Genomic DNA, 144,179 nt, shown 5'->3' with positions numbered 1-144,179 from the left:
TTTGTTGAATAATGACAGAATGGGATCAACAATAAATGTACTGAGGCATTCCAGCATAAACTGAATAAATGTACTGAGGCATTTCAGCGTACATTTCTTCAAAATCTGCCAAACTGAATCCAGCAACAAGATAGGTGCTAACTCGACATTAAAGCAACACTGCTGTAATGTAAATTTGTTTATTGCTTTCGTTGATTCAAATATTTATAGAAAAATTCGGAAATTAAAATGAAAACTGAGATTACATAACCTGCAATTAATATTACGATGGCACCCTTCAGATGCTCTATTTTTAATGTTTGAACAGAGTCAACATCAATTCGATCCACTTTCCACTTTAGTTCTTCCTTTAAAAGGATGCTATCCATGTACTTTTTCTCAAGTCCAGCTTCCAGTACTTTCATTATCCTGTAAAGAAAAAAAAAAGTAAACGTGTGTGGGTAATGAAATACATGAACAAAAATTCTAGTCTACTGATCAATAGCAACAACCTCTCTTTATTTGCAGGTTTTAAATTTTTGTTAACAATAAATAAAATTATCCGTTAATTAAATTGTTTAATTGAGATAATTATACAAATTTTCTTCAAGATTATAGATTAATAGAAAATTAGTAGTTACTATACAGAAGAATAGAATTCTTGATGTATAATTACCAAATATTTTGTAATCCAATCTGATCCCTTAATTTTATGTTTTAAATAAAATTCAGATATTTGTATTAAGTATTATTCAAAATCTTTCTCCCGGAAATGTGTTTTTCTTCCATTAAACGGAAAATCGACCTCAGAGCACACATAATTTACATACAATATACAAGACTGTCTGAAAGAACTGTAACTCACATGATATTGAACCTTTCCCGGCAGGGATGGCCACGTTGAATATAAATTCCACTATACATAGTCGAAAACGTTTCCTGTCCGATTAAAAAATTCTTTGCTCCGTATTTCACGCTCGACATTGCAATAGTAGTAGTATCTTGAATGAAACAGTATTTTTCTTTTAAAGTTCTGGATAATCCCTCATCGACAACATTACAAAGAGTTTCTTTGGTCATGTGCTCACCTATAATGCGCATGTCTTCACTATGAGCTCTCTGAAAAGGGTGGAAACAATAAATAACTAGTTATTAATAGTTGATAGATTCTTTCTAAATAATAATATTCAAAAATAATTGGTAAAATTCAGTGTACTGTCCAGAGGAATAAAATCTATCCTCGAGAGAGATAAATGCAGTGGTGTAATCCAAGGCAGGAAAGGACCTACACATAAAGGCGCAAGTTTAACTAAGTCTGGCCTATAAAAAATCCAGTTTGCGGCCATCTATGATTGACAGGAGGACTTATATGTATATTTAATGTATCTGTTTTAACTGTTTTTATCAGTATTTTTATAAAAAATAACCTATTTGCAAAATATTTAAAAATACAAAATAAACCAGAAGCATCTCCACAGGTGTGAAGGGCACCGAGTTTTTTCATAAAATGATTGTAAAAATTTGAGAAATGAACGGTGGACATCAGGGAAGAAATCGATTTTCATTCCCTTAGAAAAAAAAAAGGAGATCTGAAAATTTGCTAAAATTACAGGACCATTAGCCTAATGTCTCACGCTAGCAAGATTCTTCTTAAAATCATATTGAACAGAATCTTAAGAAAACTTGAAGGCCACCGTAGCCTAATGGTCAGGCGTGCGGGTGCATAAGTACACGTGCCTTGAGTGATCGGGATTCAAGCCCGTGACTGCTGAATACGGTGCTGTTTCTTGTAATCTGTCTATCTTGTGAACTCCTCTGACCGTTTGGTCGTCCCGCAGTATAAACAGAAAATTTATTTAAATGTCAGAAGAGCAAGCAGGTTCCAGAAGGGATAGAAGAACCAGAGATCAGATCTTAAGCCTACGACTGATTATAGAAAAATGTAAATAATTCAATGTTCCAGTCGTTCGTTTTATAGATTATGCAAAAGCATTTGATTGTGTTCAACATGAGAAATTATGGGAAACGATGATTATCATAGGTTTCCCAATCCACATAATTCAGCTGATTAAGCTACGGTACCAGGAACTGTGAGAATGAACATGCGAAACACGGACTTTTTCACAATAGGTAACGGTGTCAGGCAGGGCTGTATTTTGTCACCTCACCTTTTCAATCTTTATGCCGAAGATATCATGCGTGAAACTTGGGACGGTTTAGAGACCGGCATCAAAATTGGAGGACTGAAGATAAACAACCTTCGTTATGCAGATGATACTGCGCTAATTTGTAATTCTAAGGATCATCTTAAAGAAACTCTTAGGAGAGTTCGTGAAGCAAGTAAGAAAAAATGATTGTTTCTGAATGTGTGAAAAACTAAAATTATGGCGATTGGTGATAATCTTTATTCCAGTAAGGTGAAGTTAATGGGCAAGATATCGAAGAAGTTGATGAGTTTGATTATTTAGGGTCAAGAATAAATAAAAATAGTGACTGCTCAAACGATGTAAAAAGACGACAGGCAATTGCTAAACGTTGGTCGCTGATCTGATAAAATTATGGAGTGATCAAGATCTGCCCTTAAAGACGAAACTGAGAATCATTGATTCGTTAATTTTTTCCAGTTACCGCTTACAGATGTAAAGGATGGAATCTGAAAAGAGTTGATAGGAAGAAAATTGAGGCATTTTAAATTTGGTGTTAAAGGAGAAGGCTGCGTATTTCTTACTTGGATCGAAGAACAAATGAGTGGGTATTGAATAAAATTGTCAGGCCTAAAATTCTTCTTCGTATCGTCAACAAAAGAAAACTCAAGTTTTTTGGTCATACAGTAAGAAGGGAAAACATTCTGTTGAAGAATATAATGGAAAAAAAAACCGAGGAGAAGAGGTGCAGAGGAAGACCTACAACTAGGTGGAAGGATGAGATCAGTGAACTTCTGGGCATAATACTTTGCGATGCTGCTCGTATAGCACACGATCGATGCAGTTGGAAGAATTTGTTGGTGGCCACAACAGCTCCTCATGGAGTTATGTGACTGGAAGAAGAATCTCCACTAATATTTTTTTATTTGTAACGTAACTCAACGTGTTCAAATTTGTTTCGTGTTATGGTTACTTAGACACTCATTCTGTACAATAAGGATATTACTTTTCCCATTTTGAAATAATCTTAAATGCACTGCACAAAATTAACCACCATCATTAATTTGATTTGTAAACCTGTATGCTTACCTGAAACATGGCAATAAAAGTACTCCCACTAACAACTCCACAAGTTATTTTCCCTTTTTGAACAGCCCTGGATAACTGTGCAATAGTTTCGATGGTTTCCTCTACTTCGGGGTGGGTCATGAAAGATAGTAGAGCACCGCAGTATGCGCCCGAAACGACAACGATGGACATCCACCAGGATGCTGCCATAACACGAAAGGCAAGGCAATGAAACAGTTTTTTGCTTATTCCTGAGAGGGATAAAACATAATTAATATTCATATAGGGAAAGAGTTCAATTTTATCTCTGTCACAAAATGCAAATAATATTGTAATATTGTTATTATAACTTACTCCTTAATAAGATTTTTGCCGCCCGTAGACGGGTCTTGATACCAAGTGCATAGGTTGGTTGGTTGTGTCCGTTTACTATCATCATTGTTACTGTTGGTCGAGGTACTTTTACTATCATGCAGGTGTACAAGATCGCGGTTTCTGGAGTTTCATGTAAGTGTTCTCTATTAGGCCGATGCTTTTCAAAGCCATTAGAAAGAGACTCAGAGAAGACATAAGAAGATTTAACACAAGAAAAGTAGAACAAGCATTAAGGGAAAACAAAGGACTTAAATCAGCAGCCATGAGCAGTAATACAGCAAGACAAATGATATGAAAAATAGCGATGGTGTACTTATAAACAGCAGAGAAGGCATAATTCAAATAGCAGAAGACTACTATAAAGAGTTATACAAGGAGCGAGGGAAGGATGCTAGCAGTGGGGAAGGTGGATTGCAAAGTAGCAACACATATGACATACCCGATATTCTTCCTGATGAGGTAGAACATGCATTGAAGAAAATGAAGAATCAGAAAGCCCCGGGGGAAGATGAAGTTACTGTAGAGTTGTTAAAATTGGGAGGAAGAGACATAACACAAAAACTGGCAAGGCTCTTCACAAAGTGCATTAGAAAAGGTGTGATGCCTAAGGGGTGGAATAATGCAGTCATAGTTTCGCTGCATAAGAAAAGAGATAAATCATAAATTTGAAATTATAGACCAATTATCTTGTTATTCCACATCTACAAGTTGTTCACAAGGGTCATTACCAACAGATTAGAAAGAATACTTGATGAGAATCAACCGAAAGAGCAAGCTGGCTTTAGGACAGGATTCTCAACTATGGATCACCTTCACGTAATATCACAGCTAATGGAGAAAGCAAATGAATATAAAACACCATTATGCCTGGCATTTGTGGATTATGAAAAGGCATTTGACTCCATACAGCATAAGGCAATGTTTCGGGCACTGGAAAGACAAGGCATAGATACACCATATATTATGATTTTGAAGAAAACATATGAGAATGCTACTTCCTTTATTAGACTAGACAAATACAGTAGTAAATTTAAAATTGAGAAAGGAGTACGACAAGGAGACACAATATCTCCGATGTTGTTTACTGCTGCCCTTGAGGAAGCTTTCAGAAGATTAGACTGGTCGCAGAAAGGAGTCAATGTGAATGGAGAATAGCTGAACCATTTACGATTTGCAGATGACATTGTGGTCATAAGCCACGATCCCAAAGAATTAGAGGAAAATCTTAGTAGTAAGGATTTTGGACTAAAGATGAATATGGCTAAAACAAAAGTAATGATGAACAAGTATGCCACAGAAAGGGATATAACGATTGAAGGAGCATTTTGCCCACCTTGACTTATGGAAGTGAAACTTGGGCACTCACCAAAAGAATGGAAGAGAGCTGAAAACTACACAGCGAAGAATGGAACGAATTATATTGGAAATCAGACTGTTAGATAAGAAGAGAAACATACGGATTAGGCAGCAAACTCAAGTAAAGGACATTCTTATCAAAACTAAAGAACTAAAATGGTTTTGGGCAGAAGACATGATGACAGATGGGTTAAGAAAATAACAGAATGGTATCCAAGAGGAGCTAAGAGAAAACTTGGAAGACAACAACGGCGATGGACAAATGAAATACAGGAGTTTGTGGGTAGTAAATGTATGGCCTTTGCACAGTAAAGAAGGAACTGGAATGTTGCTGGAATGCCTTCATCCTGCAGTGGATTGAAAATGGCTGATGATGATAAGGCCGATTGTTGTTAGTTTTATGAAAGTTCATTGACACCATTTCGGCAAAGTATTCAAAGTGACTCAAAGTATTTTATTATTTTTTTTGGCGGGCTCCAGGGTTTCCCCTATTCACCGCTGAAAGTAATCTATACATTGGGTACAATTTATAATGATTAATTGTACATAAAAGTACAATGATTAGTTATATATAAAGAGTACAATGATTAATTATACATAAAAAGACTATATACAGTGGTGGTACATAAAAAGACTATATACAGTGGTACATAAAAAGACTATATACAATGATGGTACATAAAAAGACTATATACAATGATGGTACATAAAAGACTATATACAATGATGGTACATAACTAAATACTGGGCTTCGGAGTCCAGCAGACTGATCAATACATCAGGTAAGAGTAATCCAAAGAAACAGTCTAGCATTTTACTGGACCTCAGGAGCAAGAATTCTTTTCATCCGTTTAAACAGTTTCTCTGCATAGGTGGAGAAGGCAGTATAATATTCAGAACAGTTAACCAATCTTGGCAGTTCGGAGCATTCAAATACATTTGTGAGAAGTTGAAAGTCCAGTCTTAAATCATCGTACAGAGGACAATGAAACACGAGGTGCTCGACAGTTCCTTGAGCACCACAACTACAGAGAGGAGTGTTACTTAATCCTAGTGAGAACAATTTAAAGTTAAGACTTCCATGACCGGTATATAAAAACGTAACGTATAAACCAGGATTGAACCAGTCCATTTTCTTGTCGTAATCAACAACCTCGGGAAAAAACTTAAAGGTCTCCCTACCCAAAGTAGAGGTAGACCAGGTATTTTGCCACGCTGTACAACATTCATTTCTCATTCTTTTAATGTCTACCTTTTCTTGCAAGTCAGTATTATATGTTATACCATTTACAATCGCGGGAACATTTTTTCTTCTACAATATAAAAGATAGTGTAACATTACTTCATATTGGATTGGCAGTCGATGACTGAGGACCTGGAGAGCAGCTGTAGAGACAGTTCGACAAGCTCTACTTACAGCGAGAAGAAAGAATCTTTGTGCTTGGGTAAGATATTTTTGAACAAGGGAGTTACCGATTCTGTATCCCCAGGCCCCAGCCCCGTAACACACAATTGGTATAAATATAGAAGAGTAGTATAATTTAATGGAAGATTTCTTTACACCAAAAGTACTCCTGGTAATCTTAATAATTTTATAGGTCATAGCTTTTATTTTCTGAAGTACATATTTTGCGTGGTAATTAAAATTAAGACGGTCATCGAGATAAATTCCTAAGTATTTATGCTGCCGAGTACTCCTAATCATTACTCCATTCAACTTAATAACAGGTGGTCTATTCACATCAAGAGAGCCCTTTAGCAACATTTGTTTTGTTTTATTAGTCGAGATTTGAAGTTTATGTGTTTGACACCAGATATCCAAGTCCTCCAGAACTTCATTTGCTCTGCACTCTAGCTCCCGGCGGGAATTACCAAAAATCAGAACAGCAACGTCGTCTGCATAAGCTATCTGAAGGATGTTGTCTCGATCAACCGCGAGCCACCCATCAAGGACCATATTCCAGCACACAGGGCCAAGAACAGAGCCCTGAGGGCAGCCCCTAGAAACAGATCTGGAGACAGAGCAGAATCCTGAGGAAACTGTGATGCTGCGAGAATCAAAGTAATTCGAAAGGAGACGGTAAATAGGAGCAGAGACCCCGGCCTCTCTGGACCTCGCCAGGACACTTGGCCACCAAACAGTGTCAAATGCCCCTTGGAAATCAACAAAGAGACCGAGGACATATTTAGAATTGGAATTTTGAACAGAACTCAAGATCTGACAAATAGCATCAACAGAAGACCTTCCACGTGTAAAGCCAAATTGAAGTGGGGAACTTAGGTTTCTGTCTAAATAGTAATTTAGAAGACGAGAAACAATTAATTTTTCCAAGACTTTGCCAAGGATGGGCAGCAGTGCAATGGGCCTGTAACAGGCCGGATCATTGGAGGGTTTGTCAAAGGACTTAAGCAGAAGTTTAAGTCTAGCCTGTTTCCAAGCCAGCGGGAATAATCCTGAAGACAGACAAGCATTCAAAAGATTTAATATAATTAATGGACAATTTTTCCAAAATCTTTTAAGTACAGAAAACTCAAGGAGATCCTGTCCAGGACATTTACCATCCCTTAAGGTTGAGATAGCAGATTCCAACTCAGTATCTGTAAAAGGAGCTTCGGTTCGGGGCCCTTGGTAAGATAAATGATCTAATCTCATTGTAGTTTGGATGGTGTTTTCACAGGAAGCAGTGTCCTCATGGAGCAAGCCGTCCAAGATAGCATTTATGGACAAACTCCAGTCCAGGGTTTCGTTACCATTTACAATAATAGAAGAAAGAACATCGCCTGGATGAACCTTGTTAGTAACAAGTTTGTAGGGTAATCCCCACTGATCTTCATTTATGTTATGCTGAACAAACCTTGCCCAGGCAAGTTTCTTCTCTTGGAAAATGGTATTGAAATAACTCCTTCTATTGGATTTATACAACTCACCAAGTCTGTCAATCTCATCTCTGGGCCTGTTAGCTCTCTTTGCTCTCTGAAAATTACGACGAGCATTTTGTAAGTTTCTTCTGAGAATTGTGAGATTTGGGGTCCACCATGAAACACTATTCATTTTTCGTTTTTTCTTTTCTAGAGTGGACTCACAGACGGTGATTAGAATCTCTTGAACTCTAGAAACCTGTATATCAGCAGGAAGCGAACCAAGTTGGACGATTATTTCTTCTGAAGTAAGCTCTTGAACCTTTACATCAAAGATATTCCAATCAATGTTTTTTGTCTTAAACCGCGGGAAGTCAAAACAGCGCCTAACATCCCTAGGATTGTTGTTTGGACTGATCATAAAAGTGATGACATTGTGGTCGCTCGTGCACCACGAAGTATGGCTAAGCCAGTTGGAAATATTATGACCAAGAGTAGAGTTTGAAAGGGTAATGTCAATATAAGACTGACCCAGAGAAGAAACAAAAGTAGGCGGATGGCCTGGGGTATTCCACAGAGTGAGGTTATTGGACTGAATAAGCTCCTCCAAAAGCTCACCTTTAGAGTCTGTAGTAGGGCTATTCCAAAGCTGGGAGTGAGCATTAGCATCCATCATAAAAATGACGGGAAAACCAGTTAAACGGATCAAAACGTCTTCCATGTAATTTAGAAATGGCTCTATGGCCTGCCCAGCCTGACTACATTGAGCGTACAGAGAAACCACATAAATCTTTCCAAAACAGCCTTCCAAGCATGCGCATGCGGCATGTGTGGTGCAAAGACTAGAAATTTTTGTTACAGTAATGAAGGGGTCAGCAACAACCAGAGCGGCCCAAACCCTGGTGGCGTTACCACGGTCACCGACCGTAACAGGGTTTGAAGTAATAATGCGACAGCTAAGAGGGAGGCCCTTGACCACACCCTTATAAGAATACAGTTCTTGTAACCCTAAAAGTTGAAATTTGTGTTGGACCATTAACTTAGAAAGATCACTTAAAACCGATAAAGATCGTTGACAATTGAACTGTAAAGTATATATACAAGACATTTCAGAGTTAGGTAAAGTCGGTCCGAATTTTTGTTACCTCTTGGGCTTTCACAAATTCAGGGCACTTAACGTCCTTGAAGGAATGGTCCGCATTCTTCTTCTTCTTAAGCCGACAATTTGGGCAAACAACAGGTTCCTCCATTTTAGGACAGTCTTGAATTTGATGACCCAGGTCACCGCAATGTCCGCAGGTAAACTCGGACTGGTGGCAGTTTTTAGCCGAGTGTCCGTAGCCAAGACATTTAAAACAGCGTGATGCTGTGAAAAAATCCTTCATACCATGGACGGACCATCCGACAAAAACCTTGCAATTTGAAGCCAAAAACACTTTCCTAATTTTATTTGGGATCTCAAGAACCCAATGTTGATTGTTTTTGTTCCGAGACCTGATTTTAAAACGAACCTTAACAGACTCGAAATCTTCCTGGGAAATCCCATGATCCACAAGGTTTTTATTGAATACGTCCTCCAGAAAATCAGAGTCATTGACATCTTTAGGTATGTCATATATTATGACAGTGGGATTTAATTTTTTAGGGGAATCCACAGAGAATTTTAACTCCTTGAACTTAGGGCAGGATTTAAGTTTATTTAGATCCTTGCTGTTGTCAGTTTCGATTAGAACTCCCTTTTCTCTTATTTTTCTTATTGATTTAATCTTTAATTTTTTAAATTCAGGTTTAAGACTTTTAGAAATTTCAGCTTTAACTTCCTCACTAGTTTTACAATTACTATCTGCATTTGCTTTAACTATGAGTACGTGCTTTGTTTGAACGTCCGGTAAGTTAGCAATACTCTGAGATTGTTTGCCAGCGCCTAAGGCAACCACACCTGCATAGGTGGGAGCCGGAACGGTTGGCAAGACATTTTGTTGTTTCCTCTGAATTTTAAGATCATTTAATTTTGTGCTTAACTTTTCATTCTCTATAGTTAGATCTATCACTAACCTTTCCATATTGTTCCAATTTTTGGACATCTCGACAAACATAAGAGGTGTCACAGTAGAGCCCTCTATAAAAACATCAAGCATATTTGCTTTTAATCCAAAAAGATAGTCAAGAATAGCTGCGCTACCAGTTTGTTCACAATCTTGAAAATCATTAAAAGTATTAGTAGAATTTAAAGGTCCTTTTATAGGGAGAAATTTTGTCTTCCAGTGTTTTTTCCATTATAGCTGGAGGTTCCTTGAAACTGGTGTCTGGAACTTCAGAGAAAGTCAATTCACCAGACAACTCGGCTATTGAAACACTATAATCCGACATTTTGGACGAGACAGAAATTTGTATGGGGGAGGGTCGTAAAGCTTTCCAGGAACGCGAAGCCACCTTTTCCATTAGGCACTGTGCAAGGGCTTTGTGACTGACGCTGTATGTCGCTTCGCCCTACGGCGAGACGTCACTTTAAGAAACTTCACCTGAGGGGGGAATTATCACTCCTCTCTGACCTTGACTGGGGCTGCAATCCAGTAGGCAGAAATCCGAACTGATGAAAACGACGATCTTCTACTGCAGAACGTACTTGGTTCGATTAAATTTACACACAATTTGAAAGCGTTAGAATAAACGGATCCGGGATATACTCACCTCGGGAGAGGTAGAACCATTTGGCCGTTGCACTGTAACATGTGAGAACCTTTTAACATTCACTTATAATATAAAAATCGAGTGACAATCAGGAGCACTTAAAACAACCGCTTCACCGTGCCGCGCCACCACCATTTCGGCAGTTGACACCATTTCGGTAGTTGACACGCGATGTTCAGAATGGTTATTATTATTTTTTCTAGCTGCTGTACGCTTGGAAGGTGTTAGCCATCCAACCGTACAGCATCTGGAAAAAAAATTCTAAGAATGGTTAAATTCTGTGATGAGCTTCTTGGGGAATCCACCCGTCATTGTAAAGGGCGCGTGGATTTCCCTAGGGCCCGTAACGAGATTGTGGATATTTGGGACATGAAGACAATCGGTGAAGATTTGACAGAGGTTGCGCAGATATCCTGCTTTGAGCAACTGATTCCAATGGGTGCAACCAATGTTTGCATGCATACATAATTGATCTAGTTTGTGAAAGGGTGGCCATTAACGCTGTTCAACCATCTTAAAATCCAGTACTTGATACTCATAAACTTTTTAATGTTAGTGAGGCAAGCAGAGGCACAGATCGTCGAGGCATACATGGGAATCGGAAAAAGACATGTTTGCATATACTGAATGGCAAATTTATAGTTATTTACTACAGTAATTTCCTATCTTATCGCCCACATTGCTAACAGAGATTTTGTCTTAGTGATGGCGAAATGCTGTTCGAAGGTCAGGCCATCATTCAACAAGCGCCTTAGATCAGCGTGATTCGAAACCTTTTGGACCCTAGTACCGTTGATGCATATGTCTATATTCTTTTTTTTTTTTTCAAAACGTAAAAAATATTTGAGCTGACTTTGTCGGTTTCATTGATGTACGCCAATGTTATCAAGATAAAGGTCAAGTTGTTCTTTTAAGGTAGTGGCATGGACGTTTATAGCGCCAAATTTGTCATTCTGTTTTGACGAGATGAACAGTTTTATATCATCTGCATAAGTACTGCAATCAGGATGCATAGAGAAAAATAGGTCCAGAGCAGCAGAAAAAATAGGACAGAAAGGATACCACCTTGGTGGACTTCTCTGTAGATGATGTGGTTCGATTGGAAGGTCCTGTTTTCAACTCTCAAATGCATCTGTTTGAGGATGGAAAAGAGAACTTTTCGTAAGCCGCCATGTATTCTAAAATACATTCGAAGTATTTTCTTCACTGATTGAGACATTGTCTAAAGCGGTTTTACTGTCTAAAAAGATTACATTAATCTGTCCTTTGGCGTTGAGGATCGTCTGTATCCGAAATAGGGTGTCCATCAAATTTGTCACAGTCGAGCTCTTTGGAATCACGGTGTATAAATATCGAGGTCTAAAAAGGAAACAATGTATGACAAAAAAATGGCAGAAAAGTCTTCTCGAACAGTTTTAATAAATTCCAGCTTATAGAGATGAAAGTCCTTCTCTTTTGGATACTTGACTTTAGGCACGGGTATTACGATATAATGTTTCAATATTTCTTGGATAACTCCACTGTGAAGGGTTTCTCTAAATATGTGTAGAGCATGACCTCAATAATAATTTGAATGCATACTTTCATGGCGAAGAAGGAGAATATATCAGGGACAGAAGTGAATTTAATTGCAAAAGGCTGTAGGAGAGAGGTGGAAAATTTCACTTCCAGCCAGAGAGTGAGTGAGTGAGTGTTGGAAATTATTGCTATCTGACGTTGTGGAAGTGGGTAATTTGAATAGAGTTGTATATAAGGAAGAATCATAAAATTATTAGATGTGAGGGATAAAATAATGTGGCAGTTCATTTTTCTCTCTCTTTTGGTTGATTCTCTTTAAGCTCATCTTCTTTAAATCATCTTCTTGAATCATATGCCACTACTAATGCTAATATTGACGCTAATTTCCTGTATGCACTCTAAAAGAAAATTAAGATTAAGTATCACTGGAATTAGGAATTTTCAAAACGTATACGCAGGGTATTATCTATTCACAGGCTCTCGACTTTTGGACTTCGATTACTCGATAGGGTGATATACATGTATATACATGCACACTCACCTGTGCACATATAAAGTAAAATATAAAATAAAACCTAGCATATTTTAAAAATTAAAAGAATTAGATGAAACTGATATTTAATAATAATCCACGTTAATTGATAATTTGCTCTTAAGAACCACATTTAAATCATTTTTCAACGGAAGCATAATTGAAGAGAATGTTTTGAATGAACAATAAACTAAATTTAAATATTTTTGAATTCATTTCAAATGTTACCTTTCCCCAGTAAGCTTCCATACAACAACCACACGGATTGGCTAAGACTGGATTTTCGTGTCCCATAAATACTGGATGACACGTGCGAAAATAGGTAGAAGCAGCCACAGACGACAGCTGAAGTAACTGAGAGGAAGATCCAGAACTGAAATAAAGCGTATTTTGAAGGAATAAGACCAGGAAACCTTAACCCATGCTTAAAATGATATAAATCACACGAAATCAAAGACTGTCGTGGAAGAAATGATTTTCTAGTTTAATTATGTTAATTATAATTCTTGATACGACTGCATTTATTTCTTCCACAAGTTAAAAATAGAGATAAACTGATGTCCGATGTCGTATTTGAATTGATATGGTTTGTTAGCACAACAAAATCGGGGTAATGCACTGTATGTATGCACACTAAGGTAGGGAGACTCCTAGTGGTAAACTTATCTCAAGCATAACAAACTATAATACAACAGAAAGTTAGTAACCTGAAAGGTAGTTATGTGATTAGTGTTAGTTTTCTGAATTACAGTGTTTTGTCCTGTCTTGCCGATGGCTACTTAGCAGATAGGAACCAGCAAAACCAGGATGCTGCTTTCTGCTTCACATCCCTGCCAGGAGAAGGTAGTCCTCTACTAGTGCGTACTGAACACTCCACCCAATAAAAATGAGTGGAGGCATTCTACGTTTCGAACCTTACGTTCGTACACATCCATCTAACTGCACAGAAAGAAAAAGAAAACAGGAGAATATAAATTTGAAAAAAAGATAGAGAAAAGTTAATCCCGTTCTGCCTTATAGCAGAGAAAGGAAGTTCCCATACCAGGAGAAACCCGACGCTAGCAAACAAATAATAAGTCCATATGCATTCCCGTCTAAAATTTTGGTACCAGGTTTAATTTTTCTTAATTTTCAAAGTTTTTATTAAAATAGTATACCAGCTTATTTACCAGTTTTATTAAATATTTTATATTATATATACAAGTAAAAATAAAAACTTAAATAATATTTAAGAAGTATTTAAAAATTTCTATAATATTCGAGAATCACGTTCGAAACTGAAATCCCAGCTGAGTTCATAAGAAAGAGCGAAACTAAAGTGCCAACATCCACTGTAAAATTTCGTCTTATACAAGCAGGACTTCATGGTCGTGTAGCGGTCGGAAAACCCTTACCCTCATGTTCTTCATCATCTTCAACATCACCATCATCATACTCTGATGAACTCTCTCTCTCTCTCTCTCTGTCTGCGTATGTGCTTGACTCATTACAAAGTTCTTCCATATATCTCCTCCAGTTTTCCTTTTGTTCCTCTAAATTCAGTACTGTCACTCCCTTTCCGTCCCTCATTGCTCTCCTTTGAATTCCGCTGCACTTTCTCGCTAACTCTCTGATTTTTCTGTGCGCCGAGTCCATCCGTCCCTGTTGTTCAAGCGTTTCAGTCTCCTGACAGTTCTCTGCTCACCACTCTTCTCTTGCCTTCCTACATTCTCTGTCATTTCATTCTTGAATCTTCGATAGTTCATTTGATCCTCTTCATTATTTCGACCTTTCAGTCTTCTCCTGTCATCCATTTTCTGCAGGATATCGTCAGTGATCCAAGGCTTCCTCCTAATTTTTTCACTCTTCCTCAGTGCCTCCAATGTCGCATTACATGTCATCTCCTTAATCAAAGACCAGTTTTGCTCTAGATCGGTCGTTGTCCCCTCAGTAACAATATCATTGGTCAGATGAACTACATTTTTCTTTTCTCCTCTCTAAGTTTCTCAATGTTCCATCGCATGAAAGGTTTTCTTTTATTTATGTGCTTCAATTTTAATTCCACATTCATCTGCACAAGTGGTCTGAATCTCCGTCCACTCCCATAAAGGACATCGTTTTCTTAACTTGGTTACGGTATCTCTGCTTTACTAAAATGTAATCTATTTGATAGCTTCGTGAGTCATCAGGATTCTTCCATGTATATCTTCTGCATAGTAGAGTCTTAAACCACGTATTTGCAACCATTAGTCTCTCTTCTTTACATATCTCCACTAAGCGTTGTTCTCTGGTGTTTCTCACTCCTAGCCCAAAAGTCCCCACCAGCCATTTTCTTCCCTTCTCTTCCCAACTACCAGATTACAGCCCCTCATTGATTCTCACGTTGTTATTTATCGAGTTTTCCGTATTGTTTCAAAATGTTCATATGTCTCCTCAACTAAATCGTGAGCACTACTTCAGATTGGCTCATATACTTGGATAATCACCATGTCTACGGATTTTGCCACAAATCTATCTGACCATGAGTCTGTATCTCAACAATTCCACATCTACAAGCAAGTGTTCTCATAAATGTTATGGGTGCCTCCCTAGCCAGGTGGGAAGGAGCAGCAGCGTGTAGCACAAGCTTCTTGATTAGACCGGGGTTCGAGCCCGTCACCACCAAATACAGAGGATGCGGAAAGGTCAGGGAATGACCACCGTATATCCCGGAGCAATGTGGCCTTAGTTGCTAATGCTCCTAAAACCCAAATAATAATAATAATGAATCTTATGAAAATCGTAAAATTTCAAGGGCTCTTTTATATTTGCATATTTCAACGTGCTTTTATGTTTATTAATCGCAGGTATTAGAAAGGTAAATAAACTCTTAACCCATAGACTTACCTTTGCTGGAAATGGAGCCGCTAAAACCTCAGGATGTAGAAAAGCTTGTGGTGAACGGGTCAGAAAAGCAATATATCCGACGAATACAGGAAAAAGACAGTCTGCAACGAGATACCTTTCTGCATTCAATGCCGGCCCGTCAACACTCATGTCAGCTTCCTAACAGAAATAAAATTTGTGTTATTAGTTTTCAATAAATTAAAGTAGTAGTAGCGAATCTTTGATATGGAGAAGTTAAAGCCTTGATAAAATTATTAGGCTCTCTTTGGACCCAGCACTCCACAGACAAAAATTGGTACTTTTTCTGTAAAGAATTCGCTATTTCTTTAAACTGTGGTTAAATTCGTGAGATGTGCTTCAAATTCTAACAAACCATGGTTAACACAATTTATTAAACACAATTGAACTTGTACAGATTTGCTCTTAAACAGAAATGGCTTATTTTAATTAAATTAAAATGTTCAAGCTTTCTTACTAAATGCAACGTTAATAACTTTAAAGTTGAAATATGTTTCTTTAAAGAAAAATCATCAAATATACCTGTCTATATATAAGTCCAATCATTCCAGTCATATTTTTCTGAACTATCCGTCCTACCTGTCCATCTGGAGGTAAATTAATTTGAGATCTGTAAAACCACATTTAGTAAATAACAACATCAAAAATAAAAATAAAACAACATCACATATAACAATAAAATAACATCCAATATAACAATAAAATAACATCCGATATAACAATAAAACAACATCCGATATAACAATAAAACTACATCCAATATAACAATAAAACTACATCAACTATAACAACAATACAATATAATACAATCCATTAACCATAACAGAAAACACAACTGAAAAATTGTTACGAACATCTCCTTACCAACAATATCTAAAATAATGTACACCTCTCTACAAAATTAACAGACCACGCAGAAAACGTGGTGTAACTCCTGCAGCTTGCAATGAAGCTGGACACACTTTGATATGGAGGTGTACAAGGGGATTTTAGGGGTTGTATACCAAAGTGTGCAACCCCAAATCGATACAAGATAATTGTGGCCATGTAACGCTCAATTATATAAACTTGCAGTAACAAAGGTATTTAAGAATTGAGTTACCTAAAGTGTTTAGAAATTACCATAATAATTAAGAACTTAATATAATTAGAACATAATTAAGACATCATTGAACTAAATAAACACAGACTTAAAAAATAATGTTTTTTTTACAAAAAAATCATAAAAAGTTTATTTTTGAAATTTAAACGATTTTTTAAAAGAAAATAATATCTTACTCCATACTTGAATTTCATTTTCTGAGACAGTATTTCAAAGGGGGCAGCATACTTCAATTCAAGGAACGCAAGATTTCCATTTTCATCCTTCACCACTTGTCTACTAGGTGGATACTAAGCAAAGAAGGCAAAATAATTAATTACCAACCAGCCGCTACACTGAAGATTTGTATTTGCACACAGGCATACATCAGAACGTACGATAACAGTTAATAATCATGTAGCAATCCATGGCAAGAAAGTTTTAAAAAAGAGCGCCTATAAATAAGGAAATCAAGGGGTTATATTGTATTAACTTTATCGCTGCTAGAATTGTTTGTTCTTTGCAAATTTCATTGTCCTACAAAGTTGATTCTTCAATAGTTTTGAGCTCTTTCACTTAGAAGAAATTGTTAAAACTTTAATTGCTGGGCCAAACGGAGTTAATGGATGGAATAACAAAATTAATCACAGAGATTCTTACCGGAATAGCCGCTACATTCAAAGTTACATGTTCCAGGTCCCTACACTCCTGTGCATCGAGAAACTCAAGTTCTTTGAAGTTCTTTGTGATATAAATTTCCTTTCTGAATTCTTTCGAATTTGTTGGAAATGATGGCCTTTGGAAAATATGAACTACAAATCGTTTACGTTTCTGAAAAAAAAAGTTAATATTAGTTCACGCAGGCTATTGATTTCTAGAGATGGAAATGGATTCTAAAAGGTACACTATACCATGACATTCATATAACTCTATAAACCTGGGTAATAATAATATCTTAGTAATATATTCCCTCTCCAATTTTATTTTAGAAATTTGTGTAAAGCTAAAGAAGATAAAAATTAATCTTAAGTAATCGATGTTAACATCGTACAATCATTTATCAATATCCATAACAATATCTATATCAATATCCATAACAATATCCATAACAATATCCATAAATGGTCTGTAAAGCTTACAGATGTGGAAACTTACGCTTGGTGCGATGGGTTCTTCATGTTGATAAGCAGTGATAAATACAGCTTTATATATGCCTTCAAAAGAGGTATGAAATTCAACTGATGAAGGGGTGTTGTTCAACGGGTCATCATAGAAAATGTACCATCGGTTCAGAAATTTTATCCTGCGATCCACCTATGAATAATACAACATCTTTTGTTACTTCTCTTCATCGTCCATTAACCTAAAAGATTGTTCATACTTTATTATAACACTGGTATGCAAATCATAGATGTCAGACCCCTGACGATGGCAGACCTATGGGTATGTTAGTTTTACTTAGTTAAGGTGGAAACGATGGCTGTCCTACAGGTCAAACGTAGCCCTACTCTGTATTCGGTTTTTGAATTATAAGCTTTCTCGCAACTACCTGTGTTCACTAATACTTTTGGTCGTACTCTGTAAGTTCACGTGCCTACTAAATACGGTTAATAAGTGTATTCTTGCTTAAATGATGAGTTATTTTTATGGCTTTGTAGGTTTTGGCAGGAACTACAGAGGCCGTATTCTGTTTTTTCAAGTTGTTAATATGAAAGGTTAAAATTTGTAAGTTTCAAGATGAATACTGATCAGAATATCCTTATTCTTTAGTGTCTTCGTTAAGAGGGTGAAGAATTGTCATCTAGCTCGTTTCATTTCCCAAAGTGTGTTTCGTTGTTATAAGTTCCAGTAAACTACTGTGAGAGAGTAATGTTTCTAGCCTTTCCTGCTGATAACAGGGGCAGTTAACTAAAATATTCTTTATTGTGAAAACAGTATGGCAGTGGGTACACTGCAGAGGGACTTCGAAACTCAGAGGCAAAGATAAGTAAAATGAGATTATCCGATATTGGCTGTAGCAAGAATCAATTCTTAACTTACTTTTCAGATGCTGGAAGTTCACAAAGATGGTTGGGATTTAATTTCCATAAGTTTCTTTTTGCCACATATTTTGGCGCAACGAGCATATTTCGTATAATGGTTATGTAGTTTTGGCCATGAATCATCATATCGATTAATTTGAATTTATTGTAGCCTGATCTGCATTTTGATTTCTGGGCATTCTAGAATCAGCTGAGATCCTGCTTAAAACCACAATTTGTTGCTTGTCTCGTGACTGGATCAATTTGGATCTGGTTTGTTTCAGCAGGGGATGATAATTGTGAGTTTCATTCTGCATTGAGTTGACAAAGCATAAAGAATCGCAATAAAAAATACACTACATGATGATTTGAAGTTCTAAGTGCTCAAGGGTTAAGCAGATGGTAAAAAGTTCTGTAAGGAAATTGCTAAACTCTGTTGATAGAGAGGCTGAAACAGTGGAAACAAGTAAGCACAGGTAACAGGTAAACACAGCACCAACCATTTTTCTTTATGCCGATCCATCGGTGAGCCATCGAGCATATTTGGATCTCGATAGCACCCAAGGAACTGTCAGGGAATGTCTTCCCCACTGACTGAAGTAACTGTAACTGTTTTCAGATAAATGTAACGGATGATCTGCATCTTTACAGATTTTGTCAATCCATGAAATCAGATTTGAAGAAATCATGAAGTCTAATGCTTGCAGGTTTGTTTAAAAGACGTTTATTTCAATACATTGCGAATTCTGATGCTTGAATAAGCTCCAACTCATCATAAGATGAATTGGCAGGCTTCAAATTTTGGATACATAGTTTACTAGTAATATTCTCCTTCTGATATCTAATGATGGCTTGTGAGATATATATAAGTTTTGGGCTATTCGACTACTGTACTCTCCTTGGCAGAGTGAAGCTATAGACCAGACTTGATGAGATTGGAGATCGATAGAGATGGAGAATGCCAGAACAGTCAGAGCCTCAGTTTTCGACAGCTATTACTCGAAGAATTTTATCTTTTTCCAGGAATTTGGTTATGATTTACTTTATATATGCTAGGAAGTTAAGTTTTTAGTCGCGTTAGTATATAATGCGGCTATCATCTTCCTCATGTCCGTATCTTTCTCTCCGCCTATAAAACTCACCTCCCAGTAGATGAATATGCTATTGGTATTCTCTAGAAACCTATGCAGTTTATTTCTATACTGCGCAATGAATTCTTCTTGGGGTAGAAGGCTCAATTATATCAATTTCTGTATGTGCCTCAAGGTTTGATTCTTTTTGTTCAGATTGATTATCCATGTCTATTTGGGATTCTTTGACACCAACAGCTGTTTCCGATTCTTTTTGTTTAGGTATTGCATTTGATGAAGATGCATTTGATGGATTCATAGGACAGTGATACTAGCTTGCTCTGCATTTATTTGATTTATGGGTTGTGTTCGTATTGAGAGAACAATTCTTACCGTCTTTCCGTAAGTGGTAAAGGTCTCTCTGTGTTTCAAACTGCTTCTTCTGAAGGAATATAACATTCGTAGTTGTAGTAGTAAGGTTTTAGTAACATCAGCAACCGAGCCATATTGCTTCTTATATACAGTCGGTAAATTTAATGTCTTCTATGATCGATTTTCTGTTTTTCTGGACGACATATCCGAGTTTCCGGGAGGGAAAACCATGCTACCCTCGCCTGAGACCCACCAACTCAGCCAAGTTGTGAAAAAGGCCCATAAAATTCCTCACGCCATCAAAGTGGATCCAATTCAAGTATGTTCTCCCCGGTGTGGGGTGGATGGTGAGTTTAGCAACTGTGCTGTCCACGAGTGCAATTTACTCAGTGGCTGATCACATAGTTAGTGAAATATATAAAATGTAAGAGAGTTTTGATTAACTGCTCTTACTGTTTGTTGCTTTGCCATGATTGGTGAATTTTCATTTATCATATTGATGCATGTCTTTGAATGCTGGACTTGGCTTTTTAATAGGCATTTTTAAAGTCCATGATTCTCCGTTATAAGGAAAGTTTTCAGCCTTGTCAAGTATCAAAGCAATCAAATACCTTATAGGAACTAATGATAAAAAAAAGTCTGTGAAAATAAGAAGAAATTCTTATCTGTAGATGAAATTCTGTTTCCACGGATATATCGGCTTATCTAAGTGTAAGTTATGATCTCTGTTTTTTGCAGTTAAATTTTTTTGATAACTGAATTGAATAAAATTACCACTAGAGCAAAATCCGAAATGAAATACTGTATACACAGTACCTTCCGGTGAGCCCTGCGATTAGTTTCTTAAAATCTTCTGATGTGATATACGTATAAAGGTCGTGCCGGAGTATGAATATGTCATTTTAATTTATCAGATTATCTCTCGGATTAATACATAAACTTTATAAATCTGTTTTTTCTGATTCTTTTAAAATTTTATAAATGATAATTAAATATTTTACAAACCTTACTTTTTTTAGAATCTCCAGAGATTTTTCTAAATCTTCGGTATCATAAATCACAGTAAATTTTCTCCATCGACTTTCCTTATCTTCTATGTTAAAAGGATCTGCTATTTCATTCAGGAAATCGATACCTTGATCTTCTCTCATCACAAAATACGAGATCTCTGTTCTACGAAGGGCTTCTAATACGCATTCTTCAGTCATTTTTCCTGAAAAAGGCACATTTGAGACTGTTTGAATCTCATCTATCAAGGGATATTCCGATTAATGAATAATACGGTATTTAGCATATTCTGTTAGTAGTGCTGAATTTAGGGATCAGTAGTACAGATAAATATCTCCTGCTCCAAAGAAACGTCACTTCAATTAAATTTGTTTCTCCACTCGATTGTGGAATTATCGTTAGTGAATAGAATTTCTCTAGAGTATTCGTATGGTGGATTCCTCCTAGTAGTAAGCAACAGATCACTACTAGGAGGAATCTAGTAGTAAGCAACAGATCTGTGCAGCATGAACGGTGCCTGCCACTTTATTTTTACCACCGAGATTTCGGTAATAGTATGCAAATTGGAAAGGTCACGTAGTTATGACCCTGTGCAGAAAAGCCTTCTAGAGCCCAGTGACCCGACTAGTGTCAAAATATGTTTAGCAAAAATGGACTTTCAAGTGTTATAATCGGTTGTTCACATTGGAATATCGTTAAAGCAGAGAAGATGGCAATATTGTTGAGTTTACGAAGACTGGTGGTATTCTAGTCTTCAGTGGATGGTAGAACTTCACAATACATTGTGAACAGAGATAACTGCTGCTGGAATTGTAAAGTATCGGAGAGAGGTGCTCCACGTCTGTGATGAATTATCAAGTGCAATCAGAATCAAACTACGAAAAAATTAACCTCTGCATTTCATATTAGGTATATGTTATCCGCCTTAGGATCGATGCTGATGGAATCCTTCCTCTTGTTGGTGCTACACATGAGGGGGCATGAATTCAAATCGAGGAAAGGCGGCTGCAGGACAAATGTGCGGAATCTCCAGAGAATTTGCTAAATGTTTGGTACTGTAAATCAGAGTACATTTCTTCCAACTTCCAACTAGTGATGTAGAAGTGGGTAGTTTAAAATTCTAGGAAGAATTAGACAAACTGTTGAAGGAAATGGAGAAGTGATATGGGAGGCGTTGACTTTCTTTTTTTGGCTAATGATTATAGGATTGCTCTCTAGAATATTTTTCCACTACTCTTATTAATACTACTATATGTATATTGTGCCCGTAATTGTACTTTTTGTGTTCGGTAAGTTTATTATCGCGGGATGAAAAACACAAACAAACTTTCTTAACTAAAAATCATGTAAGCAAGCTATGCCTGAGATTGACTAACTCACCCAAGTTGTGCTTGCGAAAAAGCCCATAAATATTCGTCGTCTCATTGACGGGTTCCACTCAAGAATATTCCACCAGATGTGGGAGGACGGCAATTATAATCGTTGTGCTGCCCCCGGGTCATTACAAGGCAAACCTATACCAGCACTAAAGGAAGATCGCTACAAATAATGCACTATATATCTAGAAGACTATCACAAATGCCCACGATTTCGGGCCCTAGCCAGAAAATACTATTGTTGTTTTGGTTCAAGGAACGCAAAAAAGAAAGGATTGATGGCATGTGGAGTCCAGTCACTCCAGAATTAAGCTTCTTGTATCAATGAGAATAATCAATTATGTATAAGAAACATCAAATATTACTAAAATGATTATAGCTAATTATTATATTAGGATACATTGAATGGAACATTATCAAGGGCTAGAACTATAATCATCAATAGTCATCTGTTTCTGATTGCAATCTGCCAGTAATAGAAATACTTAATAATATGAACAAATGTCAGAGTTAGAAAGATATGATAAAAAGTAATAATTTATTAAAATTTATAAGCATACTGGCAAAATAACAGCTAGCCCAACAAATAGCGGACTGAACAAATATATGCACAAATTATATACATGAGAAGAGAGGGGTAGGAAGCAAACAGTGAGAAAGAAATAAGCTACAGTTAATATGTCTAAGTGAGGAAAGAAATAGGATAGAAAGAGTACCCCATTCCAGCTCGAATACTCTAAAACTTAGAATATAACAGATACAGATATGAAAAGAAGATCAAAGCACATAGCAATAGTAGTCGGGCATATTAGGAGAGTAACTGCCTGATTAATGAGGCGGGGTACCGGTATTTCAATAAGACCTAGAGCTATCATCGAATATTCAAAGAATCAATTAAATGAAACTAAATGGGAATTAGAGAAACAGATTCCCGATGAAATGATAGGACAAAGTTTCCAGAATGATATATGTATTATCCATCGTGTTGCGCAATCGAGCAGAGGTTTCTTTAAATTATTTTAGAAACATTTGGAGGCTAAAGTTGGAATTCGTAGTTTTCGGACAAGTTCTCGATAATCACTAAAAAATTTTCCTAATTCAGCATCCTTAAACGCATCTTTTATTGCCAATTAAAGTGCGTCCGCTGCAATTTTTTTCCAATAAGCAGATTCCTACAGGAAAGACTGTTATCATCGGAGAAACTAAATCTATCAAATTCATTTTTCTCTTGGAGCTTCGCTTTCACATTCATCACCATTTCTTAGCAAATTAACAAATTTAATCATATTTGACCCATTATCAGTAACTGAGTAAATCTGTTGAATTCAAACGTTATATTTTATAAAATTTGGTGGATTAAATTTTTATATATTCCTGTTTGCCTTTCTTTCAGTTTTTCCATAACAATAAATACAGGTATTTTACCGTCTTTCAAAAATTAGTGACAATAATCTAGTGGCAACATCCACTTCAAAGAAATTATTCGCTTTTCTCTTTTAATGCGCATTCTTTGGAAAATGTTTGAGGACATTCCCAGTAAAATTACTATATTTATCCGCGTTGAGCTAAAAATTGCGACCACTTACTGTAATAATAGGTTAGAAAATTTTGGATTTGATCTTGCTTTGGTTAGGCGTCAATTGCTATTAGAGATGGCAGATTACGTTCTGCTAACTGCTATCTCCTGGTAGCCAAGAGGCCAACTCAACAATTACAACATACCAAAACATATTCCACACGAACGTTCAGTTACAGTGGAAAGGACAGTGATTATAACCATTGTGCTACCCGCGCGGACGAATTATTAATGAAAGTGAGATTTTTCAGTGCCACAGATGCAATCGGTCGTGAATCTTCATTGCGGCATATGGACTGAACTCGCAAGCACCATACATAACAGCCACTCGCACTAACCACTGACTACTGCCAGCTTGGTCCAAAGGTCACCGTGGGCGGTGAAACAAATCTACAAATAGTTGTTTATTTGCTTGTTTTAGAAAAAAAAGAAAACTCAGAATTTTAACAAAAGAGAGACTCCGGTTATTATTTTCGTTATTCTAGGAAAAATGAAGTCAAACTCTAAGCCAAGATTTCAGAAGAGTAGCAATTATTTTGTACAGTGATAGAAGAGAATATCGGGATTTGACTTTTTATTCTTTTTTAAAGTGCAACTAACCATTTCTGAGTATTACCTACTGGTTTGTTTCTTATAAAATTATATTATTTTTATTTTTTTACATCTGAAATTGTCTAGCAAAAATAAAGGAATGTAGATTATGACACATATTCAGTGTTCACCATTAAGATGATTCATTCAGATCAAAGATGCATGAACACAGTCTTATCTAATAGCAACCTAGTAATTTCAACTTACTGGAATTTCGAGAATACAAGTACAAAATGCCATACAGTAAAGAATCTTCATTCTTGTATATCCTTTTGAGGAGTTTCGACATCGCAAGACACTTCCATTCTGCAAGAAGAATAATTAGCCATGACTGTTAGAGAACTATAGGTCATTGAAATGCAAATTCAATTATTAATTTTTAAATTAATCTGTGCGTTGTTCTTAAAATATTGGGACTTATATTGATACATTTGTAGTCAGTGAATCCTGAGCTACTCTATAAGATACTACCGATTTTTGTAATTGCTTAAGTTAGGGAGGTAAGATAACACTGCGTCATGCAATGCAATAATTGTATTTGATCTGTTTTATAGTATGATTGGTTGGTTGATTGTAGTAGGGTTTTGGCTCATTAGAAACTTGGGCCATATTGCGCCGTGGATGTATATGGCCTAATATATATTATAATATGTCTGTAAATTGGTTGTGAATTGTGGTCGCTATGATGTTTACTGGAAGAAAAACCCGAGTTTCCGGGAGGAAAAAAATGTTACCCTCGCCTGAGACCGACTGAGTCACATTCCCCCACAGTGTGGGGGAAATGATGATTATACTTATTCTAAGGTTAATCTTTTACAATATTTTCTGATCCTGTATGAGTGAATCAGTGCTTTAAAAAAAATGAATATAGTTTAAACCCTTTTAGGATTTTTCAAGATACTTTTCGTCAGGTCTTCAGACAGTAAGTCTATCTCATTTAGAGGTTCTGTCGGGTCTAAAATCTTTGACGAGTCTCATTATCCACCTACCCACGTATACCTTCTTATGTTTCCTCACTGAGGATAAAAAAATTTAATATTTCTGCGAAGCGTTTTTCAGTTGAATCTCTTCCAGAAATTATTCGTCCAAATTATTAAAATATAAGGAAAGTCAGAAATCTGTGATTCTTTCCTCACATAAGTACCTATCCAGCTGATCTTTGATTTTAAAATATTACGTAACTGAATATTTCAAATTATTTGATTTATTTTTTAAAATTTTTATTAAAATTTCATTGCCAAATTGAAAATTGATTATTATTATTATTATTATTATTATTATTATTATTAGCCATATGGTACAAGGAAGCCTGAGGCTTATGCTGCACCAGCCAAAAAAAAAAAAAAAAAAATTCCCGAGTTATCATGAGACAGAGAGAGAGAAGTAGAAAGGAATCACCAAGAAAGAGAAGAATGATGATATCCAGCTCAGGACCCTGGGTATGCCAAGCCCATACTCACCAGATGTGAGCCCCCGGGGTTTATACAGAAAGGAAAAGAGTTTACTGCAGGGATTTACAAGATTCGCATTTTTTTCTGCCAGAAAGAAAATGGCAATGAATAAAATAGGGAGTGGCTCATATTTTCTGAAGCAACTAAGTGTGTCTATTGTTACATTTTCTCAAAACATTCTACTCGATGTAATGATTTGAAAAATAGATAAAATATATTAAAGGAACATGAACGTGTTAAGGGTCATAATACATCGATGTGTGTTTTTATGAAAGAGACCTTCAGTAGCTAGACGTATTGATACAGTACTGGCCAAGAAAAAAAACTGAGATTGATTATTGGGGACGAGTTTTGAAGAGTACTGTTGCAACTGTTAAGTGCTTATCGATATTAGGAATTGCTTTTAGAGGCCATAGAAAACATTCTATTTTTAATAGAAAAGGAAATTTTTAGAATTACATAAAATATCTGGCAGTTTGATGCTTTCCTTAAAACGAATGTAGAAATATTTGTTAATCCCAGTCGAAGAAAGGTTAGCTACTTATCACATACAATTTCTGACGAATTGGTATAATGGCCCGCGAAGTTAAAATCGTTTGTGAGGACAAAGAAGCCTTGTATATTTCTGTACACGTTGGTTGTTCAACACGTTACTCGTGTTGATCAACCAACATTTGTTCTGAGATACGCAAATCGAGAAGGTAATGTTTGTGAAAGGTTTATGGATTTGAATAGCATACGCCAGTTTTCCATTGGCTGGCAAATATTCCTGTTTATAGGCTAAAATATACGCATTGTGTCCAACTGAAACTTATGCACCATGGGCAAGTTACTCATTAAATTTAGTGGGCACTACACTGGTGCTTTAGATTACTTTGTGCAAAACGTGTATGAATTTTTATGCCTCTTGGTGTATGTGTTTTTTATGCAATAGCTATGGCGAAAATGTCCTAAATATCAAAGATGGTAGAAGAGATTTTCAACCTTCCCGGAATGGGACTTTCTTTTGCTCAGGTTGCCTCACTCGGCATAATCAAGTGAATTAAATACTGAAGTTCATTAGACATTTCTGAAATGGACAGTGACTGTAGATGAGAATTTTAGTAATCTTAAAACATTCAACAGTTCTAATCCTAGTAAAATATGATTAACTAACTCGCTGCTCTAGCTCAATTTCTTCAACTAGGCTACTCAGGAGCACACGTGACCAAAAGGGATAGCATAGCCCAAAACCCTGCAAATTTTTCAGATTGACGCCTAACAGTGCCACGGACTTGTGGCGGGCGTCATTCCTCAGCTTTTGTCAGCTTTTGTCCTTTTGCTTTATCTAAGGGAATATCTAACATTTGGATATTCCAGCCAGACCCGATTATCCGCATCCAGCATGAGTGACGTAGAATTTGAGGTCATTGCTGTTAACCAAGACCGGCAGCCCATGCCTGCCCCTACCACACCCAAGATGAAACCAACCAGAATGAGGTAACAGAAGACACTGATGACGCGAGGCCTTCCGCCTCTAGAAAAGAAACAAGACGCCAACTGTTCCCAGATCGGACAGAGAGACTAGGAGCATTAGGGAGCTTAAGAATGCTCAGATGACTGCTCCGACACCTAATGATATCCAGGACGAGGGAAATAAACTGTAAGAGACTAGCTCCGTACTTGCTCCCACTCTTCCAGAAGGAACCCTGCCGGAACAAATCTTAGCTCTTAGAGCTCAACTAGAAACCTTGATGGCATAATCGAATAACAGAATTACCACAGGTATGCGTGGCGAAATAGTTAATATATGAACAAAGATCGAAACCTTATTGCACAACTCCCACGTTGGGCAGGAAAAGGCAAATACAAAATTGAAGGCAATCCTCCTTGATAGGGCAAAACAAATGTCATAGCGTGCCCTATCATAAGCCGACACGCTGAGGATGTCGGCTGACAAGCTGCCAGTCCCCGCCAAACAAACTGCACCAAAGAAAAGACCACTAATCCAACAACTCAACATAGTGATTGTGAAACCTGCATCTGAAGGCATGACCAAAAACAGAGAGGGAGTTAAAACAATTGTGGTCACGAAATTGAAGGAAGATTTAAGGACCACCAAGATTAAATCCATCTGAACACCCCGGACAGTCGGAGTCATTATAGAGACTGAAACGCAGGAGGAAGTTGCCAAAATCTTAGCGACTCCACGGATACAGGCGCTTGGGCTAGTTGCGGAGAAACCCAAGAGAAAGCGACCAGCGATCATCATTTTTGTCGTTGACAAAGATATTACTCCAGAAATATTAAAATAAGAAATATACCATAGAAATCTCCAGACTGACATCCCAAACGCAGAAAAAGAGAGCATAATCATGCCAAAATACAATACAAAATCAAGAAACGGGGGGAGCTATCAACTGGGCAGTAGATCTTTACTACAGAATTTTCGACGGGAAGTGAATCGGAGGAGGAAAATCTTCCAGAGTGCCAGGAGATCTTGACCTGCCGCTGAGGTTGAAGAATTAAGACAACAATATAGGAACATCCGAAATGAGTACACTGCTCTAATTAGAAAAAGAAAACAAAAATCATGGGAAGATTTTGTCACCTCAGTTGGAAATCAAAACCCCTGGGTGGGGGTCTTGATTTCCAACGGAGGTTCTGAGGTATATATACTGAGGTATATAAGGTTACTACCAACAAACTCCCCAGGGGAGAAGTTATCCCGCCAACCATAACAACAACGGGAAGTATGACAAACACCTGGACTAGCTCAATAAATAATATTCTTTATGCAATCTTTAAGCAGCCAGCAATGGTAACAACCCCACAGAAGCTCTTGCTATGCAGAGAAAACGATGACTACAGTACGGAAACAACGGAACCAACATTTACTTTGGAGGAACTTAACTTAGCAGCAGCAAGAATTAGGACACGTAAGTCACCGGGTCTGGACAAACTCGAGCCAGAAATTGTTAAGAAACTAATTGAGTATACCCCACACCCTCCTTTGGACCTCTTCAACCACTGTCTCCAAGTAGGATATTTCCCAAGTGCATGGAAAGTAGCAAGTGTACCCTTGATCCTAAAAAAAATGGGGTGGGTTGTGTACGTGAACACAACCGCAATCGTTTAAGGCGTGAATCCGTCTTTGTGTCATTAGAGGAAGGGTAAGATGTAAATGAATAAAGTCTTGATGGTTATAAGTGAAGTATAATTTTATTTATCAAAGGCCGATGATAGGAGAAGTAAGATATGTATGGCATAGTATTTACATCGATGTTTCTTACAAATGTTAAAGCTATATAAGTGTTGCCCAGAGTAGAGGGCTCTATAGAAATGTATTTCGAGTTGAAATACATTTCTATAGAGTCGGCGACGCGAAATGTATAAAATGGCGACGCGAAATGTATTTCTATTGAAATACATTTCGCGTCGCCATTTTCAGTGTTCACGCGCAAGCGCTACTGCCCCCCCCTCACCGCTGCACTTACCCACTACCCACCATTTTATATACGGACATAAACCCTCTATCCAACAAAAATTTCATTATTAGATTATCATTTATAGTTTATGAGATATAAGCGCGACAATTCTTGCCATTTTTGGTCACTAGAGTTTTCGTAGAGACCCTTCCCCTATACCGGACCGAATTTAAAGACGTATTCATGTCAAAAATGCAAACAAGCCGCCAGATAGACCAGACTCCTACCGCCCAGTTGCTCTTCTCTTCTCTCCTGCCTTAGCAAACTTTTTGAACATCTCCTACATAGCAGAATAACAACATATTATGTCAACGCCAATCTCCAGTGACAAAACCAGTTTGGCTTCAAGAAGGGATGATCAGCTATCGACGTCACAGCCGTGAAAAGCTCTACCAGGAAATATTTCCTTGCAATCTCAATTGATTTCGCCGGGGCGTTTGACTCATTCTGTGGTCAAGCGTCCTGGGTAGACTTCGAGTCACAAACGGCAACAAAACCCATATTTTTGCATCCACAGCTATCTCTCGAACTGTAGCATAACTGTCAGAACACCATACAACCAGATCACTCGACCGATCTACAGGGGCTGCTCATGCAGTCTGTGCTGGGGCCCCTCTTCTGGAACATCGTCCTAGACAAATTCCTCTCTACCAGCCCAGCAAACTTCAATACTTAAGCGTACGCAGATGGCCTGGTCCTTACCCTGGAAGCCGATAACAGAGCACAGATTGAAGATATATGAAATAGAGCACTTGCTACCCTACAGAATTGGGCGAATGAGCACAACCTCCAGATCTCACAGGACAAAACCTGCTCCATACTTCTTAAAGGAACGCTGGATATCCGAAGACCTCCACAACTAAAAATACAGGGCAGAACTGTCAAGCTTGTCAGAGAAATGAAGTATCTAGGAATCATCCTGGACAAGAAACTATCCTTTACCCCTCATCTGATGTATCTACGTAAAAAGATCCGTAACTACGTCTCACTTGTAAACAGAGTCTCTAACTGCGACTGGAGATTGAAGAAACGAGCTCTTTCCACATACTACAGAGCCATCTTCATACAAATAATCACATAGGCAGCAGGAATCTGGTACACAAAGCCATAACAGTCAACTACAGAAAGCTTGAAACAATACAACGAGCAATGTTACTGACCATCACCAGGGCGGTGTGCACGGTCAGCACCCACACCATTCAGGTGCTGGCCGGTGTGCTACCCCTGGACCTTGAAGTCGTCGGATGAGGGTTACAATATCACCTCTCTAAGGGCAAAGACGTATCAATCATGGATTACGCAACAGACCCAGCTAACACTGCTAAAGCAGAGAAAAAACGCCTGGCCCACTACCTACAACAAACTTGGCAATCCAAGTGGACCAACTCCGCGAAAGGAGAGATTACGAGATTGTTCATTCTCGACATTACTAGGGTTTATACGGAAATGCCGAAATGCTTCTCCCCTGGTCTCCATGCCACGTTCTTCTTAACCGGCCACGGGCCGATCAAAGGGAAATTACAAGCACTAGGCATTATTGATGACCCCCTATGCCACTGTGGTTCCCCGGAAAGCTGGAGCCACTTAATGTATGACTGTGAGCTCTATGAAGATTTAATATGTACTCTACTCACCAAAATCCACTATCTTCCAAACGACCGGGAGAAGCACGTCCTTGATAATGTCGAAGACTACATTGGCTTCACGCACTTTGGTCAAGAATTGTTCACCCGACGTAGGGGACGTCCACGAATACAAACTTGAAAATTGTACAGTACCAGCCACAACTCTCGACGTAGCTTTCAAACACTGACTGGAGCCTCAACTGAGAGAGAAGTTCCATTAACTCACAGCAGAAGATAAGGAACCTGACACACTCAAACCCCATCAAGCGCCATCTGACGATTCGAACTAGGTGCCTAACCTAGTTCCCTTTAAATCCCCCCTAGGCGGGGGAGGAGGATACGGGTTTCTGTCTCCTCCCCTCCCCTGCCTCCCCCTTCTTCTCCTGGTGGGACCTGGGCCTGCCTCGCTGCTTTTTGGAGTCAACTTCTCTATCGTCCCCATACTTTGTCTTTTTCCCCAGTCTTCAGTCTCCTTCCCCACTCTCCCTAGACTGTCACTGTACACCCTACACAATGTAAAAATTTCAGCAACGTACAAAATTAAACTATATTAATATAAGCTTCTTTTGACCTTACCTAAATTTCATCTGTTTTTCCCCCATTTTTCTGGTGGCAGGACCTCCCAGAGTGAAAATTCAATATTACTGGGTACCTGGTCTGCCTCCACGGGGCGGGATGGGGCAACGTTGGGTCCCCAGCAGGGGTTTAGCGGCTAAATAGCCAGATGAACAACGATAATAACACTACAGTTACAAAATCCATACACTTTTAAATCTCTGGACTCTACAGTGAACTGTTACACCTATAATGAAAGCAACGCGGAGATGGGGGAACCCTTGGTACCGTTAGACACAAACACACTATACATTATATATATATATCTACTCCGACAGTATAGTTGCCTAACAATTCAAAAAGCGAGAGGTTTCTTAACTTTTATTAGAAAAAAAGTTGAAGAAAAGGGTGTGGTTATCATAAAACGCATGAAAAGCAGATTTTTTTAAATCAATTTTTTTTTTACTTGAAATTAAAATTTAAACGCATTTTATATTTAGATACTGTCATGCGGTTGTTTACTAATACAATATACCTCAAAGAATTAGCTCACATAGAATTGTGGATTCTGTCTAAACAGATATTCTGTTTGGATTGTCTATTAGACACCTTCAACTGATTATGATTGCATCAAGAAAGACATGCCTGCAGACCTTGCCCTCTTAATAAATGGTGCATCAATTTTTTTTATATATAACAAAAGCCCCGCTCTCTAGAATTGATTGCCAAGTTTAGAAATGAGGAACATTACACCCAATGGAATTTACCCATGTATGAAAAGTTTGGGGAGATGGCAGTTGATGTGGCAGATCACAAAGTAATATGTGGGCTGTCTGTAGATTGTCCTGATTATAATTAAGTGCAGATTATCCTATAGAAGTAAACGATAGGTTTACTCTTTTAATTTACTTAAAGATCAAAGATAAAACCACAAAATGTACACAAATTCAAAAGTTCCATGTTCAGCCTTCAGAATAAGCATTGTAAGCGACGTAAACTTCCAGCACAGTTAAAGAATATAAACTTGGCTAAGTTGCTTTCGTCATGTCTAGCGTCATTTCATTTCTTTGTATTCTATTGCATCGATTAAAATTAAAGTCAGTGAATTACTACAGTTAAATACTCACCCGGTTCCAAAGAGAATTCGCAATGTACCACTTTGAAAACTATGTTGCAAATGAGAAGTGGACGTACATAACCAAGAGCCATTTTCTTACACAATATTGTTATCTTGCAACTAAGTACAAGGTAACAGTTACTGTCGTGAACAGCAGTAAACCAGAGAGAGAAAATACAAAGTTCCAACCACCGTATCGCAGAGAAAATGTTGTTTTATTCGTGGATACCGTTTCAGCCAATATCAACTTTAAAAAAAAAGAAGTTTATGCGACGTATTTTTGTTGGTTTACTATATGTGGGCTGCAAGTAAATGATTCCTTGTCAAAATAAACTTTTCCATTGACAGAGAAATGTATAGGAGTCCAAAGGCTGATTTAAACTTGTCAAATGGTAAAAGTAGCTGTAAACGACAGGGCGGGATCTTGCGTGCAAATGTATCAGAATAGAGAAACCATAAGAAATTTTAGAACTGCGAATGAAAAAAGATACTATGTTAAGGTATACATTTATAAAAGGTAGTCCAAATACGAAAGATTATTGAAACATGCATGTGTTGAGGGTTGAGAAGACAGATGCACTTATTGAAAGTAGAAAGCGACGGTCTGTGTGATTAAGAGTGGATTGAATTTGTATGGAGGGATCATTTACTAACTTGACTGCTCTGTTTTGGATGAAGTCTTAAGAGTTTAGATTTTGGGGGCGTCACTCTAGATGTGGCAACGGTATTCATAGTAGACAAAAGAAGTAATACTTCTGGTATCCTTTGCGTAGAAGTCAGGGTTAAGATAAGCGATCGTGAATGAAATGTGACTGTTGTTGTTGAAAGTGAATAGAAAATCTGATTTTTGAGAGAAATAAAACAGGACTTAGATTTAGATGGATTGGATTTAATTATATTTTTTCTCTCCAGCATATAATAATTACTTAGAGATCTTAACTTCTTCAAAGAAAATAAATTCCTCAATGAATCTGCCCTATTTCCGAAATTCTGGACAAGTTATATGGACGATATTAGCTTAGCCTTAGAGCCATTGGTTCCATTATTTCCAAACATTTTCTGCATCCACCGACAACACTCACCCTTTGTTAAGCTTAAAATAGAAATAGAAAACAAGTAATCCCTCTCTTTTATGGATATTCTTCTGTCCAGAACACGAACTAGAATTTAATTATCGTTGTATCGAACACCTATTTTAAACTGTTCTAAGATCTTAATTCCCAAGGCTGTCAGATTATTCACCGGCGATCAACTTAAAAGAATCTAAAGTCAAGCACAACAGCCAAGAAAAATGAACATCTAGGTGACATCACGTCTAATGCCCTCATCTAGATGGCATTGGATATGACCACAACAGTTCCAGCCCAGACTGGAACTGTTGTGGTCATATCTTCTTAGTGATTAGACCTGTCTAATCACTAAGAAGATAATTTGGACAGCCAGACCCCCCCATAACATAATCATGTAGATTGCTATCTTTTAGGAATGCCAACTTGTTAAGAGAAAGTTGTCTAAATCACACTGGCGCTTAAAACATTCCAGTTCCAGTTTAAAGAAAAACGACTACATCAAGCTGAAATTTGATGGTTCTGTAGTGAGCAAGGAAGTAATTTGCATGACTGGTATGTAATAGTATTAGTGTGCTGACCATGCGGGTAGGCCAACATCTTGAAAATAAAGTCAGCTGGAATTAGAAATTGCTTTGGAATGTTCTAAAGCTTAATAAAAGTCGCAAAGCAAGTTAGCCTTTTGGTAAAATCATAAAAGTCAAACAAAACATTTTAATTAAAATCACACATTTTTTGTCAAATTTACTGGTACATTTTTGAAAACTGGCAAGTACTGTATTGATTACAACAACAAAAAAAAACCCCTTTTCCTAAGCTGATATAGTTTTCCACAAGCAGCGTTAAAGGAGGAACAAGCTGATTGGACAAGCTGTAGATAACTCATACAAACCTGGTTAATACAGCTTGCTTTACACATGCTTTACAAGATGCGTGCAGAACCAACGTCATCTATCCGCTTCCTGAAAAAAAAATCATATTCTATTTTTTTCTTATGAATTCAGTACATGTTCAAGCCATGCCGCAATCATATTTTGTCTTACCACTCCTAAATATTCATTTTTTGTGGTTAGTCATCAACGACATCTTTCGCTTGGCGTAAAAGTTGAAAGCGTTGAAAGGAAAATGGCTGTTCGACGTAAATACATTATCTTCTTTTGGAATTCCATTCTTATTGCGATGTGCTCTGGAGGTTTAATACCATCCGGTGAGTAGTAAAGGGATATCCTTCTAGAAACAACGATAAAGTTTGCTTTAAATAACTGTTTTGTATTTTGTGATCGGTCGCTTGACAATTATAAATTTTAAATATCAATTCTTTTAAATTATAAAAAAAAAGGTAAACGTAAATTGCAATCATTATCAATCCACTGCGGGATGGATGTCTCCTCAACAAATCATATTGAGGGAAATGGACCATAGTCTACCACGCTGGTCCAGTGCGGGTTGCCAGTTCGACCGTATTTAGCAGCCAGGAGTTTGGATCCCGGTCTGCTCAAAGAGAGCAGCCAGGAGCTTGAACCCCAGTCTGCTCAAAGAGAGCAGCCAGGGGCTTGAACCCCGATCTATTCAAAGAGCATGTGCTACTGCACATGCTCTTTGAATAGAGCATGTGCTACTGCACTCCCTCCCTAGCCGAGTGGTCACGAGCGGGAGTGCAGTAGCACATGCTCTTTGAGTTGACCGGATTCAAGCCCCTGAGTGCTAAATATGGTCGATCTGACAACCTGCACTGGACCAGCCTGGTAGATTATAGTCCAATTCCCTCAACATGAATTGTTGAGGAGCCTTCCATCCTGCAGTGCATAAATTATAAGCATGAATAAATTCTATTATTTTTGTCAATTAACCACTGTTTAAAACTACATTCCAGCATTATGTTAGCAAAAAAGAATTCTTCAGTTAGATGTTATAATTAGACTGTTATAATTAATTTATCTAATTTTAACAGTCTCCAGATGAATTCGATAATTTTGCAGAAATTAATGAAAAATTTTATATTTTCTGTGATAATAGAAGTGAATAGTAAATGACTAATTAACTATCCACCAATTAATTAATTAAATAGCTTCCTTCACAATTAATTAGAATAAATAAATAGTTAATTATTTATATATATATATTTAGTAAATAACAAAAGTAACAATAAAAATAAATAATTCCCAAAGAGAAAGAGATGTACACTGGTTAAAATAATTAAGCATTCGCAGTATTTGAAAATAAATTTGTGTAAATATGATGTAGATGAAGTTAACCTCCCACCAATTTATGGTGGGTGGTTAAAGTTCAAAGCAACTCCAGAGCGAACGGTAAATATGATTTTATTGGAACATGAGCAACAGAAGCAAAATACTGTGAACTTGTAGAAACAGCTGTTGTCTCCCCTGTGGACGGCATGTGCGTGGAGAGACAATGCCTTTTTTGATATGGTATTTGTCCTGTTTCTAAACGGTCCCTAAGGAATTCCTCAAACCCAATTTTTGCATAGGTATAGTGTATGGTCCCAGCAACCACCCGACATACTTCTCACCTGCGATGCACCAATAAAATCGAGATACTGATGATTTATTACAGAATCAGTCATCATTGTGTACGTACTGTTTACAACTTAGTCTTCCTGAATCCTATTGATCAGATTTTGTTTGCTCTAGAGAACACAATGTGATCAATAGGATTCAGGACAAGAAAGGAAGTGGGCCACTCTACACGGTCACTATGCTCATCTTTTTATAGATATTGTTTACCAGCTGTGTCCTATGGGATTGAGTGTTGTCGTCAATCCATAAAAATCTCTTCGCTTACAGCACGAGCACCAGGATGACCATTGCGGCAGGATCTCAATTAAACACACACATCTTAGTTCCTCTCCCATAAAGTCCATATCTCTGCAGACTGTTCCAGGTGGTCTGGTCTGGTCTGGTTTTGATACCTCTTGTTCCGCTGCAAAACGTTCGAGTAGCTGGTAGCGTTCATGAAACAACTTGAAAATGTGACTGAAATCTGTGGTTGACGAATTAGATATGTCTCTGACATCGTCCAGTATTTAAAGCAATGGTAGCACGACTGAATTGATATGTTCTCGCCTGTATGCGTTGGAGAATTGGTTATTTACTTGTATATCAGTCAGCGTTACTGCAGCTACAACTGAATGTCGATAGAGTAGATTGTCCAACAGACTGCAATGATCTCCAGTCTGTTTTAACCAGAATATTCGAGCAAGCAATGATTTTCACTCCGTGGCTGAGTTAGTTGGTCTGAGGCGTAGTTAGCAAGGATTCCCCCCCCCCCCAGAAACTGTGATTTTTCGTCCAGAAAAACAGGCAAATCGACCAGAACAGGCAATTTTCAGAATTTACAGACACATTACATAAATGGCTATGTAGAAGAAATTCTGGGTGACTCTAATAAAATAATTTGAATTTTAAGCACGCAATGAAATAACTTGTGGCACACTGGTACTGGAGAAGAGCTAAATGCTCAAATGGTAAATCCTGGACTGCCTCGATAAAGGAAATTCAGACACTTAGAAGAAGCACAAACATAAATAAGCGTTCCTGATATGAGAGCATGGGCAGTAACAGAGTTCACTCGGTATTTCGCTGAGGATTTATTCCTCCTGATGAAGGAACAATATCTAATACAGGTAGTATGGTGATGGCACTATGGAAAACAATAAGTGTTTTCCTTTTCACAAGGAAGTACTATTTATTTTAAGTGTAAATTTAAGGGTGAGGAAACTCATTTTTATCACAGTACGACATATGCTTGTTTTCAGGATCCATACGTCATATGAACAACATTTGAAAAACATAAATATGAATTTTATAAATATTCTGAATGAAACTTTCGAATCACATTTTTGAGTTAAACTACATTTCATATAATGCGTTCTTGCGAGTGCATTTAGAATTAATGTGATATTTTAGATTAAACATGCGCTATACATTGTCCAGAAGAACCAGATTTGCGTGATATTCGATTTCCACTGAGTGTTTATATTAGAGATAGTGTTTAACGTCAGGCTGAGTATAAATCTTTCACAGTCCATTTAATGGAAAGAAAATTAAATATACATCGAGTGATAAACTTCTCTTCAGTCACCGCACAATGAATGTCTCTATTGCTTCATGAGAGCGATTTTTATTTATTTTATGGCTTCGCAAGGGGCGATAATGGAAGAAATCCGTGCTGCTGTACAAAGAAAAAAATATTTCGAAGTCCACAAATATCTTAAATGTGTAGTTCTAATGCAGTAGGAATCAAGCAGCTTTTTTATTATTTTTTATATTTGTTAAAAGCTTTGCAATATAAAACAAACAGAATGAAAGGGAAGCATATGACTGTCCCATTAACAGCTAAAAACCGAACTCGCTAATGGGATAACATTTTATCTGCATTATTTGAAGTTTAGTTCTGGTGGCCACTGTTAGTAAATAAGCGCAATGCAGTAGAGATTTTGTTATAAATCGATTCGGACTCAGAACCAGTTCAATAAATTGGGACTTTCTAAAAATATAAAAAAAAGAACACCAAGACATCACTAGAAATGCATATAACTCAAGTCTGACTTTAGATATATAGAAATATATCACACTAACGGTTTAATTATTCCCTAACCAGCATGGCGTTAATATGCTTGTTTGGATATGAACACACCTGTCTTAAATTGTGAAGTTAAGAAACATATCTACACCTCAAATTCGTGTGACATATTTATATTTATCACTGACAGTATACTGGAGTCATCACTGGTCAGTCCTTTGGAGAAGTCTGCTTTTAAATCCATTGGAGATGTGGTTTAAACAAGACTTCTCAATCGGCCTAGTGGGCAATGGATCTCAAACAGAAATAGCAAGTTTTCCCTGCGAGTTATTCGAAGATTTTCCTCTAAACCCTTGAGGTGTCAATACGCTGTCAGTTAATCGATTTCACTAGTTCGTAGGATGACACAAAAACATAAAAGGTCCATGAACGTGCTTCCCGTCCATTCAATCTTTGACCATTTCCACACTTCATGAAAAAAAAAAAACCAATCATAACAAATACCATATTTCAGAAGGTTTCTTATTATGATAATTTTGGAGTGACACACATTCGTGGATATCTTTGGCTTTCACTTAGCGACTTCGAGTGCTATTCGAAGTAGAAAATACTCGAGTGCAAAGTGGAAACACTATGGCCAATAGAGGTGATCAGGGATTAGATATGAATTTATTATAGACGAGTGACAAAAATGAGCACAACAAGCAAAGAGCTAACAAATGGGGACGAATGGAAAATTAAATTTTCGGTTTACAACGATGACATGACGTTATGTTATAATGCAGAGCTTTTCCAGGAAGGCTCAGATAGACTTCAGGTGTGAGCAAAAAAGTGGCAGCAATCTTTTAATGGAGCAAAATTCAAGATTTTCTTACACCTCAAGAATAGAACCCCAAACTAGTTCATACTCTTAATGGGGTGTTGAACTAATAACAGCAGAGGAATTAAGAGATTTGGGAGTTGTGATGCGGTAATGGAGTACTTACAGCAGTATACACAGGCGAAACGGAAGGCCCATGATGTCCTATCAATGATTTATCGTACATTTTCTTGTAAAGGGGCTCCGTAGCCGAGTGGTCAGGAGCGGGAGTGCAGTAGCACACGCTCCTTGAGTAGACCGGGGTTCAAGCCCCTGACTGCTGAATACGGTCGATCTGCCAACCTGCACTGGACCAGCGCGGCAAATTATGGTCCATTTCCCTCAGCATGAATTGTTGAGGAGGCTTCCATCCTGCAGTGGGTTGATAATGGCTGCACCTTACCCTTTTCTTGTAAAGATAAGGTGGTCATTATCCTACTTCATACAGTATTCATAAGACCGCACTTGGAATACTGTGGTCATGTATGTAGATTGCATCTAAGAAAAGACATCGAGCTTCTTGAAAAGCATTCAAAGATGGACAACACGCCCAGCGAGATTAACAAAATTCCGGCCATATGAGAAAAGACTTCGAATATGTGGGGTATAAAGCTTGGAAACGAGGCACCTCAGAAGATACTTAATTGAGGTGTATAAGGCTCTGAGAAGTGAGCGTAAAATGAAACTGTTATAAATGAATGAAATGTTCACTGTTGTAAACGAGTCTATGACTAGGTGCCATAAATTTAAATTACGGGGGAAGAGCCTCTAAGAGGTCAAAACCTGGGCATTTATTGCTTTTGGTTTTAAATAGTGCTATTTCTAAGACTTCTATAGTAAACAGAGGTTCAATATTGGCATTGTCATAATCAGTATTCTCTTTTATTATGTCTAACTGGGTAGGGGAATACTCCCCAGCCTGAGTCCCGATAATACTGTCTAAGATGGATGTTGGCTGGTTGTTGTTGTTGATATGGGGGTTTGATGGCGCATAAGCTACTTTGGCTATAATGCGCCTTGTTGGCTGGTGGCGGCACGTGTGTGTACGGACTGTTTTGAAAGAAAGAGAGGGAATTATAGAAGCCAATTCAGAAGAACAGAACCCATGGAAGTATCTGTAGGAAAGGCATGCATCAGAAACAGAATGTCATAGACATTCTCTCAGATAGGCCAGAAAAGCTGTACTTGCAACCTGGGAGTCTAAAACGCTGATGGAACTGACATTCGGGTGACACTCAAGTCAAGCGGACCCAATTTCGACGAAGTCAGGTTGGTCTGTAATAGCCAAATTCTCTGCTTGCACCTTTACGATGGTGGGACTGTTAATAATCCTAGGTATAACCCCCATGTGCAAGCACACTGTGGATGACAACCCACGTGTGAACCAACGTAAGCAGGGGTCGAGGTGTGGCACCCATACCACATGGGGGAATGCCGCCCCCTCGGTGTTACCAGGCAATACTAGGTGGTAAATGACTCTCATCAACCGGTGCAATACCACCACTTTGCTATATTGGAGGCTTGAAGTGATGGAACCCATGTTTAGTCTTCAGAGCTAAGTTCCGGTCAACCCTTCCCCATCTCTTCCATTATGCAGTATGATTGATATCTTTTGAGGTTATGATGGACATCATGACGAGATCCAATCTTCCTTATATTTCGAGGCTACAGCTCTAAAACGCGTTCGCAGACCGCTAGTTAGTTCACCGGACCGAACCTATTGGTAACTCTATGAGGATTCCGAAGCCTCCGTAGCCAGGTGGGCAGGAGCAGCAGTGCGTAGCACACGCTTCTTGATTAGACCGGGGTTCGAGCCCGTGACCACCAAATATGGAGGATGCGGAAAGGTCAGGGAATGACCACCGCATTTCTCTGGAGCAATATGGCTTTAGTTGCTAATGTTTCTAAAAACCAAATAACAAACGATGATGAGGCTTCCGGATCAGCTAGCCTATAATCTTGCTACCTCTGCTCTGCCAGATAGTGACTGGAGGGAGTCCGAGTAGTGTGTATGCTGGGGATATTGTGGAGGCCACGTTATGTCAAGGATCTGGTTATATTCTTACCATGTGTACGCCATATCCAAAAATTTCATTACTTCACAGCATGTCCCCCCCACTTTTCTTACTATTGAATACACCATGAATAGTCAAACTAATAGAGTAAGCTTGTCTGCGAATAGATGTAAACCTCCCAAACACTTAATAGTCCATTTCACTAATATACGTGGTGTCAATTCTAATCTCAATGGTGTCCATTTTCACTTGCAGTCTGCCAGACCCATGTACTTTTTCTGACAGAATCTCATTCGAATCCAATAAGATTGGGTTCGAATGCTGTTTCGATGGAAGGAACGGGCAACTTCGTTGATCTCTGGCGAGAATTGCATGGTAATTGAATACGATTTTTCATTAAGCTAAATTCAGGACAAACTGAACAGATAATATGCAGGCAAATATATCGATTTACATACATGGAACATACACTAAAAACTCACGTCCTTAGTTTTCTCAGTGCCTATTTCAAACAACTAATTCAATTCCGAATAAATTAAGAATGATTTATTTCTTTAGTGCCATCTGAAGATTTGGAAACCTTCTAATGTAATAATTTCAGTATTTTTAATTTTACTGCTTCCTCTTTTCAGAGTGGAAGTGCCATGCAGTAACAGAACTGATCAACGAACTGCTTAATGAAGAAATTTCCGTCATGTTTGATATTTTGTATTTATATTCGAAATCGTACAGTAAGTATCCTTCTTTCTCCATTTTTTCCCATATTATTGTTGTTGTTATGGGGGCCGAATGGCACATATTTCCGGATTATGCTGTAGAAATTTTAGATTATCAATTTATCAATACTTATGTTTCTAAAATACAAAGCCACCAATAAAAAATCATAAATGTATTTCTTTATGTGATCATTTTTATGAAATTATTTGAAAGTTCTACTTATTTTAAAGATACACTGAACTACTTATTTTCAAGAAAGGGAGGCAAATTTTTTCAGAAAAAAACGATAGCATCTCGGAACAGCTGATGGACTGTTTCATTAGCCGCAGATTAACTACGACCCTGTGTGTGTAGTGTCTGTAAATAAGCCACACCCACGAGTTTTCAACATGTTGAAAGTTATCGTAAGGATTGTATTAACTGCGAGGATCTAGAAAAAATTAAAAACAAGGTAAGATAATCAAAGGCGATCTACAAACAGCTGCAAAACAGAATGCAAATGGATATAAGCGCATTCCTGAAATGGGCATGCATCTCTTTGGCCAGCCAGATGAATATGACCCGAAACCCATCCTCTGAAAAGTGGGAAAAAACTTAGTATACCCACATGACAACTCAAAAGTTGACAAAAATTACCAAAACAGTTCCTTAGTGGCACTGAATAACTGCCACTTATTTATTTTTAAGATATTAGCCTCAACTCTCTATAACCAATATTGTGAGATGTACATATGGTGCAAAGAGGTAAACTAAGAGCATTACGATTCACAAAATTGACTACCGGACACATACTAAATTCCATCATGCCAATTCCCTTGTATCCTTCATTACACATACTCTGGGTTACACATACTCTGGGTGAAGCAGCGGCGCAGGTGGTTTCCTATATCTGTCTGTCCGTCTGAAATTTTTCTTGTAATATTTCAGTATTCCCGAAGCATAAAATTCTGAGGTAACATCTCCGGCCCTATGGAAGGTTTCTGGAATTTCAATTTCTCAGTGCAATGGTAGTATTGAGTGGTACATCAAAATTAGACCCCAAGGCAAGTCCAGGTCTCTTTTTTGATAGCATGTTGCAGGTCATCTTTGAGGATTCCTGGGTAATTCTGTGAGATAACTGTTCAACATCTACACACAAAATGCAACGATATCATTTCCTGTATGACAATAACCTTCCCAGTGCTTTAGAAAGTCGTCAGTATTCGGTGGTGGAGATGACTGATGTTTCCACCGCATGTTGCATTGGTTTTGGAACTGTTTCAAAATTCCAGCATTTCATCCACGGTCACCGGATTATCCGATAAGTCAATCTCTTGCTCTATTCATATTGTACTTCAGCCACAATTCAATTCATAACCGTGTCTGTTCATCGTTAAGACACCTGGGAACTAACTTCGTGAATACCTTCTTCTAAGGAAATCCGTCAGTGATGATGGTATAGGCAGACCCATGATGGATACGAGCTTCGTGGCCACATATCAACTATCGTACGCCAATCCAGCCCGATGAAGTTGTTTACCAAAAGTTTTCTTCTAACTAATTTGTGAGCTTGTCTTAGGCTTGGGGCATATTCCAAGGTTTTCTTCCTTTTCGTAACGATCTCCCACTTGTGAACTTGCTATAAAATTGTCAGTACAAAATGAATTTATGCTGGAAATGATTTAGGCTAAAGTTTCAACTTACGGGAAAATTACTAAGCATAAGTTTAATGCAAATCATTCTAATCATGGAGTTATCACAGAGTAACAATTTTAATGAGCACAAATTGAATTTTTAATGTTTAGTTAAGAATTTTTTACTGTTTAGGTAATCATTGTAGAATTTTATTTAACATTTGGAAAGTGTGTTAGGTATTGAAAGTTTATTACACTATATATTTTAATAACAGCCGTTCCTTTGCGCATTGCATATATTAAACATTTCAAAAAGTTCACTCAATGAATTAATTTCACACCATTTATTTTTTTAGATGGTGTAGCAAGAGAATGTGTAGTAGAAGCCATGCACAAAACAAATATACCAATCTATGTGATGGACGAAGAATCTGGTGAGAAGTTTCTAAATGAATTAGCAGATCCCTTCAATAAGGATTTTTTTAAGCTGAACAGACGAAAAGCTTTTGTTGTGATTGCTGATACAGAAAATATAAATGAGACAATTAAAATGCTTGAAAAGGTAAGTGTTAGCGTAAAGGATTGATTTAATGTAGCTGGATGAATTACATTCTGCAATGGGATAAACATTTTGTTGAATAAAAATTCCAAAAGGACATCAAAGTTCCTTGTGGGAAACTGAGAAGAAATTTGTTTTTTTAAAAAAAATTACATCCCTCTCTATGTATGAGATTACTACGACTACGTTTTGAAACATGTTCTCACTAAGGTTTTCCATGCTCTGACCCACTTCGGGATTCATAGCATGGAATACAATGAGGGAACTGTTTTGTTTCTAAACCTTCCGAAACGAGAGGAATTTTTGGGGAAATTTTTAAACTGTGGCCGAGTTAATCGGTGTAAAATGTCAGCTAAGGCCTCATGACTTAAGTATAATGCAATTATGGAAATCCATCGACGTTTCATTATACGAATAAAAAATATTCATATAATCATCAAAATTTCAAAACTTTTCATATACACTTTTTGAATTGGTCTTTTTATTTTTAGTTACAAATTCCATGTGTATTTAACTCAAACAAATCGTTTATATTAAATATGAGCAAAATAAAAAGATTGTTTCCACCTTTTTTCAGATACAACCTAAGAATAAGTACTTAAACAGATGGTACATATTTTATGAAGATCCATCATATGAATTACACGCTTCGAAATACTTCATGAACTCCTTGTCTAACATTTATCAGATCACCATCATTACTCCTTTCCAAAGCAACACTTCTCTCCTACAAAATGTGAGTATCGTTGACACACTGGCAGTGGCTTAAGCAGAAATATGATAGAAGAGTTTTAATTAAGCTTGTAGGTTTTATTAGTTAACTGTTGTATTTTGTCTTATATTTATTATGCATAAAAAAGTAAATTATTTAAACAATCCTCAATATTTCTTTATAATACCCAACAACTGCTGCTGGAATTTGTGTCTAATTTATAAACAACAGATTGCAGTATTTAATAACACAAAATGATGCACACAAAATGTAGATATTTTACTTTTCTTTATTTCAGTTTTCAATTAATATTCAGATGCATATGTATATAAAACCAATTTTTCCTGCATCTTCCAACGTTGCTAGAAGAGTTTCTTTTAAAACAATCAAGTCAAATGGAATTTTCTTAAATCGTCCATATGAATGTAAAAGCCTTAATGGTGTGACTTTGAAAGCCGCATTCCTTGAGGTAAGTTGCATTAAATGATAAAATATATAAAAAGAGTGTATATAAATACAAGTAAATGTAAATTATTTAGATATATTTTTTATTTAAGTACAAAGACACGGGAAATTCCAATGTCACCGTGTAGGTAACCTGAAATACTTGAAGAAACACGAAAAGTGAAAGTTTAAAATTAAAAATTAATATGAGGATTTGAAAATAAAATAAAAACGTGTTTTCTCAATATAAAAATATACAATCCTTAAAAATAAAAACAGAGGAAAAGTAAATTCTAAAAATCGTAAATCGTAATCATCGTCGTTTAGATGATTCTTTGAGATTTCCGGCCTTTGGATGACTTGAAGCTGGACAGTCGCAGGCAGAGGTGGCACGTTGGCTTAATGTGTCACGCAGTGTAGTCTCTGAACTATTGAATCAGTTTCAGGAGGCAAGAACCATTACAAGCAGAACTGGCCAAGGTCGCTCGAGGGCTACGTCAAACAGAACAAACCGCTATCTGGCTCTAACCACAAGACGGAACCCTACGATGTCCTGTCATCAACTGTCTCTGGAGGTTGCTGCGACCACCTTTTGAGCATTCTTAACACAGTCCGATTGGAAATATTTTCCAATCGGAGTGTGCTAAGAAGGCTCAATTCAAATGGACTCTACGCAAGGAAGCCAGTAGTTTGTATCCCATTAACTCCAAACCACCGCAGAGTTCGTGAAACTAGTGCCGTGAACATGCGACTTTTAGCCAAGACAAATGGGGTACAGTTCTGTTCTCAGATGAGTCCTTTTAGCTTAAAAGATTCCAGGCGTTATTTCATCTGGAGACAAAGAGGAACTCGGTACCATCTCTCCAGCATCAGAGAAAGAGACGCTTATGGTGGAGGCGCTGTTCTCGTCTGATCTGAATAATAATGAAAGGCCTCACCACTTTTCGTGCTTTGGTAAGGGTACCTTTAACTGTGCAGAATTACCCAGAACATATCCTCAAACTCTATGTGCGACTTTTGAGAAGTGCAGTTGGCCCACATTTTCTTTTCATGAAAGAACACGCCACTGCACATAGAACTCAAGTGGCGAATTAAATCAGATTATTATATTAGGGTTACCCGTAAGTCATTACATAAATCCGTATTTGTGTCTGTAAATTCCGTGTGTTCTCTAGTGGATTTTTCTGTTTTGTTGGAAGGAAAAACCGAAAAACCTTGCTAATTACGCTTGAGACCGATTAACTCAGCCAAGGATAAAAAAATTCCCATTAAAATTCCTGGCGTTATCGACGGGATTCGAACCTGGGCCTTTTCCACCCGGTGTTGGGAGGATGGCGACGTTACCACTGTGCTATCCGTGCGGATGTTCGAGTGTTGGAGGACTATATTGACACTGAAGATATCCAACGACTGCCGTAGCCAGCACGATCACTAGACTTAAACCCGATCGAACATGTGTGTTGCGCCCTTGGGCGTCGCATTGCACGACGATAGCCAATTCTGTGGGCACTTGGCGAGCTAAAGTCTGCGTTGGTGAAAGAATGGGATTTGTTGCTGCGGAATCTTATAGACACCCTAATATCGAGCATTATTCACTTCTGTCAGACCTGTTTAGTCGTTAGAGGGGATTATACGCTTTACTGATGTCGTGTGACCATATTTTTAACCATCATATATCAACTTCTACATTGTGCCCTTTTTAGTAATTCTTATAAAACTCCCATAAATGTCTCTTATATCTGTCTGAATTTCTCGATGTCTCCTACTTTGATCGTTATTCTAGGTTATACGACCACATCAAATTATGTCCCGCTTCATCGCAAACTGCACGTTTTATACGTGTTCTGTTAATTTTGTCGAGCAGTGTAATTACTGTCTTAATCTAATATTAAAACAGTAAGAACTTCTTTTTAAGTAACTAACCTCACTGTCCATTCTGTTAACAAATTCACATGACGTGCATTCCAATCGAAGTTATTTTCAAAAATGATAATTAAAAATAAGTTTAAATTCGAAAATAAGTAGTTTTTCTTATCGGCAAGATGAATTATCTTAAAAGAAGTAACTTCTTCCAGATATCGTTAATCAAGACCTAATATTATTTTTTGTTGTTCCCTAGTATCCCCTGATTGTTCAGACGAAGAAAAATCAAAGTGGGAAAAAAGTGCTTGACAGAGGACTTGATGTTAATCTCTTTTTAATTATGTCAGACATGATGAAATTCAGGTATCGTAAAATGGTACTTCTACAATGTATGATTATTAATAAATAAATATATATATATATATATACAGTGAAACTTCCCTTTAACGGACAGCCATGGGGAACTAAAATGTGTCCGTTAGAGAGAAGTGTCCGCTAACAAGAAGTCTGAGAGAGAAAAAAAAAAAAAAAGAAAGAAAAATCGTTAAACGTTTAATGTAAAATTAAATTAAATACAGATTTTGCACAATATTTTTGTAAATAATATACATACAATTGTGCTATGCATATTATGACTTTATCTTAAGAAAAATACATACAGTAATCACTTATTTTCTTCTGCACCTTCTTCCGGCTGATAATTTTGTTTTCAATATTTGTTTGGAGTGAAGAAACCATCGAAAGTCCTTCAGTATCTTCTTCAGCGGCGAAAAACATTTTTAAACGATTGATTTGTATGAGCGCTTCTTCTATTTTCATCGGTGGTTCGTCGTTAATATGTTCTTCGACAGAATGACCTCCTTCCATTTCTTCATCCTCATGAGGAACTTCTTGAAAAATATCGATGATAATGTCGTTGATATGTAGAGCACCATCTTCTGTAGTGAGGTTTGAGTCTATATCTTTGTAGCCAGGGTCACCTGTGGCTGAAGTATCGTACATTATCAATAGATGTTGAAGTTCTTGTTCTTCTTGGTGCCCCACATTGCTGTTCACAACTTCAATTTTTGCGTTTGAGAAGCCAGACTTTGCAAAACAGTTCACGACAGTTTGTTTTCTAATTGCGTTTACTGAAGAGGAAATCCATCGAAACGCATCTAGGATGCTGATTTTCTTTGCAAGGTCACTCGCACATGTTACATCGTTCATGTTTGCAATGAGATGTCTTAAAACACGTTTTCTGTAGTGAAGTTTAAAATTTTTTATTATCCCTTGATCCAAGGGCTGACACTCTGCAGATGTTTTTGGTGGCAGAAAAACGATTTGAATGTTGGACAATTCAATGTGCGGGTGAGATGCAGCATTATCCATGAAAGGAATAATTTTTCTGTTTTGACGAATCATGTTTTCGTTAAAGTAACTTATCCATTCGCTCGTGATATCTCGTGTCATCCACGCTTTTTTTTATTAGGCTTCCAGTCAACATTCAAAAGATTCAACTTTATGCCCTTGAAACAACGAGAATTTTGTGGTTTTCCTATACCAAGAGGTTGTTCAAAGTCTCCCAGCATATTTGTACACAATAGTACAGTCAATCGTTCCTTAGAAATTTTTCGCCCTGGCACTTTTCGTTTTTTAGACTCATTGTTTTTTCAGGAAGAGCTTTAAAAAACAACCCTGTTGCGTCAGAGTTGTAAATATCCTTAGCTTCAAAATCATCACTTAAATCTTCCAAATGGACGGTCCACTCTGTTACAACCCCAGTATCAACAAAATCATTCCCGAAAACTGTTGGACTTCAAATTGACAATGTAAAATCCACCTTCACCACTTACGGTTTTCCAAGAAATTTTATGCCGAGATTTGAACTTGTCTAGCCATCCCACAGAAGCTTTGAACTCATTTACTCCCATAGATTTCGCAACCTCTAAACCCTAACAATAGGCCCATTAATGGGAATTTTATTAGCACGTGCGCGACAAAACCACTCGTACGTAACATTGTCAATTTGATGTCCAACAGTTTTCGGGAATGATTTTTGAACCTGATCATTTCCGTGTTGCCAAAATTGTTTGAGCAGTTCATTTTTTGTTTCTTTAGGATGTCGCTTACCTGAGTCTTCCCGATTTTCAATTTTGCAGCGAGATTGCGAACACTATTTTTTTGCCGATCATACGCATTAATGAGTTCGACTTTATCGTTTAAAGTTAAATGTTTACGAGGAGACATTGTGCACTTCACACGACACTGAACAAAACTGAAAACTGAAACTCAAAAGACCGACAAATCCCCTCCCCCGCGCGCACACACCGAATTCATCAGAAGTTTTACACGTGCCTTAAAATTCTTGAAAAAGGGTTTAGAACCGCGACGTAAACCTTGATAAAATTCAGAGAATCGGAAATAGAAAATAAACACACGATTGAGGCAATACGTGGAAGAAACGTTCCTAGAAAAAGGGCCGTGAGCTCGCCCGCTGTCTGTTATGGGGAGATCAAATTAAGTGCTAATCTAAACGAAACAGTGCAGATTGCCTGTCCGCGTCCGTTACAGAGAATGTCCGCTAGACAGAAGCTGAAAACACGTTAAAACCAATGGAGGTGAGTTGGGGAATTTGAAAATGTCCGTTGTAGAGAGATGTCCGTTAACGAGAGGTGTCTCGTGTGTTTATTTTCTATTTCCGATTCTCTGAATTTTATCAAGGTTTACGTTGCGGTTCTAAACCCTTTTTCAAGAATTTTAAGGCACATGTAAAACTTCTGATGAATTCGGTGTGTGCAGGGGGGGAGGAATTTGGTCAGCCTTTCGTCTTTTGAGTTTCAGTTTCCAGTTTTGTTCAGTGTCGTGTGAAGTGCACAATGTCTTCTCGTAAACATTTAACTTTAAAAATGAGTCGAACTCATTAATGCGTATGATCGGCAAAAAAAGTGTTCGCAATCTCGCTGCAAAATTCAAAATCGGGAAGACGCAGGTAAACGACATCCTAAAGAAAAAAAACGAACTGCTCAAACAATTTTGGCAACACGGAAATGATCAGGTTCAAAAATCATTCCCGAAAACTGTTGGACTTCAAATTGACACTGTTACGTACGAGTGGTTTTGTCGCGCACGTGCTAATAAAATTCCCATTAATGGGCCTATTGTTAGGGTTTAGAGGTTGCGAAATCTATGGGAGTAAATGAGTTCAAAGCTTCTTTGGGATGGCTAGACAAGTTCAAATCTCGGCATAAAATTTCTTGGAAAACCGTAAGTGGTGAAGGTGGATTTTACATTGTCAATTTGAAGTCCAACAGTTTTCGGGAATGATTTTGTTGATACTGGGGTTGTAACAGAGTGGACCGTCCAATTGGAAGATTTAAGTGGTGATTTTGAAGCTAAGGATATTTACAACTCTGACGGAACAGGGTTGTTTTTTAAAGCTCTTCCTGAAAAAACAATGAGTCCAAAAAACGAAAAGTGCCAGGGCGGAAAAATTTCTAAGGAACGCTTGACTGTACTATTGTGTACAAATATGCTGGGAGACTTTGAACAACCTCTTGGTATAGGAAAACCACAAAATTCTCGTTGTTTCAAGGGCATAAAGTTGAATCTTTTGAATGTTGACTGGAAGTCTAATAAAAAAAGCGTGGATGACACGAGATATCACGAGCGAATGGATAAGTTACTTTAACCAAAACATGATTCGTCAAAACAGAAAAATTATTCTTTTCATGGATAATGCTGCATCTCACCCGCACATTGAATTGTCCAACATTCAAATCTGTAAGATGTAAAATCTTACAAATATGATTTTTTATAGAGGAGGGAGATTTAGTTTAAAGTAAAACTTATAATATGGTAATATGGGGGAGCGAACCTTACAGCCAAGGGATTAAATTAGACAACGTCTATACAAGGGGAGAGGTAACTGAAAAGCTATTAGCAACCTGGGTAAACTCGATTCCCAGCTCACACAGGTAAACCAGAACAATAGAAACCAGCAGCAACGGCTATTAGTAGAGGGTGTCAACTCTGGTAAACAATAAAATGAGTAAGATTGGTTAAACAGAAAACTAGGGTGTATTTGACATATGTAGGCGGTACAGAAAGGGAGATGAACAAAAAGTGAGTGAACGGGGAGAGAGAGGACACAGAGTTGAGAATTTGGGAGTGTTTTGCGAAGATGAGTTAGAGACAGATCCCCGAGTTGAGTTATGTGGATGTTTAGGAAAACGAGTTAGTGGGATTCTAAGTTGAGTTTTTGTTGGTGCTAGGGAAAATGAAATAGTCAGTGGACACAGCAGTCGAGATTTTCGTCGAGATAGGTAAAATGAAATAGTAACATGGACAGTTGAGGGTTCTGTTGTGGTAGGAAATATGTGTCAGTTAACAGTGGAGTGTTTGGTCGTGGTGGGAAAAGAGAAGGGTAGCGTCCTGAGAAGTTTTCTTCTTCTTTTCTTCTTATTGAAAGAGTTCTTAATAGGTGGGCGATAAAACGAGGGTAGCACCCTATGAGTTTTTCCTTGTGATAAGTTTTAATAAAGTGGAGAGGAGAAGGAGTTAGTGTGAGATGCCCTATGAGTTTTTCTTGTTTAGGTTTTAATAAGGTGGAGAGAAAGGGAGCGAAATCCGCAGAATCAGTAGCTCAAGAGAAGGAGCGAAAATGCGAAATTAGTAGCTCGATGAGAAGGAAGGAAGCAGCGAATGGATGGTAGCCCGAATAAGGTGGAGAAAGAACGCCAGTCCCATGCAGCCAAGAGTTCCTAAAAAAATTATCTGTAGCAAATTCAGGTGAAAGCAGATGAAGGAGATCCTCAGTGAGCCAAATGGAAGTGTGAAACCGCCCCGGAAAGCGAAGGAAAGATAAAAGATAATAGTAAGTACTGTAAGTTAACAAGGACTGTTAGTGAAACAGTATAGGGATTAATTAATGAAGAAAAGATAGCCAAAGAAGTAAATTGATAGATAGATTATCTCTGAAGTAAATTATATATATACTAACAGAGTTTAATTAATTCAAAAAGGTTATTGTAAAATGCAAGAGAAACGAAAGGTAAGTAATAGATTAAATTGTTGTTCAAAAGATTATAATATGTTAGTAGGGTAGTAAGGATTATATGTGAATGTTTTAAGGACAGATAATTGAATCCTATGAGAAGTTTTGACCATCTTTTAAGGATAGATAATTGAATATAGTGAGAATCTTTGAATTTTCTAAGGATAGATAATTGAATGTAGTGTTTGTATTAATGAAAAATTGTTGGTCCAACTGAAAGACTAATAACAAATAGAGACCTTAGGAAAGTTATGATTGGTCTTCAGTATATTGTAACGGAATGGCGAGAACACAGAGTATAATGATGAAAATAGCATATTGATTGTTAATATAAGAATAATATATGCAAGGTATCCTTGACTTAACCTTGTATGCATATTACATGTTTTTTATTCAATTGTATATTTTGTTGTATATACATATGTAAATAAACTTTGTTGTTGTTATTAACGTGTGCTTTTGACATTCATGAACACTCAGCCTTTCCGAAGGGAATTATACACAATTGAGAAGTTCCCACGAATCTGGAATTCTCCTAGGAAGTAAAGTCAGATGCGTAAGTGGGGGAATTAAGAATAAAGTGGACAAACACATATAAGGGAACAAAACGAAATAAAAATAAGAACTATAAAACAATAACTAAATATATAAACAAACATTCTTTTTTTCACCCCCCACAAATCGTTTTTCTGCCACCAAAAACATCTGCAGAGTGTCAGCCCTTGGATCAAGGGATAATAAAAAATTTTAAACTTCACTACAGAAAACGTGTTTTAAGACATCTCATTGCAAACATGAACGATGTATCATGTGCGAGTGACCTTGCAAAGAACCTCAGCATCCTAGATGCGTTTCGATGGATTTCCTCTTCAATAAACGCAATTAGAAAACAAACTGTCGTGAACTGTTTTGCAAAGTCTGGCTTCTCAAACGCAAAAATTGAAGTTGTGAACAGCAATGTGGAGCACCAAGAAGAACAAGAACTTGAACATCTATTGATAATGTACGATACTTCCGCTTCAAAGATATAGACTCGAACCTCACTACAGAAGATGATGCTCTAGATATGAACGACATTATCATCGATATTTTTCAAGAAGTTCCTCATGAGGATGAAGAAATGGAAGGAGGTCATTCTGTCGAAGAACATATTAACGACGAACCACCGATGAAAATAGAAGCGCTCATACAAATCAATCGTTTAAAAATGTTTTTCGCCGCTGAAGAAGATACTGAAGGACTTTCGATGGTTTCTTCACTCCAAAGAAATGTTGAAAACAAAATTATCAGCCGGAAGAAGGTACAGAAGAAAATAAGTGATTACTGTATGTATTTTTCTTAAGATAAAGTCATAATATGCATAGCACAATTGTATGTATATTATTTACAAAAATATTGTGCAAAATCTGTATATAATTTAATTTAATTTTACATTAAACGTTTAACGATTTTTCTTTATCTCTTGTGTATGTAATTGTATATTATTTACAAAAATATTGTTCAAAATCTGTATATATTTTAATTTAATTTTACATTAAATGTTTAACGATTTTTCTTTCTTTCTTTTTTTTTTCTCCTTCAGACTTCTTGTTAGCGGACACTTCTCTCTAACGGACAAATTTTCGTTCCCCATGGCTGTCCGTTAAAGGGAAGTTTCACTGTATATGGTTTAAGTTCAATAAAACATTCAACAAACATAATTTATTCGCAGTAACACAGATGGTATAATCACCATTCTGTCCACAAGGGGTGGAAAAGACCTGAGTTCAAATCCCCACAATTACGCCAGGAATTTTTGTTGGCCTTTTTAACAACGTGGCCAAGTTAGTCGGTCTTAGGCGAAGGTAACGTAGTCTATTTCCTGGAAACTCAGGTTTTTCATCCAACGAACAGAAAATCGACCACAGAACACACGCAATTTACAGCTGTATTATACATGCCTCAATATGGCAAAAGGTGTTGTTGTTTGGGTGTTTCATGGCGCATAAACTACTTTGGCTATAATGCACCTACCTAAATTGTTCACGTGCCTAAAACCCTACAAGCAAGAATATATCTTCAACAAAAAAATACAAATTATTTATTTGGGTCAGCCGTAATTGATTACATCTACCCATGTGTTTTGTGTTTGTAAATTGCGTGTGCTCTCTGGTCGATTTGCTGGACGAAAACCTCCAGTTTCTTGGGAAAAAACCTTGCTATCTACGCCTGAGACCGACTAACTCAGCCACGGAGTGATAAACCCATCAAAGTTCCTCACGTTAACGATTCGAACTCATATCTTTTCCACCCGGGGAGAACAGCGATTCTACTAAATGATATCCACGATGTGTACATGGCACATTTTAGCAAAATAAAGTATGTGAAGCAGATTTTTGGTAAAAATGTGGAAACTGCTTTGTTTTTTTGATACATACTTCTGCGTCTCATATATAACCTTAAAATCTTCAAATCTCCCACTTTAGTTAGCTTGCATTACTCTTTAGTTAGCTTGCAATAAATATTACAAAGCTGCTATTTAAAATCAAAAATTCCTTTGCGTTCCTGATAGAAGCGCAATATTACAAGTATTTATTTTGTTAAGACATCTTGCTTTATAGAATTCACATGTTTAACCGATAACTGTCAGCTGTACTCCATTAATACTTTGAAACTTTCTATTTTAACAGTTATGAACTTTCTACACCGGCAGAGAGAAAATTTTCAGGCATCAATGGAAAGAACTTTACAGGACTCATTGGAATGCTTCATAGACAGGTAGGATAACGCTTACGGATAGGTATAAATTCAGATAAGACTTTCTTTTAATGTTTTTCTTGAAAAAGGACTGATGAAGGCAAACATTATTTTCAATTTCATCTTTTTCATTTATTTCGATTACACATTTAAATGTTTTAAAATTACACGTTTCAATTCAAGAAAAACATCCAGTAATACACATGTTAACTACATATATCTATGGAAATTACATCCTTAATTGAGATCTGGAACTTTCCTGGAACAGAAATAATTTTAAAGTTAGGAAATTGCTGATTTCACCCTCATGAGTCATTTATGTGACTAGTAAAGACGTTGGTACCTCTCCAATCCATAGTGACTTCATTTAAATCCGTGGGCATTTTCAGTATAACACCTAAAGCACCTGTTTAGGTGTTATATTTATAATAAAATAATTAACTCTGAATTAGTAATAGCTATGCAACTGATATTCACAAATTTAAAAATTTCTTCACACATGAATGTGGATACAAAATATTTATTCAGATTATCAACAATGACTCAAAGGCTAATCATTTCATGCATCTTTCTCCTCTGCCACTAAAACTTTCCCATTTCGAATTTAAATTTTCTAAAGTTATCATTTGGTCCCATTAAAAATCCCTCGTGGGTAGCACAGTTCTTATAATCATCGTCTGCCACTCCCCACATCGGGTAGTAAAGACCTGAGCTCGAACCCATCAATGACGCGAGGAAATTTTATGGATCTTTTTCACAATGTTGCTGATTTAGTCGATTTCATTCGAGAATAGTGTGGTTTCTCGCTCAGAAACTCTGGTTTTTCGTCCACCAAACACCAACTGGACCACAGAACACACACACAGTTCAAAGACATATTATATACGGTGCAATATGGCCTAAGTCGTTGATGCATATACTCAAAATACTCTATAACAACATTAACGAATAACAACCAACCCATTGAAAAGAATATGGGGATTCCAGTCTTTAAGTATATGCTGATTGTTATCTTCATATATGTTTCTATGAATATAATTTCCTTTATCGAGGTATTATAGTTAGACTAGTTCATTAAGTTTTCCTCTTTATCTTCTCAAAATTTCGATTTCATATTTTTCAATTGCACCTTTCACGAAATTCATTTGTGTTCCAATACTTGTAGTTATATGAGTCCAGCTTGGAGGTCTCGGCATGCAGACGCAATAATTCGAGCTCCTGATACTTTGTTTAATTTAAGTGCTTAAAGTGCCCCATACTTCTGGAATTATGTTGTCCATAGACAAGTTTAGAAGAGGTTTCCGTTGGTGAGACTTTTTCGGTGTTTTCTGGGATCTTTCTGCTAGATCTTAACGTTAATTATTCAACGTCTTTGTCAATGGTTAGGTCGCCATGCCGCCATTGGCAGGAAATTGAAGAGAGCAGTTTTCGGTCTTTTCGGAGCTGCCACGCTAATATCTAGCAAATTGTGACTGGGGAGGGGACCACCCGCTGTGTGTCAGCAAGTTGCTTAGTAATTGTCGTTTAACAAGGTCAAGAATAACGTCACGTGGCGACAAGGTTAGGGATTATACCTCTTCCACCCAAATTGTACTTTTCTCCTCTTATGCCCACAGGCACAACGTCTCTGAAACTTTTTGCCTGATTTAAACTAACTTTACCATGTTTTCTGCGTGCTCCCCATACTTCTACAAACTTTCTGTGGCAAATATGAAACTTCCCCCGGGCTTATCCTGCAAGAAAATCGTCCCCAAAAACCTCTAATAATAATAATAATAATAATAATAATAATAATAATAATAAAAAATAATAATAAAAAATAAAAACAAACCTTGTTCTGTTCATTTAGAGGTTTTTCCGCTTGAGCTTTTCCTATTTTTCCCACGTGACCAGAAGGCTACAGCCCAATGCCCGGTTCCTGTTTATCATAGAAACTTGTTTCAACCATCATTTTGCTACTTTTTAGGAGAATACTAACGGCCACTCGATTATCTGGAAACCCCTGTTTTCCGTTTTTCGAAAATCGTGTCCACTGCAGACTATAATATCATTGATGAATGCCAGGACTTTACTCCTGAAACTATCCAAACTCTAGGCCTACGGGGTGATACTGAGGCCTCCAGGCCTACTCCAGCCTCCAAGAAGCGTAATAAAAAATCATTTCCGAAATCAGAAATGGAAACCAGATCCCAAAGTGAACGAAAGGAACTACAAGACCGATCTTCCCAGCAAGGAGAAAATGATAATTAAGAGACACCACTGGATCCCACTCTGCCTGAGGGTCCTGTTTTAGAGCAGGTTCTCTACCTGAGAACCGCACTAGAAACTTTAATGAAGACAATCAACAGCAGAGTCAGTACAGCTCTGCGCACAGACATAGTTTCCCTATGAACGAAGTTGGAAACCATTTTACTTACAACGCACCTCGAACGCGAGAAAGCAGTGGCTAAACTCGAGGCATATCTTGACGGTAGGGATAATCAAATGCAACAGCGCGCCCCTACCTATGCAGACGCGCTGAGGATTCCCAGAAATGCTGAACAAACAAAAAACTGAGTCAGGAAACTCAACCAAAAGGAAAACTCTTCTACAAAAACCACATCTGGTAATTGTTAGACCTACTTCCACAGAAGATCATCACACAAGTGAGGAAGTAAATAATATAGTGGTCGCAAATTTAGCAGAAGACCTGAAAATGGCAAAACTTAAATCTGTGCGTAAGACACGTAATATTGGTGTCAACATTGAAACTGAGACGAAAGAAGAAGCTAACAAAATCATTAGTAACCCCAAAATACAAACATTTGGCCTACAGGCTGCACCCCCGAAAAGAAAGGGGCCCAGCATAATAATTTATGATACCAAAAAGGACCTAACCCCAGCAACACTCCAGGATGAACTATACAGAAAAAACCTCCAGCAGGATCACCCTGATGTTGAACCAAATGACCTCGTTTTCCCGAAATTCCAAAAAAATGCCAGAGGGGGAAATTCTATCAACTGGGTAGTGGAGCTTTCCCCCGCAGCCTGGAGAACAATAAGTCAACAAAATAGAGTGTTCATAAATTGGGGCAGTCACCGCTTCAAGGAGCATGTGGCTGTCCACAAATGCTACAAGTGTTGTCGTTTTGGACACACGACACACACGTGTACCCAAGCTCAACCCAGATGTGGACACTGTGCTGAGAGAGGCCACGACTTTAACTCGTGCACTAAAAAAGAAGACCCACCCACTTGCGCAAACTGCAAATCAATGAAAATGCAGGCAGATCATTCCATCCGAGACAATAAATGCCCTGTCTACGCAAAAGCTAAGAGCACATGCCAACTAAGGCTCGATTATGGGGACTTACCTTAAACCATTTAATACTACCACTGTAAAATTTTACAGTAATTAATGACCAGCGAGCTAAAGCAGTTGCAGCGCAGTTGAGGAAAAAGGCAGATGAGGAGAACCTCGATATCCTCTTTCTTCAAGAGCCATATTCGCATAGTAAGGCAGTCAGAGGGTATCCGTTGACTTATAAGATCGTTCAAGTGGACGGGGAGACCCCATGGGCTGCTATTCTGGTCAGAAACTCTGATCTCACTTTTACCAAAATACCGCATTACTGCCTTCCCTGGGCAGCCTGTGCCCATATCATCACCCATTTGGGAGAATTTTACGCAGTTTCTCTCTACTCTCGGCCGGGGGAGGATATTCTCCTGATTATTAGATACTTACAAAGCATCTCTCTGGAATTCCCAAATGCAAAAATCATCGTTGCCGCCGACGTAAGCTGCAGGTCGAGCGTGGTTCAGTGAAACTCAAGATAGACGAGGCACAAACAACGGACAAAGAATGGAAGAATATCTCTCAAACAGTTCTTTTTCAATTCTCAACCAACCAAATAACCTACCGACCTTCTCTAGTACAATGTGGGAAGCCACAATTGATATCACCCTGGCCAGAAGATCCGTTGCACGACACCTTTCATCCTGGACAGTTAGAGAAAGCTGGACCACTTCAGACCACCGTGTAATAACTTTCCAACTGCACCGATCAGTAAGCCGACAACAAATTATAAGGCAAACTCTACATAGATTTGCAATTGACAAGGCAAACTGGCAGGAATTTAAGGATTCACTGTTCATGGCCGCCCACTCTCTCAGCACAGTTGGACTGAACGCAGACCAGCACCAAAAGGCAATCGTAAGCCTAGTCACTGAAAGCTCAATTAACTCTATTAAAAGGAAGAAACCTTCTCTTGGAGCCGTAACTTTGTGGTGCCCAGAGCTCCAACAACTGCGACGAGAGGTTTACACCCGACGGAAAAATTTTCAACGTGCAAGACGGACATGGCCGGAAGCGGAAGTAGAGTATCTCAAGCAGCAGTACCGAACGGCAAGAAATGAATACACAGCCCTGATTAAACAAAGGAAGAAGCGCTCCTGGGAGCACCTAGTCTCTACAGTTGGAAATTCTGCTCCATGGGGAGTGGTCTACAGAGTAATCACAAAGAAACTCCCCAGGGGAGAAGTCATTCTAGCCACCAAGACGCCACAAGGCACGTATACAAAGACATGGTCCGAATCTATAAATAACATCCTTGACGCCATGTTCCATCAACACATGCCACCAAGCACCCACGAGCAAATACTACTATGTGAGGAAAACAGCACATACACCACGGAAGACAGCTTCACCAAGGAAGAACTGGACACCGCTGCAGCAAAAATAAAAAATAAGAAATCTCCAGGAGAATATATGCTGGAGCCCGAGATAGTAAAGAAGGCTGTTGAAACCATCCCAAATGAGATCCTAAACCTCTTCAACCATTGCCTTGAAGCAGGCCATTCCGGAGTCATACCGGCCCCTCGCTCTTCTATCCATACTAAGCAAACTCCTAGAACATCTTCTAAGCAATAGAATAGAAATTCATTACTACAAGGCCTTCACTCTGACAACCAATACGGCTTTAGAAGGGGATGCTGCACGGTGGACGCCTTAGAGAATATCGTCAAAGCAGCTACCACTACTAGCCATAAATACTTCCTTGTCATTTCAGTGGATTTTGCCGGGGCGTTTGACTCCCTCTGGTGGCTAAGCGTCCTCGGCAGACTCCGGAAAGCATAACTACCAGCTAATTTGTACAATTGTATAAAAATCTATCTTGCAAACAGAACAGTAACCGTCAGTGCTCCGTACTGTTCAGTCACACGACCAGTCTATAGAGGATGCCCAGAAGGCTCAGTACTTTGCCCACTTCTGTGGAACGTGGTGCTCGACAGCTTTCTAAACCTCGACCTTGGAAATGTGAGATCGCAGGCCTATGTGGATGACCTGATCCTGATGCTGGCGACAGACTCAAGAACTCAAATAGAGATCTCTGCAAACCGTGCTATAAATATCCTACAAGACTGGGCCACCCAAAACCACTTAAAGATATCCCCAACAAAAACCTGCTCCATCCTACTTAAAGGTTCTCTCAATATCAGAAGGCCTCCCCAGATAAAGATTCAGGAAACAACAATTAAGCTTTCCACCGAACTTAAATATCTTGGTATTCTGCTGGATAAAAATCTGTCATTCACACCCCATCTTACTTACCTCCGAAGCAAAATCAAAAAAATACTCCGCACTAATAGCTAGAGTCACTCGTCGCGACTGGGGGCTTAAGAAGAGGACCCTAGCCCTCTTCTGTAAGGCAGTCTTCTTACCAGCAATAACATACGCATCAGGAGTCTGGTTCCACAAGGCGATGACAGCAGTAAACAAAAGGAAGCTAGAGACCATTCAACGTTCAGTCCTACTGACAATCTCGAGAGCCTGCTGTACTGTAAGCACCCACGCCCTCCAGGTCCTCTTGGGCGCTCTCCCCCTGGACCTGGAGATCGTCCGCTGTAGGTTGCTTTATCAACTATCCAAAGGCAAAGCAAACACCTGCCTAGACTACATAACTGATCCGGCGAACGATCGTAAATTCGAGAAAAAACGCCTTCTCACCCACCTACAGCAGGCCTGGCAAACACGCTGGACGACTTCGACAAAAAGGCAAGTCACCCGAAGATTCATACCGGATAATCAACTAGTGTTTCCCAAAAGCCCAAACTGGTTTTCACCGGGACTGCTGACATCTTACCTGCTCACGGGAAACGGTGCAATAAGAGCAAAACTCTCCAGTTTCGGATTGAGTGACACCCCTCTCTGCCACTGTGGACATTCCATTCCATTTTCCATTTATTTACACACACAATTTTATGTACATTCTCATGATATAAACAATTTATATACAAGATTATATACAGTTTTATGGACATTATCATATATATATATATATATATATATATATATACTTTGTATATCCATTCTATATAATGGTAATCAAGGTATTGTGTGTGTTTGCATGTGTGTTCTTATATCGGGGTGGCTCCTAGGCCTTAGCCCATCTCCACCTTTGTACTCTGTTATGGTGCAGAAACTCTGCATAATGGGCCTGAAAAGTGTCAGTGTATGTGCGTTGTTTTGTTTGTGACAGGCTATTATGCCACCAGGGTGCAGCCAACGTATGGGCAGCTGCTGTCTGGTGCCCATCCTTAGCACCGGGCCTGGGTCAATAGTCCTTCTATACCGGTGTTATTACCACCGAAGTGGACAGCCAGAGACGTGGGAGCACCACATGCACCACTGCCAACTATACGAGGACCTCCTGCCTCTTAATAACTAGAATACGTTTCTCGCCAATAAACCAAGAACAATATCTCTTGGAGAGCGAGGACAATTATAAAGCCTTAACGCAGTTTGCGCAGGATCATTTTACTAGAAGAAGAACATACCCACAACCTTAGCAGGAATTTTCCCACAAACTAACCACTCGTCATCCATAATAAAGATCCTTAGATGTGTCAACCAAACAAAAACCTAACAGCTACAATCTGAAAAACTAATCATTAACTTAACCTGGATCTGACCACTGGCTTAAACTGGAGTCATTATCTGGACTTGACCATTCCCACGGACGGGACAATATGTCCCAGGAATGGCATACGAAGTCCTGACAAAGACATTATGCAGTTTGCTGCCGAAACATCATTAGGCGATCTGAACCGGGTACCCTCACTCGGTTCACTTTCTTTCCCTTCCATTGGCAGGGGATGGTTACTCTCTACCATCCCCCCTGCCATCCCCTATCTTCACCTGGTGAGACATGGGCCTGCCCCACCCACCTTTGGGTTTATCTTCACTATTGACCCCATATTTCTGTCTTTCACCCCCCCATTCTTCAGTCTAACTTCCCTCTCTAGCTATCTTGCGACTAGCGTTTGACCCTTGCCAAAACTATACAAGCCGCACACTAAAATTAAAAAAAAAAAAAAATGAACTCTAACCCGTATAACTTATATCTCTTTCGGCCTGACCCAGTTTCTAGCGTTTCTCCACCCCCCCCCCCTCCAATTTTTTTTTTTTTTTTTTTTTATAGGTCCTAGCCACTGAAATCTCAGGAAATTAGGTGGCAGGACCTGCCAGAGTAAATAGTAAATTTCTAAAATACTGGTGTACCTGGTCTGCCTCCACGAGGTATAGTGTGGGAACGGTGGGTCTCATTTGAGACCCAACGGCTAAAAGACCAGATGAACAACTGTACAAAACATTACACACCACAATATCCACACACTTTTAAACCTCTGGCCTCTACAGTGTTCTGTATCACACCACAATGTATATTACGCGGAGATGGGGGAAACCCCTGATGCCGTTAGACCCTAAACACACTATACACTATACTTGTAGTTATTGAGATATCACAAGTAGAAGCCATATTTTTCTTAATTAATGTTACATTTCTGAATACTGATATATTTAATTTTATTTTATTTACGAAGGAAGCTGACATTGTCGTTAATGGAATGGTACTGCTGAATGATAGGTTTCTAGGAGCAGATTATCTTTTTCCCTATGGATATTTGCGTATGGTTTTCGTAACGAGGTCCTCAAGGTCTTCATTAAAGCCCGAGATTTTAGCAGCACCATTTTCCATGCAGGTAATCAGTTTAAGCCTTTTCCCAAATATATATCGCAATGTTTAATTATTGTGATAGTGGCTCTATTTAATTATGTCTTCAGGCATACTGCTTAGTAATATTTTTAGAAACAATCGGAAATTTCCTAAAACTGTGTTGTTGTCGTGCTGTGTTCGAAAATAGCAGCACTTCAGTTACTCGTATGTTCTTAATTCAGTTCATTTTATCCTTTTTTTAATGTAATGCATCCAGGTCATTATATAGGCGGATTCATGATTGCAATCATGAATTGGAAATAGTAATTTAATACATATAAATGATAAATAATATACTGTAGAAGAGAAACCAAGTTGCAAAACTAAACATAAATCCATCTGAAATGATAAACAAATTCTTCAACTGTATAATGCCCATTCAATCCTGATTGCAAGTTTAAGCGTAATGCGGTTTAGTTTTTTCCCTTAACACTGGAAAATAGACAAATATTTTGACCACTTTGCCACCAGAAAGATGATCGCCTGAAAAGTCTGCTCAATGCCCGTCTACTCCAGAGGAGTTGGACCACAACTAGACGTCAGTCGTGATGGACCCAAAGATGCAATGGAGTTCGTCACGTGTGGCACAGTAAAGCGTTTGTAGGCGGAGATACGGAGGCAGCAGAAGACGTTAGTAGCGCATGTCGCTTAGAAAAGACCTTGTTGGCAAAGGTTTCTGCTTCATTGACGATCTATTTAGACTGTCAAAGTTTGCAATTGATTGAAAACATCTTTCGATTGTTGAACTTGAGCTTCGTTACCAGGAGAGAAGAGATTGCAGTAGGCACCCTGGGGATGAAGAAAGTATTGATTGCGGGAACAGTGGTACAGAACGTGTTCCCAGTCGTCAAGCGTTCACAGACATTAAGTGGCGTATCAGAAAGGTGGAAACATTCAAGCTTGATCGGCATGGAGTCATGTCCGGTGAGAATAAGAAGGGTATAGGGAATAGGTGAGAACTATTTTTGCACGGAACACTGTACAACAAAAGAAATGTGAGGAATGAATTTGGAGGTAATAACGCTTTAGATGTAACAGACCAACAATCCAGCAGCGTGTTTTTTCAGTCAATATTATTTCGTAGATCCGTAGTAATGACAGAATAATTAATCACTTGCAAAACAGGAGTGGAAACGATTTAGTAAGCTTGACACGTGGCAAGTAGCATGCTTCTTTGGATAGTTGAAAACTTCTTTTGGATGCACTCTTAGCAGAAAACCAAAACCACCCGCCAGTGCCGTATATACAAATAGGCAAGAATACCACTTTAAGGTCTGTAATTAAGATCCCCAAGAATATCTTGAAATTCGTAATAACTTTCTCATTAATATGAAATATATGAAATAGATTAATGCCAAAAGGTTTTGTGAAGATGCCGCATACCAAAGACAAGTTTTTGGGAACACTTTTCACCTCGCTCGATTGTGAAGAATACCTCCAAATAGTTTGTCCCTGCTCAGTGTCTCTATGCATTCACGTACAATAGGCGCTGTGCGTCTATAGGATACTTCAAGCCATCCTGAAGCATAAACTCTAGGAATAACAGAGAACAGGTCTCGTTCAAGTCTAACAAAATAAATACACCGTTAAGAATTCCGAAAACGGTATGTCAAGAATACTAATTTAAGAAAGAAAAATTAGAAAAACAATTTTATAAAAACAAGCTTGTTAATGTACGCTATATTTCAGGCGCGTTAGCACATACTAATAATTCATGATTTATAACAAAAAGATAAGTGCAAAAAAAAAGCAACAACTTTAATGCGCGAATCGAAAATATTTAGTTTCTGCGCATTCCCCACAGTGGCAATAAACAAAATATATAACGCTTCAGCTACAATATACGGTGATAAGCTGCATACCAAGTATGATGAAAAGAAATGCTAATTGCTGGATTAGTTTGATTTCAATGAAATTTAGAAAGGCTCGACAAATCTTTCTAAAGAGCGAAATATAAAATTTCATGAAAATCCATCCATTGAGAGTCGAGTTATTACATGCTGAGGGATGGACAAAGAAATAATAATTGTCGAATTTCTATTGTTCCGATTTGAATGAAATTTGGGATAGTTAGAATGTTTTTTTCTAGATGGCTGAAATATAAAATTTCATGAAAATTGTTTCATTAGGAGTCACATTGTTACATGTGGATGGGCAGCCGGACGAACATGGTGAAGGCAATAGGTGCATTGGTCTAGCCCAATGGTGATCTAAGTTTAGATAACACACAAGACCTTGAGGAGTTTCTATCAGTGTCATCTAGATTTTTAAATTCTTCAAAATTCAAGAACATGACATCGTCTCCCCAACATTTAACTTTTATTTGTTTGTTTATTTTTGAAATGTTGGCACTTTTAGATGTATGTTGTAAGTTGTAACTTTCTCTTTTCTCCACATGCTTGCTACAAATGAAAAAAAAAAAAAAAAAAAAACCCTTCAGAAATGTTTTTATTTGTTTCAGATGTGGTTTTCAATATTGATCGCAGCTTTCATTATGGCTTTATTGATGTACCTGATTTCAATCGTCTCATCCAGATATTCCTGTATTCCAAAAGCAAATCTCTTCGACGTTTCCTGGATGATATATGGAAGTCTCATAGGAAAAGGTATGGTGATTTTGAAAGTTCATTTATCTCTAATAAAATGATAAACAAGATTATGCACGTGTTTCATACAGAAATTCAGCCCATATCTGCCATTGTCTTTATGTATGTATGTGACCTGTCTGCAGCGGCTCCAGAACCTGGGTCCATCTCCACTAATTGTCTCTGTGTCGACTACAATCTCTGTAAACAGGGCCTGCAATGTGCGTTAGTGAAGAATAAGCATGTGTTAGTGCGTTTTTGGGGTGTGGCGTGTTGTATCAGGCCTCTTTGACACCAGGCAGCAGCCAACTGAGCACCTGCTGCCTGACGACCGCCCCAAGGCACGTGAAACGGGTCATATTCTACTATCTCCGCCTCAGTAATGCGCTAAACTCCGACATCCACTGGATGCCGGTGCACCTTTTACTGGTATCCACCGGCATCCAGTGGATACCAGTAAAATCCGGTACTATGCCCAGTCCTGAGTACCGGCAGAAAAAAAAAAAAAAAATAAAAAAAAACCACAATAAAAAACAACGATAATAATAAATAATAATAATAATAAGATTCTTTATTAACATAAATTTTATACACTAGTGATTCCTTACACAGAAAGCCAGAGGAATCTTACAATTAGTTGTTTATACAAGTGATTTTGATTTATAAAAAAATAATAATAATAATAAATAATAATAATAATAACTAAATCATAATTAATAGATCAAAGCAAAGATAATAGTCAAAATGTAAAAATGAATGAAGTAGTAATTACAGCGAAAAAGGAATACAAGTTGAGCAGAAACAAATTACATAAGTTAACTAAGATCGGCACTTACACAAATGTCCTTTACAAACAGCAAGATAGGACAAGATGCCATCTCGGTATGCCTTGTCTATCGTCCACAGGTCGATGTCGATGTTGAGCGAGTTGAGAGTGTCCAGAGTCACATTAGGGAAGTGTCTCTTGAAATTCTGTAACCGCTGGAGCCTTGAGCATAAGGAGGGAGTACTACGGAGATGTCTGCCTGGCAAACGCCAGCCAACCGTGTTCCAGATGTTGATGTGATCCTGCTTAGCTGAACACAGATGAAGGAATGACTTTATTTTTAGCACATGGGCTCTGTGGATTATGGGCGTATATTGCAGGTTGCAGCAGAGAGTAGATTTAGATGTAGTGTAGATCTGGTGCGACCACAAGTTGGCCCACTTCAGCACCCAGAATTCGAGGCCCCATAGTTTCCTGAGGCTGGTGGGTGGTGCCGCCGACCAAACTTCCACGGCATAGGAGAGTACACTACAGAAGTAAGTTGCAAGGTGCTTCTTGATTATTTTCTTATTGTGGGTTTTGCACAGATCAATTTTCATTCCCCAGAACGCTCTTAGGGCTTTGGAATACTGTGCTTGGATTTGTTTTTTATAGGTGAGGTTGGCATCCAGGATTACTCCTAGGAATTTGACACTGTCTGTGGGAGTCAGAACATCTCCTGCCAATTCCGGAAGTAGAGAAGATGCAGTATCAGTAGAAGTCATCCGACCTGGTGTAAAGATGAGATAGTTTGACTTCTCTGGATTGACTGACAGGCCAAAAAATTTAGCATACTTATAGAATGTATTTAGGTAGCTGTTTAATGATTCAGAGGCGGTTTGTCTTTCTTGTGAAGGACCAACATTGCGTCTGCATGGCAAGTAGCAAACAATATCATCAGCATACGATAGGAACGCTGGAATTTGATCCATTAGTGGAACGAATATTGCTGCAAATAACAAGGCTGAGAGACAACCACCTTGTGGGATCCCTACTTCGAGGCTTTTAGTGACTTTAACGCCATCGCCTTTGAAGTGAAGCATTCTCCTAGATAGCAAATTCTTGAGGATCTCGAGCATATTTCCGGATATCCCGTAGAATCTCTCGAGTAAGGCAAGAAGGGGTGTTATTTGGACTGAGTCGAAAGCAGATTTCATGTCGAGAAAAATGGTGTGAAGATCTTCGTTGTCATTCCATGCCTGAAGTATTTTCTGTGGTAATGACTGTAGGCAGGTTACCGTAGATCTATTAGGCATGGCATAATGGGTGTGTTCAGGCCTATGCGCAAAGATTGCGAGTGCTACATCATTATAGATGCACTTCTCGAGGCATTTCAGGAAGGGAGAGGCAATTGATATTGGTCTGAAGTCAGCCGGTCTTTTCGCATGAGGCTTTTTCGGAACTGCCACGACTCTGTATGATAAGGCACCTGTGCCTTATCATACTTGAAGGCACCTGTGCAAATTTGAGTACTTTGTTGTAGAGTTGAGTGAGCTCTTTGCTGATGAAATGAGAAGCAATTTTTAGACTAAACAGAGGTATTGCGTCAATTCCTATGGTGGACTTGTCAGGTAGTGAATTTATTATTTTTATTAGTTGTTCTTCGGAAATTTCTGTATTACTAATCGGTGAATAAATAAAAAAATAAAAAATAATAATAAAAAATTAATTACAGTAATTAAAAAAAAAAACACCAGTGGTTGAAATCTATTGTTCTTGTTGCTTGGTACTCGGTGTGTCACCAGCAGATTGTTTTTTTTGCATGGAAAGGATTTTTGCCCGAATTTGCTGTTAGTAACCCTGTGGAACCAGACCCCGGAAGCACAGGAGGCAACTGGTAAGAACATAGCTTTGTAGTAGAGAGATTGGGTTCATTTGGTGAGTCCCCAGTTCTAACGGGAGATCCTGATGATGGCTGTGGTGAAGGCTTTAGTCTTGTTTTCTAAACTGTTCACGTGTGATTGGAAACTGAGCCTGCCGTCCAGTATAATGCCAAGATGCTTAGTTTGTGCCACATATGGAATTTGTTTCCCGTGAATAAGCACTTTAGCTGGTCTGCGGTAATCCAACCTGTTTTTGAAGGTCATTAGCTTTGTTTTTGTGTTTGATATTTTTAATTGTCCAGGTTATCCAGGACAATCTTTGCTCCGTCCTCAAGGGTCCTCCTGAATCTTCCTGCAATGCAGATAACGAAGTCGTTTGCATAAGCGAAATTGACGCAATTTTCAAAATTTCCGGTGAGCCAGTGGTCAAGTACGATGTTCCAAAGGAGTGGTCCTAGCACTGATTCCTGTCGACAACCTCTGTTAATGAATTTTGAATATGACAGGTGTTGAGCAATGACCTGAATTGATCTGTTACTGAAGTAGGATCTTATTACTTTGCAAAGATATTGATTACGGTTTTCCAGTCTAAGGGACCTGAGGGCACTCTCCCACTAAAGAGTATCAAAGGCACCCTCAAATTCCACAAAGATGGCCATCTCATAGACTGCCGTGGAATTTGTACAGTGTTTACAAGGGTTACAGGGGTTTCCCCCTCAAGTGGGAGAAACCCCTGGTGCCATGTTCTGTGGAAGATCCTTTCTTGAAGCCATATTGAACATCACTTCATTGACACGGAAGAGGAGTACCGCGCGCTCTCCCAGTATGCACAGGACCTCTTCACAAGGAGAAGGGTGTTAATTGCCATACACCGAGGCTGATAGTACAGCAACATAAATCGCATAAGACAGAGACAACTCCTGGAAAAAAAAACTGTGGAAGAAAAGAAAATGAATGGAAAAGAAAGGAATAAAGAAAAGAAGAAGGGAAAAAGAAGAAGAAAAGAGAATCAACGAAAAAAAAAAAAAAAAAAAAGGACAGGGATTGCCTCATGAGTGTCCCAATCTGAGTCAAGTGGACAAGAATAGAGACAACAAACAACAAACTGGAGCCTAGCTCCCAAAGCCTGACGGCAGCCTGAAGAGGGCACCCTAGCCCCCTTCTCCTTTAAACCCTACTCCCCCGGGGAGACGATTCTCTCGTCGCCCCCCCTCATTTCTACTGTCTTTCCCTATTGGCTCCATCCTTCTGTCTTTCTCCCCCCAGTCTTCAGCCTCCCCCCCTCTCTATATCTTCACGCTAGCGAAGCCCCACACACCTAAATTTAAATACATCCAAAATATCTTCACCCACGTTCTGGCCCAACTTAAGCGACGTCAACCCCACGATTGACGTTGGTATGTGTATGCACGTTGTGTGTACATATGTGCATGTGTGTATATATGTGCTTGTATGCACGCATATATGCATGCAATATAAATAGAATAAAAATTTTTTTTTTTTTTTTTAGGTCCTAGCCACTGAAATCTCAGGAAATTAGGTGGCAGGACCTGCCAGAGTAACTTAAGCCTACTGGGTTCCTGGTCTGCCTCCACGGGGCAAAGGTGGGGCAACGTTGGGCCTCAGCAGGGGTCCAGCGGCTAAACGACCAGATGAACAACGGTACACGGCACTACACATATTCAATATCCATACACTTTTAAATCTCTGGCATTTCCAGTGAACTGGTACACCCACAATGAAAACTACGCGGAGATGGGGGAAACCCCTGGTGCCGTCTGACACTAAATACACCTTACACCTTACACCTTACTGCGAGTTGGATGAGAGGTTTCGTGAGTTTAGGCCAGTTTGAATTCTGGGACCAATGATTCTATCAAACAGCTTTCCCACGTTGGCTAACACAGAGATTGGGCGGTACGTTCTTGGGTGCGTATTCGGTTTTCCCGGTTTTTGAATAATTTCATCGGTGCCTACTTCCAGAAATTGGGGAATATGCCTTCCAAGAGGCACTTATTGTAAAGATTTAACAAAACATTAGGATAGAGCTCATGAAATCTGGTGATGACTGCATTTTCTACCAGGTCGAGGCCTGGACACTTTTTAGGATTCAACTTGGCCACAGCAACAGCAAGTTCAACAGCAGCGAAAAGATCAACGTCCAAGGGTACCTTCATAAGTGGCATTATCTGCTCGAATTTAAATTTGATGCATATTGTCAAGTTGGGATCGTCTTCTGAAGAGATGTGGTCAATTATTTTGTCCACTGTTGAGTGCTTGTCATATGTTTCACTGTTTTGATATTGCGCTGTGTTGTGTATATCTGGGCTGAAAATTTTGTACCTACAGATCATGTATATTATCATTAGCATTAGCATTAGTTGAGGCATATGATGCAAGAAAGCAAGCTTATACAGCATCAGCCAAAAAAAAAAAAATAATAATAATAATAATAAAAAAATTAATAACTCTTCCCATTTCACCCATCCAGTCACTCCAAATGTTTGTTTAGTTAGGCCTTAAATTTTCAGTTTATTATTTAGATATATATGAGTCCTCTGGGGTCATTATTCCGTGCTTGGGAAACCAATTGTTTCCTAGACCTTAATTTGTGCTCCGCGGTGGCTCCATGGTAAATTTTTCGTTTTTCCCTGTACTCTTGCCTAAGAGCATTAACGTCAGGATCAGGCAGTGCTTGCGAGGCACTGGCCTGAACAGAGGTTGTTAAGGTTTGGAGCTGTTGCTTTGAAGTCAAGGTGCAGAGATTCTCTAAATTTAGCCCAATTAATGTTTCGCATTGAGAATCTTTTAAGGTCCTCCAGATTGTTGCCATTGTTCTTTAGTGCTGTAGCCATGATAGTGAAGGAGATGGCACGCCGGTCACTGTTAGAAATGTTAGTAAGCACGTCGCACTCTGCAATGTGATTAGAAACTTGGGGGGGGGATTAAAGTGAGGTCGATGTTGAACTCCCCATACACGTTGGATGTTTGTTAGTTTGTTATTTATTTGGTTTTTAGGAGCATTAGCAACTAAGCCCATATTGCTCCGGGATATGTGGTGGTCATTCCCTGACCTTTCCGCATCTTCCGTATTTGGTGGTGACAGGCTCGAACCCCGGTCTAATCAAGAAGCGTGTGCTACGCACTGCTGCTCCTTCCCACCTGGCTACGGAGGCGCCTACACGTTGGAGAAGGTGTAAGGTTTATCACCTTCAATGTGTACTGTCCAGTTGTGGGCCAGAATATAAATGGGAATAATGGAAATGTGATCTTGTTAACCCCCAATATGTTTGTAAGTTCTTATGTATATCTCAACATATTTAATATCTTTGATATTTATTATATCATGAGAATGTATAAAATTGTATGTTTAAATAAATATTGATAATGATAATGAATGTGGGCCAGAATGGAGTCCTCAAGAGGGCGCCGCGAGAATCAGTTTGGTTACTGTGCCAAACATGGAATCTGTTGTTACGACATAGTTAGCATGTCCCAATCTGCTGTGGAAGTCCTCAAGTAGGTTTGGGGCTTCTTGAATATCACCTGCTGGTGGGCAGTAGAGGGAAACAAGGTAGAAGGATATCTCTTGGGTAGCAACATGAATGCAGGAGGAGTTCTGGGTACACAGGCGATATCTATGTGTTAACAGTCTGATTATTCAGGACGATAATAGGCGCGTTTGGGGAAACTGCCGTAGTGTAGAACATTCTGGATGTACTTGGATATTCTGTGATTTTGAAAGAGTTTCCACCAGCTTGGGAGGTGGAATATGGCTCCTGCAGACAATAATATCGCATTTCCTCTCCAGGGCAGCAACCATGATCTTATCCGTCACCATTCTTGAGCGATGCGCATTCACCTGAAGGATTTTAATTCTGGGCCCCCGGTTCTGGTTTCTCTGGTTTATGCTGCGATTTGGCGTGTTATTCATGTATGATTTTCGCACTGGTTAATTGAACTGCACAGCGATACTCGGGGCATTTGGAGTTTGGGACAAAGTGGTTGTGATCCTTATTTCTGCTTTTGAAATTTACATATTTCGGGAAATCCGCTTTGTGTGCAAAAACTGCAAAAACGTGCGAAAACGTGCCCACCTTCCGCACAATGTTCGCAAGACACAACCTTGTGCGTCCAGTATTGGGATGAGTGACAACATGGCAAGCACGTGAAGCATTTAACCACCACTGTGAATCGTTTAAAATTTGTGGGAGGATACCCCCTAAGGATATTCTGGCATTACTTAAGATGTGTTTTAGGATATTGGGGGGTAGGAAACATATGGCCCAGTTTGTCAGTTTGTTCTTGAATCCTGTGCAGAATCAAAATGCTATCTTCTGTGTGATTTCATCCAGGGAAAAACCAAACTCCTTCAGATTTTTGTAGAAGATGTCTTCCAGTATTTCTTCTTTCGTGTACTCCTTTGGCACATTGTAGACCAGTATAAGTAGGATTCGAAAGTTTTGGTTTCTCGTGAGTTAATACTGCTGAGTTGCGAGTTGTCGTATTGGTAATCCTGCTCAAGTCCTCTCCATTGATGTCCTTGCTGAGGCCATCAATGGAGAGAACTTGAGCAGGATTACTAATATTCATTGTCTTTAGATGAGAAAGTCGAATTATAAATGCTACCCAGAAACTTCTGAGCGTTTCCTTTAAAATAAAAAAGAAAATTCTGAGCGTTTCCTTTAAAATAAAAAAGAAAATTCGTCGCCTTCTTAGTCGCCATGTTGCATACATGGTTGCATGGATTTTGTCTGGAAACTCGCGGTTTTCATTCTAGAAACAGGGAAACCAGTCGTAGATTACGCCCCATTTATAGACAGCACGTATTTAGGCCTGATACCTAGATGCAAATTCAACCTGCCCTATATGAAAATATCAGTTTAATGCTAAGAATAAAAACTTGATACTTAAAAAAGTAAAGATTATCTATGGCAGGAGTATACAACTCAGCGCTCTCAAAACAGCAACTGCACTTCCCCTTGTCTGTACTATTAATATAATGTTCTACTGGTATTATCGAAAACGATAAAACTGAAAATACTTAATAATATTTTCCTCCAAATTTACACAAACAAATTTATGAGAGTCAAAGTTCATATAAATTAATTTTTCCACAGTTTATCATGGAAATTGTATGTGATGCACAGTAAGAAAAAACAAATATAAGTACGTATTTGATTGTCTTTGATTATTCGATTATTTCTTTTCCAAACTTTCTGTATAGCCGAGCTCCCTCCAAACTTTAATATGTAAAAAGGTGCCCGGCCAGCGAAAAAGATTGGACAGCACTAATGTGCGAGAAGTACGTATCACAGTAGTTAAACATGTAATATGAACTATGGTATTGTTGCCGTTGTTAGGTTTTAGGAGGACCAGAGATTAAGACCATATTGATACTTTTATATTGTCTGCAAATTGCGGGTGTTCTCTGGTCGATTTTCTGATTGCTGGACGAAAAATCCGATTATCGGATTTTCTCCAGCAAAAAATGACACTACCCTCTCTTGAGACCGACTTATTCAGCCACGTTGTGAAAAAATCCTTAATATCAATGATGGGACTGAAACTCAGGCCTTTTCCACCAGTTGTGAGGAGGACAGCGATTCTACCAACTGTTCTGCTCACAGGAGTAACTGTGGTATTTGGGCGGGTGGTTAATTGCTGGAACAAACTTATATCTGTCCTTGTGGAAGTTGATAACTTAAATAGATTCAAGAAGGAACTGGACAAACTTTAAGAGGGAATGTTTCTGTGATTTTTTTTTGTCTGATGCTACATAAGCTCATGCGCTTGCTTTCTTGCATCAAATGCCCCTATTACTCTTAGTACTATTACTATAAACTGATCCATCGTTGGGACAAGTGCATCAATAAAACTGGAGACTTTGTGAAGAAGTAGTGCATGTTCACTTATTGCTTGGTGTGCAATTTCAACTTCGTATTATTAAACATCATCGACAGAAAAAACTGTTACCTTACTTTTCGGAAACCCCTCGTAGTCCCGTCATACCCTTAGTTGGTCTGGTGCTTAACAAAAACCTAACATGACATAACCATACGGCATCAGTATATTGCGTCAGAGCGAATTCGTATGTCGACTGTCTGCTTCCTGAATAAACTCAAATAACCTAAGATGTTAAAAAGTGTGAATGAGATGATTCACACTTTTTAACTTGTCAGGGCCCTCGTGGGTAGCACAGTTGGTAGCGTCACCGTCCTCCCCACACCGTGTAGAAAAGACTGAATTCGAGTCCAGTCCATGACAAACGGAATTTCTATGGGCCTTTTTAACAACTATGCTGAGTTGACTGATCTCAGGCGAGTGTATCGTGTTTTTTTCTCCCAGAAACTCTGGGTTTTCGGTTTTCGTCTAGCAAACAGAAAACACACAATTTACAGAGAATATACCGGAGCAATATAGCATTAGTCGCTTATGTTCCTAAAACACTGTTACACAACACTAACGACTAGTTATTCAATAGATAGTCGTTACTATTGTAACGACTAGCTATTGAATTCTTTGTTTACACAAATGTAAGCAAAGAATTACTTCCCTCTCGTAAACTGGCACTTTATATTAAAGAAAAAAAAGTACAGTTTAAGCCTTTAAGCTACAGTTATCCAACTTGTACACTATACATTTTATAACCTGCTCGTTGAAGCCTTTGATTGCTATTTGTGCTACTGTATAAAGGCTTCCTTAACTTCACTGCCCTTATGAAATCATCACTCTTCCAAATCATGTTTCACTCTTCCAAAATCATGAAACTCTGCTGATCAAATTGGAAGATTCGCGCATGATTTTGAGTTGACTGCTTCACTTCTACACATGAAATAGCACGACTACTCTCTCTGGAGATGAAGAATAGAAACAGCTTTCCCTGAGCTTTAAAAGTTGAATATTTTTGGAAAGTGCTGGGAAGATTATTTCTGCTGATTTACTTGAATGGTATCTCAGAATTTCTGTTCTCTAAGGGATAAAAAGATATTAAATGAATCATTAGAACTCTGAACTCCATAGTCGTTATGCATTTTGTTATTATTATGATTTTTGAAGCAAACTTACCAAGTTATTTGAAACAGTTAAGGGTGCTTTTCAACTTTTTACGTTACAGTATGTACATGCCAAGAATATTCGACACTCTACCCAGAATTGCGTAATTATTCAACGGCCCACCTTTTTGTTCCTAATCTGTAAGTTTATGGTAAGTATAGCGGTATGCAACTTCATTTGTTTCGGGCGAAAACAAGAGTAGGAGAGAGATGGAAGATATGAAGTACCAAAGTCATCTGCAATCGACAAGTTTTAGTAGACTTCAAATTAATGATACCAAAGTTTTATGACAACATCCTTTAGACACGGTACGCCTTTGGAAACCTGTGATTTAAAGTTAAAAATTAAACACATTTTGTTATTTTAACTCTTTCTTGTTTCAGAAATGAAGACGGCTATGTTCAGACTCACTTCCATTCGGCTTTTGACAATGTCATGGTTGATATTTACAGTTATTATTATTTCCGCATACTCTGGAGCTTTCCTTTCTTTTATAACACTTCCAAAAGCTGACAATGGCATAGAAACTGTAGAACAGCTAGCAAAGGCTATTCGAGAGAAGAAACTGAATTGTGGTTCTGAAAAGGGGATTGCAACTCATGACATCCTAAATGTAAGTTAGATACTCCTATACTTATACTACTTATATAATGCGCCTTTTCTATTTGTTGATTTATAACCTAACCTCGATGAACTGATCGAAGTAGGCAAAAGCAAACTCAATTGGTGTTATTTTTTCTCTCTGGACTTATGTTCAGTGCAGTACTTTTCCGATTTACCGACCTTCACAGGGAGGAGTGCTTATGCTATACTGATCACATCATATTTCTTACCACTATCAGTCCTATGTATGATCATCAACTTTTTACCAACAGAATAAATACAGTTCTCAGCAAATATGCTGGTACCCGGCACAATTAACGCTGTAAACCTAGCGAAATCCGCGAATATCTTTGCGAGTTACATGCTTCAGAAATTTAGGCTCCTGCTGCCTCTATATCTATACAACCACGTTTGGCAGATGAGCATTGGCTGATCTCCAAGATGAGAAATGGCTGATCTTCAAGCACCAGTTGCCCCTCAAGTCAGAACCACAGAGTTGCACAGAACCTGCAGTATAATAAAGCAAAAATATATCTACGCGAAAAAACTGTGTACCACACTGAACATGTTGACAGCCATATTAACTCCTCGAAATCTGGGAAATTCCAGTGGAGAATCCCTCTTCACACCTTCAGGCCCTTTCCATCCCTTAAGTCAAAAATGATCGCTTTCATATTGCAGATAGATTTCTGCATGTACAAATATTTCAAGCAGTACAAGGCCGAGATGTCTTTTTCAAATATTTTGTGAGAGACAGCAAAAGATGGAGGCTATCCTTCCAGAAATTAAGTGATTTTTTTTCAAAATTCTCTGACATGTTCAAACCATCCTTAAAGGCGAGTGAGTTAATGTTCTGATCAGTACTTTGTGTGAAAGTCAGGAATCTGCCTTGTTGGAACTGAGTTAGCAATCATTCAATTAATTTGAACCTGCTCACTTTTATTTTTATTTTTTTATTTTATTAATAACAATATACACAACAGGTAGCCATTAACAGTGTATCTGAGATCAGATCAATAAACATAATAACAATAATGTGAAATCCTACAGGACGATAAACATTGATATAGATTCAAACAATAAAAGCATATGTACAAACGAGGATTGTATTAAGTTAAGTTACCGGTAAAACAAGTAATAATTAATCCGTTAGAGAATAGAAAAATAATATAACAAATAAAAAGCTACAATAATTAGATGTGAGCTAGTCACTTTGCAGTTTAAGTGAAGAGGCAAACTTGTGGATGGAGTTCATCAGTGATTGGGAGTTGTCAAAGAAGTCAATGCGAGAGTCATTTGCTGATTTGCTGATTCTGTTCAGTGGACTGAACTTCATTAAGTCCGTGTTGGCAGAGTCAAGGCGAAACGGTGTAAGGTTCCTGACTTGTCTACAAGGAGCATTGAAGTTTATTTTACTTAGGATATCAGATGCTTCGTAAATTCCAGTGATTACTTTGGCTAGAAGGGCGATGTCAGCAGTAACTCTTCTAGTGCACAGAGGCCTCAGATGAAAGTAATCACACAGCGATTCATAATACACTGAGTGATAGAATAGAGGATTGCAGTACGTAAGGTAACGGACAAAGTTTTTTTGGACTGCTTCAATTTTGTTAGTTAAAGTCTTTGTGTGAGGATTCCAGATGGGTGAACTGAATTCAAGGATTGGCAGAACAATAGTTTTATAGAGGATAACCGCATATCTGTAGCTTTTGAACTTGTATGTGTTCCGTTTGATGAATCCCAGTGTTTTGAATGCTTTGCTGGTGATTTTAAGGACATGGGCATCGAATTTAGCACTGCTGGAAAAGAGAATCCCCAAGTCGTTAACTTGGTCACACCTTTCGATGATCACAGAGTTAACAGTGTACTCCGTATTCATTAGTTGTGGAGATCTGCAAGATGAGAAAGAGATTACTTTGCACTTCGAGGGGTTAGCAGACAAGCCATTCAGAGATAGCCACAGAGAGAATTTATTGAGAGCACATTGAAGCTGTTGAGAATCGGTAGTCTCCTTCACTGCTGAGTAGATCTTAAGATCATCTGCATAGAGAGCAACTTGAACATTGGAGGTGTAGATGAAAGAAGGAAGATCATTTACGAAAACAATGAAGAGAAGAGGACCTAAGGGAGAGCCTTGTGGTACTCCGCTTAGTGGTATAAAACAGTCTGAGTTCATTTGATCGATGATAACGCTCAAGGAACGATGCGTAATATAGCTGCGTAGCCATTAGAGCAAAGGGTCACGGATACCATATAGCTTAAGTTTTTCCAGAAGTTGTTCGTGCGGGACTTTATCAAATGCTTTGGATAACATTAAACTTGCAAAAGCTTATCTCCCTCTTGAACGTACACACACATTTGAATGTGTAGATCCCGAATGCCATAGTTTTCGTGGGTATTTAATAGATATCTCTGAATTATTTTGTGTTATTAGGTATCCATAATAATTTTTAATGTTATTTTCGCCACAGAAGGAGATCCCCTCTTCCCCGTCTCTTCGATAGCGCGCTTCTTTCTACAAAGTAACTCTCCTTTTGGTGATAAAAAGGTTGCTAAATAGTCAGTTAATATTTCTATGAAAGTCATTTATAAATTTTGAGAGGAGAAGTATTTTTTAACAAAAACTCTTTTTACTGATCAGTGCAGAACGAACTCTGATTTTCATTATTGAATTGAGAAAATAATATTGAAAATGTTTCGCAGTCACTAGATTAACATGTTGACTGACGCTAACCCCGCTAGGTTTTTTCCGCCCCCTGATCGGATATATGTAGCTCGACACCCACTGTTTCATACGGAGCTGCGTCAGTGGTATATCACTAAAGATTGCTGGGAATATCTGGTGATACGTATGATGCAATTTCTTTAGCACTAGGCGAAAAAATAAACGAGTAAATGGTGATCATTTAAAACTTCTGCATTATACGAATTTAACAAATACAAATAACAGTTAGCTAAAAGTACCACCGCTGCAATATTGATTTTGAGAAATAATATTGTAATGTGTAGCAGCCAGAAAAATTATATACACTGTTCTCATCGGAAAACCAGCAAACAAAACAGTTTAATATCACCTTACACATATCCAGGTATTTAGATTCGAAGTGTAAAACAGAATGAATTTTAATCGTCTCATTCCTCATTTGATTTCAAAGTGGGTAACAATAGCTAATCTTCTAGCTATAAAGAAAGATAAGAAAATCGATCTTTTCTAACAACAAATACAGTACTTAAATGTGTGAAAAAAGTATGAAAATGTTTAATGATACTTAGCACTGAAATGTTATCGCCCTGAACAAGGTAAATGTTGGAAGCGAACACAGAATGGTAAGGTGCACACTTGATATAGATGTAAGAAAAGAAAGGAAAAAAAACTGACTCGAGTAAATAATACGAAGGTCTTTGAGATAACAGAAGAGGAGAAAGAGCAGTATGCACTGGAACTTAAGAACAAGTTTGAGATTCTGCAGACTTCTCATGACCAAATTATCAACTAGGAATATTACAACTTTCTGAAAGTGATAAAGTCCAAGAAACCTATAGGGAAAACTAAATCCAAAGAAGAAAAAATTAGACAAGAAACACTTGTTATGATGAACTGAAGGCGACAAATGAAGAGCAATATAAACACTGGCAATGAGAAATTTGAGTATACTGATTTATGCAAAGCCATTTGAAAGAGGCTCAGAGAGGACATAAGAAGATTTAACACAAGAAAAGTAGAACAAGCATTAAGGGAAAACAAAGGACTTAAATCAGCAGCCATGAGCAGTAATACAGAAAGACAAATGATACTGAAACTGAAGAACAGCGATTGCGTACTTATAAATAGCAGAGAAGGCATAATTCAAATAGCAGAAGACTACTATAGAGAATTATACAAGGAGCGAGGGAATGATGCCAGCAGTGGGGAAGATGGATCGCAAATTAGCAACACATATAACATACCCGATATTCTTCCTGATGAGGTAGAACAGGCGTTGAAGAAAATTAAAAATCAGAAAGCCCCGGGGGAAGATGAAGTTACCTTAGAGTTGTTAAAATTGGGAGGAAGAGAAATGACACAGAAACTGGCAAGACCCTTCACAAAATACATTAGGAAAGGCGTGAACCCTAAGGAGTGGAATAATGCAATCATAGTTTTGCTGCATAAGAAAGGAGATAAATCAGAAATTGGAAATTATAGACCAATTAGCTTGTTATCCCACATCTACAAGTTGTTCACAAGGGTCATTACTAACAGATTAGAAAGAATACTTGATGAGAATCAACCGAAAGAGCAAGCTGGCTTTAGGACAGGATTCTCAACTATGGATCACCTTCACGTAATATCACAGCTAATGGAGAAAGCAAATGAATATGAAACACCATTATGCCTGGCATTTGTGGATTATGAAAAGGAATTTGACTCCATACAGCATAAGGCAATGTTTCGGGCACTGGAAAGACAAGGCATAGATACCCCATATATTATGATTTTGAAGAAAATATATGAGAACGCCACCTCCTTTTTTAGACTAGACAAAGACAGTAGCAAATTTAAAATTGAGAAAGGAGTTTGACAAGGAGTCACAATATCTCCGAGGTTGTTTACTGCTGCCCTTGAGGAAGCTTTCAGAAGATTAGACTGGTCGCAGAAAGGAGCCAATATGAATGGAGAGAACTTAAACCATTTACGATTTGCAGATGACATTGTGGTCATAAGCCACGATCTAAAGAATTCAAAGAAAATCTTAGTAGTAAGGATTTTGGACTAAAGATGAATATGGCCAAAACAAAAGTAACGATGAATAAGTATGCTACAGAAAGGGACATAATGATTGAAGGAGCAGTAATTGAAAAGGTGGAGCCATATACTTATTTGGGACAAGTTATTAGCTGTAATAATGATAAATGGATGGAAGTCAAGAGAAGAATAAATTTTGGATGGACAGCATTCAGGAAATATGGTCACATACTGAGGAGCAATATCCCAATTTGTCTGAAATGTAAAATAATGAACCAATGTATACTCCCCACCATGACTTATGGAAGTGAAAGTTGGGCACTCACCAAAAGAATGGAAGAGAAGCTGAGAACTACACAGCGAAGAATGGAACGAATTATATATACACATAGCTGGAAGACATGATGGCAATTGGTCTAAGAAAATAACAGATTGGTACCCAAGAGGAGCTAGAAGAAAACTCGGAAGACAACGGCGGAGATGGATAGATGAAATTCATGAGTTTGTGGGTAGCAATGGATTTAAAATGGCTGATGATGATGATGAGCTCTGCGAAAAAATTAAAATAACACAAAGAATTTCTCAGCTGTGCAGTTGTGCATTTATTTAAATTTAAAAGGTCATGGCTCTTTTTTGATGGTCTCTTTATTGGCTTCTTCCTCAATGTTTGAAACATACTACTGTGCTGCCGCTTGTATTTTGAGTTGATTCACTCGGGATTTCAAACATACATTAAATATTATTATCTCTATTCAAGACTAATGCAGAACAAAGTTGAAGAGCTATTCGGATATTACGTCTTGTATCTCAAGATCGGATGCCTGTGGTATGTGGTCTACCAGGGGATAGCTTAGGACTATACCCAGAGAACACAGTTCGTTTTCTTCTGTTGTCTTCAAGTTGCCCATAGGTAGCATTACAAAGATCATTTTGAATATAGATATCCCTGATCAAAATTATGGCAGAATAAAGTTGAAGGGCTATTTGGATATTGAGGCTACTTGGACTCAAGTTTGGATACCAGTGGTTGAAATTGGAGCATATGTACAGATAGAGCAATACATGGACTACCAGGAGACAGCCTAAGATTACATCCAGCGATTGGGTTTTTTTTTCTTAATTATGTCTTAAATTTGTCCATAGGATAACATTATGGCGGCCTAATTGGTATTAGGAACATGTAGTCATGGAAACAGTGTGATATTTGGAGTGCTGCCACTTGAATTATTTCAAACATATTGTACATTTATGTAAACAAAGAGCCCTTAGCTTGATTGGATAGGTAAAATTAAAGTTCTAGTGCACCTTTCTTTATTTTTACTATTAGTAGAAGAGAGCGGAGAGTGAATATTTATGAGACATAATAGTTTATGAAAACAATGACTTATGCGCAATAAGTTAAAGGTACACTACACATTGGAAACTTTACCTGGACTCTGGCTCAAGGTAAAGATTTCAGAATATTGGTGAATTATGATGAGTGACATTGTGTCAAGTGATAAAGTACACGACTCGACAAAATTAACAGAACACTAGTAAACGTTGTGTAACTCGTGCAGATTGCTATGAAGCGGGACAAAATTTGGCATGACAATGTACCATAGAATGACGATGAAATGAGGGCACAGCGGGAAACTTCGGATAGGGATGAGGAACATTTATAAGGGCTGTATAAGAATAGATTAAGAGTATAAAGTTGAACGGTTGCATTACAGAAGTTGAAATAAGATGCTGGAAAGATGGTCACATGATATCATACAGCGTTGTTGTTGTTGTTCTTGTAGTAGGATTTTAGGAGCATCAGCGACTAAAGTCATATCACTCCGTGTATATATAGTATAAATTGCCCATGTTCAAGGGTAGACCTTTTGTTTTCTGGACGAAAAGTCCGAGTTACTGGCAGAAGAAAAAACATGCTACCCTTGCCTGAGGCCAACTAATTCAGCCACATTGCGAAAGAGGCCCATAAAAATTACTTACGTCATCGACGGGACTCGAAATCTATGGTACCCAAGACGGCCAGTACGGTTATTTATTTATTTATTTATTGTGATCCGCATGATCCCCCTCAAACAGCTAAACATGTCTGGCAGCTGTAGACCACGCCTGATATAAGGGTGTCTATAAGATTACGTGGAAAAAACCCACCCTTTTACAAGCGCAGACAGTTCACCAAGTGATCGAGGAGTCGGCTGTCGGCATGCAAATCGATGCGTTAAGAAGACTCAAACATCTTTCACTACTTGAGCTCTTTGTTCAGTGGTGTTTTGGTTCATGAAAAGAAAGTCTGAGCCAGCTGCACTCCTAAACAGTTGCATATAGGTTTGATTATGTGTTCTGGGTACCTGGGCACAGTTACAATACCCCTATCAAAAGCATGAATAGGGGTGCAGCCGTTGATCATTATTGTACTGCACACAAGAACATTGCCTCCTCCATAAGTGTTCCTTTCTCTGATGTCAGAGGGATGGTATCGCATCCCTTGTGATCTCTAGATGAAATAACGTCTAGAACCTGTTTGTAGGCTAAAACGGGACTCATTAGGGAAGAGAACTCTACTCCATTTGTCAGGGCTCCAAGTCATGTTCGTGGCACCAGTTTCGACAAACTTTGCCGTGGTTTTGGGTTATCGGAATTTATTTATTTTATTTATTTTTTTGTACTTTGTTGCGGCCTCCATGATTTCCCCTATACGCCGCTGTAGCTTCTGAAGGCACTAGGCCAAGGCCGGCAACTGTGTGTGTGTGTGTGTGTGTGTTATGTTATGTGCGTGTGTGTTTTGCTATGTTGAGTGTTGAGTGCCGGCACCTGGCATTTCGTAGCCGGGGGGCATGGAACACCTGGTCCCCTGACTCCCATCCCAAGTCGCGTGGAGGCAGCCAGGTTCCACACCCAGGTAGAGATTCTTATTGAGATTTCAAGAGAACTTGAAATCTCAAAGATTGAATGAATGGGGTTATTGAGATACAAACTCCTGGCTTCTTTGCGTACAGTAAATTTGAATTGAGCCTTCTTAACGCAATTTGGTTGAAAAGGTTTTCGCCTGTGGCCGCAGCAACATGAAGAGACAGTTGATGACAGGAAAATTCAAAAATTATTAACGATCCTCGTGCAATTTCCAGTTTACTGGATTCAACAAGTTATTTGTAAATAAATACTGTAGGAAGTATTTCAGTCTAAATAGAAACATGATTGTTACTTCTCTTGATACATGCCCTTACACTGAATAATCATAAAATGCATACACCTAAATTAACTTTTAATTACCATTCACGATTGCTATTCCAGGCAGCTCAAAGTGAAGACATGAAAGTCTTAGGTGATAACATGAACGAAAACAATGACTGCTCCAGTGTAGATGAAGGATTACTTAAAACTCTCAAGGAGAGATTCTGTTTTATTCACTCTGATCTTGCTATTGCTCTAGCAGTTCCTAAATATGGAAAGATAAGTTTTCAGCTTGGAAAAGAATCATTTTCTCTGTTGTACGGTGGACTATATATGAAAAGTGGTCATCCATGCAAGGAAAAATTTTCTGTTATGTAAGTAGGCACTTCTTTTATTATTATAAATACGATATGTGGATAAAGTTCTGTATTTTAAATAAAATTTGTGAATTTATTTGTACTTTATACAATCTTTATACAATTTGTACACATAAAATTGACTTTACTGTGAGGTCTTGTGAAGCGAAAGAAATTGTTCGGCGAATAATTAAGTGAGAAGTGGTTGAATAAACCGATAGTCGAGATTATCTTATAAAAAGTAAAGAGTTTTGACAGAATGTGAGTAGAAATGGACATCGTCGAGATTGCAACTGGGACCTTTATATTTGTGAAATGAATGAGGCAATGTCTAGGAGGTTTAGAACTTTTTGCAGATTTATAATATATTCAGAGTTATAGAAAATGTGCTGGGACATATTGTATGAAATAATAATTTTTGAATATAGAGTATATAGAATATATCCAGCTCCATGATATAAATTGGCATCGAAAATGTCCCTCCCTCGCTGTGAGAATCCGTCCTATTAATATTTTACAGAGTAGAGGCAGCGAGATTAAACACCTCCTAGAGAGTTACCAATAGGTGCTTGTCCGGTGGACTACATTGCCTCCGACCTGCGAAGACCATTTTAGACCTCAAAACGGAAAGAAGACTGTATTTTACCATGATGCCCATCATAACCTCAAAGACATCAATCATATTGCATGACGGAAGAGATCGAGGGAGTTTCCAAAGCTTTGTTTTGGAGAACAAACATTTCAACACTTCAAGCCTCCAATAAGTAAAGTGGTGGTATTGCACAAGTTGATGAGAATCATCTACTACCTAGTGTGTGTGTGTGTGTGTGTGGGTTGGGGTGGCTCCTAGGCAAAGGCCCATCCTAGGCAAAGGATAGAAGTTATTAAAGTAAAGAAGCTAAGCGTCCTGATAACAATACCCATTCTTTGTAGTAAATTCATCTGACTGTATATCCCAATTTATAGTGTAACAAGTAATATAAAAAAAAAAAAATTAAAGTCAATTCCTACTTAGGTCAACAAAGAAAAATTTTATTTTAGTTACTTTTTATTAAATAATTACAATTATTAAATTTATTAAATAATTGCAAGGGTCGATACCGTTAATCCAGTTTGTTTGTTTAGTTTATTGTTTTCATTCATTTTTAATCCCACGTAACAGGAGCAAATATACGGTCCACTCCATCAGTGGCCCTGATGATGGAGTAAGGCTTCTTACAACAGGGGGGCGCCCGGTACCCTGAGGGGCACGCTAGCGACATAATTATTTTATTACCCTATGCCATTCACCTTCTCGACACGTAGCTCAATCTTAAGGTTAGGTAGGAGAAGTGATCAACAATTGATGACAAAGATTTTAAGGAGAGAAATCGGAATTGAACCCAAAGCATAAAATTTCTTCAATTTTATTTTTTGAGAAAAATCCTTCATTCTAACCACTAAGCCACAACTGCTAACTCACTCTCGAAAATCATTTGGATAAGACGTCTACTTAAAGCAAAAATTTATTGATTTTCGCAAGAATTGAACTCGCATTCTTCACCTTCACGTGAAAAATACTGAAATCCTTGCATTTTACCGATTGAGCTACTGCCTGTTGATTTCAATTTTATTCCTAAATTTATATCCCGCTAAATATCTTATATAAGAGAAATTTTTTTCTTCCATATAAAACTAAAATTAATTAATTAAATTTAATTAATGAATTAATATTTGAAAAAACTGTATTAACATCAAGTGTCATCCACTACAAGTTTAAAAAAATGTATTTGAACTTGAGTGGATGAATAAAAAGTATTTTATTAACGATTGAAAATTTGAACAAGATATATATATATATATATATATATATAGGGAGAGTGTGAACTAATAGTAGGAATTGAAAAAAGAAATTTGTTTACCAAAGAACTGTAGTTGACTTTGACAAGTAGTTAATATGTGTGTAGCAACAGTGATTATTTCTTTTGGCAGAAAAAGTTTCTTATTTTACTCTGTTGTTTACGAAAAGTAAATGTAATTTTATTTAATTCTTCTCTCAGGATTATGAAGATTATGGAATCTGGTGTTAACAATAAGTGGCAAGATGAGTTAGTTTTTCTTGAAGAACTAAAGTGGAAAGCCAATAGACAATCTGAGGAACCTTTTCAAGCATTAAACACTAACCATCTGCAAGGGGCATTCATCCTTCTAATTGGGGGTTTTGCAGTATCATTTTTAATTTTGCTTGTTGAACTGTTTCTCAGAGTTTTAGGTTATTAAAGTAATTAGGAAAATGTTCAGGAAATGAAAATAATTTCAATCTCCACTATTTTCTAGTATTTATCAGTTTCAATTTCCTCTGTGATGTTGTCTCACACAACTTTTCATATAACAGCTAGCCATACACCAAAAATCGAAGGACAATTAACTGCTGTGTTTCTTTCTTAATGTCCGAATTTTATCATATGCTTAATCAAAGAGATACTAGCTCAATACGTTACTCTTTTTAGATGGCCTAAGGGTTTGTCCTTGTTGACTTGCTGTTTTTTGTTTGCCAAATGACTCTCAGTTTCTTTTTAAAGTTCTTATTACGAAGTATTGGTAATTTTTGTCACAAAGCAACTACTGTCATGAGATGTCGGTGTATTGTGTCTACAAATTGTACGGATTCTGTGTATTGCGCCAGTAAATTGCATACATTATATCCGGATGGTGCATAAGTGGGTAGGATAACAATTATCGCTAAGACTCGCGCAACCCAAGCACGAAACCTACCAGTAATCATTATTCATCTTTTTTTTTTTTCATTAGATTAATGTTTTCTGTAAAATTTTGTTTTATAAAGTTATGCGCTAGACAGTAAAAAATAAAGTGAATTATGAATGCAAAGTTCTTGGAAGAATTTAAGATACTTTGCTGAAGATTTGAAACACGCTTTGGTCAGCACAAAAGAGATGATTAAAGAAAGGGAGATGGTAACTTAAATGTCCATTGTATCTGCAAATAAATTCTCAAATTGGCATTGCATCATCCTGTTTGTGGTGAATTTTTCTTTTAAAATTTGTCTTTACTTAAATCTTGCATGTTGAAGATTCATATCAATTATTATATTTTATATACATAAAAAGGATTCATTTTGTTTATTCAGTTGGACATTCAGATTAAATGAAATTAAAAACATTGATTGCATTACTATTATGAATTTTGCTTAACATAATTGCACAATAATGACCTAACTTAATTAGTGTTTAAATGAAAACCAATCTATTGAATCTCTAAAGTCTCTAAAGAGTCCACATGATCATTAAGAAATGAGAATCCTCACGTAATCTGTATTGTCCAATCACATCTACATTCACTGGAAAAAAAATCAATTAAATTTTATATTATTTTATTCATTGCAGTGTGATCATAGACCTCTAGGCAAGATATTTCGCACCCACTGTACGAGATTTTTCGCTCAATTTTTGAAAGATGGATTTGAGAATGTTGCAAATCCACATTCACTTCAAAATCACTTCACGCTACACGTAAAATTATATAGAATCTGAGCCTAACAAACTGATGCCAAGAGAAACACAAATGAAATCACTTCACCTCCAGTTTTTCAACTTCTTTAGGATCCAACTTGCTGATGAAAAGGGAGGTGTCATGTTATTGAAATGACGAGGCGTTTGGGGTGACAAGGCGTTTGGGGTGACAAGGCGTTTGTGTATCAAGCCCAATGTAACATATAGGTACTTACAGTGGGCTTGATACACACTTTTCGTCATGCATCATACGCACTATTGAATTTCTATAGGAGAAACGTCCTACTATCTTTGCTGCAAATGTTTTATTGAAATCGAGCATACAGGTAATAAAAGTACCAGGTTTCTCAACAGATATATTAGTACCAATCCTAAATTTATAACCATGGTGGATTATAATTAAATTTATAAAATAAAAATACATGGACATATTGTCAATTAAAAAGTTTATCAGTTTATCAGCGCCACGCGCACTGATATTTAATGTTTTCTGTAAAATTAAAAATGTTACGATTTCTCAATCATATTTTGAATTGGGTTCTGTTTTCTCTTACACAAAACATGAAAATGTAATTCGGCAAGTAAAATGGAAAGTGAAATCGCATATCCTACAATCAGCTATAGGACACATTCATATTGCTATTTGCCTCTACAAACATTTTTTGAGGAAGAATTAAAGAGGAAAATGGAAGAGACTTTTCTCAGAACTGTTGCAGCTCTAAGAAGAGACCAAGAACAGATCTGGAAAACGTTTCTTCAATTTTCCTCTTTAATTCTTCCTCGAAAAATTTGTGATCAGTCCACTTGTTAATAAGGCCGGCTTCCGTGCTTTTCATTAATCTGAAAATAAGAACTGTCAGTTCATTACTTTCAGAAAGTAAGCATGTTAAGAAACAAAGCAACTAAGAATCTGAGGCATCAGTATATTCTGTCTGTAACTTGCACATATCCAGGGGATACTTTGTCTGTTTCCTGGACGAAAGTCCCAAACTTCTGAGAGGAAAGATCATACAACTCTTGCTTAAAGGTCGACTAATTCAGCCACTTTACGAAAGAAAAACCAAGAAAATGACTTCATGTTGTTGATGGTATAGAAAAGAAGGTGATTTTGTTCACGGTATAACTCACAAGGATGAGGTCTATATTTAAAGGTTTCAGTAGCTAGAATGAATGATGTAAAATATTTATCGAAATTTTAGATTTAGGTTTAAAAATTTCTTATTGTACTCACATGTTTATTAATGTTTTGCTGATAATTAAAAATATTTATTCAAAAAAAGTAATGACATTTTGGTCTGTTGTCAAAAACGTGTTACTAATTTCTGATAGAAAGCCATTGTACTCCATGCCTCTTAACATTCATGAGCATCACTAAGGCACAACTTGGACTTGTTCTAATTACGTGTTTTCAATTTATTCTGGAGATACTTAATCTGATTAAGGTCGACTATCTGTTGGCCACTGCAACCTTCCAAATGTTATTATCTTCGAACTACTCTTCTTAAGCAAAGCCTGTTCCAATAATATTAGAACAGGCATTGCTGAATGTTGGAGCTTTATCGTGTTAAAAGGTGTAGTGGCCACTTCCAGATAATTGCCACAGCACAGGTTACTTAAGATTGTCCTCAGAATTGTCTAGATCATCACATTAGCGTAGAATGCAGCAATCACGGTTCCATGCACTGGACTATTGAACCCAGTGTCCTCGCAGTAGCACAGTTGGTAGGATCGCCGTCAGCCGACCGGGCTAGCCGAGTGGGTAAAGTACCTGCCCGGCTTGGATCAAAGTACTGCAAAAACCTTGGGAGGTGCAATATGGCCACAGAAGCCGATGCGCCAACAACTACCACATCAAAAAAAGGATCGCCGTCCTATGCACACCGGAAGAAAGACATGAGATCGAGTTCCATCGATGACGCGAAGAATTTTATGGGCCTTTTTCACAACGTGGCTCAGTTTCTCGGTCTCAGGACAGGGTAGCATGGTGTTTGCTTCCGGAAACTCGAGTTTTTCGTCCAGGAAAAGGAAAACCTCAGGACACACGCAATTTAGACAATATACACGGAGAAATAATGACATTATTCGTCGATGCTTATAAAACCCTACAACAACAACAATAGTTAATCCAGTCCATACCATGAGAAACACTCAAGGCCATGATACTTCCCCCTCAGATTCAGGTATTACCTGCAGGCATCTTCCATATTCAAAAACTAACACTAGAGAAGGACATACAGCGAGACTCCTTGCTTTGCAAGACCGATTTCATTGATTCACAGACTAGATTCGTTTTGGCTTGCACAATGGCGGGCAGGAGCAGCAGGGGCAGCAGTGCGTAGCACACGCTTCTTGATTAGACCGGGGTTCAAGCCGCTGACCACCAAATACGGAGGATGCGGAAAGGTCAGGGAATGACCACCGCATATCTCCGGAGCAATATGCCCTTAGTTGCTAATGCTCCTAAAAACCAAATAACAACAACAGCTTGCGCAATGCCAGTCAACCGTGCACAATCAGTATTATTATTTACAACATTCTTATACAACCAACCAAATCAAAAAAAAAAAAAAAAAATAATAAATGCCGGCTTTATTCACCCAATCCCGCGAATAATTTATCTAAACATTCTTAAAATTTATTCAAACTACTCACTTCCACAGTAACAGATGGAAATTTGTTCTAACCATCAATTACTGTTTAGCGACTGCAAATTTCCGTCCATCCTTTTCCAATTTAAATTGATTCAGCGTGCTGTGCGTGTCAGCTGAGAAGGAGAGTACTAACACTATCGGCATTTTTACATAAACCTAGCAAAGGAATAATTCAACTAAATCTCCACACACGTCTCCCGTTTCCAGAGATCATAATTTATAGAACCCTAGTGTTTCTTGATAAGAATATTGTTTTTTGTCCCCAAATAACTTTATTGCTGTTCTCCACACCGTGTCCACCAGGCACATACATCCTTCCTAAAATAAGACTTACACAGCTGCATTCAATATACTCAAGACGCGGCTAATCATTGCCTTATACAACGGTACAGTCGCCTCCTTATCCCTGATAGAAAACTTCCTATTTCAATGACAGAACCCTCGTCTCCTCTTTTCAGTCTACTTGTACTGCTCAGAGAATTTCATGCCGCATTGTACAATTACCAGTCGATCGTGTTTTTTTTTACCTTAGATGTTATTCAAATGGTATATCGATGGTCCTTTTGAATTTTGATGGTCCTTTTTCACAACGTGACTGAGTTAGCCGGTATCAGGCGAGAGTACCATGTTTTTTTTCTCAAGGAAACTTGGGTTTTTCGTATAACAAACAAAAAATCGACCATAGAACACATTCAATTTTAAGACAGTATATACGGAGCAATATGGCCTTAGTTGCTAATGCTCCTAAAGCCCAATAATAACAACACAATTAACCTCACTAGATGTTGAACAAGGTTTTGTATTTATTTCGTCGCAAGATTTAACTCTACGGAAGTTATTTAAAACTCAAAACTAACTTTACCTACGTTTCCACTCTTAGCATAGATGCCATGTTAAGAAAGTTTCAAAGCCTCAAAGTTCTCAAAGTCATTATCTTCACTCAGTTGATGCCTGAACGTACTCGAAATTTCAATTCCAGATTAGTATAGTACTATCTCAAACAGCTATCGAGATCTTCCAGAATTCCTATGTTAACTAATGATTCGCGTATCTCAATCAACTGTTCTCTTGGTGTTGCTAATCTTTTTGCTTCCCATTTTTTGAAACATTGTTCTCCTGAATAGTAAAGTTCCATTTCCGATTATCTGTTTGAATATAATACTAATGCTTGTTTTGATAGATTAGTTCTCACCATTGATGATGTCCAGTCGGCCATTTCCGGGCTTAAAGATTTCGTTGCTCCTGGTCCTGATGTTCCGTCTCTACCTCCGATACTTACAAATCTATTCAATTTCTGTCTTCATGGTCGTTATCCTTCAGAGTTCAAAGAGGCCTATATCATCGCAATATATATATAAAGAACAGGGTGAGAAAGCTATGCCTAATAACTACCGGTCTGTTTTATTATTATTATTATCTGTTTATTGGTTTGCTTTAGAGAACCCCCGGGCATCAGGAAGCTAGGGAGGGTAATTATTACACTCACTGGTTAAGGCAGAGCCATGTGTCCGGGGTTACATGAAGCTGCATGTGTGCTTAACCTGACTGAACAGTATTTACAAAATTATTTAATTACATACTTTAAAATTGTGGAATGCCGAAAATTTGTGAGCTCCTACTTTATAGATATCTTAGTTCATACCTTCACTCTTTTATCAGTAATAATCAGTAAGCTTTTCTTCCTAGGAAATCAACTGTTTCAAATCTTGCCTTCTCTCATTTCCTACAAACTAATTTGGATAAAGGAAATCAAATTGATTCACTTTTCCTTGATATTTCACATGCATTTGACTCTGTCCACATCGATATGCTATTCTTCAAGCTTTCATCTTATGGTCTGCGATCCCCTTTAATGGATTTGCTTGATTCACTGCTTATAAATCGTAAACTATCGGTAATAATTGATGGTATCTCATCAATTCCATTTATTGTTTCTCAAGGTGTTCCTCAAGGTATTCCGTTCTTCTTTATTGTTTACATTAATGATCTATCATCTTTATTTCAGTCCGTTAATGTTGAATGGCAACTCCATGCAGATGATAATAAACTTTACAAAGTTATTTGTTCTTAAACTGACAGCAATGAACTCCAGTTCTGTCTTGATTCCCTCTCACTCTGGTTCAATATAAATATAAATAACTTGTTTCTAAAACCATCAAAATGTAATTATGTTGCTATCGCTCGAATTGCGCAGTTAGACCCTCCTTCATTACTGATTATTATATTGGAAACTCTCTAAGTGCACTTACTGATACATTCAAGAACTTAGATGTTCTGTTCTCATCTGACCTTCATCCTGCTTATCATGTCGATCACATATCTCAGACTTCCAAACTCCTCGGTTAAATTAAACATCCTTGTTCAATTTTAAAGAGCGACAAACTTATAATTCTTCTCTACAAGCAGCTTATACTTCCCATGTTTGATTATTGTGATATTATTTGGTCTCAACAACAGGAATGCCTTTCTCAGAGACTTCAGAGATTTCAATTTAATTTCATTACCTTCTTATACTTTCGAAATTGCCTTGTCTTTATCTCAGACTTCCAAACTCCTCGGTTAAATTAAACATCCTTGTTCAATTTTAAAGAGCGACAAACTTATAATTCTTCTCTACAAGCAGCTTATACTTCCCATTTTTGATTATTGTGATATTATTTGGTCTCAACAACAGGAATGCCTTTCTCAGAGACTTCAGAGATTTCAGTTTAATTTCATTACCTTCTTATACTTTCGAAATTGCCTTGTCTTTCACTCTCGAAACTATGGAGCACTATGTCGTCCCTACAGAACCCTTCACTCCAGACGACAACTCCATGGGTCTCTTTTTGTCTATAATATCATCAAATCTGTTACGATTCTCCATATCTTGTAGAACAAATACTTTTCACTAAAACCCCCGCTTGAATTCATATAAAACTAATTTCTGACTGCCTGTTCCTCGTAACGGAACTCTTCCTTGGAATTCCTCTGTTCCGTTTCCTTCAAGTATTGGATAATCATAATGTTGATTTTACACTTAAACCATCTATGTATAAGAAATTGTTCATTGCTCTTTGTTTTGTTAATCTACATTTTGTATATATTTTAATACTGTAATTCTCTGTAATTCTTAGTGTTCTCACCATTATGTAGGGTCTGCCTTAACTTTGGTGAGAAGTTTTTAAAATAAATAAAATCACTGGGCTGGACTCGATAAGGTTGGCTAAACTTTCAGTCACACATCAGTTCTTGTTCAAGAGCTTTTAGGACAGTAGTCAATTTTGACACCAGTAGATAGCAGAATCCTTCTGGTTTGGAAGTCAGAACACAGATCACAATAAGGACACGATAAGGTTTTGGCAGCTGTGTGGCTGAAAGAATAAATGAGGAAGAAGAAAAGTTGGTTCTGTGAGTCTGAAGTCGTACATTTCTTTTTATTTATTAAACTTGGCAGTCCCAACCAGCTTTCCTGGTAACTCAGCAAACTATATAATATAGGGTACAAATAATTATGTAGTACATATAATACAATGCGTACCTTGACTAGTCGGTTAAAATTCCTGGCATGCGGAGCCGGACCAGACATCAGCTATAGGCGGGCTGAGAATCCCCTCCGCCAAATATAGAGTAAAAAATGTTCATGTACTTAAATGTACATTCCTGAAAAGTCCATTAGTGGACAGTAAAAGGATACTTAATAGAACGTGCACGTGTTCTAATTGGTTTGGAAGACAGAGAGGGGGAGAAGGAAGAAGTAGAAGCCAATTCAGGAAAACAGTGATCAAGAATACCTCTATAGAAAATGCATGCAACAGAAAGAGAACGTCTGTGACATAGAGAGAGGATAGACTTTGAAAGAGATAGGTCATTATTTAATCTAACTGCCCTCTTTTGAATGGAGTTCAGAAGTTTGAGAGAGGTTATGAGGGCACCCCAATGGAAGAACAATGTTTCATTGTAGGGCGGATTTGTGATCGGATGGGAGTGAGCAGCTTTAAGAAGAAAATTTATTCGAGACAGAAAGAGAAAGTTCAATTTTTCGGATGAAGAGGAAGCAATATTTATGATGTGATTACGCCAAGAGAGATTTGAAGTCAGGTAAATCCCTAATAAAGATATGTCATCTTGTCTAGAACAGAAGGAACTGGAAAGTTGCTGGAGAGGCCTTCAGCCTGCCTGCCGTGAATTGAAAATGGCTGATGATGATGATGATGCATAAGCTTGCTTTCTTGCATCATATGCTTCAACGAATGCTAATATTTATAGTACAATAGAAACATCATTGGATGTTGATGAAATACAGACTGGTTATAAAATCATTTCTCAATTTTATAAATATACACCCCGAAAGTTATGTATATCGTATTGAAAAGTGGATTTTACATTGACATTGTAATCAGTATATGTAGGAGATATTTTTAAAGAATAGACAATATTTAGGAATTTTACCGCCAGGGATCACACAACGTGATTACTTTAAAAGAAAATACGCACAGAGAATTTTTTCCAGTATTTAGTCACTATCAGATCTTTATCATCAATATTTTTGAATAAACAATCAGCACGGGTATTATGTTCCCCACAACTACCTTCAAAATGTTGGATGCATTAGTCATTACCTTCAAAAGCAATCTGTTGGGGCCCTCGTGGATAGCGCAGTTGGCAGGATCGCCGAATGGAAAAGATCTGAGTTCGAGTCCCGTGAGGAATTTTTATGGACCTTTTTCACAACGTGGCTAATTTAGTCGGCTGGCCAGTGTAATATGGTTTTTCCTCTCGTAAACTCGGGTTTTTCGTCCAGCAAAGAGAAAATCGACCTCAGAACACAAGCAATTTTCAGACAGTATACACGGAGCAACATGGACTTAGTTGCTGATGCTTGTAAAATGCTATTACAACAACAACAATCTATCGGGAGATAATGATATCTCAAAGACTTGTTGTTGTGTCTTATCATTAGTTCTTTGAACCATTTCTTGCTATGCTGACGGACAACTACTTCTAGGTTTAGTCGTGAACCTTCCTCAAAACATTTGCCTTACAAAAATTAACATGGTTCTTCCCGAACAAGGAGACCCTCAGACATTTTTACCCTCTGTGGGTTATAACATATCGCCGTTCGTGTAAAGTGTAATTAAGTGTTCTTTATCTTTAGGTAAAATATTATCTTAAAAATGAATAAAATTGAACTTGATTAAATTAGACAATAGCGCCGATTCCAGTATTTAAAACTAATAGCTCGATGAACAAATTCTAGAATTCTTCGATTCCAAGGATATTCCTTCCTGTAACCAACGAAAAAGCTAATTTACTTAATAGAATTAATAAGAATTTATGTTGATGTTAATGCATCATTTCTACACGCAGGCAGCTACTAAGTAACTAGTAATTGACATCATTAAGTACATCTCATATTATGAATACCTTCGCAACGAGTTATCATGATATTGCACTACCTCGAATAAGTAACTCTTCACCAATGGAGAAGACTACTATTACTTATTCTCAGTTATGGTTAAAAATAATGTTTTTATTTTCGAAGAAGTGTTTTCTATTTTTCCCATATTTTCCGTTGTACTCCACAATAACATGCTCTTTCATAAGTTCTGTAAAAGGAAATTGTAATTCTGTGGAGGTGTTAATCTTCGACAACATATTCCGATAAAAGTTAAATTTACAATGAAGGCAGCGAACTTAAAACCAGCAGCCATTTCTCGCCAACTATTTCCATGAAACGTTTCCATAGCCTGAATCATAAACTCTTAACTAGAAGCAGTTATGGTCTTCTTGGTTTTTTGCCCATTTCTCGACTGTCTTTGTTGTAAACGTAGGAAAATTGATTGAAAATGTATCGTGTACATTGTTCCAAAAAGAGTGTTGTCGAATTTTTTTAATCAGCTTTAGGTGTTGTTCCTGTTGCTGAAAGCGTAATAAAGTAAACGATCAATGTTCCTCACAGAGGTTTCCCAGCAAGTAGAAAGAAAAAAAGATCAACTCAGCAGAAATGTTTTGAAAAGAAACTAATTATTTTGGCAAAACGGGAATGTTACGCCTTGAGGACACAGTTAAAACATAATTATATTTCAGTAATGTCTCTCTCTCTCTGTTCACTATCTCCATGGCTATTGCAAACATAATCTACGCACAAGGCCCTATTAAAAACTCCACAGGACACATGCATTGCGTGTAATAAAAAACAGTTGTTAGAAGAGAAGACGAACCAGGTAGAATGAAGCTATAATGGAGGACTATATCTGGTTTTTTTTCGAGGTGATCATACAGGCCTCAAAACCCTTTTAAATGCACATTTTTAAGATTTTTTTGATTAACCCAAGATGGGTTTCTACTTTTTAAATTTTCAAGTTTAGCTTATTTTTGATCTGTAAATTAATACTCCCTTCTGTACAGAAGTTAAACATTGTTAATAAATCTGGTATTGCATTACGGTATATTTACTTTTCTTTCACTTCCGGGAAGCAGTTTATGCTAGGCGAAATCTAAGGTCATGTTTGAAATCGAAATACCCAAATTCAGAAAGAAACGCTAACAAGTGAAAATAAACACTCCATTCGAAAAACTATGGGATCCGAAATATTCAACCAGTTTTTCTTAATTTTCTGTTTTAATTTTACCAAGAAATCCATTCACTAATCCAATCCAGAAATCCAATAATTCTTCCAGTACTTGTGAAGCCAATTTCAGGCTATTTATTATCCTGTGATAATAAATAGTCTCAAGATTCCAGGCTGCACTTCAATTTTGACAGAACATTTCCTCTCCACTGCAGATCAACTGTCATCCAAAATCAATTTTATGTGGGTGTGACCATACTCTCAACATTATTTTTTTTTGTTACTGTCATGAGTAATCCTCTTGGGATTACTCATGTTGGGATTACGCACACAATTAGCGTTGTTTTGGGGTTATTACTACCCACTTGCAGTACCTTGTATTTGTCAATGTAAAACTTCAATGCCATTTCTCAGCCCAATTGCCCAATTTGTTTTAGATCTTGTTGCAGTAATAGCATATATTAATTACCATTTAACCACTCTGCAAAACTTTATGTCATCTGGAAATTTAGATTTTAAACCCGGTATACCTTCACGAATATCATTGATAAATATTGAAAACAACAATGGGACCACACTGAGCCAAGCTGCTCCAATCTGTAACTGTTATGTGGAACAGTATCAAAGGTTTTCTGAAATCTAAGTACATGATATCAAAATTATTTTTGCATCCAGTTGCTTTTTTACTGCATCATAGTATCCAATCAGACTGGTCAGACAAGATCACTCCGTATCAGATCCATATTGTTGTTGTTTTGGTGTTTTAGGATCGTCACCGACTAAGGTCATATTGCTCCATGTATACTGTCTGTAAATTGAGTGGTTGATTTTCTGTTTGCTGGACGAAAAACCAGAGTTTCTGGGAGGAAAACCATGCTATCCTCTCATGAGACTGACTGACTCAGCCATTTTATGGAAAAAGCCCATAAAAAATTCTTCACTTCATCTACAGGACTCGAACTCGGGTCTTTTCCACCCGTACTGGGGAAGACAGCGACCCACTTTGTGAATTAGGTACATTTAGACCTCTTCGGTTCATGGGGACCTCTACTAAATGCAAAGATGCTCTCATAATTATGTCTAAGGGTCTTAACTCATTTGTGTCTCTTTTAATATAATTGGATAATTCCCATCCGCCTCAAGCCCTTTTTTATGTTTAATTTCAACAATTTCTCATCCACTTTCCTCTTAGTTGTCATAAAATAATTTAGCTCATTGTTATATTTTGATGAAATTCTGGTATCATCTCCCTAAAGAACTCGTCGTGCCGGAATTTAGATGCAAAATATTCAATTTTTCAGCAACCTGAGTAGGATCGTCATCAGTTAAACTATCGAAAAGAGGTGGACCAAATTGATTCAACCCCTTCTTTCTTCTCTTAATATAAGAAAAGAAGTCTTTGCTAGTTTCATTGGCATTCTTTGCCAGAGACTCCCGTAATTTGCCTTGGGTTTCACTTTGTTCATCATACACTCACATGGATTGATCAAAAGTTCCTTGTTATCGGATAAATATTGTAAGCCCCCTGGATATCTGAGAAAGGTGTTATTGCTGTGTGTTTATCAGGAACCACAATTGGGAAAACAGAGGAAATCACTGGCTTGTCGAAACAACCATCTCAAAAGCATACCAACAACGAGTGGAAGGCCAAAGAATACTGCAGCTCTAATAGTAATAATTGTGGTAAATAAAATAGTCGATATTACTCCAACAACGAAACTGTACTGTTCCAGAGTCCACTCTTAGCATTGACGGAATAACTCTAATCGAATTTTTCGATTTTTTTACAGAAAGAGTTGCTGTCGTTGGTTTTCGTTCACGACCTAAATTACAGATTCGTCAACTGCTTCCGCGTAATTAGGTTATCAAAAAAGACTCGTTTCTAACAGAACTATATGGTGAGAGTTGAAGAATCTGGAAATTGGGTTGCCCATAAAAGAGTAACTTCTTTCATTAAAAAATCATAAAATTCAACTGTAGTGGTAGACTGAACCGTGGAATCGTGGGAAAAGATCATGTGGAATGAAGGGTCACAATTTAAATTTTTGCCTCAATGATGCTCTGAAAGTGTGGAGTAAAAGTATGCATCGAGACTGTATCATGTCCATCACTCAGCGATTGGAAGTGGTATAATAGTTTTCGGTATATTCTATTGGTGGAGCTGGGGCTAGTCATACAATGTTACAATGTTAATTTAGAACAACGTTACCTCCAATGTCTATCTTTTTATAGAAACAGACTATCATCACCCTTCAATGATTCATTTTTACAGGGCTTATGAGGGATTCTTTCAAGACGACAACAAAACTATCCACCTTGTAAAAGTTCTATATCCAATTGAGAATACCTGGGATATGTTGGAAAGTGCAGTATGGCTCCAGTGTTCTGTACCAATCATAATACAGTTTCTGACAAAGAATGGTCACATATGGAGCTAGATTATTTCGGATACCTCGTGGAACCTATGCCGTGGAATATTTTGCTCGAATTACAACTGGAAGTACTGGTTCTAATTCGAGAAAAATTGGTCCTACTAGTTGCTGAATAAATGTTTTTAAATTTTGTAGATAAAAACTATGGAACTCTGGACTGAGACGGACGAACTCGATCACGTTTTGAAGAAAGTCCATAAAAATTCCTCTCATGACTGACGGGTTTTGAACCCAGGCCTTTTCCATCCAATGTGGGTGGTCTCACATTATAATTATTGTGCTGCTCACCAGCATTGAATCGTCCTGGGCTTAGTTGTACTTGTTATATTTTTAAGCGTTTTAATCCTTTTACTGTTTCAGCTGCTCATCTCGGTGCTGTGTAACATTCAGTTTTAAAATACTGATAAATAAATTAATAAATAACTGTGGATGGTTACGCTTTCAAGGCAAGACTTTTAACGTGCGTACAAATACAGTTCAGCCTTCGTAATAGTATTTATTTTCACAACTAACAGAACGTACTGAAGAAATATTCTTTAATTCTTATCACGTTTCTCACGAATCTATGACTAGTCTTATTTGTACACACCAGAAGCATGAGACCAGAGAGAGTGGTGTAATGATCATTAAAGAGAATTGCATTCTAAATTTATGCTACCAACAGACGATTACTCAATGAAAAAGGGGAAAGCATATTTTTCTTGAAAGTCGAGTCTAGCCACAACAATGATTTGGTTGCACCATCAAAACCTACTCCATCGATATATTTACTTCATATGCACCATAATGGTCATTCTTGTTTAAAAGCCTATTTGTTCTTAAAAAACACATGCAAAAGTTATTGCCTGTTCATTTTCTTGCTTGTCACGTTAGGTGTTGTGCAGTCAGTAAAAGCATTACTGATGGAGAGCTCTCGTTGTAGGAGATCAATTTCCACACATTTGTATTAAAGTCAGGTGCTACCAATAAAGGGCGAATTATAGATTTTTACACGCGATGAAAACTTCATTAGTATCTTTTCACGTAGTATGAACTTCATATCGAGAGTAAACTTTCCTTAAATATTTAGACTAAGGAAAAACTATATCAGGCCGAAAGAAATGGCATCATTTCCCTTTGTAGGTTTTAATCTACAAATTCCCAACCTTAACTGCATCGTAACTACATTTCAGCAGTAATGAATCTATTGGTCTGGCTTTGGTTATCGGGCTCTCAGCTTGCAATTATGGAAGCCAATGTTGTTCTGTTTTTGTAGCCGGTCTCAAGAGAATATTCTTCGTATAACAAAGTTTAAGGATGAAATATTCTAATATCACTTGAAATTTTGCTTTTGACTGAAACCGGGCTTACCACTGCTTTGTTACAGAAATTCTAGAACACCTAGTTATCCCTTTTCTTACTGGGGTGCTTGAAGCCATTTTCCAGCAGGACAACGTCCGAATAGATACGCAGGGATTTCGTCTGAGTGTCTTCGTTGTAGGAACGTTGTCTTGGCCAGCCAGGTGCCTCGATTTCTATCCCATCAAGCACGATTGTGCCATGATTGGAAGCCATCTACTGGGTTACATGGTAGGTCTGTAGATGGACTTAGTTGAAAATACCGCAGGAGGCTATACGACCCCTGTACTACTGAATGCCGAGACGCTTAGCTCAATGTATCCGCAACCGTGGTGGATTGACATAATATTTATTCGTCGTTTCACAAACATTAGCGTCGGCAATTTTCTTAATGTGTTTCTTAAGTCCTTTGCTACTGTAAATATCCTTTCTGTATTCCTGTTCCTTCAGGGTGCGGAAATTTCATTATCGCACAGTGTATATCAGAGATTCAGTCAGGTAAGGCTGCAAGTATCCTTTCTGTATTCCTGTTCCTTCAGGAATACATCCAGGTAAGAATTTGTGAAGGTGTATTTATAATGAAACTTACTTGTAACGCCGTGGTTAACTTTAAAAATTTACTAGAAATCGCCTTAGTATAGCAGACCGCAGTATTTTTAAGATATCATATTCGTCAATAGACATATTAGTACCAATCCTAAATTTCTAATCATGGTGACGTATTATTAAATTCATAACACCAAAAATCTCAATTTTTATTTGACTTGCACTGGTAATATTGCGTTTCCGTGAAATATAGATGTAGTATTTAGCTGATAATACAATAAATATTGTCTATTCAAAAGTTTAACATGTTATCAGCTCTGCGAGCACTGATAATTATGTTGTTTTATTAACTAGGTCTTATGTATAGCTTAGCTTAATTTTCAGCACTCACCTCATAGTAATCCGCTTAGCTGGTGGAGGGTTTTACCACATACATAGTGGTTATAGGATTCTAATACTTCATGGGGATTATGGGTTTAAATTAAGTTATGGGCTAAAAAAAAAAAAAATTTTTAAGAAAGGAGGGTGCACCTTCCATGGTTGCTTAATTAAATTAAATTAAATGAAGAGAAAAAAAGGAAAGGAAAATATAAGCTTTTTTTTCTTTTCTTTTTTCTCTTTTTTTTTTTTTTTTCTCTTTTTTTTTCTCTTTTTTTTCTCTTCATTTAATTTAATTTAATTAAGCAACCATGGAAGGTGCACCCTCCTTTCTTAAAAATTTTTTTTTTTTTAGCCCATAACTTAATTTAAACCCATAATCCCCATGAAGTATTAGAATCCTATAACCACTATGTATGTGGTAAAACCCTCCACCAGCTAAGCCGATTACTATGAGGTGAGTGCTGAAAATTAAGCTAAGCTATACATAAGATCTAGTTATTACATTACAGCACATAAAGACTTCTTAAAACAATCAAGAGTTGTTTTATTAAATAAAAATTTAAGTCCCCAGCAGCTTTCACTCTCCCTCTTACAGCAGCGAGAGGATCAGAGTGGAAGCAGAGGGTGCTAAGAATCTCTGGGTACGACCAGGCTGCCATGCACGGAAATTGAACTTGGCCTGTTATAACGTACGATCACTCATCGGTGAAGACAGGATATTAGAGCTGGAAAAGGAATTAGAAGATGGGAATTGGAATATCATCGGTTTGGCTGAAACAAGAAGAAGAAATGAATCACTTATAAGTTTATCAAGTGGAAATCTGCTGTACACCAATGGAAACAGTGAAAGGAGTGAAGGTGGAGTTGGGTTTCTGGTCCATAAAGATTTTAAAAACAACATTTTGGAATTCAAAAGTACATCACCAAGGGTGTCAAGACTAATACTCAAGATTTCTAAGAGGTACAAGCTAAAGATTATAATGATTTATGCACCAACATCGAGCCATGATGATGAAGAGGTTGAAGAAATGTACACTGAAATTGAGAGTCTTCTAGATGAGCAGAAAACCCACTACACTATTATTATGGGGGACTTCAATGCTAAGGTTGGAAAAAGGCAAAACAGCGCAGAAAGAGGAACTATAGGAAATTTTGGAATTGGTGAAAGAAATAAAAGAGGTGAAAGACTTGTGGAATTTGCAGAATCTCAAGGAATGTCAGTAATGAACACTTTTTTCAAGAAAAGGGTGAACAGAAAGTGGACATGGAAGAGTCCAAATGGATTAACAACTAATGAAATCGACTTCATCCTCACTAACAGAAGATATATTGTGAATGATGTTACCGTCCTGAATAAGGTAAATGTTGGAAGTGATCACAGAATGGTAAGATGTACACTTGATATAGATGTAGGAAAGGAAAGGAAAAAACTGACTCGAGTAAATAATACAAAGGTCTTTGAAATAACAGAGGAGGAGAAAAAGCAGTATGTACTGGAACTTAAGAACAAGTTTGAGCTTCTGCAGACTGCTCAGGACCAAGATATCGACGAGGAATATTACAACTTTCTGAAAGTGATAAAGCCCAAGAAACCTATAGGGAAACAGAAATCCAAAGAAGAAAAAATTAGTCAAGAAACACTTGTCATGATGAACCAAAGACGACAAATGAAGAGCAAGAAAAAACACTGACAGGGAGAAAATTGAGTATACTGAGTTATGCAAAGCCATTAGAAAGAGACTCAGAGAGGACATAAGAAGGTTTAACCCAAGAAAAGTAGAACAAGCATTAAGGGAAAACAAAGGATTTAAATCAGCAGCCATGAGCAGTAATACAGAAAGACAAATGATACTGAAACTGAAGAATAGCGATGATGTACTTATAAACAGCAGAAAAGGCATAATTCAAATAGCAGAAGACTACTATACAGAATTATACAAGGAGCGAGGGAATGATACCAGCAGTGGGGAAGATGGATTGCAAAGTAGCAACACATACGACATACCCGATGTTCTTCCTGATGAGGTAGAACATGCATTGAAGAAAATGAAGAATCGGAAATCCCCGGGGGAAGATGAAGTTACTGTAGAGTTGTTAAAATTGGGAGGAAGAGACATAACACAAAAACTGGCAAGGCTCTTCACAAAGTGCATTAGAAAAGGTGTGATGCCTAAACAGTGGAATAATGCAATCATAGTTTTGCTGCATAAGAAAGGAGATAAATCAGAAATTGGAAATTATAGACCAATTAGCTTGTTATCCCATATCTACAAGTTGTTCACAAGGGTCATTACTAACAGATTAGAAAGAATACTTGATGAGAATCAACCGAAAGAGCAAGCTGGCTTTAGGACAGGATTCTCAACTATGGATCACCTTCACGTAATATCACAGCTAATGGAGAAAGCAAATGAATATGAAACACCATTATGCCTGGCATTTGTGGATTATGAAAAGGAATTTGACTCCATACAGCATAAGGCAATGTTTCGGGCACTGGAAAGACAAGGCATAGATACCCCATATATTATGATTTTGAAGAAAATATATGAGAGTGCTACATCCTTTATTAGACTAGACAAAGACTGTAACAAATTTAAAATCGAGAAAGGAGTTCGACAAGGAGACACAATATCTCCGAAGCTGTTTACTGCTGCCCTTGACGAAGCTTTCAGAAGATTAGACTGGTCGCAGAAAGGAGTCAATGTGAACGGAGAGTACCTAAACCATTTACGATTTGCAGATGACATTGTGGTCATAAGCCACGATCCCAAAGAATTAGAGGAAAATCTTAATCAGTTATGCACAGTTAGTAAGGATTTTGGACTAAAGATGAATATGGCTAAAACAAAAGTAATGATGAACAAGTATGCCACGGAAAGGGAAATAATGATTGAAGGAGCAGTAATTGAAAACGTGGAGTCATATACTTATTTGGGACACGTTATTAGCTGTAATAATGATAAATGGCTGGAAGTCAAGAGAAGAATAAATTTTGGATGGATAGCATTCAGGAAATATAGTCACATACTGAAGAGCAATATCCCAGTTTGTCTGAAACGTAAAATAATGAATCAATGTATACTCCCCACCATGACTTATGGAAGTGAAACTTGGGCACTCACCAAAAGAATGGAAGAGAAGCTAAGAACTACACAGCGAAAAATGGAACGAATTATATTGGGAATCAGACTGTTAGATAAGAAGAGAAACACATGGATTAGGCAGCAAACTCAAGTAAAGGACATTCTTATCAAAACTAAAGAACTAAAATGGTCTTGGGCAGGACACATAGCTCGAAGACATGATGACAGATGGACTAAGAAAATAACAGAATGGTACCCAAGAGGAGCTAGAAGAAAACCTGGAAGACAAAGGCGGAGATGGATAGATGAAATTCATGAGTTTTTGAGTAGTAAATGGATGGCCAGTGCTCAAAACAGAAGGAACTGGAAAGTTGCTGGAGAGGCCTTCATCCTGCAGTGGATTGAAAATGGCTGATGATGATGATGATTAAATAAAAATATGTTATGAGTTCTCAATCATATTTTGAATTTTATTTTATTTTCTCTTACACAAAGCATTAAAAAGAAATTCGGCAAGTAAAATGGAAAATGATATCGCATATCCTACAATCAGCAATATGAACGGGTCCTGTAGGTGGTCTATTCTTAGAGCTTCAACAGATCTGGGAAAAGTTTCTTCCACTTTCCACTTTAATTCTTCCTCGAAAAATATGTAATCATTCCATTTGTTGATAAGGCCAGCTTCCAGGCTTTTCATTAATCTGAAATAAGAAGAATTCCAAGTATATTAAGAAATAAAGCAACTAAAAATCTGAGGCATCCAGTATATATTTTGTCTGTAAATTGCGCGTATGCAGGGTTCACTTTGTCTGTTCGTTGGACGAAAATCCCAAGTTTCTGGGAGAAAGATCATTCAACGTTTGCCTAAGATCGACTAATTCAGCCATTTCTCGAAAGGAAAGACCAATTAAATGACTTCAGGTCGTTCATGGTATATGAAGGAAGGTGATTTTATCCACGGTATAATTCACTAGGATAAATCGTCAGTGAATTGAAGGTCTATATTTAAAGATTTCAGTATCTAGAACGAATGATGTAAAATATTTATTGATACGAATTTTCGATTTAATTTCAAAGATTTCTTATTGTATTCATATTCTCTGTCGAATTCTGGCTTCTAAAATGGGCTAATACCAAACTTCACCTTCTCAGAGCTCTCCGATCAACGCAGTTAGCAGATTCCCTTCAACTGTGCAGGCTCCGAGCCTACATCCGAGAAAGAAGGCTGCTGTTTGCCATCAAGATGGCCACCGGTAAAATTACAGAGCCAAACGTTTGGGATCACCGCTCTTGACGCATTCCATCCCTCTCCGGTCTTCAGCACAAGCCAGCAAACCATAACTTGCTAGTACTAACGGGCAGATTCCTGCCAAAGCAAATGCTGCTCTCACTGCAAGCCATCGACGTGGACCTCCTATAAGTGGACAACAATGAAAAATAAAGGAAGGGAATCCTCGTCGAACTGAAAATGTAGAACTGTGCTTTGTTGCCTTCCAATAATCTGATGTAATATATGTTTTTCTTATGTATATCTCTTTTATAAATATGTATTGTAAACCCCTGGCACCACCATGCGGTGATGGGACTAATTGTATGTATGTCTGTTGGACACTGCATCCTTCCAATATTATCCTCGAACCACTCTTTTAAGCAAAGACTGTTTCCAATAATATTAGAATAGGAATTGCTGAATCATTGGAGCTTTATCATCATGTTGGAAGGTGTAATGGCCGCTTCCAGATAATTTTCACAGCAGAGGTTACTCAGAATTGTCCAGAACATCAGCGTAAGACGCAGAAACCCTAGTTCCATGCACTGGACTAATGAACCCAGTCGATACCATGAAAAACATTCTCCAGACCATGACACTGCCTTCTCATATTCATTATTAAGTATTATGCAGGCATATTCCATACTCAAACGGGAAGAGTATACAGCTATACTCATTGCTTCACAAGACCGATTTCATTGATCCACAGTGTAGGTTCGTTGTGACTTGCAAAATGCCAATATATTGAGCTCACTCAGTGTTTTTATTTGTAACATGCTTTGACAACCAACAAAAAATAATAATAATAATAAATAAATGCCAGCTTTATTCACCAATTCCCTCGAATAATTTACCTAAACATTCTTTAAATTTATTCAACCTACTCACTTTCTCAATAAGAGATGTAAGTTTGTTCCAACAATCAGTTATCCTTTATGCAAATTTCAATACGTCCATCCTTTTCCCATTTAAATGTATGCAGCGTGGTGCGAATGTCAGCTGACAAAGAGGGCAAAGACACTATTAGCATTTTTGACATAAACCTTTCAGAGGTATATAATTCAGCAAGATCTCCACGAATGTGTTTCCAGTTTCCAGGGATCATCATTTACAGAATCCCAGTATTTCTTGATAAGAATATTGTTTTGTGTTCCAACTAACTTTGTTGCCGTTCTCCTCACCCTGTCAAGCAGGCACGCATCTGTCCTAAAATAGGACTTCCTCACCTGAATTCAACATACTCAAGATGCGGCATAAACATTGCAATATACAATGGGATAGTCGCCTTCTTGTCCCTAATAGCACACTTTCTGTTTAAATGACAAAACGCTGCCTTCGCTCCTAGCAGTCTAATTGCACTGCTCTCAGAATTCCATGCTGCATTGTACAATTAACAGTAGATTTTTTTTTCTTATCTTAGGTATACTATTCAAATGTTATATTATTCTAGGATTATTGCTATGCAGAATCTTGCGTTTGAAATAAATAAATTAATAACAGCAAGAGGTCGAAGAGTAACTCCTACAATACCAAACTTGTCATATTAGTCCATGAAAAGGGGTGACCATTTACAACCACTCTTTGTCTCCTACCATTCAACCTCACTTTATCCATAACATTAACTTGTCCTTAAAGCATCATTGCTCCAGTTCATGCAAAAATACTATATGTGGTAAATTACCAAAGTCTATATTGAATTCTAAGATGCCAATACAATTGTTTGCATAAAATTCTTTCGTGATGAACTCAGAGTAGCTAACTAGACTGATCAGGTATGGCTCCCGTTAACAAATCCAGTTTTCGGAATCACCAAACACTGCCACAATAGCATCAGCAAATTTCTTTGCACCTCTTCTATTCAATAATGAACCTTGTAATATTCAAGTATATGCCATCTCTTTGGCCCTTGTGGGTGATATAGTTGCTATAATCATTTATCGTCCCCACACCAGATGGAAAAGACCCGAGTCTGCATTTCTCATTGAGAAGAGGATTTTTTTTTTGGAACTTTTTCACAAGGTGGTTGAGTTAGTCGGTATTAAACGGGGGTAGCATAATTTTTTCTAGCAAATCCACCACTGGACACACGCAATTTACAAACATATTATAAACTGCGCAATATGGCCCTCAGTGCTGATGCGTATGGAACACTACGACAACTAATCAACCTCTATAAAAACAGTCCCTTCCTGTTATCAAGCACAGACAATGTTGTAAATGATTCCACCTCATGAACTTTGCGCAATCTGTCCAGGACCAAAGATTTAAAAAGGTATCTCGTTGGTCTCTTGCTTCACTGATATGTTGGTCATCAACATATCTTTGATGCATGAGACCAACAGAGACTAGATATAGATAGCTTTTGCAGTGTAACAGAAGTGCTACAGTAAAAATAACCCATATTAGGGATACCCAAACGCTACCCCAACTATCGCGGGAATTATATCCATAAATTGCATTGGTCCACTGATCGGTTTCCCTTTTTTCTTTTTTTTCTTTTTTATTTTGTCACTCCAAAGCTGAGTTTCTCGGTCTCAGGCGAGAGCAAAACGGTTCTCACCATCCGATCGAGTTTTTTGTACAACGAAAAAGAAAAGAAAAAAAAAAACAAAAAAAAAACAGGCAAACCGATCGGAAAACACGCACAATTTATAGATATAATACACACGGGTACATGAGGTAATTCTTGGTGGCCCTGATATGATAGTCTTTTGTGATGATACTGATCCATGCGAAATGGGTAGAAGGCTAGAAAGGAGTCTGATACTATGTTTGTTTGTGTTGTTTAGTTATGTCTGTTAATTTTTCTAAAAGGAAGCAGCGATTATCAGGAAAGCCATCTTTTGGCACCCGTCTGCGCCACGAGGTTGTTGTTATTTGTTTTTTTAGGAGCATTAGTAACTAAGGCCATATTGCTCCGGGGATATGCGTTGTTCATTCCCTGACCTTTCCGCATCCTCCATATTTGGTGGCTGACGGGTTCGAACTCAGGTCTAATCAAGAAGCGTGTGCTACGCACTGCTGCGCCTGCCCACCTGGCTAGAAAGGCGACAACGCGCCACGAGGTGGAAGAGCGAAAATATTTTGTAACCGTCCGTATCGGAATAAATCCTGAACCTGTAGGTGGTTGTGCAAGACATGGGTGCCAGCAAATCTCATACCATCAGGATTTGCTGGCATCCAAACCGATGGTACCAATAAAAAATAAAAGAAAACTAAATATATAATTTAAAAAAATAATAATAATAAAATGATAATAATGACTGGTACAACAGTGCCAACGTGAGAAGCATTTCTGAATGTACAACTTTTTGCATCTTTTCACGGATGGGTAGTTTATCGATGGATTCCACTCCTCAAGAAGTTATGGTTACAGTATGCTGCTGAAAAGTAACACTGAACAACGGAGGATTGGCAAGCCGTTGACTGGTCTGACAGTTGCTCGTTCCTGCTTTCCAGTTGAGGGGGAAGAGCTGAATATGAGAAACATCATGAGTATATGGACCCATCCTGCCAGGTGTCAACACTGCAGCTATAGGCTTGTGTTGGTGGCCACTAGCCTACATCTGCAGGGTACAATCGTTGTGTAAAATGGCAGGGAATGTTTACTTTAACTTTGTGTACATTGTACTTTTATAATTCGCGGTTTACTTTGAAATTTGTTTCGACAAAGAGCATCCCTTTATGGCTGCAGTGTATCCATCTGCAAATGAGTTCGTCTAACAAGATAATGAACCATGTTGTAAGACCAGAATTGTACAAATCTGGTTACAGGAGCACAGTAATTAATTCAACCTAGTGTAGCAACGGACATTCAATATAATTCGTCACCATAATTGGGCTCTTTTGGGATGACGTAGGATGAGCACTTAGGAGCTCTCCTCCATTGAGAGATCCATAACCAGCCATTTTACAGGAACTGTAGAAAACAATTGAATCAAGATGGATCAAGTTTCTTTGAGGCACGCTATGGACATCTCACTAAGTCCATACCACAAGGAATACATTGTGTTCTGAAGGCTCTAGGAGAAGCTACTAGATATTAGGTTGGTGTACGTAATAAAGTGGCCGCTCAATGTACATGCGGTATTCTGAGGAAAGAAATATCGAAAAGGCTTCGATATCATTGAAGTCATTTTACGTGAAATTTTTTTATATAAAATTCTTAAATCTATGAAAATAATAAAAGAAGTTGGTACCTACATAATATCAAACCGTTCCCTGCATGGGTGGCCACGATGGATATAAAATCCAAATGAAGAAAAATAAAAGGCTTCTTTCCCAAGCAAGAAGTTCATCCTCCCGTATTTGACACTGCCCATTGAAATTGCTGCAGCATCATGTATAAAGCAGTATCTTTCTTGAAGAGTTCTAGATAAACCGTCATATACGTTTCTTTCGTTGGTATCGTCGTTCATATGTTCGCCTATAACTCGCATATCATCATGGCGGGCTTCCTAATAAACATGAAAAAAAGTAGAAATAAGGGTGAGCTCGTGAAACATTCGGATATTTAAGTCACCCATAAGTGAATCTGAGTCTACATAAACTCTTGCTATAAGGAACACTGTGTAACTTCACTAAGTTACGTACTTACTTTAAACATGGTATGATATGCGGTGTTTTCTTCTGTACCACAACTTATTTTCTTCTCCCGAACGTTGGCAGCTAAGTCTGCAGTAGTTTCGATGGTCTTCTCTAGTTCCAGCACAGTAAGAAAAGAAAGCAGAGCCCCGCTGTACGCTGCCACCACAACGAATGCAAAAATCCACCAGAAAATCATCAAAATTCCAAATGAACGGCAGTGAAACAGTCTTTTGCAAATTCCTGAGGATATAATAATGACATAAGTTCATCTCAGTGAATCTCTTTCTCTCTCTTTATAAAAATAATAAAAATTAAAATAATATTAGGGCAACACTCTGTTACAAAAAAGGTTTATTGATATTTACAGAATAGTAACATTCTAAGCAGTTCCATTTGAGCAAACACAAATTCCCTCGTACTAATAGATTTAATGAAAACTGCAAGTCAGCACATCATGATGCTATAATCAGCAAGTCGAAAATGATATCAATTAAAAGAGACCGTTTATCGAACTAAAACAGATTCAATTCTCTATTCTAATCGTAGTAACTTCCTTCACTGAACGTCCAACAATCTTGTGTATTTAATTAATCGCAAAAATTATCTCCACAAAAGGTATTTAAACCTCAAAAGTAAATTTAGCTCCTTTTCTTTAGACGTCATTTTAATAAAGTAACGAAAACCCAATATTTTCATTATCTTCACTCAGTCGAAGCTGAACTTAGTCGAAATTTGAATTCCTGACCATTATGGCTCTATCTCAAACAGCTATCGAGATATTCCAGAATTCCTAAGTTAAGTAACGATTCGAATATCTCAATCAACTGTCCTCTTGGCAATATTAATCTTTTTGCTATCCCTTTTTAGAAATATTTTTCTCCTGAACGCAACGTTGTATTTCCGGTTGTCCTTCTTGATATATTACTAATTGCAGTTTTGATATATTACTTCTCACTACTGATGGTGTTCAGTCAGCCATTTCTGGACTTGAAGATTTCGCTGCTCCTGGTCCTGACACTCTCCATTCGCCTTTCTTTAAGAAAAATAGTTCGTCTCTAGCTGCAATTCTTACAATCTCTTCAATTCATAAATTTGTTGATAAGATTGACCGTGTAACTAGGAAGGAATGGGGGCTAAAAGGCAAGGCACTGAATCTATTTTTTGACTGTATCTTCTTACCAATTGCGATCAATGTATTCAGACATGTGCACATGTCTGGATAGATTGTGCGTTGCAAAAGGGAAATGCTAGAAGAATATTTTCAATTCAACGGACGATGTTGTTACATCTTAATATGGCTTGTAGGACTGTGTCAAATGAAGCCTTGCAGGTAATAGCAGTACGGCTGCCGCTGATCTTAATATTCAAATCAATGTGCGTCTACCTGCGGCGTAGACGGCCATACGAGCGGATATCAATTGAAATTCGATGTGACGATGATTATAATGAGGAGAGGAAACGATTGTGGACTCTTTTTATTGATCGGTGGAAAAACAGACGGACAACTGCATCAAGGGTTTAATAACCAAAACGTTTCTTCCAAGCATCAAACAGTTTGGGAAGGGAATGCCAAGTTGGTTTAAACCAAATTTATATTCAACGTTCCTGCTTACAGGTCATGAATCTTTCTTTGTGAAATTAAATGCTTTAGGTATTTTAGCACGTTCATCGTGTACTTGTGGAGCAAGAGAAGACTGGGTACATCTTCTGTATAGGTGCCTCGAATACCAGGATCTGCGAGAAGAATTGATTGCTGGAGCACCCAGCGCGCAAAGACTGACTTCTAGATGTGAGACCCTTCTATTGAAGATAACGGCAGACTTTGATGCTTTCCAAACTTTTGCTGTACAAGTTTTCAAGGGACGACGAGTTCTGCTGCAAGTGGAGCAAGAACAATATTGATAAAATTAGCTGAGTAGCTCCACCGCATATAACATTTTCTTGAGGGAAACTGATGTAGCGCAGTGAAGATTTTCGTGACTCAAACTGATACCTGTAGAATGTTTCTGTCAGCTGCGGCAATCAAACCGGAAGAGGTGATTTAACCACAGGTGACATTCGTGTAAAACTGATATATTCTATTGCATCCTTCATGGAGGTGAAAACCAACATCCTCTTCAATAGTAATTGACTATTTCTTCCTTGAAACGTGAACGATGCAACATCATATTGAAAACAATTTCAACCATACCGTGACAGCTATAACATTTTCTTGAATGATCCTTGCTGCATGAGTTGATCCTCAGGTTAAATCATACTGAAATTGAAATTCCAAGGTGTCACCAGTTCCTGCAATATCATGTCCTAAGGTGAGCTCTTTCATTTGTCGATCATTTGATTACAGCAAGGCTGTTCCTTGTGCCGGGGACGACAGCTGTGTGATTCGGTTCCTGATACTGTAGTCACGAGCTTTGGCAGCTGCTATGTAATCATTAATGATTCAAGAGGACTAGTACAACTAGGCCAGACAAACATCCCTGGTTAGCCACATTTCATCATTGAGTGCTGTTTCAAGGTGGTGGAGTATTCGAGGACAGGTGCTTCCCTGAGTGGTATTTCAAGTCTGAATACTCGATGAGGATAGGTGATTTGGGTTATGCATTTCATCGATGATTGGTCTTGTAAATCGGTGTACTAGACGAGTTGATTGGAAACCTTCAACCTCTAACTAAACATATTTCAACGCGTATGAAGATGATGCATTTCCAATAAATCTGTGTTCATCTTCTGACTACAATTTACTGATGAGAATACTTTTCCGGCCTGACTGCAATTTAGTTTTTAAGAATGCTTTCATGGTGTGGAATTCAGCTTTCCGGGTAATATTTCATTTATTAAAAAGACTTTTCTTTCTCAGACTGGACATTATTGAAATTGTATGCATTGACAGCAATTTCTCATTTGTTACTTTCCGTAGCAGGGACTCCAAATTCATTTTATGTGAATTGCAGCTCTTCAATATCTTATACTTGTGCGGGAACACGAAGATCAGAAGGTTAATATCGTGTAATGGAGCGGGAATTAGTGATGTAAGTCTGTAAATATCTGTACAGTATTGTGATTAGTGGCGCGGATGCCAGGAAAGCTGGCTGGGACCGCCTTGTACAATAAATAAATAATACAAAAATCTCTTCAATTATTGTCTTCTTCATGGTTGTTATCCTTCAGCTTTCAAAGAGACCTATATCTAGATTATAATAACTACCGACCTATTATTATACTGAATACTATTGAAAAAAATGTCGAACTCCTACTTTATAAATATCTAAGTACCTTCACCCTGTTATCAATAATAATCAGTATGCTTTTCTTCACAGGAAATCAACTGTTCCAAATCTGGCCTTGTTCTCTCATTTCCAACAAAGTACTTTGGATAAAGGAAATCAAATTGATTCGCTTTTACTTGATATTCATTTGACCTATCTACATCGATATTCTGCTATCCAAGCTTTCATCTTATGTTCCACCATTCCTTTAATGGATTTGCTTGATTCGCTGCTTAGAAATCGTAAACTATCCGTAATAATCGATGGTACTTCATCAAATCTGTTTACTGTTTCGCAAGGTATTCCTCAAGGCTCATCCTTGAGTCCGCTTTTTTTTCTTGTTTACATTAATGATTTGCCAAATTAATTTCAGTCTATTAGTGTTGAGTGTAAAATCTATGCAGATGGTATGAAACTTTACGAAGTTTTTATTAGTCAACCGACAGCTATCAACTATAGTCCTGTCCTGATTCCTTCTCACACTGGCTCAATAACAATAAAACGTAAATCATATCTCTACCGCTGGAATCTGGTCGTCTTTAGGAAATTATAAACTCTTTAATTGCAAGTACTGATACATTCAAGGACTTAGGAGTCCTATTTCGATCTGACCTTCATCCCTTTTCCCATGTTGAGCACTAATATCTCAGACTTACAAACTTCTTCTATTAATTAAGCGTTCTTCCTTCATTTTCAACAGTGTCTAAGTTATAATTTATCTCTACAAGCAGCTTGTAGAGAAGTGTTCTGTGTATCGTATTGAGATAAACTTCTATTATTCCTTTACAAATATATATTTTTTTGTTTTCAGCTAAGAAATTTTATTTCTTATAGCATAATACATATAATTCAAAGTTGAGAGCGCAATATACACTGCGCTACCATTAATATCCGGACACTCCTCCGTGGAGGGAACAACTGGTTCTACGCCTGCAACTCGTCACAGAATCTGCTATAAATATGCACAACAGACAATTACAAAAGGGCACATGCAAGATGACATATTCAACAGAATTATCTCAACTGTTCAACAGAATTGATCACCTCAAAAAATGCCAGACGCCGATTAACATGGTGTGAGGAGCGCAAATCCTGGACTGTGGAGCAGTGGAAAACAGTCCTATGGACAGACGAGCTGAGGTTCACAATCTACTAGTCTGGTGGTCGTTCCTGGGCGTGGCGAATGCGAGGGGAACAGTTCCTTCCTGATTATATCCTCCCAACAATGAAATTTTGTGGAGGCAGCGTCATGGTAGGAGACTCCTTTAATGGTTTGGCTTCATCCATTAGTCGTTATCGACAAATCCATGAATGCTATGCAATATTAGGACAGCTGATCAATTATGCACTTCCAACATTATGGCAATACTTCGAGGAAGGTCCATACGTCTATCAGCAAGACAACGCGCCATGACATAATGCTTGGATCGTAACAGAGTGGTTTGAGGACATGGGGAGTGGGAAAGTTGGATTGGCTAGCCCAGAGTCCTGATCTGAACACTGTCGAGCATCTTGGGATGCATTGGACCGTCGGATACGTGCACGTCGAGATTGCCTAAAGAACAATGCCGAACTGGTGGCTGTGTTAAAGGCCAAATGGAGGAACATATCACCTGACAGTTATAAAAAGCTGGTTCTCAGTATGCCACGAAGATTGAAGGCCGTCATAAAATCAAAAGGTTTCAGCACAAAATATTAAATAACACCATAAAAGCTCTTTTTTTTGTCTAAAGGCAGGTTTCCGGATATTAATGGTAATGCAGTGTACGTACAATAACAATTTTTTTTCTTTAGTCCAGAGATACTCCAATAGATAAAGGTTAGAAGAATTTTGAAGGTTTTTCATTAAAAACTTTAATTTCGCGAAGGACAATTTTAGTTGTGCTTTAATATTGTTTTCCTTTGTTAAAATATAATGTAGAAATAAGAAATAAATTTTAATGCTTAAAATATTTCCTTTGAATCTTACCTTCGCCCATCAGACTTCCAAATATCAGCCAGAGTGAACGACACAAGCTGGTTTTTGCAGTGCCATAAAGACGAGATGAAACCAGTAGAATGAAATATAAGAAAGCAGATACAATGCACATCGAAGTTAAAAGAGTAATCCATAACTGAAAAACAAATTAAATTATGGAATTAAAATATAAAATTAATATATTTTAAAACATTTTTGTCAACGATTCTTTCCAATAAATCTTAAGAAGTATTAATGCTTTATGCAGCCAGCAGTCTGGGTTTTGAACACAAGTTCAGAATCGCACAATATATTATATTAATCGATAATCATTTAATCTTTAAGGAAATTAATCTTAAATACCGTAGATTAAAATATATATATACCTGTTTTGAAAACGGAGCTGCTAAAACAGTAGGCTTCAAGATGAATTTTGGAGCTCGAGTCACAAAAACAGTGCGTCCAAACAAGTCAGGGAAATGATTGTCAGCGACTAAAGATCTGTCATTCGTAATCAGGGGTTCGACACAAACTAAATCAGCTTCCTAGAGATTAAATTTCTTCCAATGATGTTGATTAATTAAGGAAAACATTTTTAATTAGAATTGTAAAAACTTATGTATGCTTTAGAGTAACAATAAAAGTACTAAAAATAATGCGACATTCATAGAAAAGCAGAAATGCAATTCTATTAGGTTTGCATAGAAACTTAATAAATTATTTAATCAGGAAATGATTTATCGATGGTTGGGAACATAACCTTCATTGCGAATGTCGCGCAGAACTTCCCATTTCATAAATGCTTACCCATTCCACAGCAAGGTTCCCATAACACAATTGACAGTGTTAGGAGAACTCCCACCAGACTGTCCGTGGTAATACCTTCACGCACTATGGCTTCATCCCTATAGACTTGACATCTGATAGATGATCTTTTATTAAAGTTAATACAGTCATAAATAAATAAGAGGAGTACCGCTGCTTTTTCAATGCTAAAAAAAATATCCAGAAAAGACACTGAAATTAATGACCAGGTAGAAGTAAACTGCTCTTTGGCGGTAGCAAACTGGTGGATGATTTTGACCAGTCACAGTATATCCTGTAAGTATTTCCGTGCTATATACAGAGCAGCATGCCATGAACTTTGAAGGAGGAGTTGCAGTCCAAAGGCTTTTGATAATAAGGCACGCTCTCGATTGGTGTTGCGAAAGGAACACTGAATCTGCATTATGAATCGAAATAAATCTTTCCTGGTACGAAGCATGTCTGAAGGATGCTTTTTACTGGGTGTTGTGTCACATGTGAGAGTAGTAGTAATAGTAGTAGGGTTTTTTTTTTTTTTTTTTAGGAGCATCGGTGAATAAGGCCATATTGTTCTTTCTATACTGTCTGTAAATTGATTTAGTCCTGTGGTCAATTTTCTCTTTCCTTTACAAAAAGCCCTAATTTCCAGGAGGAAATACCATGCTGCTCTCGCCTAAGAGCGAATAATCACCCACGTTGCCGAAAAAAAAGCCCATAAAAATTCCTCACGTCTTCGACCTGACTCTAACTCAGGTCTTTATAACCTGGTGGGGGAGAGCGGCAATTTTACCAATTGTGCTACCCACGAGGGACCTTTGATTCAATTGAATAAAGTCGGATGAATTGGTACTTAGAACTCTAGATAGGTCAAGATGGCTCTTATCCTTAGTGGAGCTTACGAATGTTTAAAGAGACGAGGAGATTGTACTGAGCAGAATGACAGGTTTTCCTCTCAGAAATTAGTTGAAGTTTTTCCATGGTACGTTGAATTCTTTTTCACGGTACTCGTTTTGCAAAGTAGTCCAGCGAGATCTTAATTTGATTCAAACATACCTGTTTTCTTGGGCGCCTCATAGCCAGGTGGGAAGGAACAGCAGTGCGTAGCACACGCTTCTTGATTAGACCGGGGTTCGAGCCCGTCACTACCAAATACGGAGGATGCGGAAAGGTCAGGGAATGACCACCGCATATCCCCGGAGCAATAATTCTCCTAAAAATCAAATAACAAACAAACCTGTTTTCTTCATAATTATATGTTCGCTTTTGAAAATGAAATAAAAATTTGCGCGATCGTCCTCTTGAAAGTACTGTAATTTTCAAAATTCGAGGCTCAGATTTCTTATGAAAATTAGACCCCATAGAAGGATAGATCGCCAAGTTTGGAACTCTGGAACAGAACACTTTATTTTGAATTCAGAAAAATTTTGTTGTGAGAAAAAGACCAAGGGCACTATATTTCAAAGTCTTTTACATTTTCATTAGTGAGAGCCTCATTCTGATTTCATTAGGATTATATTTAAGGTTAGATAAGGGCCCTCGTGGGTAGCACAGTTTGTAGAATCGCCGTCCTCCCTGCTGGAAAAGACCTGACATCCAGTCCCATTGACGACATGAGGAATTTTGACCGGCCTTTTTCACAACGTGGCTAAGTTCGTCGGTCTGAGGTGAGAGTGGCATGGGTTTTCCTCCCCCGAAACTCGGGTTTGTCGTTTAGAAAACAGAAAACCGACCAGAGAACCCACCAATTTACAGACAGTACTTACGGAGCAATATGGCCTAAGTCGCTAATGCTCCTAAAACCTTTCTACAACTAAAACAACTGCTAGATAAGGAAGATGAATAAGAATACATTACCTGCCTATAGATCATTCCCAGCATTCCCGTTACATTTGTTTCAACAAGACGTCCCCACTCACCATCACTGGGAATGAGGATCTGATACCTGCAAGAAAAGATTGTTGAATTGTTGAATGATGCATTATTATTTTCAATAGGGTCCTTCAAAAGAAGTGCAATAATTTTGTGCGGTTATCACCTACTTGTCATTGACTACGTCCCGCCTAATAGTAACGTATGCATTGAGCTCAAATAAGTGGACTGATGACATACACACTCAGTGATCGCTGAATTGTTGTTGTTGTTGTTGATGTTGTTGTTATTATGGCTTAATGGCACATAAACTGCTACGGCTATAATGTGCCCATTCATTTGTTATATAAAGAGATGAGAAATTTTCTAAAGTCAGAAAAAATTCAGAAATCAGAACTGATTAAAAAGCCCGGTTTGCCTGAGCAAGTTAAAAAATTCTGAAATATTTTTCTTATCACCAATGAGATTTTCAAGAGTTATTGGTTTACGAAGATGGACAGTGATAGCAAGGTTGAAGTTCTGTCTTGTTTTATAGTAGAGGCAGTCAATGAGAATATGTTTCACAGTCAGAGTTACAGAACAATGTGGACACTGTGGTGGATCATCTCCAGTGAACAAATATAGATGGTTGTGACCTATCCTTGCCCTTGAAAGGACTACTTCTTCTCGCCTTGATGTGCGGACATTGGAACGCCAAATTTTCGAATCCTCTTTGAACTGAAAGAGGTTATTATTAATCTGAGAGTGCTAGAGGGATGTCCATTCTGATAGGCATGCAGCATTAATGATCAATGTATAGTCTTATGCTGGAACACGGATATTGGTTATCTGCGGTGGATGGATTTTTCGAAACTTTATCGGCCAGTTCATTGCCAAAAATACCAGAATGGGCCGGAATCAAACAGAAAGTGACCCGTTTATGGCGTTCTTCAATCTACAGTAATAATCTTCTAATCTCATTTATAACAGGGTGAACTTTATCTGAGGAACAACACAATGCCTTGATTGAGCTGAGAGAATCAATATAAATAACAGCTTTTAAAGAACAGTCAGAACAGAGATTTTCTAAGGCTAGTTTAATTGCATATAATTCCGCTGAGAATATACTGAATTCAGATAGGAGGAACACTGAAATAATGGTATTCGGAAACACTGCGGCTGCTCCAACATTTGAATTAGATTTAGACCCATCTGTATAAATTGGGGAAAAATCAGTATATCGTTGCGTCTGAACTGCATGAAGTTATTTGATAGTGGATGCTTGGTAAAACACTCTTTTCCCAATGGCAGAGTTGAGTGTCACAGAGCTGTATAGGAGGAGGATCCCATGGTGGTTGAATGCAAGTTTCTATCTGTTGCACGGAATGGATGGAAACATTCCAAACCTGCATCAGTTCAAGAAGGGGAAGACCAGCTGGTTTCACTATGCTAGGTTTACTTCTGCAGTGGTTTTCTAACGGTGGATTGAAAAGGCATGACTGAATGGGATGTGACGCACAACTTTGTATATTAACAGCATACTTCAGTAACAGTGCTTTCTTAAGAAAACTTAGTGTGGGCTTGTGAGCATCCATGTAGAGACTGTGTATTGGCGATGTTCTGAATGCACCAAGTGCAATTCTAAACGGACTGTGTTGAACTGGATCAAGCCAGCGCAATACACTCGCCCTAGCAGAATCGTAGATGGCAGCTCTATAATCCAGACGTGATCTGATTAAAGCCCTGTATAGACGAAGCAGGGCCGTACGATTGCACCACATGTTTGGGTGGACATAGCTCTGAGTACGTTCAACTTTTTTAGACGTATATTTTTAATATGCTCTAAGAAGTTGAATTTATTGCCTAGGATTAAACCTAGGCAATATTAGATTAAACCTAGATAGCTTTATTAGAGATTAAATAGATATATTAGAGATAACTAGGATTAAACCTAGATAGATATATTAGAGATTTGAATTTCAGGATCCATGTGACAATTTCGTTGTCTACAGAAATGGATAGCAACTGTTTTCTGCTGCCACAGTCGATAGCCGTTGAGGCTGGCCCATTGCTGTAATTCATTAAGAGATAGTTGAAGCTGTCTTTCAATAGATCTCATGTTTTGGGAATGGCAGGAGATAGAAAAGTCATCTGCATAAAGGTAAGTTTATACTGTATTTGGACATTGTTTAGTGGTTGAATCTATTCTAAGAATGAAAAGAGTGGCATTCGGTACTGATCCCTGAGGAACACCTTCTTCTTGAATAAGCGTTGAAAGCGCATGCTGGTATCGAACTTGAAATGATCTAGTATGTAGAAAATTCTTCACAAATATAGAAAGGTTGCTCCGTAGACCAAGAGAGTAAAGATATCTAAGAAGTCATGCCGCCAGGTGATCTCAACGGTCTTCTCTGTATCTATTGAAACCATTACTAGGTGTTCGCGTTTAACAAAAGCATTACAAATAGTAAATTCAGCCATAACCATAAGATAAAAGCATGACCTGTTTTGACGAAAGCCATGTTGAGTACGGCCCATTAACTGTTCTGACTCTATGATCCAGACGAGTCTATTGCGGACAATTTTTTTCAAGGATTGTGCTAAGACAGCTGGAGAGATATATCGGAGGTTGGTTGGATCTTTTCCAGGTTTTAGGAAAGCCAAAACAGTAGAATGATGCCAAGAAGCTGGATAAATATTTTCTAAAAAAATACTGTTGTAAAAGACCAGGAGGAGGCGCAAAGCTTTTTCATCAAGGTGTTGTAGCATAATATAATAGATCCCATCTGCTCCGGCAGCACCATTGTGAGCTGTTCTAATAGCATGCAAGAGTTCAGAATATTGCAGAGGTTTGTTAAATGGCAAAAGACGGGCAGTTTTAAAGTTAATATAATGCTGTTCTGATGTGTTTTTAATTCGCTGAAAAGATGTAGTATAAGCTAATGCTGCTGAGATTTCAGTAAATGAATTGTCCAAAGCAGTAGCTATATCCAAAGGATTATATAGCTCTTGCCCATTCCAGGAGAGGATTGGTGAAGGTGTGGTTGGAAACTTACCAGAAAGCTGTCTAATTTTTTTTTTCCAAATTACTTTGCTGTCAGTGTTTCTGTTAATGCTGGTTGCAAAACGGGTTCAGAATTCCTTCTTGGTTTGTCTTTGTATGAAACGTGAATTTGCTTTTGACTTCTTATCATTTATCAGATTGGTTGTGGTTGGATACTACCGAAACAAATTTCAGGCTTTATTTTTTGCTTTGGTGCATTCGTCATTCCACCAATAATTATAATGCTTAGAGCCCGGGGGATTTGAAAGTGGTATTGGGTCTTTAGCCACATTTAGCAGTTGTGACGTGATGTATTCTGCCACATCATAAATAGGTTGGAGACGGATTTTTCCCTCATAGAAAAATATTGATGACTGGATTTTGCCCAGTTTTCTTGGGCAAATTTCCATTTTCTGCAGGGTTGAGCTAGAGGAGTCACTGCTATCAAGCAGTTTCATACTATTGGGAAGTGGTCACTGCCCATGGGATTATTTATTACGTACCACTCTATGGTTGGATCCAGTACTGGAGAACAAATTGAGAGGTCTGTTGCTGAGGTGTGTCCAGTTGGGAGCTGTACGTGCATCGGTGCACCAGTATTAAGTGTGGCGAGGTTTAGTGCCTCTAAAAAGTTTTCAGTTAGTCGACCCCGCCTATCTAATATCGACCCCGCCTATTTAGTAGCGTCCCATGAGAGGTGGTGCCCATTAAAGTCCCCTAATATACAGATTGGTGGAGGTGACTGTATTAAGAGGTCTTCAAGATCTTTTAAAGAGTAAAAATGGTTTGGCTGTAGGTAGATTGAGACAAATGTTATTTCAATATGGAATGTTATACGAACAGCAGCAGCAGCTTCTATTTCCGTTTGAAGTGGTATATGTTTAGTTGGGAACTTTCAAGTTACTAGGATTGCCACACTACCATGGGCAGCATTAGCTGTATTTCGTTCTGTTCGATAAAGGCAATAGTTCTTTATCGAAGGAGAAATTTGCGGGGTTAGGTAAGTTTCCTGAAGACAAAGAGCTACTAGAGAAAATCGATTAATTAGATCTTCGATATCGTCTGTATTGCAACGAAAGCCTCTGCATTTCCATTGTAAAATACAAGGCATTATTTGTTTTTAGTTGATGGAGCTAATGCTGACTGCTTTTTGAAGGTGACTGGTTTATGGCGTTCAAATTTCTGTTTGTCTTTTTTTAGGAAAACTGGCCGACCAGTGTCCATTTCTTCTTCTTCGGTATGGATTTCTAAAATAGGATCTTCCTGAATAGATGTGCCATCTGTGTCTGTGGTTGGTTGTGTCCTAAATATTTTTCATAGCATTTGTCTTTGTAATACGAGAGGTGGTAGCAATCACTGGAGAAGGAGATGCCGCTGGTATGGACAGAGAAGTATTATTTGCTTGGTCTGTTGTCTTGGATTACTGCTTGCGTACAGTCGGTTGTACCTCAAAGAGGACATTTCTAGCGCAATCCGAAATCGATTTATTAGTAGGGACAGTGACATCTGTTAGAACAGAGACTGCTTGTTATTTTTACAGCATTTCCAAAGGTAAAATTTTGGTTTGTAGTCGGTGCAACTAGTTTTCTCTCTTCTTGGTAACTGACTTTGTTTTCAACCTTGTATTTTACTATTTTTTTTTCTCGCTTTTCCACTTTTCACATGCCTTGGAATATGCAGGATGGTCACCTTTGCAATTTGGACAGGTCAATTTATAACTGTGCAGTCATTTTGTATCTGGTCCGAGGATCCACACTTCGGGCAGACAAGAATTCCTCTACATGCAGTTTGAAAACAGCAGTAAGTTTGGTATTTATAGCATCTTAAAGGGTTGAAAATGTAGAGGCGAATGCGACAAAATAAATAACCTGCTTTTACAGCGGAGGGTAAGTTGGGCGTATTGAAGGTAAGAATAATATATCTGGTAGGTGCCAGTTGATTATCTTTTTTAATCATTTTTATTTTTGCTTCAATTACATTCTCTCTCTGCAATTCTTGGATTATTTCCTCCTCGGTGATATTTAATAAATTACAACTAGATTGGACACCCTTAGATGAATTTAGGGTTCCATGAGGAGATATTTTTACAGGAATTCCAGAAAAGTTTGTTAGTTATGAAAGCTTTTCAGAATGTCTTTGGTTCGTGGTTTCTATTGAAAGGTCTCCTGATTGCAGTCTCTTCACCGTTGTGGAAGATCCTGCAATACCTTCTAGATGTTTTTGTGTGGCAAAAGGAGACAATTTACTCATAGGCTGATTACTTAAAGAATGGAAAATTAAGAAAGATGGGTAGGGTACTCCGTCCGGTCAGTCCTCTGTCTCTTTGAGTTTTCGTTTTTCATGTCTGCACGGTCTGTATTTGCCATGTTTGCCCCTTTTAGCCTTTGGCAAGAGGACTTATCTGCCAAGGTTTCCGCCCCCCCCACGGGGAGGCAAGAGCAGCGCCGCTAGGAGGCCAAGCGGTTTAAGTGTTAGTTGGTTAGTGAACCCAGAATATATGGATAAATAAAGAAAGGTGGGTTTCCTTTCTGTGTTCTAACTTGTGGCTTTTCAAGTATAGAACGGATTGAAAAATAAGATTGCTAAGAGAAAAGTAGGAACTTAGAAATAACTTTAATCGCTTTTGAAGATCACCCTATGGATCACAGAAATATCGCTTGAACTCGAATTCGCTTGGCACCCGGGGCCTCACTGAATTGTGATCACCCCATACGTAATGGATTAAGATGCATAGCAAGTGGTATAAAAAGCCGAGTAGCTTCTTACGCTGGAGCAATGATAATTTGCATCTGTTTGTTCAAGTCAAAGTGATCAAGTAGCAGTTATCAGACGTAGTAAAAAAATCACGAAGTTTGAAAAGGTCATTACTGTGGGAGCTTGAGCGTCGAGTGCCTCCATATTGGAAAAGGCACATCTCTTCGGTTGCTCACAGCCCACAATTCTTAAGATGTACAAAAAGAATGGTGCCGAACGGGCCAAATCATCTTCCTCCGACAGAACTGTAAAGGATTACGAAAGGTGGATATTTGTGTTGAGCGAAGGGTGCAGCACTTTGCACAGCATGTCTCTGTGCAACAGATGACATGGTAATACAATATGGAGAATGCAAGGACAATGTCCAAAATGACAATGCTCCGCACACTCAGACGTATTTAAATTATTTTATTAAGTCACCCAGAATTTCTTCTATATACCATTTATGTATTTTGTCTGTAAATTGCGTGTGTTCTCTGGTCGATTTGCTTGTTTTGCTGGACGAAAAAACAGTTTCTGTGGAAAATAAAACTATTGCAAACTACGACTGAGACCGACTAACTATGCCTCGGAGTGAAAAAGCCCATTAAAGTTACTCGCGTCATCGACGGGATTCGAACCCTGGACTTTCCACCCAGTGTGAGGAGGAAGGTGAAAATACCACTGTTACTATCAATATAGACAAAAATCGTTAATTTCTGTATCACTTTATCAGTATTTACTTAAGAGAATCCAATGCATATTGATATCTAGTGCTGCTCTCATCTACCGCAATATAAATCATAAACGTTGTAGTATGGAGTCGAAAACACGGCGAGCTTCTTCTTTATGAACAAGTCGGATACATGGGTGGTGGAGGCTTTAGTATTAGTATTAGTATTAGTAACGGCCGCATGGTGCAAGAAAGCCTATGGCTTATGCTGCACCAGCCAAAAAAAAAAAAAATAAAATAAAATAAAAAAAATAAAATAAAATTAAAAAAAATAATAAATCCGAACAAAACAATGATAAAAACAAAAAAATAAAAATAAATAACTAAATAATAATAATTAATAAAATAAAAAATAAATAAAAAGGAAATTAAACCTATCATCCTATGTGCTTCCCTTACCCGAAAGTACTATCCAGATGACCTTTGAATTTCCCCAAACTGTCGGCCTCTACCACCCATGAAGGCAACTTATTCCAGTAATTTATAACTCGCTGGCTAAAATAGAACTTCCTGCAATCCAATCTAAACATTTCCCCCCGTAACTTGAATTTATGTCCCCTAGTTCTAGCATCATTTATAATCTTGAAAATTTTGTCCTCATTCATTTTACTGATGCCTCTCAGAGCCTTAAACACCTCAATCAAATCTCCTCTAAGGTGTCTAGTTTCCAAACTCTGCAACCCACATATTCGAAGTCTTTCTTCATACGGACGCCCTTTTGCCGATCTCACCAGGCGAGTTACCCTTCTTTGCACCCTTTCAAGAAGCTCGATGTCTTTCTTCAGGTGCGGTCTCCATACTTGAACACAGTATTCCAAGTGTGGTCTAACATAAGCCTTATATAATGGGATTATCACGTCCCTATCTCTACTTGCAAAAGTTCGATAGATCATTGATAGGACACCATGGGCCTTCCTTGCAACCTGTTTACAATGCTCAGAGAATTTCATGTCTGACCGTATCGTAACACCCAAGTCCCTTTCCTCCAGTACTGGGTTTAGTTGAACTCCACCAAGTGAATAAGTTTTTTTGGGATTACTGTTTCCCAGGTGTAATACCTTACACTTTGTTGGATTAAAGCACAGCTGCCATTTTTCTGACCATTCCTGAAGTCTATCTAGGTCTCTCTGAAGAAGCTCAGCTTGACAGTGATCATTAACTACTCTCCCAATTTTAACATCATCTGCAAATTTAGACATCACGCCCTCTATCCCTTCATCAATGTCGTTTATGAAAATTAAAAACAACAGTGGTCCTAATACTGATCCTTGGGGAACCCCACTTCTTACATCAACCCAATCTGAGGAATAGCCATTTATCACAACCCTCTGCCTCCTGCCCTGAAGCCATCCTTCTATCCATCTAAGGATTTTCCCAGTGATTCCAACCTGTTCCAGCTTATAAAGCAACCGCTCATGTGGGACTGAGTCAAAAGCTTTGCTGAAATCTAAATAAACAATGTCGAAATTATTCCCTAAATCCAGCTCGTGAGTGACCCTTTCGAAATAGCGAACCAGATTTGTTAAACATGATTTTCCCTTTACGAAACCATGCTGAGTATCCTTGAGAATTTCAATTCGATCCAAAAGATCCTGAATTCCACCCTTGATCATTGCCTCCATGATTTTCCCTACTACTGAAGTCAGACTGACAGGTCGATAATTTCCAACTTCACTTTTAGAGCCACCCTTATGTATGGGAGATACATTTGCACTTTTCCAATCCAGGGGAATCTCCCCAGAGTCTAATGATGCTCGCATAATTAGCCTCAATGGTTCAATGCACTCGCTTGCCGCCTCTCTTAAGATTATAGGGTATATTCCATCAACTCCAGGAGCCTTACTGGTCTGTAGGCTCGAAAGTTTTTTCATTAAATAATCTTGCGAAATTTCAATATCATTAATTACATATTTTTTAACTTCGCTCCCACAATTTCCCTTTGCCACAAAAGGCTTTTCATTTGTAAATATCGATGCAAAATAACTGTTGAGTTCATCTGCAACGGCAGCTGGTGTATTTATTACTATCCCCTTTCCCTTACGTAAAGGTCCGATCTGGTCTGTCGTGCTCTTCTTGGCATTTATATATGTGAAGAATTCTTTATCCCCCCTCTTTGCTCTGTTTGCTAGTGATTTCTCATAAACTGCCTTTGCCTGTCGAACCTTTTCTGTGGCTCTATTACACATCACCTTGTAGCTGTTATAGGCTTCAGTACTTTTTGTTGTTCTGTAACCTTTCCATGCCACCTTTTTCTGCTCAAGTAATGCGGCAACTTCACTAGTCATCCAACTTGGAACCCTCCTCGTGGAGTATTTTTTTAATGGTATATATGCATTCAAGGCATCTGTGATTAATGTTTTAAAAGCGTACCACAGTTCAATTGTATTCATTCTCTGCGCGATATCTACCCAGTTAATAGAGGCCATGTAGTACCTTAAGGCATCGTAATTTCCTTTTCTGAAATTAAAACCCATTCCTTTGCCTTTTACTTCTGCTACCTCTCTCGTCATCATCCACCGTAGAACTCCGTGATCACTTCCTGCTACTGGTTCCTCTACTGTCAGCCCTGTTATGTCATCTGATTCATGTGTGATGATGAGGTCTAGGATACTCTTTTCTCTAGTATTTTCCCTGACATGTTGATACAACTAACAGTCATCTAGTTGATTTAAAAATTTTGTTCCCCATGTCGAGTTTCCTTCCCATTTACTCCAATCAATTAGAGGCAGATTGAAATCACCCATAATAAGGCATTGACGCTTACTTGCCCATTCCATTTGCATGTAGAGGCTTTTGTCATAATCTTCACAATCACCTGGTCTGTAGATTACTCCTACTCGCATTATACCTTTGTTTCCAACTATCTCACACCATACAGACTCTATACTAGCATGTGAAACGTCTGAATCCGGGAAAGCTATCGTCGCACTCAGGCTGCTTCTGATAAGAAGCATTACCCCACCACCCCTTCTATCTAACCTATCCTTCCTAAATACATTATACAAGCCGTACTGAAATTCATCATCCCCAATTTCCCCAAATTCATCATCCCCAATATTGCAAACTACGACTGAGACCGACTAACTATGCCTCGGAGTGAAAAAGCCCATTAAAGTTACTCGCGTCATCGACGGGATTCGAACCCTGGACTTTCCACCCAGTGTGAGGAGGAAGGTGAAAATACCACTGTTACTATCAATATAGACAAAAATCGTTAATTTCTGTATCACTTTATCAGTATTTACTTAAGAGAATCCAATGCATATTGATATCTAGTGCTGCTCTCATCTACCGCAATATAAATCATAAACGTTGTAGTATGGAGTCGAAAACACGGCGAGCTTCTTCTTTATGAACAAGTCGGATACATGGGTGGTGGAGGCTTGAGGGGTATCAGCGAAGGTATCACCACAGAAACTTACTTACCTCAGGGCTGTCTGCGCGGTAGCACAGTGGTATCGTCACCGTCCTCCCCACACCGGGTGGAAAAGGCCCAGGTTCGAATCCCGTCGATGACGCGAGGTACTTTAATGGGCTTTTTTCACTCCGTGGCTGAGTTAATTGGTCTCAGGCGTAGATAGCAAGGTTTTTCTCCCCAGTAACTGGGTTTTTTTCGTCCAGCAAAACAGGCAAATCAACCATAGAACATATGCAATTTAATGACACAAATACGGGTTAATGTATTTAATTACGGGAAACCCTAAAATAATAATAATTTACCTCAGGCTGGGAACATCATCAACTGGACAGCTTCGATGATTATAGTGTGCTCATCAAATTTGCACAAGACTTATTTGCAAGAAGGAGAACACAAATTGCAATCAATGATGCGCGCCGTTAGCCCAGGACTCCCTGAACATGGTCATCCAAACTGAACCAGACTATGACCGTTATGATGAGACCTCTCTCCCAGGATTGAACCTCCATCGCAATGGATAGACGCTCCATCACCATCTATGCGATCTCTACCAGACAATGATCTCTCTGGACGGGACTCTTTCTCCCATGTGCGACGCAACGACTGGACATGACCACAGCAGCTCTGCTGCCACGCCGCCTGGCGTTCTGAACCTGGGCAACCTTGTCCAGTTCACTTTTAAAACTCCATCCGTAGGCAGGGAGGGAGAGGAGATAGAATGCACTCGGACTGACCGAGGATCCAACTTGCACCTGTGGCAATATGGAGACGTGGCAACATATCATGCACAAATGTGAATGCTATGAGGAACAAAGATCAGTACTCATCACCAGTATAAAGTTTGTACCAAAAAACAATGAGCATCACCTCCTGGATTCGGAAGACGAGTACACCGCGTTCAGCCGCTATGCCCAGGACATCTTTAACAGAAGGAGAATGGAAATCGCTATCCGCAACAATATGGAAACATCTAAATAGAAGAACTCCATTGAAACTAACCAAGGAGGAGACATTCAAGACTACAGCATGAACATACCGCATGACTACAACCGATCAGAAGAAATTACTAACAAAGATAACTCTCCATTCATGACCTGGTGCAAATGGCCAGGACTGATGCTCTCAACCAATATGACTACCTCAATGGACATCAAAGCAGTACTACAAACTGACCAGAGTCATCACTCCTCTTCCTGACCCCAGAAGACGAACACGAGACAAGTGAGACTGAACCAAGACTGTGACCTACCTGAAGTGACACTGAACTGAACATCCAAAAACCATGACTGTGACCGTAGCTACGCTGTTGCCTCGCCTTTTGGCGATCTGGGTTGGACACCTAGTCTGGCCCGCTTTCTCTCCATATCCTGGCGGGGGGAGGGGCCGGAACCGTCTCCTCCGTTTACTTTTCCTGGTGCGGCATGGGCATGCCACACTGATATCTGGGGTCGTCTACCCTATTGGCCTCATACTTCTGTCTTTCCCCTCCAGCTTCTGTCTTTCCCCTCCAGTCTTTCCCCCCACTCTCTCTATACATCACAGTGTACTACCCACACGACGAAAACTTAAATAAACTTCCAAATTATAACAGCCAAATCGAAATCGTGCATCAATTCCGAAACTTAACCTCATTAGCGAACCACCCCTTAAAATCGCGTTATTATTTTTATTTTTATTTATTTATTTTTATTATTATTATTTAAAAAAAAAATTTTTTTTAGGCCCTAGCCACTAAAATCTCAGGAAATTAGGTGGCAGGGCCTGCCAGAGTAAATAATTATGCTGGGTGTACCTGGTCTGCCTCCACGGGGCTGAGTGTGGGTAACGTTGGGCCCCAGCAGGGGTTTAGCGGCTAAATGGCCAGAGGAACAACGATACACAACACAATACTTCCAAATCCCATACACTTTTAAATCTCTGGCCTTAACAGTGATCTGTTACACCCACAAAGAAAACCACGCGGAGATGGGGGAAACCCCTGGTGGCGTTTGACACGAACACACTTTACTTTTCCCCTACCCTTGGTGGGGCTTGCTCCACCGATACTCCTGGGATCGCCTTCTCTTTCGTTCCCATACTTCTACCTGTCCCCCAATCTTCAGTCTCCCCCCACTCTACCTTTACCGACTGTGAATATCCCAACTGCAAGCTGCTAAACTCCAATGTGAAAAGTTAACCTAACCATCATTTAAAAACTATCTGGGCCTTATCTAAACCTCTAGCATTTACCCCCCCCCCCCTTTTTTTTTTAACATAGGCCCTAGCCACTGAAATCTCAGGAAATTAGGTGGCAGAGCCTGCCAGAGTAAATAACTGTAATACTGATGTACCTGGTCTGCTTTCATGGGGCCAACTGTGGGCAACGTTGTGCCCCAATTGGGATCCAACGGCAAAATGGCCAGATGAACAACTGTACACGGCAGTACACATGTACAATATCCATACACTTTTAAATCTCTGGCCTCAACAGTGTTCTGTTTCACATGACGATGTATACTACGCGGAGATGGGGAAACCCCTGGTGCCGATTGACACGAACACACTTTACACAGAGAATTACATAAAAATAGTTAAAAGTAGTTTCCAGGTCATAAAATAGTTTTAACATAATGCCGTGCCATCAATAACTACCGACCATAGATGAACTATTATTGTAAGTGATGATGGCTATTCATATATAAATTCAGTGCTTGCTGAGCACGCAGCTTCTCGATTTTGGCGTACCCTCAGATGCGTATGCAAAAGGCCTTCCTCGATCCCAAACAGATACGCGATCAAAAGACAACGCCGCCATTTTGCTGGCCAAACAGTTCTCTCTGCTCCACCACTGGCGCGGACAAGGATGGAATGGGCCCAGAAGAACACGAAAAAACGTTTAGTGAGATTGGGACTTTTTCCTATTGGTTAATCCTGTCATTCTGAGGTTCTTCCGATGCCACAAGAGTCCAGGAGAAGTTATTGGAAGTATTCTTTCCACATCACGTTGACGCTGTGACTGACTGAAAAGAATGGTGAGAGGTTTTATTAAGAAATCAAGGTTAGGGGAAAACAGAGGCCACCATAAATAGCGAGCCCTTGTGTTTGCTTGAAAAATGGGAATAATATGATGAGAACTAAAAAAAGCAAATGCATATCGGTATTATTTAAAAGAAATACTTGTATAAGAGAAAATAATATACTCCTACCTGAATTTCATTCTCTGTGAAAATAGTTTAAACATGCTGGAATACGTTCCATCACGCAAAATATTATTTCCATTTTCATCCTGTACTACTTCTGCATAGGGTGGATACTATGAAAATAAGAGCAGGAGATCATAAGAAATTCAGTTTTAAGTGAGGTACAAGAATCACTATACACTGAGTGATCACTAAATTATGACCACCGACCTAATACTTCGTAGGTCCTCCTTTTTCCCTCAGTACAACAGCTATCTGACGTGGCATTTATTCAACAACATGTCGGAACCGTTCAGGAGGTATGGCCAACCAAGCTGTGTGTAATTCGGCTAGCAATGCAGGTTTATAGGTGATTGGTGTATCCAGACGCCTGATATGCCTTTCCATAGTGTCCCACAAGTGCTCTATGGGATTTATATCGGTGGAGTTCGGAGGCCAATCGATATGTTGGAAGTCAGAACTGTGTCCTCAAACAATTCCTGCACAAGAAGTGCCCGATGGCTCGGCGCCTTATCATCTTGGAAGACACCATCGCCATTCGGGAAAGAGTGTAACATAGCGGGGTGTACGCAGTCAGCAAGCAGTTCACGATAGCGGAGACCAGTGATGCGTTGTTCCACATGCACCAGAGGTACAAGTTCCTGCCAGTGAAACATGCCCCACACCATACAACTGCCTCCACCGGCATGTACTTTTGATACCATGCGTGCAGGTTGTTCAAGAGCCTCATGCTGTTGACCCCAAATCCGCACACGACCATGCACGGTGTGGAGTAAACAACGTGACTCATCCGACCAAGCACACCTTCTTCTAACGTCCAACTTGCATGCTCTTTGCACTAGGCGAGTCTTTTACGCAGATGAACCTTGGTTAGGAGAGGATTTCGTAAGGTTTGTCTGCTGGTATAGCCCATACATGCGAGCGTGCGACGCAAGGTCATGCCAAATATTGTTTCGGATTGTCCCATGTTGTACTGCGTAGTCAACTCTTCAACAGTACTGCGCCTTTTCGCCTTTACGAGTCGTTGGACCCAGCGCTCACCTCTAACAACAACCTTTCGATGACCTTTGCAATTTTGCTGTCTTTACGTTGTTTGACCATTTTGATGCCAGTCCTGGTACACTTTAACTACGGCGGCTCTCGGACACCCCACCAGTTCAACCGTTTGGGAAATCGAGGCACCAGCTCGTCGAACACCCGCAATCTGTCCTTTATCAAAGACCAATAAATCCTTCATTTTACCCATCACGCTCGAAAGTTTACTACCTACTGAACCACTGACGCCTTATCTATGGTACGTACGTCGACTTGATTTTTGATTTGGTAGTTGTTGGCGCATTGGCTTCTGTGGCCATATTGCACCTCCCAAGGTTTTTGCAGTACTTTGATCCAAGCCCGAGGTGCGAATCGAACCCGCGACCTTTGGGTTGCCGGGCAGGTACTTTACCCACTCGGCTAGCCCGGTCGGCTACGTACGTCGACTAACTGCGCACTCTCGTACCTCACGTGGTCAAAGGGTAGCATTCAGTTTTCATAGCAGTGGTCATAATTCAGTGATCACTCAGTGATCATATTAGACTGATATAAAAATAAGTTATTATAGAAATATTCTTACCGTTAAACACGCTACTTTCAGGGTTAAATCTTCCATCGTATCACACCTCTCAGCATGATGTAACCTGATCTCCTTGAAGTTTCTAGTTACATAATAAAGTTGCTGTTGCGATGCCTGAGAACTGGTTGGGAAAGGAGGACGTTTGAAAAGGTGCACCTCAAATTTAATAGATGCCTACAATAAAACAAACAATCCAAGTTAAATTTCGTCTATTGCTGTTGTGGGGATCTATGATTTTACACTGGTGTGGAAATTTAAGGACCAGTCAGGTTTTCCCCTGTAGCTTCTCATAGGAGTGTACTGGATATGGGAAAGGCATATCAAAGGAACCTCGTGTGGTACAGAAATGACGAAGGAAACAACAATGGAAATAAATCAAGGACGTGTGGGACTTAAACGGAATCCTTAGAAAGCAGCTCAGATGACTTTCACAAAGAGGAGGAATATTAATGAAATTATATTCATAATGAATGGGACCGCCATTAAAACGGTTCACACCCAGACAGATTTGGGGCTGAAGTGGGATGATAGGCTTACTTTCAAAGACCACCTCCAGATGGCTAGGCTAAAAACTTGCGGCGTACTGGCCAATCCGATACATAATTGGTGCGTGTTCCTCGAGAGTTCCTTTTGGAATACGTCCGAAGAAATTTAATACCCGTACCGCTCTTTAGGGTGATTTGGATGGCCTACTGGTGACCCAAAATCGCACTCCCTTGTGCGGCCTTGTTTTTTCCTATTTCCCGGGGAGGGGGGAGGAGGTTATTTGCTCTTCTCCCCTCCTCGCCCCCTCATATTTTCACTCTGGTAGGTCATGGGCATACCCCACTGAAAATGGGGGGTCACCTTCATATCCGACCCCTCTTCATTCTGTTGTCACCCCCGTTTTCACCCTGCCCTCCCCTCCCATCACTTTCTCTCGTACAGCGACTCCCCACATGTCCAAATTTAAATCACATCAAATTTTTCCACACCTTTTAAGCTCTCTAGAAATAGTTCTTTCAGCGTAAAACCCCACGCAGCGCTTTCTAAATGCAATTTTACGTAAATCAACCGCGATCGCTCCAACCTTTATTTTAGGTCCTAGCCACCGAAATCCCAGGAAAGTAAGTGACAGGACCTGCCAGAGTATAATTAGTCTTTTGTTACACCCGGCCGGCGTCCCCGTCGCTAGGTAACGCCGGGTCCTAATAGGGGCCCGAGGGCCAACAGGCCGGATGAAAAATGGGCACAACAAACTACATACCACATGACTCATACATTATTTTTAAACCTCTGGCATAGACAGGGTACTGTCACTCGATACGTAGAACATACGCGCAGATGAGAGAAATCCCTGGAGCCGTCTGACCCACCTTTACCTATACCCTCTGCGCTTCGGTACTATAGTCAGTAGCTTCCTCTAAAGAGATCTGGGAGTTGAATATTAGCTCCTGAGACGACTTAACAGGGAGATGTGCTGCCTTGTCACCATCTCTAGGAGCCTTCTCTATGCAAACCTGGGCATTAAAGTTTGAGGAAACCATAGTCAACGACGGGAATCTATACACCTTGACACAAATTCTATGTGTCCAAATTAATTTGCCTGTTTTTTCAAACCCACGGACCTCACAATGAACACGGTGCAGTTCAACAACTTGTCTACAATCATTTCTGCAAAATTTGCAATACCTTAGCTCAGTGTTCCCGGCAAATACGTTCGGAATGTATAACTCCCGGGGAGTTGATGCCTCATCCTTCTGACGCTCGAAGCGCTCTAGACAGGACACAGTGAAAGAACAGTCTAAACACGACCAATAAGCATTATATGAAAAGAATTCTCTTCAAAGGCTTTACTTGATTCACAATTTTTTTATTGTTTGTTATTTTATGTATTGATTTTTATTTTGGTGTGTATTTTTAAACTGTTTTGATCTCTTGCAATTCCAATGAATATAATCAATTGGAATTTGCATCATGTACACCTTCTAGCCGAACCAAGCTGTTCCAGGGGTGCCCACTGATGTGGAAATAAAATAATAATAATAACCACGAACCGGTAGCCAGGCTAATACGACAGCAACTAGCGAGGAAATTCCAGTTGACCAAATAAAGTGTACCATACTACAAGTACAAACCAGATGCAGTACTAGAGACCGTAACCCACAAGCTGTACTGGGACCGCGCCATAATAACGGATAAGACCATTCCGCAGAACAGACCGGACATACTATTTGTGGACAAGATGGAAAAGGCTACCTATCTGATTGACATAGCGGTGCCCAACACTAGCAATGTCCAGAAAACCACTGAGGGAAAAATTAGGAAGTACACGAACCTGAGACTTGAGGTCAAGGAGACGTGGCTTATGCAAACATTATCGACCATCCCGATCAATGTGTGAACCACAGGTATGGTACCAAAGACTCTGCATAGCACCCTAGCAGCAATAGGTCTCCCAGAGAACACCTAGAAGGAACTCCAGAAAGTCGCAATCCTGAACACCTGTAGGATAGTCAGAGATTTCCTCGACCAACAGTAACACCAGACATTACAACCACCCTGTGTACTTGATAGCAGTACCCGTCACGGAGTGGAATCCCCCAATCAGGGAGAAATAATATAAGAGCAATACTACTACTACTACTACTACTACTACTAATAATAATAATAATAATAATAATAATAATAAACAGTACAGAGGAACTTTATTCAAAAATGGCAACATAGCACTGGCTGCCATGATGAAGATGCATCACTGCCAAAGATGGAACAAAGGGAAGAGGTGGTCCTCAGTAGGAGATATCGCCACCCCTAACATAGATGCAGGCTTTGCACCGCCTGTCCGAACTCAGAACAATGTTGTTGATAGGTTCTTGCGGTAACATTGTCCATTCCTCTATCAGCGCCATCTTCAGCTGGTGAACATTTTCTGGTGGGTGTGGACGTGCCGTTAGACGTCTCCCCAGAGCGTTCCATATATGTTCGATGGGATTTAGATCGGTCAGCGGAACGGGCAGGCCAATACATTCGAACAGTGTCCTCACTTTCCAAAAGCATATCAACAGCTGCAGTGCGATGGGGTGTAGCGTTATTATCCATAAACACGAACTCTAGGCCAATGGCACCTCGGAACAGACGCACATGGGGAAGGATTATCTCAGTATAGTAGTGTGCATCGGGTATAGTACCGCCTTCCAGTATGTGGAATTGTGTACGTTCGTCGAAGATAACGCCTACCCAGACGAAAACACCTCGACCGCCATATCGATCCCTTTCAGTGATGTTTGCGGAGTGATACAGTGTGCCAACCTCTCGCCAGATTAGCTGACGTCCAGAATCGCTGCTGAGACTGAATCTACTCTCATCAGTAAAGAGAACCTTAAGTAAAGATTTTGTGGTTGTAACCTTTAGAAATAGTGTTGGTCCTTAAATTCTGGCTATTAATTTTAACAAAAGATAAAATAAATTGGTTGATATTCAAGGGGGATTAAGAATAGGAGAAAAAAGTTTAAAAATATTACTATCGATCAATATCGTTATCTTATGCATTTTAACCTTTTTTTTCTGTATAAGTTTCTCTGTTCATTGCAAAAAATGCCATTATTAAGTTGGGACTTCCGGTTATCTTTTCTAAGAGTCATTTTACTCTCATGCCCTTTCATAAAGAGGTCATTTCCGGTAGAATAGATTCAACAGAGATCAGAGTCCTAGAATTTTTTATTTCGAAATCCGAAGGTAACAGAAATTCCAGTGCGATGGAATTTAAAGAGCTAAAAGGAATGTACTTCTATTTTCACGGCAGAGCTATAACAGAGATACTTACATTCGACATATCAGACTGGGAAGTTGTCATAAATGCCACGTGATGTATACCCCTCAGAGACGTGTTAAATTCCTTCGAGAGAAGGCTGTGATCCAGTGGGCCATCAGAAAATATATACCAACGGTTCAGAAACTTTCTTCTCCAATCAACCTACAACATAATATTGAAAATATTAGATTTCATTCTTAACCCACGTACATATGGATCGATATTAGCATTAGTAGAGGTATAGGATGAAAGAAAGCAAGTTTATATAAAATCAGCCAAAAAAAAAGAAAGAAAAACACTCTTCTCATTTCACCCATCATACACTCCAAATGCTTGTCTAGTTATACTTTGAACTTATGTATGTTGTAGACCTCCACTATGAGAGATGGAAGTTTGTTCCGACAATCAATCACCCGCTGGCTAAAGGCAAATTTCGCACATCTATTCTACAACTGTCTTTCCTCAATTTGAATTTATGTCCCCTCAGACGATAAATCTGGGCAAGAGAAAGAATCACATCAGCATTGAGCTTGCACAAACCAATCAAGACCTCATACATGCCGATCAGATCGCCTCCCAGGTGCCTGCTCTCCAGACGCTGCAATTTGTAGAACTTAAGCCTTTCTTGTTGACAGCAACCCTCTGTTCCATTCACCAATCTCGTTGCCCTTCTCTGTAGCCGTTCCAACAGTTCTACATCCTTCCTAAAATGAAGCCCCTAGACCTGTATGCACTACTCAAGGTGTGGCCTGACCATTGCCTTATACAAGGGGATAATCCCCTCCATATCTATGCTATCAAAATTCCTGTATGTCATTGAAAACACACAATGAGGTACTCTTGCAGCCTGTCTGCACTGCTCACAAAACTTTATATCTAACTACACCTCTACCCCAGCTCTTTTTCACTCTCCTCTACTCTGGGTGTAGTACCACACCGTTGGTACGTTACGTTGATCTAGGGTTACTGCTACCCATATGCAGCATTTTACATTTATCAATGTTAAACTTCAGTTGCCACCTGTCATTCCATCTGTTAAACATTTCTATATCCTGTTACAGTAGCGAATTGGTGTTGCTTCATTAACAACTCTGCCAACCTTTGTATCGTCTCCGAATTTGGACAGTAACCCTGATACAGTAACCTTCATCAATATCGTTGATAAATTCAGAAAATAACAATGGACCCAACACCGAACCCTGTGGGAATCCATTATAAAATTAGTCAACGAAGAGCAGTATCTATTGATTACCATTCTCTGTCCTCTCCCAGTCAACCATCCCTTTATCCATAGCAGCAACGTAACCTGAATGCCATACTGCTCCAATTTGTACAATAGTCTTCCATGAACAGTATCAACCGTTCTTCCTGGAATCCAAGTATATGATATAAAAATTATGTTTTGCATCTAATTCCTTAGTGACCAAATCAAAAGCATCCAAGCAAACTGGGCAGACAACACTTCATCTCAACAAAGCCAAGCTGTATCTGAACTATAACTGCAGTCTTGTCTAGTTGGTCCTGCAATGTTTTTTTATCCAGTGACTCCATTATTTTCCCCCCGAACAGAAGTTAAACTATCAGCTCTGCAATTACTCTTGTCATGCTTTTATCCCCCTATTGTGAATTGGCAACACATTCGCAAATCTGCAGTCCATGGGGACCTCCCCCGAGTCCAAGGAAGCTCTCATAATTATGAGTTTGCTATATGTTAGAAAATATTTGAAATTAATTAAAATCTCTACAATTAAAATGAAGTTTTCGAATTAAAATTCATAACTGCTGAAGGAAAATATCGGACAATATTTTATTTCTCTTTTAGATTTCAAAGGGAGAAAATTAGAAGAAAGTTCACTTCTGCCGTACAGCTGGTTACAAAAGTTTTTAATATATTGGTAATTGATCGAAGCGATTAAATTGGATAAATGAAACTTACTTTCTTCAGCCTTTGCAAGGCAACATCGATGGGCACTCTATTATAAATCACATTAAATCTCTTTCCTCGATTTGCAATGTTTGCTTCTCTACTAAAAGGATCTGCCAACGCATTCAAATATGAGATGCCTTCGAGATCGTCCATTGCGATGAGAGATATTCCAGAGTCAAAGAGGTTTTCGATTACACAGTTCTTCGTATCACCTATAAGATAATTATTTATGATTTTAGGGTAATTAAAAATTACTCAACGACACAAGAAACGTAGGAGTTTGGAGGAATCTAATTTTGGGATACGTTATGTACGCTGTATCGCTTACTATTTTTCATTAAAAAATAAATAACACGATTAAAGTATTTCCTACTTAGTTATAGGGGTGAAAAGCTTTCGTTACTCGACATAAAAGGAAAGTGGATATTTAAAAAAGTCAAAAAATTGCATTTGGTAATTTGAAAGTTCTAATAACATAAAAAAGCAACAGAGTATGACGCCTTTTGGGATTTAAAAAACTTACTATGTTTTCTGTAATTCACGTACATGATGTTCTTAAATGCACCTTCGCTTCTGTGAATTCCTTTAATTAGTTTCGACAGCGCGAGGCATTTCCAGTCTGAAAAGTGTAAATAATAAAATGATGTTTTAGTTATTAGAGTCCATTTATATACTTAGTCGTATTGGAACAATAAACCGATCCACCATTTAGAGCACAACAGAAACATAGATTGTTGTTGATGAAATACAAACCGGTTATAAAAGCCTTTTCTCAATTTTAAAAATGAATACCTGGAAAGTTATGTTGGCCGTATTGAAAAATGGTTTTTTTATTGTAATCAGCATATGCAGAGATTTTTTTAAAGAATAGATAATATTTAGGAATTTTACCACAAGGAATCGCACAAAGTGATTAATTTAAAAGAAAATGCTCATAGATAAATGTCTCACCGGTATTTATGTATCCACCATTCTTTTTGAATAAGCAATAAGGACAGGTATAGCGTTCCCAGCAAATATAGGATGCATGGGTCATTACTATGCAAGCGATCTGTCAGGGCCCTCGTGGATAGCACAGTTGGCAAGATCTCCGTCCTCCCAACCTGAGTTCGAGTCACGTGAGGTATTTTTATGGGCCTTTTGCACAGAGTGGTTGAGCTAATCGGTCTCAGGTGAGTGTACCATGGTTTTTTTCTCCCTTAAACTCGGGTTTTTCGTCCAGCAACATAAACTAGACTTCGGAATACACGCAATTTAGAAACACTATACAAGGAGCAATATGGCCTTACTATCTACGCCTGCAAACGACTAACTCAGCCACGGAGTGAAAAGCCCACATTAAAGTTCCTAGCGTCATCGAAGGGATTCGAACCCTCGCCTTTTCCACCCGATGTGGGGAGGACGGTGATGACACCATTGTACTACAAGCGCAAACTCTCCGAATAAACAGATACACAAAGCTTATGTGTATAATCTTCATGTTTATATAATTTTTCAGTATTTTCAAGATATACCGCTGAAGAAATGTAGAGTTACTAAGAATTCGCCTTAATTCTAATATGTTGATAACGTTACAAGTTTATTAAAAATTAAAACAAAAATACATAAGGTAAGTACTGCAATGCATTAAGAACCCAAAAATGTTTTCAAGAAATTAAAAAGGTCATCACCTGTGAAGTTACCCAACTTCCCCTTTTTTTTACAACTGGATTTTTGAATTCGAAAACGGAAAACTCATGACTTAGAACAACAGTGATAACAAGCACTGTGCCAACTGTGAGGATAAAAATTTATTTAATCAAGTCAATAAAATAATAATTTATGGTTATTAATAATGTTTTAACTTTTCAAGATGTGTTTTTAATTTTTCCCATAGTTTCCGTTGTACTCCACAATAAAACTCTCAATCATAAGTTCTGTAAATGGATATTGTACTTACTTGGAGGTGTTAAACTTCCATGATACATTCCGATAAAAATTAAATCTAAAACTAAGGCAGCCAGTTGAAAACCGGAAGCCATTTCTCGTAAACTATTTCCATGAAATACTTCCTTAGACTGATCATAAACGCTAACTCAATGCAGTTATAGTCTTCCAGGATATTTGACCATTTCCCGACTGTCATTGTTGTACGCGTAGGAAAATTGATTGAAAATCCATCGTGTACATCATTCAGAAAGTGCGTGGTCGAATTTTAATCAGCTTTAGGCGTTGTTTCTGTCGCTGAAAGCGTAATAAAGTAAACGATCAATGTTCCTTACATAGGTTTCCAACAACTGCCTCTAGAAAAAAGATTAACTCAACAAAAATGCTTTTCGAGGAAACAAATTATTTTGGGGAAAAAAAAGGAAAATAAACTTTGATAAAACAGTCAACACAATCATGTTTCAGTAATAGCTCTTCTTTCTCTTCAATCTCCATGGCTATTGCAAACATAATTTACCCACAGGACACATGCATTGCGCTTTCATCGAAGTTATTCGAAGAGAAGACGTACCAGGTAGAACGAAGCTGTAATGGAGGTCTATATCTGGTTCTTTGTTCGAGGTGATCTTATATTGACCTCAAAAGCCTTTCAAATGTACATTTTTACGAATTTTTTGATTAACCAAAGAAGGGTTTATACTTTTTCATTTCCGATTTTTTATCTTGTTTTTTCAATTGTAAATTAATACTCCATTCTGTACAGAAGTTTTCTTTTCTCTCATTTCCGTGACGCAGTTTATGGTATGCAAAATCTATGGTCCTATTTGAAATCGGTATACTCAAATTCGGAAAGAAAAACACTAACAAGCGAAAATAAACATTCCGTACGAAAATTGATGGAATTCGAAATATTCAATCAGTTTTTCGAAATTTTCTCTTTTAATATAACTAATAAATGAATTCACTAGAAGACAAAATGACCTTTCGCTCAGTTATTGTTCCAGTACTTGTGAAGCGAACTTGAGATTATTTATTATGCTGTGTGAGCTAGGCTGCACTTTAATTTAGGCAGAACAATTTCCTCTCAACTGCAGATGAACTGCAGTCAGAAAGTAGAGAGCAAGGTAACTTAGTGAAAACCACGTCCCACACTTGAAAGGAACTTCTCCATTGTGGAATCCCACTGACATCCCATTTATACTGGCCATACTTGATATATTCTTTCCTAGTCTTCTTTAATGCAAACAGATTGGCAAAGGAAATCAAAATATGCATATTACGCATATTGTGAAACAACACCGCTTTCAAACTTTTACTTGAGCTAGCTAACATGAAAATAGAATACTCTTTCTGGATTGTGACTTATACAATTTCTTCAAACACCAATAGGATCATAACGATAGTATAAAGATCGTTGAAACCGTGTGTGCCAGACATGGAGTTTCTTTTCTCTTTCTGTGCAAGTATAAGAATTATATATGTTGAAAATATGAGAGATACTGAAACAAGAGAGATAAAACAGCAATAATATTTCGAAGTTCAGCTAGAGTTAGTTGTTACCTCATTGTTTCCTTTATACATGGAAAAGGTCTAAATGTAGAATACAAGATAATATATGTGTATAATATGTTATGTATAATACAATTAATTCGTTTTACTTAATCCGGTTTAGCACGTATTGTCATGGAACATGTGTTGGTCAACTCAATTCTTCTCTTCGAGGATGTAGTCTACCAGTTCATTGAATTTGTCTCGGGGTTTTAGATTTTACACCTCTAGTGTATTTGTTCTAAGATTTCAAATTCACCGTACTCGTCTCTTTTAATGCACACATTATTTGTTAGATAGGTTACTTCCCGACAAAACAAAAATTCAGAATTGAAATGGGAAGAAGAAGAAATGGCTTTCCTCCTTTTCTTATCAAAATTGAAGGTTTAAAAACATGTCAGCTGGATTAAGCCTTCGATGTCTATGAACGATGTAGATGTGAAAATCCAACTCATTATAATTTGAAAGAAATGATTTTAAAAAATTACGTGGAAATCCTTCAGATGAGATTTGAGAAGGGGTGGAGAGGTTGATTGATTTGTTTTCAGCTATTTATAGATTTCTAATTTTAAGACAAATCTCGAAATCATATATTTTAGCTATTATTAAGATGTCATTCGATCACTAAAGCTGTTCCCAACGAGAGTTTAAATTTGATTGCTCTTCCTTGCCATAATTTCAGTTCGCACAAATGAAAAACTGTCAATCTACTGTTAACGTAATTAACAAAATTAAATTAATTGTCATGTCGATCAGCTTGTTCCATAGACAGATCAATCCAATTTATATAATTACATTAGCAATGCCAGGATCAACGTTTTGGTCTTATATAATTGTTACCGTTTTCAAGCATTTACTGAATTAATTCGTCTCTTTCCTTCTTGCTGAAAATAACAATGACATCCACCTAATAAGTACGTTACCTTACTTTCAACCTTTTATGATCCCTCCATTTGAAGTTTCCAATGGAGTTACGTAGGATTACCTAGAGAATCTACTGGATATCTGTTTTTTACCCAATTAATCCATTAGAGGGTTTGTCCGTTAAATCACTGCATTGGTCTTTTACTCTGACTGAGAGGACAAAACCTCTAATGGACTAATTGAGAAAAGCAGATAGCGATGCAGGTGGTCTGTGTTAAACATCTTGTAGCACATACCAGCTCATTTTTAAGGGGAATACAAAACATCCTAAAGTAGTTAAGTAAGGAAAATAAGACTGCAGGGGGTCTGACCGCTCATATCTGATACAGAAGGCACATAGAAACAAGGTGCCATTAAGACTTGGCACAAATAATGCGTTTGCGACATAAGGCGATCAAAATAACACTATGCTAGCTTAAACGCAGAAAATGTATATGTAACCTGCTGTATAAAACCAACTACAGAAAAAATGTTTAATTTAAGTAACTGAATAAGAAAACATTTTGTACCTTCAGGAAAGAACATTCTTTAATTGATGAACAAGTCGCCCTCCGACATACGTCATCACACTCCTGGTCTTTGACCTATCGACTTCTTCCTCGACGTTTGAAACACACTACTGTGCTGCCTCCTACATTTTGAGTTGAGTCACTTGAGATTTGAAATATACAGTAAATATTATCATTATTCAAGACTAGTGCAGAACAAAGTTGAAGAGCTCTTCAGATGTAGAGGTTAATAGGCCTTGTATCTCAAGGCTAGATGCCTGTACATACAACTGCAATCTACATAGAGATAGAGGTATATGTGGTTTGCCAGGGGATAGTTTTGGTCTATATTTTGAGAACACGGTTCTCTTTCTTTTTTGTGTTAAATTTGCCCATAGGTAGCATTGAAGATACCATTTTGATATGGAAATTCCCGTTCAAAATTACAGCTGAATAAAGTTGAAGAACTCAAGATTGGTCACCAGTGGTTGAAATTAGAGCATATATCCAGAGAGCAATGAGCACTACCCGTAATCAGCCTAAGATTATATCCAGTGATTTATTTATCTTTTTTTCTTAATTATGTCT

General features: G+C 38.2%; 1 protein-coding gene across 1 annotated transcript; it reads left to right on the top strand.

The window, feature by feature from the left end:
• Positions 1-28,748: 28,748 nt before the first annotated feature.
• On the top strand, positions 28,749-86,294 carry LOC150084105 (putative glutamate receptor). Its single transcript, XM_090376117.1, has 11 exons — positions 28,749-28,869; positions 41,831-41,929; positions 43,885-44,090; positions 45,116-45,268; positions 47,363-47,469; positions 54,811-54,898; positions 62,741-62,899; positions 62,982-63,078; positions 75,566-75,795; positions 83,800-84,053; positions 86,075-86,294. Exons 1-11 carry the CDS (start codon positions 28,749-28,751, stop codon positions 86,292-86,294), a joined length of 1,734 nt encoding a protein of 577 aa, XP_090232243.1.
• The last annotated feature ends 57,885 nt before the right edge of the window (positions 86,295-144,179 follow it).

The sequence above is a fragment of the Mastigoproctus giganteus genome, chromosome 6 (genome assembly GCF_048544385.1).
Source record: "Mastigoproctus giganteus isolate SK-2022 chromosome 6, ASM4854438v1, whole genome shotgun sequence".
Classification (NCBI taxonomy): domain Eukaryota; kingdom Metazoa; phylum Arthropoda; class Arachnida; order Uropygi; family Thelyphonidae; genus Mastigoproctus; species Mastigoproctus giganteus.
Note: the sequence above shows the minus strand (reverse complement) of the source record. Positions and strands in the feature narration are given on the sequence as shown.

Excerpts from the sequence above, each read along its gene's own strand:
- LOC150084105 (XM_090376117.1), top strand. The coding sequence starts at position 28,749 with ATGGTAACAACCCCACAGAAGCTCTTGCTATGCAGAGAAAACGATGAC. Across the intron at positions 47,470-54,810 it reads TCAGACATGATGAAATTCAG|TTATGAACTTTCTACACCGG; the intron begins GTATCGTAAAAT and ends CTATTTTAACAG. Across the intron at positions 63,079-75,565 it reads TAGCAGCACTTCAGTTACTC|AAATGAAGACGGCTATGTTC; the intron begins GTATGTTCTTAA and ends TTCTTGTTTCAG.